We start from the raw sequence: 144,179 nt of genomic DNA on the forward strand, positions 1-144,179 counted from the left end.
ACAGATCAGGATTAAGGCTGGAGTGGGCTTTGATGGCAACTCTAGTAGTTGGGAAATAGGACTGGTGTTGGGCAGACTTCTATGGTCTGTTTCCTAAAATAGGCAGGAAGAGATAGTGATTAAGTAAGCGAGTGTTAAATCATAAAGAGTACCAGATACAACTCTGGCCACCAAAACTGGATGGAACGTGCAGGTTTTTATCTACTGACATTTACTTTGTTACTGTATGGAAACCTGTTACCTTCTCTTTCAAAATAAAAATAAAAATTAATATATAAATTGCAGCTTGAGTCTTCAAGCCATCAGTAGAGAAAAAGAAAGTTTTCCCATTTCATAAGTTTGCTTCCAAGTTGGTTAGGGTCCCTTTTACAAGTCCCTCATGGCAAATGAATCAAAGCCTATAGGAACTGAATGGGCTTTGGTGCATTTGACGCAGGGGACTCAATACCATGACTTTGTAAAAGGGGCCTTCATTTAGGCATTTCCTTTTGTCTGGATTGCATTGTTCAATGTTCAGAATGCAGCAGTCCTATGGATTGCAGTCTTCAACATTCAGGGTTTTTTTTTTCTCCTTTCATCCTATTATGCACTGTGTTTCTTGAATTCTCTCCCTCATATGTGCTATAATTTGCAGAATTTTTTTTAATGTTTTATGAAAAGGTATAATATAAAATGGAAAACAACATAATAAAACAATTTCCCCAAGTAATATAAAACATCTTCTGATATATTAAAAGAAAGGACATGTACAAATTGAAACCAGGTGATGCAGAGACGATAGAACCAGTAGCAGTAGAAAATGAGAACTAATCTTCATTCATAACAACAATTTACGATTCATAAAAGGAAACACCTGAATAGCTAGAAAAGGACATTGGTTATTCCATGTCATAAAGATGAAAAGAGAATCATTTCATTTCTATCGACCTGCATTAAGGTTGTTACAGAACCATTGATCTATGGTCCATTAAGGCATTAATTGATATTCATAAGGCCAGCAGGGGCTTTTGGAAGATCAGACAGACAACAAAAGTAATTGATGGTGTTCTAGACACCATTAGAAATGATTTTGTTCTCCATAGACAAGCAAGATAAATCAGCCATATGTGAGTAAAGTCATCCATTAGCACCATGGAGGGATTAGTGCTCCTAAGCTCAGTAAAGCCTAGTAAGGCCTTCTGAACATGTGCCACCATCCTCCACCATGTGTGGTCATGTACCTCTTTTCAAGCTGCCATGCAGCAGAACCTACACCAGCTCCCTCCTGATGTTGCAGCTTCTCCAAACTAGCAGCAACAGTGGCAAAGAGCATAAGTCACTTGCAGGGCTGCAGACTGGTTCATTCCTCTCCAATGTCACTATCCTCTTCTGGGGCAGAGCCAGCAACCCTACAGTTGGATTATGCTCTTTTACTGCTGCTGGTTTAGAGAAGCAGCAGTAGCAGCTAAGGTGTTGGGGATAAGGGGATACTGATGGGGGGGAAGGGGAGAGAAAAAGATGTTGACTAGAAAGGGAAGAGAAGGAAACGGAGGGGCAAAGGCAGTATGGAAGGTGGGAGAGACAGACAGGAGGGAAACAGTGATGGAAAGAGAGAGGGGAGATGCTGGATGGAAAGGGGAAAAAGGTGTGCAGATGCTGGATGGAAGAGGGAGAGAAAAAGGGCAGAGATCATTTGCTAAATGAAAGCAGGGCTATTTTGGGTTACTGGAGTTGGTGAAAATGTGCCAACTCCATCTCTGACTCCTAAAAGAGTTAAACTGTATGTCATGCAAATATTATTGTATTTCCCCATGTATAGGCCGCCCCATTGTATAGGCCACAGAAAATGCTGATTTTTGTTTTAAAACTCGTAGATAAGCCACCCCATTAGATAAGCTACGGTGTCACTGGAGTCCCCCCGTACCTTTTTAAATAGCTCCCTCGCTGGATAGCTGCCTCCTCCAATGTCGCAGCCAACGGTGCAGGGCAGGAGCGATTTTTTTTCAGCATCTAGCCTGGCCCCGCGCCGCTTCCTGAATGGCTGCCATCAGTTCTCGCAGGACTCACGAGAAGTGACAGCAGCCATTCAGGAAGCAGCGTGGGGCCAGGCTGGATGCCGAAAAGATTGCTTCTACCCTGCACCGCTGGCCACAACATTGGAGGAGGCAGCCGGCAGCCGTCCAGCAAGGGACTATTTTAAAAGGTACATGCGGGGGGAATGATTTACAGGGAAGATGTTTTTAGATAGGCCGCCCCATATTAGGAAGCCGCACCCAGTACAGTTTTTTCCAGCCAGGTGGCATGAAAAAGTAGCCGGGTGGGGTGGGGCAGGACGGGGAAATTTGGTGGTGGGAAAAATTATAGGCTCCTTATACAAAGGTACATTAAGGCCTTAACGCGCAGAATAGCGTGTGCTAAATTGCCGTGCGTGCTAGTCGCTACTGCTTCCTTTTAAGCAGGTGGTAATTTTTCAGTTAGCGCACGCTAATCCAGTGTGTGCGCTAAAAATTCTAGCGCACCTTTGTAAAAGGAGCCCTAAATGTGTACTATTTTTATTAGTTAATTATTATTATTTTCCAATGCTCAATTTGACTTCTTTTTTTAAGGTTTGACACCTGTGCCAGAATATTTTTACTAAATTTAAGAAGTATCCAATTCTAAAAGTGAATAATTAGATATTCGCCCTCTTTCAAATGGTATAGAGGTTTAAAAAAGGGAAATGCATTAATGAAGTCAATAGGTTCAATCTAGCCATTTATTTCTGCATGAATTTAAATAACTAAAAAAAAAATGAGATAAATATAGCTCATCCGGTCATACAAGAAACGGCTCTACAGTACCTCTAATAATGTTTTGATCACTAGATTCCTTCCTGAGGTCTCACTGAGGATATGAAATAGATGCGATCCCCACTTCCAGACCTCTTCCACATAATTTATGGAGAGGTATTACTGAACCTTGAAGGAGACCTGTGTGATTGTGCTACAGCAAAATAAAAAAAGTAGCCGATAAAAGATCAAAGTGAGAGCTAGGGCAAAACAGTTTAGGTAAGGATACAGGTAATAATTAGCAATGTATTAAAAATATTTTATTTTTATTTGCTTATAATGTCATTTGAAAGTTGCTTGATGTTCATACAACTTTAATTTAATTCTTTATAGTGTGTGTGTGTTTGGGGGGGGACAACACATATGTATATATGACAGCCAGTGCTGATCATTTTTTAACAACCCCTCCTCTATATAAAAAAGTTATTTTTAGTAATAATCCATGAGTCACACAACAAGGGTGCACCTAGGAAAAGGCAGCATCTTAAACACTGCAGTGAGCACTAGAACAGTGGTTCTCAACCCTGTCCTGGAGGACCACTAGGCCAATCGGGTTTTCAGGCTAGCCCTAATGAATATGAATGAGAGAGATTTACATAAAATGGAGGTGACAGGCATGCAAATCTGTTCTATGCATATTCATTAAGGCTATCCTGAAAACCCGATTGGCCTGGTGGTCCTCCAGGACAGGGTTGGAAACCACTGCACTAGAACACCAACACACACAATGTAAAACTAAACAAGCCAGATCCTGCACAGTCAATTGATCCTTTATAATGGATGCTAACAGAAAGCCATGTCCTTTTCATACACACAGAACACAGATACACCCTTGCCCAATATGGAATAATCACAAACTAAAAATAGAAATATGTAGACAAAAGTTAAACTGAACCAAGAAACCAAACTCTGCATATAGTGCAACACCTTAGTTTCCCTTCCCTCCCCTCCCCCATGCCCTGGCATCTCTCTCCTCTCCTTCCATCTCCCCCCTCCCACTCCAGTAATCTCTTCTTCTTCCTTCCTTCCTTTCACCTTGTCTGGTATCTGTCTCTTCCCCCTTCCTCCATATGCCCTGACATCTCTTCCCCCCTCCATGGTCTGGTAGCTCCTTTCCTTTCTCTCCCTCCCATGGTCTTAGCATCTCTTTCCTCTCCTCTCCCTTCCCTGGTCTTCCTTCTCCCCTCCCCCTCCCCAATTGGGTGCAGCAGCAGCACTTCTCTTCCCCTCCTCCCTCCCCAATTGGGTGCAGCAGCAGCATTTCTCTTCCCATCCCTCCCATCTCACACACCCGTCAGCAGAGTCACTACAGACTAAGGAAAGTTGTAAGCTTCCATAGGTCAGCAAAGGAGGGAAGCTTACAACTTGCTGCTCTTGCTTGCTTTGAGCCTTCCTCGTTGCCAGGTCCTGCCTTCGTGGAAACAGAAAGTAGGCAGATCCGGCAGCGAGGAAAGCCCAAAGCAAGCAAGAGTAGTAAGATGTAAGCTTCCCTCCGTCGCTGACCTGTCTCTCACCTTAGCCTGTAGTGAACTCATGCTCCAGGGCTCTAATGTGTACGTGCCGGCTTCCCTTCTCTTCTCTCTCCCCCCCCCCCCCCAACAGGACGTAACTTCCGGTTTCGGAGGGAAGAGAAAGGAAGCCGGCACGCACACGTTAGAGCCCCGGAGCATGGGTTCAAGTCACTTGCTGGCGTGTTAAAAAAAAAGAAAAGTCAGACAGGAGTCAAACATTTTCAGTGGCGATTCAGGCTCTGCCGAGTCAGCCCGGGAAACCTCTAAGACGGTGAGAGGGTTTTTAAAAAAATGTTGAGCAGGGGCGGCAGCAGCAGGATTCGTGATCGAGATGATAGCCTGGCAGTCATCTAAATTAGCCAGGCGGAGCACCCGGTTAAAAGGCCCTAAGGAGAACACTGCAGTACTCATGTTAGTAAAATATATGTATAAGCTGCAGCCTATACATGGGGAAATAAGGTATAATGCTTACATTTCTTATTTCACAATTATTTGATTAACCCTTCTTCAGGATATGTTTTACGTTTAGAATATATTTTGACATCAAGTTATTTGATTACAAAATGTAATTTACAGTAAAACCTTGGTTTGCGAGCATAATTCATTCCAGAAGCATGCTTGTAATACAAAGCACTCATATATCAAAGCGAATTTCCCCATAAGAAATAATGGAAACTCATACAATTCGTTCCACAACCCAAAAACATTATACGTACTTGTATTGCAAGACCTCACTTGTTTAGAACAGTCACTACACTCCTGCAGTGTCAGAGAGAGAACCACCATCGGCTCAGTTGTGATGATGCAACGCGCGTATACTGTATGCACTCGTATTGCAAGACTTTCCTTGTTAGAACAGTCACTACACTCTTGCAGTGTCAGAAGAGAAGAACCATCAGCTCAGTTGTGATGTATATATACTGTATGTACTTATATATCAAGTTAAAATTTAATAAAATGTTTTGCTTGTCTTGTAATCCAAGTTGCTTGCAATCTAAGGTTTTACTGTATATTGTGATATTTATATCACAAGTGGCACCTAAAGAATGACATGGAGACAAGGTTTTTTCCTGTCCCCCTGAACTCTGTCTGATTCCATCCATACAAGCTTCAAATAGCTATGATTTTATATTGAAATCATTTTAGTAAAGTATAAAAGAAACATTCTGTACAACTGTCATTTTATAAATCACAAATACAGAACAAGAATCAACAAACCCCTATCTCCTCTCCCCCTCCAAAATATTCCCTCCACTATCAAGACAGCTGAACAAGTCAAATTACTACAAAATGCTGCACAGAAAAATCATGCTAACAGAATACCTCAGTCACACACACAGAACACAAATGCCAAATCCATAATAGCTGACCAAAAATGACAAATCTAACTTAAACCAAAATCCCAGGAAGCCACACCTTGCATGTAGTACAACACCGGAATCTTAGGTAGGCCAATGTGCCTAAGGCCCTGCCCATAGGCACATAGGCCAACCTAAGATTACGATTGGCCCAGGCGCCTAAGGCCTCTCCCCAGTGCATCCCACAATGTACCTGGGAAGGGGCAGGCCAGCCTCATTCCAAAGGAGGTGGACCTACTGGACAGACAGAGGGAAGGCCCGGACAGTCATCGTCTCAGGTTAGAGTGGGGTTCCGGCAGGAGGAAATGGGCACCCTCCTGCCGATTTTGTTTTGGAAGTGGGGTATTCCAGCAGGAGGGATTGGGCACCCTCCTGCCAGTTTCATCTGGGGGTCGGGGTGGCAATCTACAGGAGGGGTTGTGTTCCAGGCAGAAGGGACTGGGCATTCCTCCTGCTGCGTTCGTTTGGGGGGTGGGGGACTGGCAGTCGTGGCTACTAAATTTATTACATCAAAGCTTAGCGGCCACGTCTGCAACAACCCGATTCTCTAACCGGTGCCCGATTCTATATAGGATGCCCATCGGCTTCTGAGACCAGGCGTCCTATACAGAATCCGGCCCTTTGTGAAAACTCTTGAAGAGAACACTAGGCCAAAAAGAAGTTTGTATTAGTAATGCTGATGAGCTATTCAGAAGCAGAGAAATTTCCTGTGGTCTGGATGAATGGAGATGTGCGTATAAGCATCTTTGAAGTCTACACACCCATCCAGCCAGCCTTACCAACTCTCTCCATTTCCCCAAATCCCTCAGTCCAACATTGCTTCCTCTCTCCTTTCTCCCCCCCCCCCTCAGCAAGTCAAGTGTTTCCCCTCTAACCTTCCTCCTTCTGCCGCCCTACCACTGCCTGACCCGGAATCTGGATTCCACACAGGGCCCAGCACTGGCGCTAACTTCAACGAAAAGCCTTCATGTCCATGTGCTCACAAAGGCCCTGTCGGCTTCACCCATTTTGACACATTTGTGTCAGAGGAGCTGTACTAACAAGGTCTCACAAGTGGATAGAATCGAAGGCTCTGCCTCAGTTAAGCTAGCGCCAGTGCCGGGCCTTGTATAGACTCTGGACTCCCTGACAGGCAGCGGGAGGGTGGAAAACGATGAAAGGCTTCCATTTCAGCCAGGGTGGCCCCACAGTCTGGGAAACACCAAGCTAACTCTAGCGATGAAGAGCCCTCCATCTTCTGCCACCTTCCCGCTGCCTGTCAGGGAGTCTGGAATCTATACAAGGCCCTGGCACTGGCACTGGCGCTAGCTTAACTGACTCAGAGCCTTTGAGTCTATCCGCTTGTGAGGACCTGTTGGTACTGCCCCTCTGATGCAAATGTGTCAACGTGGGTGGACCTTCCCAAGCGCGTGGATGTGAGGAGGAGACCGGCACTGCATACTTCCCACAAGCGGCTCATGTACCCCTAGGGGTACGTGTACTGCGTGTTGAGAATCACTGTGCTAGATCACTGGGAATTTTTTTTTAGCTGGGGGGGGGGGGGGGGGAAGGAGGTCTGCTGGACCACCAGGCCTTTTTTTTGTTGTTGGGAGAGATCTGTGTAAGCATATTGCAGGAACTCTCCAATCCCTATACTAACCAATGCTCAATACTAAGTGTGCATATAATTTGCATACTGTTAGTACGGAGCATTAGTCAGAAAAAAAAGAACGGTGTTTTTCTGGCACTGTCAACAACACCAGAATTTTATAGATCCCCCCCTTAGAAGAAAAGCATTCTATTTCAGTGGAAGACAACCTGAGGATATGTCTCTTTTACAATACAGGTCGCTAATAATCTCATTGTTGTCTGTGGAAAGACTGGCTGTTGAAGATTTCCAATCTGCTAAAGGGTGAATTCTCCAGCTGGCATGGAAACCCTTTTGGAAAGCAGCAGGATACTAAATCCCAGGGGATGTTCTTTTGTATTGGTCTCTAAAGTGGAGATTTGACAGTGGTTGGAAGGCCGGGAGAAAAGTAGGTGGAGGGACGCTGTTCACAATAAGAGAGCTCTTGAGTATGTGGAGTAAGCTTCGCTATCCTTTCCAATCTGCTTTAGATACTTGTTCTGTACATATTAAAAAAATGTTTGCTCTTTGTGATAACAACAAGCAGCTTAAAATATCAGTATTGCTAACAGCGTTTAAACGTACTAATTTTAAAATAGCAGCCGCTCTTCGTCTGTCTTTTACTGAACACAGACTAAAAATCTGCTCAGTGAGATCTCCATTCATCAATTGTCTCTGTTCACTTCTTTTCTCTCGTCTTCGCTTCGCTCCCCCCCCCCCAAAAAAAAAAAAAAAAAACACACCAAACAAAAAACAACCCAACAACAAAACCCCATTTGGAAAATCTCTGCACGCAGTAAGCGGCGACTATATAACCGTACAGTTATATAGCCAATATGTTTACAGCTTGCTCTGGTTTTTAAATCATTTGGATGTTGCTGAACCTCATCTTCAGTCAGAAACCTTCTTTCAGCCTACAGCTTAACCTTACCTATCAGTCCTACTCACTATTTTCCGAGATCCGACCGGCGCACAACGTCACATGCACGCAAAGGAGCGTGATGGCATCGGAGACAGCAAGAGGACCAATCACAAGCCGGCGGTTGATCGCGAGCTGTTTGAATTGTTGTGGGGGTAAGGGGCGCCGCTTCGTGCCCTGGTAACTGGGGAAATGGCTGCGCGCAGCTGTACCGACCCGTTCATGCAGCGTCTGGACAAGAACGAGTTGCTCTTCCGCAAGCGTATGGAGGCTATCTGCCGCAAGGTGAGTACGGGAGAGGCCGTGTAATTAATTTTCGCTTCTTTAACTTCCCCGCCGTATAATGAGTGGAGAATGGCTTCGCCCCGAGAGTTGATGAATGGTGGGTACTGTCAATGAGATTGCGGGTATTTGGATGACTCTTTGGTTTCTGCTTAAGTATAGCTGTCATAGTTTTAGCCTGACCCAGGCTATATATATTTGCTGCTGTTAAGCTAAACAGGCTGCGAGAGGCATGTCCTGTAAGCAGTCAGCTGATGCCTCTCCTCCCCCTCCCCAGTGTGCCGAGGCACACAGTTTGCGATGCTATGAAGAGATCCCACGTGCCTGTCCCATGCTTGCTTGAATTTAGACACAGTCTTTGTCTCTACTGGAAGACTATTCCATGTTCTTACCACCTTTTATTAAAAAAAAAGTATGTCCTTAGATTACTCCTGAGCCTATCACCTTCTATGCCTTCTCATTCCAGAGCTTCCTTTCAAATGAGAGACTGGCCTCATTAGCTTTTATGCCACTTAAGTATTTAAGTATCTCTATCATATCTCCCCTCTCTTTGCCTTTCCTCCAAAGTATACATATTGAAATCTTTGTCTGTCCCCATACGCCTTATGATGAAGACTACTGACCATTTTAGTAGCCTTCTCCTGGACCGACTCCATCCTGTTTATATTTTTTGTGAAAGTGCAGTCTCCAGAATTGTACATAATATTTTAAATTAGGTTTCAAAAGAGTCATATAGAGGCATCAATACCTCCCTTTTTCTACTGGCCTTACCTCTCCCTATGCACCCTAGTATCCTTCTAGCTTTTGCTGTCACTTTTTTTAACCTGTTTGGCCACTTTAAGATCATCACATACAATCACACTCAAGTCCCGCTCCTCTTTCGTGCACAAACGTTCTTTATCCCCTAAACCAGTGATGGCTAACCTTTTTGAGCCCGAGTGCCCAAACTGCCGCACAAAACCAAAGAATTTCCTCAAAGTGCCAGCACGTCAATTAAACCTTAATAACAAGATTTTAGTATCTAAAAACTCTTTATAAAGTTGCCTGAACTATGTAACATCATTTTTAAAGTTTGGAATCTTTGTATTGTCAGAGAATCAATTTGATTCACAATCCTTTGGTTTTCATTTCAATTTATTGGCAATTTATAATGTTTTAATGATTTCATTCATGGGCCGAATACACACATACTTTTCTCTGTCGCCGCACTCTTTGACCAAAAGATTTGTAAGCCTGCAACCATGTCAAGGTAGACTCTTAAAGCAGCTCCCCTCCTTCCCCCTTACCTTTGTGGCCAAGTCAAAATGATCTACCAACAATAAAATTTTAAAAACACAAAGCACGCTGTACGTAGAGAAAATGTTAATTATCATTTATATTCCGCGGGTTTTCAAAGAGGTCAAGGCAGATGACTTTATGCAATGTCACCTCAGTAACAACTATACAAAAATAGACAAATATTCCCCCTCCTTTTTTACTAAACCGCGATAGTGGTTTTTAGCGCAGGGACCTGCGCTGAATGCCCCACGCTGCTCTTGAAGCTCATAGGCTCCCTGCGCTAAAAAACGCTATTGCAGTTTAGTAAAAGGGGGCCATAGTGCAAAATATAGACAGCATATATAAATTCTCAAAACGGACACATTTTGATCACTAAATTGAAAATAAAATCATTTTCCTACCTTTGGTAATTTCATCAGTCTCTGGTTGCACTTTATTCTTCTGACTGTGCATCCAATATTTATTCCCTTTTTTCAGCCTCCTGTATGCTTTCTCTCCTCCAGACCTCATTCCCTCCCCAAACTTTTTCTTTGTTTCACCCTGCCCCCTTCTTTCTTTTTCTCTCTCTCCATACCCCCTTTCATTCTGTATGTCTGTCTTTCTCTCTCTCTCCGTGCCCCATTTTTCTTTGTTTCACCCAGCCCTCTTTCTTTTTTTTTTTGGCTCCCTGTCCCCCCCTTTCTTTCTTTCTCCTTGCCCTCCCCTATGCCACCACCATTGGGAAAATGCTGCCACCGCCACTGGGGAATAGGCTGCCACTGCCGCTATCGGGAACAGGCCGGTGCCGAGTTTGCCCTGCTTCTCTTCCCCACGGGGCTGACCAACTCTCGCCACTCGACATCAATTCTAACATCGGAGAGGACGTTCTGGGCCAGCCAGGCAGCGATTGGCTGGCCCAGAACGTCCTCTCCGACATCAGAATTGACGCGGGTGGCGAGAGTTGGTCGGCCCCACAGGGAAAAGCAGGGAGAACTTGGCACCGGCCTGTTCCCAATGGCGGTGGTGGCACTCAAGTGGCTAAAGAGACGCAGTTTGCCAGCCTAGGGAGAACACTGGAGGGTGGCCAGCTGTGCACCCCCTTGGGGCGTAAAACCGGGGCAGGCTGCCCCCACCCCCACCTTGGTATGCCACTGTCTGTACCTCACTCCCTCCCTATGACCAAAAATTCTCCTTTCTTCTATTCCCCGTGTACACAACTATCTCTTTCCCTCCCTTCCTCTCTCCCAAGTTCTTGCCTTCTGTGTCCAAAAACACATTCCCTCCCCCACCTCAGCATCTCTTTCCCTCCCTTCCTCTCTCCCAAGTCCATGCCTTCTGTGTCCAAAACCACATTCCCTCCCCCACCTCAGCATCTATTTCCCTCCCTTCCTCTCTCCCAAGTCCATGCCTTGTGTCCAAAAACCCATTCCCTCCCCCACCTCAGCATCTCTTTCCCTCCCTTCCTCTCTCCCAAGTTCATGCCTTGTGTCCAAAAACCCATTCCCTCCCCCACCTCAGCATCTATTTCCCTCCCTTCCTCTCTCCCAAGTCCATGCCTTCTGTGTCCAAAAACCCATTCCCTCCCCCACCTCAGCATCTCTTTCCCTCCCTTCCTCTCTCCCAAGTCCATGCCTTCTGTGTGCAAAAACCCATTCCCTCCCCCACCTCAGCATCTCTTTCCCTCCTTTCCTCTCTCCCAAGTTCATGCCATCTGTGTCCAAAAACCCATTCCCTCCCCCACCTCAGCATCTCTTTCCCTCCCTTCCTCTCTCCCAAGTCCATGCCTTCTGTGTGCAAAAACCCATTCCCTCCCCCACCTCAGCATCTCTTTCCCTCCTTTCCTCTCTCCCAAGTTCATGCTTTCTGTGTCCAAAAACCCATTCCATTCCCCACCTCAGCATCTCTTTCCCTCCCTTCCTCTCTCCCAAGTTCATGCCTTCTGTGTCCAAAAACCCATTCCCTCCCCCACCTCAGCATCTCTTTCCCTCCCTTCCTCTCTCCCAAGTCCATGCCTTCTGTGTGCAAAAACCCATTCCCTCCCCCACCTCAGCATCTTTTTCCCTCCTTTCCTCTCTCCCAAGTTCATGCTTTCTGTGTCCAAAAACCCATTCCATCCCCCACCTCAGCATCTCTTTCCCTCCCTTCCTCTCTCCTAAGTTCATGCCTTCTGTGTCCAAAAACCCATTCCCTCCCCCACCTCAGCATCTCTTTCCCTCCCTTCCTTTCTCCCAAGTTCATGCTTTGTGTCCAAAACGCACTCCCTCCCCCTTTTGTGTTCCCCGTTTGTCTCCCAGCCCATCTTAGCAACTTTCTCAGCAAAATGTAGCTCGAGCCGTGTAGGCTTGTCTTCTATTTCCTGCCTGTCCCGCCGCGCACACATAGCCGATCGGAAATCTTCCCCGACTTCAGCGCTGACGTCGGAGGGCGGGCTTTGCTTAAGCGCTGACGTCGGGGAAGATTTCCGATCGGCTGTGTGAGCGGCAGGGCAGTCGGAGTAGAAGACGAGCATCGCGGCTCGAGTTATATTTAACCCCGCGGGTCCCCCATCGTCCCCGTTCAGCTGTCTCTCCTGTGCACCCCCTGGTAGTACTGCCCTGATGGCGGCCCTGCGCGTGCCAGCTGCAAGGCCTTCGCGTGCCACAGTTGGCATGCGTGCCATAGGTTAGCCATCGCTGCCCTAAACTGTACCATTCCCCTGTGTTTTTTCAGGCCAAATGTATGACCTTGCAATCTATTCCTTTGTCTCCCATTCCTTCACCCACACTCCTCTGCCCCTTACACTGATATTTGCTTACCTCTATTTCCACATCCTCTCTCCCTCTATTTTCTCTTCCCCTTCCTGTTGCCATATTTCCTTCTCCTATCCTACCCCACCCTATATCTACTCTTATCCATTTACTCCTCCTTCCTTGTGCTCTGGCCTGAACTTCCCTTGCTCATCCCACCAAGCCTTCTTTTACCCCCACCTCCCTTTTTCCCATCCTGCCCCAGCCCTATCCCATTTCTCTTCCCCTCTTGCCACTTTAAATTCTGAGTCCCCTAACCCATCCTATCTGTACCCCTGTTTTCCTACATTCCTTTTCTCTAACCACTCCAAGAATCAACCCAACTTTTCACTCACCTCTTTGTTCCCCACTAACTCCCTTCTCTCATTCCACTCTTGCTCCCTAAACTTTTCTCTTTTCATGACAACTAACTGAACCAAAATAAGGCATTGAACCTAGAAAGTCCATTCTCTTCCTGCTTCCATAAAAATGATGACTCATACTCTTTCTTCCTTCAGTGACCTATGGAGATATTGTGGCTGTAAGGGTGAGATGGGGGATTGAGGTGGAGAAGACAAAGCTATAAGGGAATTGCTGCTTCCTGTTGCTTAGGATAGCCAATATTTTGAAAGACAACCCCCCCCCCCCCACCTGCTGTACCTGTCCTCTAAAATACCTGCAGTTAGAGCAGCAGTACAGGATTCAGGCAGGGGAAGGGGAGCATACAAGAGGTTGTCCTCTTCAGTATGTATTGAGCTAGTCTCCCAAAACACATATGCTTCCTCCATGTGGTATTAAAACCAAACAAATTCTACATCCACAGACCTCTCTGGCTCTCCCCCAACAATGAATACAGAGCATGACTAAGATATTTTCCTATAAAACTCTCCATACAAAAACATATCCGATTCTGTGTAATTTCACTAACAGCAACATAAATTCTCCAGTACCAAGCATAAGAAGAAATACAACTCTATAAAAAGTCACTCGGAATCTAGGGCAAAACCACCATGCCAGCACTATCTTAAGTTCCCTACCACAAAAAGGCAGTGACTTAAATATTTCAGTGGGCCACAGAACGTCAGTAATCTATTTGGAGAAAACTGAGCAAACCAAATTACTACAGATAGCTAATTAGAAGATTATGCTACTAGTGTACTTAGTCTCAGTCAAACACACACACACACACACACACACATATCAAATACAAAATAATTGATCACTAACTAGAAAATACAGTAGAAAAATATAAACAGAAATGAAGCAGAAATCTTAAGAAACCAGATCATAGAAACATAGAAATAGATGGCAGATAAGGGCCACGGCCCATCTAGTCTGCCCACCCCAATGACTCTCCCCTACCTTTCTCTGTGAATAGATCCCAAGTGTCTATCCCATTTGGCCTTAAAATCAGGCACGCTGCTGGCCTCAATAACCTGAAGTGGAAGACTATTCCAGCGATCAACCACCCTTTCAGTGAAAAAGAATTTTCTGGTGTCCCCTGATTTTCCACGGATGCCCCCTTGTTGCCGCGGGACCCTTGAAAAAGAAGATATCTTCTTCCACCTCGATGCGGTCCGTGAGATACTTGAATGTCTCGATCATGTCGCCCCTCTCTCTGCGTTCCTCGAGTGAGTACAGCTGCAACTTATCCAGCCGTTCCTCGTACGGGAGATCCTTGAGTCCCGAGACCATCCAGGTGGCCATTCTCTGGATCGACTCAAGTCTCAGCACATCCTTACGGTAATGTGGCCTCCAGAATTGCACACAGTATTCCAGGTGGGGCATCACCATGGATCTATACAATGGCATAATGACTTCAGGCTTACGGCTGACGAAACTCCTGCTTATGCAACCTATGATTTGCCTTGCCTTGGATGAAGCTTGCTCCACTTGATTGGCAGTCTTCATGTTCTCACTAACGATCACCCCTAAGTCTCGTTCTGCTTCAGTTCTTGTTAGGATCTCGCCATTAAGGGTGTAAGTCTTGCATGGATTTTGGCTGCCCAGGTGCATGACTTTGCATTTTTTGGCATTGAAGCTGAGTTGCCAGGACCTAGACCAGCGCTCCAGTAGGAGTAGGTCGTGCATCATGTTGTCGGACATTGAATTTATGTCTGTTGTGCTTTTGCCCACTACATTGCTTAATTTGGCGTCATCGGCGAATAATGTTATTTTACCTCGCAGCCCTTCTGCCAAGTCTCTTATAAAGATGTTGAATAGGATCGGGCCCAGGACCGAGCCCTGCGGCTCTCCACTGATTACCTCCGTCATTTCGGAGGGGGTGTCGTTCACCACTACCCTCTAAAGCCTACCTCCAAGCCAGTTCCCAACCCATTTCGTCAATGTGTCGCCCAATCCTATAGAACTCATCTTGCTCAGCAACCTGCGGTGTGGTACGCTATCGAATGCTTTACTGAAGTCCAGGCATACGATGTCCAGGGATTCCCCAACATCCAGCTTCCTCGTCACCCAGTCAAAGAAGCTGATCAGGTTGGATTGGCAGGATCTCCCCTTAGTAAATCCATGTTGACGGGGATCCCGTAGATTCTCCTCGTTCAGGATCGTATCCAATTGGCGTTTGATTAGAGTTTCCATTAGTTTGCATGTAGCACAACAGAGAAATAGAAAGAGATGCAAAGCTTGGTAGTACCACTGAGCCCCACAAATGTCTAATACCAGCTCTGGCAATTGAATATTCCAAAAACTGTTTGGAGTTCTTTTCCTTTCAGTTTTGTAAACCAGTGGTTCCCAACCCTGTCCTGGAGGACCACCAGGCCAATCGGGTTTTCAGGCTAGCCCTAATGAATATGCATAGCTCAGATTTGCATGCCTCTCACTTCCATTATAGGCTAATGAAGGTAGCCTAGGGATTTTCGGTTCAAGACACACCCAGTGAGTATGGATTTCAGAATATCCACGATGAGCTTAGTATGCAAAGCCATGTCATGCATATTCATCATACTGATAAAGTGTTCTCTGAGCATTGGGCTAAGAATCGCTGAACTACAGGGCCTGGGGAATTCAAGTAAGCTTTTGTACTGTGGTACAGCAAACGCCTTATCCTAGGACATATGAGCCCTAGTGCTTTAACAGACGCTGCAGTTAGCTCTCTCCTTGTATGAATTTCGTAGGTAGCTAGAAATAGAGAATTTCACAGGGATGAGTACCTGCAGTTAGCCATAGGGACAGGGACAAACTTTGTCCCTGTGTCATTCTCTAAAAACGTGAGACTAATATTGATATGTAAAAACTTGTGTCTTATACAACTGTTAACTGAATTTGATAATTTTAAAAAAATGCAGAAACTGCTTTTGGATTTAAATGAATCATCTGCAATTTTTTTATCCCACTAAGTTCTCATTAATTAGAGTTCATGTCCTTCTATCATGTGCCAAGCTGCTCTAGCATCTTACTGTAAAAGATTCATCCATCATTGCTGGCTTCAAGGAACATTTCCAACATTTAATAGACACTTATTTTCCTGTTCATCCACTATACAGTTTACCGTTAGGTTCTCTTACACCCATGTCTGAAAGACAATCCCGTTACCTTCCCATATGATGATAAAACAACTAAATTTTTGGGATGGTTGTACCAAAACCAGATTGAAATGGAAGGCACTATTTGTCATTTATAAACAGTTGTACAGAATATCATCCCTTTTTATACTTTAATAAAATGATTTAAATATAAAATCATAAGTGTTCAAGGCTTGTGCAAATTAGGACAGAGTCTGTGGGGATGGGAACAAACTTTGTCCCTATGTCATTCTCTAGAAACCCACACAGGAAGAAGTGCAGGATCTGTGAGCCTACTCTGGCTCAATGGCCCTGTGGTGAATTGTATTATTGCTTTCAATAATAGTGCCCATGTAGCTATCAATTTGCAATAATGCTGTGCCTCTAGGCATATGCTTAATGTGTCTATTGGGTAATGTAGCTCTGTTGAGGTGAAGGGAGTCCCTTTTACTGTCTATGAGGTTGGGTCGAGTCATTTTGCCTGGTGTGCTCAACTCTAAAGTAGAGGCTGATGTGTTAACCCATATTTTCCTTGCACTAGTGACCTCTTCATATGAAAGTTTGCTTCCTATACAAATGGGATGAGAACAAAATTTCACTTGAAAATTAAGTACATCTTGATATTTGTAGTTATCTTTAATGAACAAGCTGGCGTGTGAAGGTGTGTTTTATGTGGCATTTATTAAATTGATAATTTATGAATTGTTTTGCATGTTTTAGCAGTGCAGCAATTCGTATGCTTAAATATACTTTTGTATGTAGTGGGTGATGTGTGAAAGTTTTACATTTGCAAAAGGGAGCAATGTTGGGAAAATATATATAATCCTCAGATTCTAGTTTTTCATGCACATTTCTGGGTGTGTGTCTCATTTTCTGTTTGTGCCTTGTCCCCTTTGGAAAAAGATTTTGTACATTGCCTCAGAATTATACCAACATTGATCATCATCCCTTTTATTTTGGAAGCCAAGAAGCTCAGGTATCAGAAATATACTAGCAAGCCAGATAGCCTTGAGGTGGCTGCATGTGCGTTTTTGATATACAGCTGTAAGCTGTAATGGAACCCGAGCAGAAGATGCCCCCTAAGATAAAGGTAGATTTTATTTTCATTCCTGTCTGTTTATTTTGAAGGCTTTTAAAATGTGTTTCTCTTTATTCAGTATGACCACCCTTTTGAAGATGACATAACTATCAACTTGGCAGATTTGACATATGATTTGCATGGAGGTATGATATTAGAAATAGTTTTGGAAAGCTCTGCTATCTAGTCACTCTCTCCATTAACAAGTCTAAATAAGTCTGACTTTTGTATTTTGCAACAAACACGGTAGTACTGCTCCTATTCAATAAATATTTTTGTATAGTCTTCTCTTAACCAGCTACTGTCCTCAATAGTAAATGTTGTGCGCCTTTTTATATTACTCATGGATCAACATGAAAAGTGTGATTTCTCAGCAATTTTATTTCCATAATAGGTGGCAAATTTTGTCCTTCTGGTAATTCTTCATTGTTTGAGTCTTCTGTAAAGTCTGGACCGGTTGAAAAGGTAAGAATTAGTTGTTTTTATTGAACAGGAATTTGAGTTGTCTAATCTCGGACAAAATGCTGGTGTTATATTTTGGCCTTGTAGTGTTTATTTTAACATATGTGATGACTGTCCAAAGAAAAATACTTTGTTTTCCTTTTAGCCCATGCAAGTAAATGAAACCATGAAATTAGAAAATGAGAGTACCATGGTAATAGGTAAGTGATGATCTCCTTGCTCATAACCGCTCTAGTAATTGTCTTAAGATTGTGTGTTTTCTTTATACACAAAAAATAAAACGTTGCCCCTTGCATTCATGGTCTTGAAAGCCTTGATCTTACTTCAGATTTGGTATTTTTACCTCAATTACATGAGCTCTTACTGTTCTTATCTGTAAATGTTTGCACTAAATCCATCTACCAACAGAAACGTGGGGTTCATAATCGCAGACTGATTTTTGGGCCTATCTCTATTTTTTGCCTTGTTAAAACTGCCTTTTTCAAAATTACTGGAAATAATACTTTTTCTTTAAAGATCTGTTTCTTATGTATAAAATTTAAAAATGTTTTATAGCTTTGTCACAGTTGAATGTCTGGATTTTGAATTTAGCTCATGCCTTTCTCAGTAGTTCAAGGCAAGTTACTTTCAGGTACTGCAGATATTTCCTTGTCCCTGGAGAGCTACTAATCTGTTTGTATCTAAGGAACAGAGGGTCAAGTAACTATTCAAGATTACAAAAGTTAGTAGTGGGATTTGAACCAACTTTCCCTGGTTCTCAGCCTGCTGCTCTAATCATTAGACTACTCCTTCATTCCTGTTGATATTTAACATGACTGGTCTCTTATCTGTTTAGTTAATGAATACTGCTATTTGTTAAAATGACGTGCTGAAAATTCATGACTAGTAAATTCGTCCATGGAAAGGGTATATTGGCTCATTTTTCACAGAATGAAAAAGTAGAGAAAATGATGGACTTGCAATGAAGACCAAAGGAGAGCTGGGGATGTAGTTCCCAAGTTTATTGAGGCCTTAACAGTACCTCCAGGTTCTGGGAAGCATGGTGGCAACGATCGGTGTGGTCCCTTTGGCCAGAGCCTGTCTGTATCCCAGCGGGACCTGTTAGATGCACTCCTGCTCTGAATGATTATGACGCAGAACAGGCTTGCATATGGTGGTTGCGACACCTCTTGCTTTCCAGGGGCCTTTCCCTCTGGATATCGGATTGGGTGATTCTGTCTATGTATGTGAGTCTCAAAGGCTGGGGAGTGGTGTGTATGACTGTCCCTGTTCAGGGCCAGTGGGCGCCCTCAGTGCAAGTGGTCGACCTGGAGCTTCAGGTGATTCAGCTGACTCTTCTCCACTTCGAGGGTCGTCTCGATCATTGAGCCATCCATGTCTTCTTGGACAATGCTGAGGATTCCCTCCCTGAATGTGGAGGCTCAGCTTCTCTTCTGTAGGTTGGAGAGAGCAGCGCACGTAGCAGGAGTGGACTACATTCAAGCAGATTTTTCTCAGTCGCCAGATGCTTTACCCCAGAGAGTGGTCCCTGTCTCAAAGAGCATTCGATTGCATAGTAGATCAATGGGGGTGTCCATATTCGATCTCATAGCGACTGGCCAACAGGGAAGCGGATTAATTTTTCAGTTGCCATTGTGAGGCTGGCAGTTCAGGCCTGGACGTTCTGGTTCAGCCCTGGCCACGGTATGCTGACTTGGTTCAGCTCCAGCAGGCTCTGATGCTCTGGCTACCTTGTCATTCTCGCCTTTTCATGCAGGATCCAATTGTGCTGTAGGAACCGGACCGCTTTGGCTCTTGAACGCGTGGCCTTGACTCACAGGGGCTATTCTTCGGCAGTGATCGACGCGTTGCTTCACAGCAAACGAAAGTCCCACAGGGGTGGCCTGTGTGAAGATTTGGAATTGTTGCTATGCCTGGTGCACCCTGAGTCAGGTGGACATGTCTATTCCATCGATTCCCGTGTCCTGGAGTTTCCGCAAGATGGTCTGATGAAGGGCCTATAGCGGTAGCTTTGCTCCATGTACAGATTGCTTGTCTTTCGTGTATTGGCCCTCTCTCTTTGAGGAGCTCATTGACAGCTCATCCAGATGTGGCTCATTTCTTGTGGGGTGCTCTGTGACTTAGGCCTCCGTTGCGCCTACCGTGTCCCACTTGGAAATTTATTCTGGTTCTCCACTCTTTGGCTCATCTGCTGTATGAGCCTTTGGAGCAGATGTTCTTTATAGATCTTATGATCAAGGCAGTCTTTTAGGTGACTATTACCTCAGTCTGTGGAGTTTTGGGGCATCAGGCGCTCTCCTGCCGGCATTCCTTTATGCGTATTGTGGATTCCGGTGGATTCTGAAAGCAGTTTCCCCTTTTTCATGTGAATTGAGAAGTCAGACTTCCTGTTTTTGATTCCTCTGATTCAAGGGAGCAGGACTGGGTGTTGCGATCCTTGGACTGTGCAGGTTTTTGTTGTGGTATCTGGAAGTCACCAACCAGTTTCTCCTCTCTGATCACCTGTCTGTTCTAATAGATCCTGGCAGGGGAGGGCGAGAGGGAGAGAACACTGGATGCAGATCCTGGAAGGGAATGGCACTTGAATATTAAGCCCCCGTCTTATATTTGAGTCAACCATTTTTCCTCCTTTTTGGGTGGGGGGGAAATTTAAGTATATACAGTAAATACATTCTTACTAATTTACTACACTCGCATCTTTGTAAGAATATCTTTCATGAACCCCCCCCTTCATGATAGTAATGAAAGCCTGCAATCTTGATCACCATCTGCCTTATTTTAAATGACCACCTGGATTTAAAAAAAATCACACAATTTGTCTTAGTTGATGACCTTGTATACTCTTTAGCTACAACCATTTTCTACTGGTCTAGCAGCGTTACTTTTCCTCTTGCCTTTCTCTGGAACAGAAAGGTTTTGGGCTGCTGCAAGGGATCAGAGTGGTTGGTTTGTCTGTCTTTTTTTTTTTTTTTTCCCATTATATTTCTGTAGGGAATATCTTAGTTGCATTTCACCCTATTTATAGTTTCCTCAATTTATAGTTTTGGATATATGGCCTAGCCACCGACAGGGGTGCCTTCCTGCCCTTGTCTGCATGCGTGCTGCACCATCCCCTACCCCTGAAGCCGATATGCTCCATTCGCACACACCCCCCCTCGGCCAAGCAACAATTGCACAGGGGACAGGCCATGGCGCGTGCAGCGTACGTCCCACAAGTCTTGCCCCCGAAGTCAATTCTGACATTGTAGAGAAGGTTCCAGGCCAGCCAATCGCTGCCTGGCTGTCCTGGGACTTTCTCCGATATCAGAATTGATGTTGGCTTGTGGGCTGGCCACTGCAAATGTCATGGCATCTTACCTCCATTAATTCCTCTGTCATGGAATTCTGCAAGACTTGATTCTAACAGATCTACTCAAAAACTTAAATTCTTTCCCCACGTCAAAAGGCGTTATTTACATGCAAATTGGGGAATTATTTCAAAACTATTGAGCTTTGGAACAATTTTCCTTTTCAGCTGTGTGATCTGGGCTCTTTCAAAATCTTGTCTCTCTATATTATTCTTAATTCGTATTGTATTTTTCTTTCTAGTTTTTGTAAACCGTGTCGAGCTCTATCTTTAGAGAGAAGATGCGGTATATAAGCCTAATGTTTAGTTTAGTTTAGTTTAGTTAGGCTTAGTGGGTACTTGGCTTAAAGAAGTTGAAAAAATATTGGGTTAAGCTGCGAGAGAGACTTTTGCATGGTCCTCTGGTTTCTGTTTCTTGAATTGATACATAAAACCTTTTTCTGAGACTACGCTGCTTTATAGCTGGCCCTCTGGGATTACGCTTATACATAGGTCACATGGTGTCCTCAATCCCATTTGCCTCAGTGCTTCAGTGTTCTCTGGTATTTCAGTGGTCTCCAGCTTTTGACCTCTTATCCGAACAGATCAGGGTCCGTTCACCACCTCAACAATCTCTTTAGTGATTGATGTATCTGGTCACTCTCCATTACACACTTCTCTGTGTGACACTGAGATCTTTCTCCTGGTTGCCCTGTTCCTCTCATGTTTTGTTTTGTTTTTTTTGCTACTTATGACCACTTTCCCTGGAGCACATCTATTGCTTCCCAGGAATATTCTTTTCAGCACCTCAACTCTCTAGGCACTTTGCCTCTTTTCATTGAGTTAACTTACTAACAACTCTCTGCTTCAGTTGGAACTACTGGCTCGGAAGTTAATTTCTTCGATTTTTGAGTACCACGTGGCTAACCTCGGTTACCCATGGTTCCTCTTCTATACCAAAGTATGAGGGTACAGGAGTTCAAGGGCAAGGGGTTGTTAATTTGTTTTTCCTGTTCACCTCCTGGGTATATGTGTTTACATGTAGCAGTTATTTACTACACGGGGCCACATCTATCATGGTTTGTTCTTCATTCCTTATTTCGCTGGGGTAAAATTATATATTTTTTTGATTCCCCAGTTTCCAAAGTGCCATTCACAGGGGATGGTGGTTTGTAGATTCCACTACTTTACTTCTAGAAATATGCTTTCATGGGCTCAAGTCACACTTTAGTAATGCACCTTAGCAACGCTCTAACCTTACTAAGCTCCTATTTTTGAGTACATAAGGAGTCTTTTTTTTTTTAAAAACACAAAAAGCAAATGTGACCAATTTTTTGTTTTTACAAGGATCTTAAACAATTATGTTCACTCTTTCCTTTTTAAATCTCTGGGGGGATTTTATGTTTACTGGCATATTGCTTGTGTCATATGCTTCCCCTTTCTATTCTCTGCTTATTTCTCGTTTAAGGCTTGTTACAATCCTTTCTCAGCCTTTGTGAGATGATGAAAATTTTTTTATAATACAGTCAAACCTCAGTTTGCGAGTGTTTTGCAAGACGAGCAAAACATTCTCGCAAAACTTGTCTCACAAACCGAGTGTTGACTCGATTTGCGAGCACCCACCCTGAGAACCGGCATTGCTTCCCCCCTCCCTGCTTGAATCGGCACCAGCACCCCCCGCCCGACCAACTTTAACTCACCCCCGTCTGGCACTGGCATGAGAACCGGCATCGCTCCCCCCCCTGCGGCAAAGGCCCCCCCCTCCCCCGCGAGAACAGGCACCCCCCACCCGACCAACTTTAACACACACCCCTCCCCTCGTCTGGCACCGGCACGCAGCCCACAGGACGTGCCGGTGCCGCTTGAAGATCTTCTTCCTACCTCTGCCGGCTTTGAGCATGCATCTGCGAACGGGGTGGGTGGGGGGATCAGCGCCGCTGGCCTCTGGGGGGGGTGGGAAGGTATCAAAGTGAGTTTCCATTATTTCCTATGGGGAAACTCGCTTTGCTATACGAGTATTTTGGTTTACGAGCATGCTTCTGGAACGAATTATGCTCGTAAACCAAGGTTCCATTGTACTTAGAATGTTATTATCAGGCGGTTCTTTTCTCCACAGTAGGCCACTATGTCCTTCTAGTTTTATACTTCATAACATCGAGTTTTCTTCCTTTCTAGAAAGGCTCATCCTTTTTAGCCTCTACAGCTTTTCTTTAAATATGAATCATGCTTTCATTACTTACGAAAGTCCATTCCCTTTTTCATTTTTATCTACTCTGAGACATGACTGGTGTCAACGGCTCATTTGGTCTCCTCCTTATGGATGCATTTACAAGTAGTTTTATTTGATTCTTGAATCTTTTTGGTGTCTCCTTCGCCTATGTTTAGATCAACCTGCCTCTAGGAGGTCTTTTCTTATTTTATCAGGCTCCATACATATACGGTTTTTGGAAATTCCCCTTTCAGTTTTTCCCTTATGTTCCTTCCCTTATCTCTGCGCTCTCATAAAAGACATTGGGTCTAGGGAACTCAAATTTTTCTGAATTTTTTGAAACCCAACTTTCCCTCCATCCCTTTTCTAAAGCTAAGGATTCCCATATGCTGCCTGCTTGTCTAAGGATAGAGCAAAGTTACTCGAACAGAGGAGATGGAGAGGGGACATGATCGAAACATTCAAGGTACTGAAGGGAATAGTCTTGGTAGATAACGACATGTTGTTCACCCTCTCCAAGGTAGGGAGAACGAGAGGGCACTCTCTCTAAAATTGAAAGGGGACGGATTCCATACAAACATAAGAAAGTTCTTTTTCACCCAGAGAGTGGTAGAAAACTGGAACGCTCTTCCGGAGTCTGTCATAGGGGAGAATACCCTCCAGGGATTCAAGACAAAGTTAGACAAGTTCCTGCTGAACCAGAATGTCTCATTTAGGGCGCTGGTCTGGGACAGCAGGCAGATATTCTCACAACCTTCCCACCTTCCTTAGTTGGGCTTCTTCGCTTGACCTTGTGAGCTGGCATCGGGTAGGAAGGCACTTGCACATGCACGGTGCTGGCAGTCTAAAAGCTTGTTAAAGCTTAAAGTTATTCTACATTGTTCACTGTCCGTGCTGGGACTCTGTAGATGACGTCATCCACATGTGTGAATATCTGGCTTCTAGCCCAGGATAACACCTGTTACAGTAAGTAACTGCTTTACCTTGCTGGCCCACAGTAGAAACTCTATCGCAGCTTTGTAAAAGCCAGTGAATGTATTTACTATGTTGCTCTAGTTTTAATTGTAGATTTGATGCCATCTTTGCAAGTTATTGTAATGTTCATTTTGAAATGTAAAACAATTTTTTTTTTTCCCCAGAACATGAGACTAAAGATATTCCAGGTGATGACTTGACAGACAGTTCATTGGTATGTACATTTTATTTTAGGAATATATTTTAGTATACCTTACCCATATTCACATCAAATTGGCCAATACATTCCAATACGAGTTTTGGTAAGTCACCAGTTTATCTATTCCTCAGTTCTATTTTTTATTACTATTATTATCCCAGGACAAGCAGGCAGCATATTCTTGACTGATGGATGACGGCACCGACGGAGCCCCGGTACGGACAATTTTAGAGTGATTGCACTCTAAGAACTTGGAAAGTTCTAGCAGGCCGCACCGCGCACGCGCGAGTGCCTTCCCGCCCGACAGAGGCGCGCGGTCCCCAGTTTCTTAGTTTCCGCGGAGCTAAGAAGATGCGTTTCTTTCAACGGCTGTTGAAGACTTTTTTCATATCGCCTTCCCGCTCGCGTAAACCCTTAAGGAAATATTGTTTCCTTCATTTTCTTTTATTTTCTTTTCTTTAAAAAAAAAAAAAATCTTTGGTTTTTTTTTTCACTTCTTTCAATTTCGCCCTGGCGGGGCCTGTTGCCACCATCGAGGCCTCGGCCTTCGATTTGGCAGAAGCCGTTTTTACCTTCATGCCCCCTCAACCCGGGTTTAAGAAGTGCCAGCGGTGTGCACGACCAATTTCACTCACTGACCCACACAACTGGTGTCTACAGTGTCTTGGTCCTGACCATCGAGCGTCTACCTGCACCCGCTGTGCGACTTTAAAAAAGAGAACTCTGAAAAATCGGCAGATCCAGCAGCAATTATTGGTTGGTGCCAAGATGTCTGACTCTGCGGCACCGACATCGGCCCCGTCTCAGTCGGCACCCACCTCGTCGACATCGCATCGGCGTCGCATCCCTCAGGTAAGCCTGCTAAGAAGCCTTCCCCGTTGGAGCGTCCTCCGGTCTCAGTAGCAGCGAGCCCAGTCCTGCCGACCTCGAGGCGTCCACGGAAGCGCTCCGCCCCAATAGAGGTGAGCCCCTCGACCTCGGGTTCCTCATCCTCGGGGCGTAGAGCGGCACCGCAGGTACCGCAGAAGAAAAAGGCGGTACCGGTGCCTTCGCTGGACGAGCGGATCGCCGCTGTCCTGCAGGTGCAGCTTAAGGAACAGTTGCAACAACTCCTTCCTGCACTTTTGGCACCGAGCCTTCCGGTCCCGGTCCGGTCTGAGCCACCGGTACCGACAGTGGAGCAGCCCCTTCTTTCGGCATCCACTTTGTCGGTACCGGTACATTCTGCTTCCTCGGTCTCCATGCCAGTCCTCGCACCGGAACCGAGAGCTCAACACCAGGCTGTTCAGACTTTGGCACCGATGCAGCCCTTAACGTCTCCCGGTACCGTGTCTATGAGGTCAGGTAAGTCGGCATGCAAATCCCGACACCTGGAACCCTCCACACCGGAATCTCGAGACCGCAGTTTTCAGGTTCGGGATCCTGATCTGTGGGGTGACTCAGAGGACCCTCTTCTCTCTGAAGGGGAATGTTCATCTGGTGATGAGGATCCTTCTGCTTTAGACCCATCCTCTAAACCAGATGTAACCTCTTTCTCATCTTTTTTAAAAGAGATGTGTGACTCTCTCTCTATTCCCTTGGAGGCTGAGTCAAAGAAATCCAAAGCTTTTCTTGATGCACTGGATTTTGACCAACCTCCAAGGGAATATCTCAAATTACCTCTCCATGACATCTTGAGAGAGACGTTTTACAAGAATTTAGAGACACCTTTGACCATCCCTGGAGCCCCCCGCAAGTTAGACTCCTTATATAAAGTCATCCCATTTCCTGGGTTTGACAAACCACAGCTCCCACATGAGTCTCTATTAGTGGAATCCACTCTAAAGAAATCCACGGGAGCTAGTGTATACGCCTCAGTCCCTCCTGGCAGAGAAGGTAAAGCCATGGACAAATTTGGCAAGAGGTTGTACCAGAATGCGATGTTAGCCAACAGGTCAGGGAATTACGCTTTCCACTTCTCATTCTATCTCAAGCATCTCATACAAAATCTGACTGCTTTTGAGAAGTACCTCCCTGACCGTAAAAAATCTGCCTTTCGCCAAACTTCTTCATCGCTCTTACAACTTCGAAAGTTCATGGTCAGGTCGATCTATGACACCTTTGAGCTGACCTCTCGGGCCACAGCTATGTCGGTGGCCATGCGCCGACTGGCATGGCTCAGAGTGTCAGAACTTGATGTCAATCATCAGGATCGACTGGCTAATGCACCTTGCCTGGGGGATGAGCTGTTTGGAGAATCCATGGACTCCACTACTCAAAAGCTTTCGGCTCATGAAACTAGGTGGGATACTCTCCTCAAAACAAAAAAGAAGACCCCACCTACCAGGCCTTTTCGTCAGCAATCGGCCTACCAGCGTCGATTTGTGGCTCGTCCTTTGCCACCGGCAGCTCAACAACCCAGGCGTCAGAGGCAACAACAAAGGCAAAACACTAGACCTGCACAGCAGCAACAACAGGTGAAGCCTCCTCCTCCACAAAAACCTTCACAACCCTTTTGACTTGGTTCTCCAGGACATAGCCAGTATCCCTCCATCTGCCCATCTTCCGCTGCCTATAGGAGGACGCCTTACTCATTTCATAAGCCGTTGGGAAACCATCACCTCGGACCAGTGGGTCCTCAACATAATCCGCCACGGCTACTCTCTCAACTTTCAGACTCTACCTGCCCAAGGTCTACCAAAAGAGTCTGCTTTGAACACTCCTCAGTCTTCCCTCCTTCTTCAAGAGGTTCAATCCCTCCTCCTTCTGAACGCCATAGAGGAAGTTCCTCTAGATCAAAAGGGGCAAGGATTCTACTCCCATTATTTTCTAGTTCCCAAAAAGACAGGAGATCTCAGACCCATCCTAGATCTTCGCGATCTCAACAAATGCTTGGTCAAAGAGAAATTCAGAATGCTTTCTCTGGCCACTCTTTACCCTCTTCTCAATCAAGGCGACTGGCTATGTTCCCTCGATCTCAAAGAAGCATACACTCGTATACCGGTCAATCTGGCCTCCAGACAGTACCTACGCTTCATGATCAATCGTTGTCATTACCAATACAAGGTGCTACCCTTCGGTCTTGCCTCCTCTCCAAGAGTGTTCACCAAATGTCTGATTGTGGTGGCTGCCTTTCTACGCTCTCACCACCTTCAGGTCTTTCCTTACCTGGACAACTGGTTAATCAAGGCCAATTCATCTCAGACTGTTCTCCTGGCCACCAACCAAACCATCCTGTTTCTTCAACTTCTGGGGTTCGAGATCAATCTACCCAAATCTCATCTCATCCCCACTCAGAGACTTCAATTCATCGGAGCTGTCTTGGACACAGTCCTCATGAGAGCGTTCCTGCCATCCAACCGTCTTCAAACGCTTCAATCTCTATGTCAGCAGGTGCTTCCACAACGTTCCATCTCTGCCAAGCAAATGATGATACTCTTGGGTCACATGGCCTCCACAGTTCATGTCACAGCCTTCGCACGTCTTCACCTGCGCACTCCTCAAAGGACCCTAACTACCCAGTGGTCCCAAGCGATGGATCCTTGCTCACGTCACATATCTGTGACATCATCTCTTCGTCAGTCTCTACAATATATCCTCAAATGGTTGATATCCTCAAATCTCTCCAGAGGTCTTCTCTTCCATCTACCTCCTCATCAACTTATCATCAGCACCGATGCCTCCCCTTATGCCTGGGGAGCTCATTTGAACGAGTTCCAAACTCAAGGACTTTGGACAGCTCAGGAAATGAAGCATCACATCAATTTCCTGGAACTCAGAGCGATGTTTTATGCCCTCAAGGCCTTCCAACATCTTCTCTTTCCTCAAGTCCTCCTGCTGTGCACAGACAATCAAGTTGCGATGTACTACATCAACAAACAGGGTGGGACAGGCTCTCGCCTATTGTGCCAGGAAGCCCAGAAGATCTGGACTTGGGCCATAGATCACCATCTATTCCTGAAAGCTATCTACATTCAGGGAGAAAAGAATTCCTTAGCGGACAAGCTCAGCAGAATTCTCCAGCCTCACGAGTGGGCACTCGATCCTTTCACTCTACAGTCCATCTTCGCTCAATGGGGCACTCCTCAGATAGACCTTTTTGCAGCTCCTCACAATCACCAGCTGCCCCTTTTTTGCTCCAGACTCTACTCTCCTCACCGTCTGGCAGCGGATGCATTTCTCCTCGACTGGTCCAATCTGTTCCTGTACGCTTTCCCTCCTCTGCCTCTCATGTTGAGAACCTTGTTCAAGCTCAAGAGGGAACGAGCCACCATGATTCTGATTGCTCCGAGGTGGCCCAGGCAACATTGGTTCTCCCTTCTACTTCAACTCAGTTCCAGGGAACCTTTTCTTCTTCCACTGTTTCCTTCTCTGCTTACACAGCATCAGGAGACCCTTCTACATCCCAACCTCCAGTCTCTGCACCTGACAGCTTGGTATCTCTCGGGCTGACTTCTCATGATACTCTTTTGTCTCAGCCCGTTCGTTCCATTCTAGATGCCTCCAGGAAACCAGCCACTCTGCAATGTTACCATCAGAAGTGGACACTATTTTCTTCCTGGTGTCTTCTTCATCATCTTGATCCCACTTCCCTGGCAGTGGAGACATTGTTGGATTATCTGCTTTCTTTGTCTTACTCTGGCCTTAAGTCTACTTCCATCAGAGTCCACCTCAGTGCCATTGCTGCTTTTCATGAGCCGGTTCATGGAAAACTTCTCTCAGCTCATCCCTTGGTGTCCAGGTTCATGCGGGGTCTTTTCAATGTGAAACCACCTCTTAAAGCCCCTCCTGTAATCTGGGATCTCAATGTGGTTCTTTCCGCCTTAATGAAGCCTCCATTTGAACCTTTGGCTACCACTCCTTTCAAGTTTCTCACTTGGAAAGTACTTTTCCTTATTGCTCTTACCTCTGCCAGGAGGGTCAGTGAGCTACATGCACTAGTTGCAGATCCACCTTTTACGGTCTTTCATCATGACAAGGTGGTTCTGCGTACACATCCAAAGTTTCTCCCTAAGGTTGTCTCTGAATTCCATCTCAACCAATCCATTGTTCTGCCTGTCTTCTTTCCGAAACCTCACTCTCATTCTGGTGAACAGGCTCTGCATACTTTGGACTGTAAGAGGGCTCTAGCTTACTATCTAGAGCGTACGAAACCCCACAGATCAGCTCCCCAACTCTTTCTGTCCTTTGATCCGAATAAATTGGGACGTCCTGTTTCTAAACGTACGTTATCTAATTGGCTGGCAGCGTGCATTTCATTCTGTTATGCTCAGACCGGACTGACACTGGAAGGTTCTGTCACGGCCCATAGAGTTAGAGCTATGGCAGCATCTGTAGCTTTCCTCCGTTCCACTCCTATTGAGGAAATATGCAAGGCTGCTACTTGGTCCTCAGTTCATACTTTTACATCTCATTATTGTCTGGATGCATTCTCCAGACGGGATGGACACTTCGGCCAATCTGTTTTGCAAAATTTGTTTTCCTAATGGCCAACCTTCCCTCCATCCCTCTTTTTGTTAGCTTGGAGGTCACCCATCAGTCAAGAATATGCTGCCTGCTTGTCCTGGGATAAAGCACAGTTACTTACCGTAACAGGTGTTATCCAGGGACAGCAGGCAGATATTCTTGCGTCCCACCCACCTCCCCGGGTTGGCTTCTTAGCTGGCTTATCCTAACTGGGGACCGCGCGCCTCTGTCGGGCGGGAAGGCACTCGCGCGTGCGCGGTGCAGCCTGCTAGAACTTTCCAAGTTCTTAGAGTGCAATCACTCTAAAATTGTCCATACCGGGGCTCCGTCGGTACCGTCACCCATCAGTCAAGAATATCTGCCTGCTGTCCCTGGATAACACCTATTACGGTAAGTAACTGTGCTCTATGGATTGTTGAGGGTTTTTTTAGGTTTTCCAAGCACCCCTTACATTTGTGTTAGATTGTGAAATGTGTGTTAGATTGGTAAATGTTTTTCAGGCCCCTTTAAAATGGATTCTATTCTGTTTCATAACATCCCTGACAGAGTATATCAACCTCAGGGCGATAGTTAGGTTATCGTTTACTTATGGTACCTGATAGCCCAAATGTTTGTTAATATTTGGTTTGTTAGCACAGTCGCCCACCTCCCCATTTTTCATTTGGAACACAATCTTTTTTTAGTATTATTACACATATAATCCTTTTAGCAATAAGTTTTGAGTTTTTATTTTTAGTATAGTTGGGTTTTTTTTAATGCTCGTCTGTTGTTTTTAACCCTCTTATGGTAGTTCATATCGTTTGACTCAAGAACATCTCAAATACGTCGTCCTCGTATTTAATTTCTTTATTTTTTTCTTTTGTTTTATTTTCCTTGCCGATATGTTGTCCGGTTTAGCATCTGTATTGTAAGGCTTAAGTTTCAGCATAGGTCCCAAGGCTTGCAGCCATTCGGGGTGCATCCTTAGTTTCACCTTTTCCATTGGTCATGACTCAACTTTCCCCATAATGGAAACTCTGAGCTTGTATTCACACACCATATTTTCTTCATTCACAGGTCATTTAGATCTTACTAAGGCACGTGGCCTTGCTTGTTTGTTGGGTTTTTTGGTTTTTTTTTGCTTCTTCCATATAAATTTACCTTTGTGTTTTGATTTCCTTACACCTCAGTTTATTATTTTATGTTTCTTGTTTTAAGGCTCACTGGTATGTTTTTGTGGGCCATAAAGAAACCATTTGGTATGTATGACAGCTCTATCTCGTGGTCCGCCACACATCTTCAGGAATCGTTCTATTCTATATAATCCCTTTTTACACCTGTTAAACTATGTCAGAGCGCACATACACTCTGAGTATAAACTTTCACCTTTATGCACATGGAAGTTACATCACACAATTGTCGTTTTTTCAATCTCGCATGTCATTACCAATAAATATATCACAAGTTTAAGCTACACCATCTATCACATCACATCATACTACACCAGTTTTTATGTCTGTCTCCATCTTCACTCATCTCATGCTTTCATTGAACCTTGACATCATCATATAGAGTAACACTGCTCCATATTTCACTATAAGGACCCCTGAGGAAAATATGTTAATTGAAACACGGACCGTGTTTGGTCCTTGTTCCTTTATTACAAAGGTGAACCACATTAAAACAAGCTTTATTGTTTGAAGTAAGACATGGCATTTACATACATCGTCTCTGCAGTATTTCCCTTTGTTTTTCAGAATTATTGGCTTGCATGTATGGCATTAGAAAGTGAGCAAGAAATTTTCAAACAGCCATTGGGACGGGTTTCTATTACCTCTTGTTCTTCAGTACTATATCAAAGAGCCTCTATCCTTGATACAGCAGATGGGTAGTGTCCCCATGGCCGTGCACCATCTGCAGAAGGAATCCACTCCAGATTTTTTTTCTGTGCCTCTGCTGTACTTCTTTGAGAACATAAGAATAGCCTTACTGAGTCAGACCAATGGTTCATCAAGCCCAGTAGCCCGTTCTCACAGTAGTCAATCTAGGTCCCTAGTACCTGGCCAAAATCCAAGGAGTAGCAACATTCCATGCTACCAATCTAGGGCAAGCAGTGGCTTCCCCCATGTTTTTTTCAATAACAAACTATGGACTTTTCTTCCAGGAAATTGTCCAAACCCTTCTTAAAACCAGCTATGCTATCCGCTCTTACCACAACCTCTGCCAATGCATTTCAGAGCTTAACTATTCTCTGAATGAAAAAATATTTCCTCCAATTGGTTTTAAAAGTATTTCCTGTAACTTCGAGTGTCCCCCTAGTCTTTGTAATTTTTGAAGGAGCAAAAAATCGATCCACTTGTACCCGCTCTACTCCACTCATAATTTTATAGACTTCAATCATATCTCCCCTCAGCTGTCTCTTTTCCAAGCTGAAGAGCCAAAACACTTTTAGTCTTTCCTCATATGAGAGGAGTTCCATCCCCTTTTATCATCTTAGTCGCTCTTCTTTGAACCTTTTCTAATGCCGCTAGGTCTTTCGTGAGATAAGGAGACCAGAATTGAATGCAATACTCCATACGAGGTCGCACCATGGAGTGATGCAGAGGCATTATAACATTCTTAGTCTTGTTAACCATCCCTTTTTTAATAATTCTTAGCATCCTGTTTGCTTTTTTGGCCGCTGCTGCACATTGGATGGAAGGTTTCATCGTATTGTCTACAATGACATCCAGATCCTTTTCTTGGGCGCTAACCCCCCAGGTGGATCCTATCATCCGGTAACTGTGATTTGGGTTATTCTTCCCAATGTGCATCACTTTGCATTTGTCCACATTAAAATTAATCTGCCAATTTCCTAAGGCCTGCCTGCAATTTTTCACAATCTGCTTGTGTTTTAACCTCTTTGAAAAGTTTAGTGTCATCTGCAAATTTAATCACCTCACTCACCATTCCAATTTCCGGATCATTTATAAATAAGTTAAATAACACCGGTCCCAGTACAGACCCCTGCGGCACTCCACTGTTTACTCTCCTCCATTGAGAAAAATGACCATTTAACCCTACCCTCTGTTTTCTATCCGATACCCAATTCCTAATCCACAACTAAACTTTGCCACCTATCCCATGACTCTTTAATTTTCTCAGGAACCTTTCGTGAGGAACTTTATTAAAAGCTTTCTGAAAATCTAGATGTGCTGCATCAACTGGCTTGCATGTTTATTCACATCTTCAAAGAAGTCAAGCAAATTTGTGAGGCAAGATCTCCCTCTGCTGCATCCATGCTGACTATCTCATTAAATTATGTTTGTTTACGTGTTCCACAATTTTATTTTTATATAAATGTTTCCACCATTTTGCCTGGCACTGAAGTGAGTCTTACCGGTCTGTAATTTCCTGGATCTTCTCTGGAACCCTTTTTAAAAATCAGTGTAACATTGGGCACCCTCCAATCTTCAGGTACTACAGATGATTTTAGCGATCATTAACAGCAGGTTAGCAGGTCAATTTGGCTTAGTACATCCAGATTCATTGAGATTTCTTTCAGTTCCTCTGCATCCTTAGCTCCGTCTACAGTTTTTCCCTTCGGCACACATGCCTGCAGTAGTGTACTGCTTTTGCTCTCCACAATTTATTTTATTCGGTATATTTTTTGTCCCTTTTTCAAGGTTTCTGTTGCTCAGAGCGATTATTCAGCTCTGCCTGTATTTAAGATTTCACAGACTTCGGTCTGCAGCTGACAGGCCAATACCTGGTGGTACCTGTCAGCCAGCCTGCATTTACTTCATAGGAGCTCAGGGCCATACCCATCTTTCTCCTTCTGCCGAACGAGGGTTCGAGCACAGGGTATTTGGCATCTGTTGGAGACTCTGGTATCTCGCAGGTTGCCGGCTGCATCTTCTCACCTTCGCCCGTCCCTGAGCGTGTCTGTTGGTCTGCAGGGGTGAAGGTATATTCAGGCATAAGGTCTGCCTGGCAGTCCAAAGATCAACAAGCGGTGGTGGTCTTAGACAGAGATGCATACATACAAGAAGCTAACCAAATTCTGTGGTGGGGTCAAAATCTGCTAACTCCCAATAATATTCTCTATCAGACAATTGGCGGTTTTCCTTTCTGTCATCTGTGCACCAGTACTCCCACCAACTCCGGGCCAGCAAAAAGGCTTTAGGAATGCTCCGCAACTATTAGCATTCAGTGAATATTTGTGGGCTTCAATTGGAGCTCAGTGCTTAAGCTCCCATCTTACCTTCCTTTTTGCCAAAGACGGTTTCAGCATTTCACATCAACCAGGAAGTCAGGCTACCAGCCTTTCAATCTATGAGTTCTAAGAAGAAAGACAAGCTTTGATATACCGTTGTATTGTTTTCTATGCTGCTTTGTCTGCATTGTGTTTTGCCTTTGTTTCATTAAAAATTTTTTTTTTTTTTTAAGTTGCTGGATGTCCACAGAGTTCTCTTGCATTACCTGAAAGTGACGAGAGTTTCATTTATCGGACCATCTCTTTGTCATAATCAAGAAGGACATGGAGGTACTTGAGAGGGTCCAGAAAAGAGCAACTAAGCTAATAAAGGGCATGGAGGACCTCTCATATACTGACAGACTGAAAAAGCTAGGGCTTTTCTCCCTGGAAAAGCGGAGACTTAGAGGAGACATGATAGAAACCTTCAAGATCATGAAGGGCATAGAAAAAATAGACAGGGACAGATTTTTCAAATTAAGGGGATCAATAAGTACAAGGGGGCACTCAGAGAAATTGAAAGGGGAGAGGTTTAGAACAAACGCCAGGAAGTTCTTTTTCACACAGAGGGTGGTGGATACATGAAACGCGCTACCAGAGGATATGATAAACAGGAGCACGCTACAGGAGTTCAAAGAAGCTTTGGATAGGTACTTGGAAGACAAAGGGATTGAGGGGTACAGATAAGAGTAGAGGTAGATTATAGGGATGGGATTAGAGGTAAGTTACAAAATTATCAGGGACCACTGTTCAGGCACTAGGCCTGATGGGCCGCCGCGGGAGCGGACCGCTGAGCAAGATAGACCTCTGGTCTGACTCAGCGGGGGCAACTTCTTATGTTCTTAAAGAGTCAACCCGAGGCAGACCAGCCTCCAAGGCCACCATTCCCCGGTGAATTCAGACAGTGATCTCTGCCTACATTGTCTGCAGCAAACAACTGCCAATGTCATTGAAAGCACATTTGACCAGAGTAGCCTCCTCTTGGGCAGAATTGAAGGTGCTACCTTCAGAAGAGATATGTAGGTCTGCGACATGGTCCTCCCTACACACTTTAACTAAATTCTATAGGGCATATGTGGCAACACAAGAGGATTCCACTTTTGGATCCTCAGTACAAAAATAGGCTTATCTCTCCCACCCGGGACATTGGGGATTGCTTAGGTACATCCCTAAGATTCAGCATAGCATTCAAGAGATTAAGTTCTTACCTTGATAATATCTTTTCCAATAGATAGAAATGGTATGCGAACCCCCCTCCCCCCCACCCAATAATTCCTAATGCATCTGTTTCTGCCTTATGCTTCATGATCCTCTCCATAGCTAAGATTTCTCTGCCAGTTGGACCACAGGTTCAGAATCAGTTTGTAAATAGAATCTAAAGAGATAATTGAGCTCCACTAATATTCAAGCTGTTGCTTTTATGTGATGTGTTTTACTGTTCAGTGGTAATGTTCGTTCATTTAGATATTACAGTTTCATTATTGACTGTTATAACATTATTTGAGCAGATCAGAACCTTGTCCCTCCTTCTCTTGTCTTTTATTCTAGAGCTCTTGTATGCTTTGGAACGAACTAAAGGGGGCAGCAGACTCCTGGGAGAAGGAGGAGGTTTTAAAAGCTGTGATTGACATCTTTCTGTTCCTGTTCATCTTTGTCCTTGAATTGTTCTTTCCCCTTGGTCTGTTTTAGATTAAATTATACTTTTACTGGTGTATTATTATGTCATGTTTGTACACCGCCTAGAAGTCTCGAGTAGGTGGTATAGTAAATTTTAAATAAACTTGAAACTATGATCACGAAAATGGACAAAGTACCCTATGGTTCAGCATTCCATTCCTATTTCTGTATGTAAGGCTGGAAAAGATATTACAGTATCAAGGTAAGAACCTAATCTCTTTTTCACTTTCAGTTCCTACTCAAAGGCTCTAGTTCAGGGGTGTCCAACCTGCGGTCCCGTGAAGTATTATCCCAGGACAAGCAGGCAGCATATTCTTAACGCATGGGTGATGTCACCGACGGAGCCCCGGTACGGACACTTTTAACTAGAAAGTTCTAGTTGGCCGCACCGCGCATGCGCGAGTGCCTTCCCGCCTGACGGAGGAGTGCGTGGTCCCCAGTTTCTTCGTTTCCGCGGAGCAAAGAAGTCGCATGTGTTTCAACGGCTGTTGAAAACTTAGTTCTGCCTTCCCGCTCGCGTATTTTTTTTTCATTTTCTCAGTTTTTTCCTTTCGGATCCCGTTAATTTTCTTAAAAAAAAAAAGAACTCGTCGAGTTTTCTTTATTTTTTCGGGCTGGCCCCGGCGGGGCCTGTTGCCATCATACAGGCCTCCGACTTTGATTTTGCGGAGGCCGTGTTTCCCTTCATGCCCCCTCAACCGGGCTTTAAGAAGTGCCAGCGGTGTGCATGCCCGATCTCTCTTACCGACCCGCACAATTAGTGCCTGCAGTGCTTGGGTCCAGAGCATCGGGCGGACACCTGCACCCGCTGTGCTACGCTTAAAAAGCGCACTTTAAAAAATAGGCAGATCCAGCAAAATATTCTATTCGGTACTGGATCTGCCATAGAATCTGCCGCGACGTCGACAGCACCGCAAAAGTCGACACCGACTACTTCGACTCCACCGGATCCTTCTTCGGGGTCGCTGGCCCCAGGTAAGCCGGCTAAGAAGCCTTCCACTTCCCTTGAGCGCCCTCCTGCCACGGTTGCGACACCGGCAACCCCGGCACCGCATCAACCCCGCAAACGCTCCGCTCCGATATCGGTGAGTGCCTCGTCATCGGCCTCCTCATCACCGGAGCGTAGAGCGGCACCTATGGTACTGAAAAAGAAAAAAGCGGTACCGGTGCCCCCCCTGGACGACCGCATTGCGGCCATACTCCAAACCCAGTTACAGGAGCAGCTGCAGCAACAACTCCAACAACTGTTGCCGGCGTTACTGACACCGCAACTTCCGGTACAGGACCGGTCCGAGCCTCACACCGTTCAATCGGTGTCGACCCCCTCGGTACTGCTCAACACTTCCATGCCGGTCCTCTCGGCTGAGCCACATCTTTCCCAACCTACGGTACAGACCCGCTCTGATGCCGATCCTTCTCGGTACCAGGTACGGCACCGGTCTTCCTCAACTGGTACCGCCTCAGTCCGCTCTGGCAAGTCTCTCTCCAAAACCCGCCATGCCGAGCCCTCCACACCGATGTCCCGCCGTGCGCACCCCGACATCAGGGACCCAGACTTATGGGAAGAATCCCCACACGGTACCGAGGAAGATGCTTCCTCCACGGACGAGGAACCTTCAGTGACTGATACCGTTTCAAAACCTGAACAGTCCTCGTTCACCAAATTCCTCAGGGAGATGTCTGCTGCTCTTTCCATTCCCTTAGAGTCCGACTCTAAGAAGTCACAGGCCTTTCTCGATGCCTTAGACTTTGAGCAACCTCCTAAGGAATTCCTCAGGTTACCCGTACATGACATCGTATGGGAAACTTTTTATAAGAACTGGGAGAACCCCCTCACTGTCCCTGGGGCCCCTCGCAAATTGGATAGCTTGTATCGGGTCATTCCCATCCCAGGGTTTGACAAGCCTCAATTGCCCCATGAATCTCTCCTGGTGGAGTCCACCTTAAAAAAAACTCAGGGCTCCAGTGTCTATGCCTCCACCCTTCCTGGCAGAGAGGGAAAAACTATGGATAAGTTTGGCAAGCGCCTTTTCCAGTATGCAATGCTGGCCAACAGGGCAAATAATTACACCTTTCACTTCTCCTTCTACATGAAGCATCTGGTGCAACAACTCTCCGCCTTACAAAAATACATCTCTGAACGTAAGGTACCTCTTTTTCAACAACAAATTTCCAGTCTGCTCCAACTCCGGAAATTCATGGTGCGCTCCATTTATGACTCATTTGAGCTGACCTCTCGAGCGTCTGCCATGGCTGTTGCCATGCGGCGTCTGGCCTGGCTGAGAGTTTCTGACCTCGACATTAACCACCAAGACCGCCTGGCTAATGCACCTTGTCTTGGTGATGAACTCTTCGGGGAGTCCCTGGACTCAACAACCCAAAAACTCTCGGCTCACGAGACCAGGTGGGACACCCTGGTGAAGCCTAAAAAGAAGACCCCGCCTGCTCGCCCCTACAGACAGCAGTCTTCCTACCAACGCAGGTTCTCGGCCAGACCTCTCAACCCGCCTCAACAGCAGCCTCGCCGACCTCGTCAACAGCATCAAACTCAGGCTCGCTCACAGTCTCACCAACCTGCCAAGCCTCTCCCTCCGTCAAAACCTTCTCAGCTCTTTTGACTTTTTCCTCCAGGGCATAGCCAGTCTCCCACCATCATTGCCTCTTCCTCAGCCTATCGGAGGTCGCCTCCAAATCTTCCTCAGCCGTTGGGAGGTCATCACATCAGACCAATGGGTCCTCAACATCATTCGCCACGGCTACTCTCTCAACTTCCAGACTCTTCCACCAGACAATCCTCCCGTAGAGTCTGCTTCTCACTCCTCCCAAACCCCCCTCCTCCTGAGGGAGGTCCAATCCCTCCTTCTTCTCAATGCCATCAAAGAGGTGCCTCCGGACCAAAGGGGTCAGGGATTCTACTCCCGCTACTTCCTGGTTCCCAAGAAGACAGGAGATCTCCGTCCCATCCTCGATCTCAGGGACCTCAACAAGTGTCTGGTCAAGGAGAAGTTCAGAATGCTCTCCCTTGCCACGCTTTACCCTCTTCTCTCTCAACACGACTGGCTATGTTCCCTGGACCTCAAAGAGGCCTACACTCACATCCCAATCAATCCGACTTCACATCGATACCTACGGTTTCAGATACAGCACCGTCACTATCAGTACAAAGTGCTACCCTTTGGCCTCGCATCATCACCCAGGGTGTTCACCAAGTGCCTTATTGTGGTGGCGGCCTTCCTCAGGTCTCACGACCTCCAGGTGTTCCCCTACTTGGACGATTGGTTGGTGAAAGCGCCTACATCTCCGCTTGTGCTACAAGCCACTCATCACACCATCTCGCTCCTCCATCTACTGGGGTTCGAGATCAACTACCCCAAGTCGCACCTACTTCCCACACAGCGACTTCAGTTCATTGGCGCAGTTCTCGACACCACTCTGATGAGGGCGTTTCTCCCCTCCGACCGACAACGGACCCTGCTCCACCTCTGTCATCAGATGTTCCTTCATCAAACCATCTCAGCTCGGCAGATGATGGTCCTCCTGGGCCACATGGCCTCGACGGTCCATGTCCTTCCTCTGGCACGATTCCACCTCAGAACACCTCAGTGGACTCTAGCCAACCAATGGTCACAGACCACGGATCCTCTTTCTCATCCCATCTCTGTGACATCGTCTCTTCAACAATCTCTTCAAAGGTGGTTGAACTCCTCCAATCTTTCCAGGTGTCTACTCTTTCATCTACCCCCTCACTCCATGATCATAACCACAGATGCCTCCCCCATGCATGGGGAGCTCACCTGGGAGATCTCCGCACTCAGGGACTCTGGACCCATCAGGAGCGTCAACATCACATCAATTTCCTGGAACTCAGGGCCATGTTCTATGCTCTCAAGGCCTTCCAGCACCTTCTCTACCCTCAGGTTCTTCTCCTGTGCACAGACAACCAAGTCGCCATGTACTACATAAACAAGCAAGGCGGCACCGGATCTCCCCTCCTCTGTCAGGAGGCCATCCACATTTGGACCTGGGCCACGGACCACAGTCTCTTCCTCAAGGCTGTCTATATCCAGGGCGAACAGAACTCCCTGGCCGACAATCTCAGCCGCATCCTTCAACCTCACGAGTGGACTCTGGATCCTCCCACACTCCGCTCCATCTTTGCTCGATGGGGCACTCCTCAAGTGGACCTCTTTGCAGCTCCTCACAACCATCAGCTACCCCAGTTCTGTTCCAGACTCTTCTCTCCTCATCGTCTGGCCCCGGATGCATTCCTGCTCGACTGGACGGATCGGTTCCTCTATGCCTTTCCTCCACTGCCGCTGATGTTGCGGACGTTATTCAAACTACGCAGGGACAGAGCCACCGTGATTCTCATCGCTCCTCGGTGGCCTCGCCAACACTGGTTCTCCCTCCTGCTTCAGCTCAGCTCCAGGGAGCCCATTCCTCTTCCTGTGTTTCCTACTCTACTTACACAGCAGCATCAGTCTCTACTACATCCCAATCTGTCTTCGCTCCACCTGACAGCTTGGTTTCTCTCGGGCTGACCTCTCCAGAGAATCTGTCTCAGCCTGTCCGTCGCATTCTGGATGCCTCCAGGAAACCAGCCACCCTCCAATGTTACCATCAGAAGTGGACCAGGTTCTCCTCTTGGTGTCTACTGCATCACCACGATCCCACCTCATTGGCGGTGGAAACTGTACTGGACTATTTGCTCTCTCTATCCGATGCTGGCCTCAAGTCCACCTCAATCAGAGTCCATCTCAGTGCCATCACTGCGTTTCATGAGCCTATCCTCGGAAAACCTCTTACGGCTCAACCCCTGGTTTCCCGGTTCATGAGAGGCCTCTTCAATGTCAAACTACCTCTGAAGCCTCCTCAAGTCGTCTGGGACCTGAATGTGGTTTTATCAGCCCTCATGAAACCTCCGTTTGAGCCTCTTGCCACTACTTCACTCAAATTTCTGACATGGAAGGTGCTTTTCCTCATTGCCATCACCTCTGCCAGGAGGGTTAGTGAGCTGCATGCACTGGTTGCCGACCCACCTTTCACTGTTTTTCACCATGACAAGGTGGTTCTGCGTACCCATCCTAAATTCCTTCCCAAGGTGGTCTTGGACTTCCACCTCAACCAATCCATTGTGTTGCCTGTCTTTTTCCCTAAGCCCCATTCTCATCCTGGGGAACAGGCGTTACACACGCTGGACTGTAAGCGCGCCCTTGCATACTACCTTGACCGTACCAGGGCCCACCGCTCGTCACCTCAGCTCTTTTTGTCCTTCGACCCTAACCGTCTAGGTCGTCCTGTCTCTAAACGGACGCTTTCCAACTGGCTTGCTGCTTGCATTGCGTTCTGTTATGCTTGGGCCGGTCGCTCACTGGAAGGTGCTGTCACGGCCCACAGGGTCAGAGCTATGGCTGCTTCTGTGGCTTTCCTCCGCTCCACGCCCATCGAGGAGATCTGCAGGTCCTCAGTTCACACGTTCACTACCCACTACTGTCTGGATGCCTTCTCCAGACGGGATGGACACTTCGGCCAATCTGTGTTACAAAATTTATTTTCCTAATGGCCAACCATCCCTCCTCCCTCTCTGTTAGCTTGGAGGTCACCCATGCGTTAAGAGTATGCTGCCTGCTTGTCCTGGGATAAAGCACAGTTACTTACCGTAACAGGTGTTATCCAGGGACAGCAGGCAGATATTCTTATGTCCCACCCACCTCCCCGGGTTGGCTTCTTAGCTGGCTTATCTTAACTGGGGACCACGCACTCCTCCGTCGGGCGGGAAGGCACTCGCGCATGCGCGGTGCGGCCAACTAGAACTTTCTAGTTAAAAGTGTCCGTACCGGGGCTCCATCGGTGACGTCACCCATGCGTTAAGAATATCTGCCTGCTGTCCCTGGATAACACCTATTACGGTAAATAACTGTGCTTTTTGTGTGGCCCCAGTCAAGGGCGATACAGTGTTTTCCTCTGCTTCCCCTGGGTGTTTACCGTCTTGCTGGCTCCCTCCTCTATTTTGCTGCAGCATTTGTGTGTTTGTACGGCCCAGAAACATTTTTTTTCGTCCAATGCGTCCCAGGGAAGCCAAAAGGTTGGATACCCCTGCTCTAGTTCATCAGTTATGTTTATAATTGGGTGTTCTAGGTATAACTCAGGACAAACTCATATTGCAATAGATTCTTTTTATTTGGTAGTTTCATTAAAAAAGAATGAAATGGTATGGTGGCTGTGTTAGTCCATTTTCCAAGGTAATATATAGAAATAAAACAAAGGAAATAATGCACTGCCTTTTTTAATGGACTAACTAAATACATTTTATGATGCGCTTTCGAAAGTGACCCTTCAGATCAGAAACAGTTTAGTTTATTTGCTTATAATCCACTTTTACCAAAGTGGAATACAAAAAAAAACCATGCACAATAAAATCAACAAACATATACAAAAAAAATACACAATCAAAAAATACATATCTCATAAAACATATGATAACATCATCACAGCAGATTATAATACCATCTTAAATAACTTCACCCTAAGAACTTCAGTACAACAATGTCATATTTTCTCCTTTAAGATATCACTATCACTCTGGATACTTCATTTAATAAAAGTGCCACTTCAATAGTTTTTTTGAACATAAAAATAGTCTTACACATAACCAACAATTGGAAAAATCACAGAAACCTTAGTTATACATTTTGGTGGAATACATTATGCCATATATTTAAAATGGAACGAGCAATAGAAGTACAAAGAGGGACATATACTAAATTTATAAAAATATGGGGGCCATTGGCAAAATATTGTAGTGAATAGTCATCACTTCTTCTCTTCTCCTTTTCGTTTTCTTTTTTAGCACACTAAAGGGGTAGATGGTAGGGGGGTTATTGATTTTACTAGATGTTTATATGGCAGATATCAAAGTGCTAGTTTGGAATAATTTGTTGTAATATATTCTTTTGTGCATTTGTTTAATTTGAAAACGAATAAAGAATTATAAAAAACAAAACAAAACATAAAAATAGTCTTGCTTCCTAATATAAAATGAAAGTTTATTCCACTCCTCAGGCCCTGAACAGGAAAAAAAAACCCTGATCTAACTGACTGTAGTTTTAAACTCTTTCCTCGTTGGTATTGCCAAATTATTTTGAGTGGCAGAGCGCAATTTTGGAAGCAAAGTGTATATGGTAACACAATTCATAAGGTATTCAGATGCCAAACCTTTCATACTGTGGTAAGTTAGTAGCAGTAATTTATACTTGATCCTGAATTCTACCTTCAATCAATAAAGCCTAAAGTAGTATCTGGAAACATGCTCACATTTCTGCTATCTAAACAAGGCCCTAATGATTGAATTTTGGGCTACCTGCAAAGATTGCAGAACTGATGAAGGCACTCCAAGCAGTACAATATTGCAAATGATGGCAAAATAAGCAAATGTTGACAAATATCAGTATATATTTAGGAAAACATGAAAGCATTTCAGGGATAGTTTCACAGGATGAGGGAGGGGTGTGTTGGTGAGCAGGAGACAAGTGGCAAAGCAGTTTTAAATGTGTTTGTAGTGGTGAAGGAAGCCCAGATTTTTAAGTTCTGTCTGGTAGGTGTCAAAATATTTTATCATTTTAATTTCAAAGGTTTTATGTTTTTGGATTGCTATTAAAGTTCCCTTTTAGTATTCTTACCATAAAATCATTGGTGCAGTGGTCAGTTTTTCCAAAGTTATCTGACAGAGGTGACATCCTAGTTGATATTGCAATTTTTAATATGATTTCTATGTAAGTTGATTCTGGTCTTTAGCAACATCATCATAAAATACATTAAGTTAGTCCAATAAAAAAGGTATTGCCTTATTTCCTTTGTTTTTTTTGTTTTATTAAAAAGAATGAAAAGGTTGGATTTCCTTTACCATTTAGTTTGTTTTTCAGGTGAGCAATGAGGAAAGTATTTCAGATATGGCCAATAAAACATACACCTTGATAGGTAAGATAAGTACATGAAAACCATATCTACCCATGCTATTAGTCAACAAATTTATGTTTAGGTAAAGCTTCTGTCCCAAAAGTGGTTTTCTGCCTAAAGATGAGGTCTAATAACCCAAACACCTTAAGACCAGAGTAAATTATAAATGTGTTCTTCCTGACAGAAGAGTGCTGGTGAGCATTGACCAAGAGGGGTGCTTGATTTTATTGCTCCTGACAATACTACAAGAATCTTGTGGTTGTAGAATTCCTGTTGCCATTCTAAGTCTGATCTGCCCTGCTAGTTTCAAAAACTGGCTAGTAAGAATATAAAGTTGGATGTCAGATATTTGCCACGGCTTATAACTTGGCAGCAAAAAACCTGATCCTAGACCATTTTTGTTAAAAAAAACCTAAGATGTCTGCAGTGTTGGCTATTTTTTAAAAAGTGAGAATTAAAACCCCTTTGATGTATGACAGAGCAAAATTAATGATCCTTCCAGATCTGAACAAACTCACTGTGTAGCAGTGGAAAAGATTTTTTATCTTTATTTCAAGGCACTTGGTTCACAGTTCAGCCAGTACCACCCAGTTAGGATGCAGGTCACTATCCACAATACTATAAAAATGTTTTGAAAACAAAATGGCCTTGCAGACATATTCTTCCCCATCCCATGATATGAGGGTAGTTTGAAAAGTTTGGTTAAAGAAAAATCCAAGTTAAACATATGGAAAAACTGGACATTTACTGGACTTAGTGCACAGCCCTCGATGGAGACTATGTTGAGAAATATAATTGTTTTAAAATATAGTCTCCATCGAGAGCTGTGCACTTAGTCCAGTAAGTGTCCAGTTTTTCCATCCCGTTGGAAAAATAGATTTAACTTGTTTGTTTGTTTTTTTAAGCAAACTTTTCAAACCGCCCTCTTACATTGTTCAGTTCTTGCCTTATGTAACTCTTATTTATCCTTGGACAAGCAGGCAGCATATTCTCACATGTGGGTGATGTCATCCACAGAGCCCAGTACAGACAGTGCTAAAAGTATACTGTCACTTTTAAACATCTGAAGAAGATTCGAGCCAGCCTGCGCGAGTGCCTTCCCGCCTGACATTGGCTCGCAGTTCCTCAGTTCTTCATTTTCCACGGAGTGAAGAAATTGTTTTGGACTCTGTCCAATTGAGTTTCCTTTCCAGTCAACCTACTTTTGGCCTTTTCAACTCATTTCTTTTGTTTTATTTTATACTTAACTTTCTTTTATTCAGTTCTTTTTCAAAAAAGAAATACAGTATTCCCTCGGTTGTTCGAGGTTGGTGGTCCGGTCATTCGTGGTATTTTCTGACCGCAAACCGCCGACAAGGAGAGAGCAGCCGGAGCGCCGCAAGTGCAGGAAATTTCTCACAGTACGCTCCGACCGCCTCTTCCTGCACTAAGTCGGGCCTTATCCAATCAGGAGCTGCTTTGACATGCAGGAATAGTGACAAAATGAAAAGATTAGCCCTTATGTATGACTTTTGAGGACCCAGGTGTCTGTAGTAATGAGAATCTCAACTCCAAAGTCTTGTGCCGCATCTTCTCACTTTGAGGACTCCTCACAACTACAAATTAGGAATTCTTCCTTTTGTATATATTCAGCAAAAACCTTTAACCCCCCCTCCCCCAGCATGTCAATGCCCACTGCCGTTGCTGCCTATGACAGGAGAGATGCCAACTCCCTCCTGCCACCCAAGGGATGTCCCAACCCCAGTCCCCCTGCCCCCGTACCTTTAACGGAGCAGAAGCAATCCTTCCTGCTCCAAAGGCTCCCAAATCCTCACCCACCCACCAACCAAAAAACAGCAGGAGGGATGACAACTCCCTCCTGCCACCCACCGGACTCCCCGTTCTTGGTCCCCTCCCCACCCCTTCCCCATATCTTTAATGCAGCAGGAGAGGGGTGCTCAATCCCTCCTTCTTCACTGCCTCCCACGACGAGTCTGAGGCCTTAGGCCCCACCCCGATGCATCATGTGATGCATGGGGCGAGGCCTAAGGCTCTGATTGGCTCAAGCACTTGGGCTCCTCCCTTGCGGGAGGCATTGGAGCAGGAGAGATTGAGCACCCTTCCTGCTCCGTGAAATGTACAGGGGAAAGGGGAGGGGGCATCCAGTGGGTGGCAGGAGGGAGTCAGCCTCCCTCCTCCCGTTTGTTTTTTTTGGGGGGAGGGGAAGTCGGGAGTGGGACCGATGGCAGGAGAGAGTGGGAACCGTCCTGCCATAGTTTTAAACGGCTGCGGTGGGGCACATTTGGGGGGGGGGGGGTTTGGGGGACGGGACACGCAAAATATCTGCTTGATTTAAAAAAAAAAATTTGAAACCCCGCAGAAGCCCTGACAGCAGGGTGCTTCTCCTGTCACTACTGTAAGGGCTTTCCCCTACTAAATCAGCGATCCATGCAGTTTGTTGGGGGCATGTCACCGATCGCCCCCATTTGCATGAAGATAGTTGGTGAATTGGTCAGCCCGGAGGAGGTGGTTTCAAGTTTAAGTTGGATGCACACCTCCTTGCAAATCACATTGAGGGACACGGGTGATCAGGGTCTCCATCTGGGAGCACCTGGCTTGGCCTCTGCGTGTGCGGGTCGCCGGAATAGATGGACCTAGGGTCTGATCCGGTGAAGGCATTTCTTATGTTCTTATGCCTCCGATCGCCCCCATTTGCATGAAGATAGTTGGTGAATTGGTCGGCCTGCCTTCGATCACCTCCATTTGCTTGAAGATAGTTGGTGAATTGGTTGGCCTGCCTCCGATCGCCCATGGATCGGACACAGATCGAAAGATTAGTGAATCTAGGCCTAAGCCACACAGTTCTTCGCCTCAACTGTTCATCTCTTTTGATCATAACAGGTTGGGTCTGCCTGTAACATAGTAAATGACGGCAGATATAGACCCAAATGGTCCATCCTGTCTATAACCAAACAAACTATTTCCACTTGGGTAGTGACCTTCATTTCCTTTTGCTATGCTCAGGCTGGACTGCAACTCAAGGGTCATGTTACAGCACACAAGGTCCAAACTGGCAGCATTAGTGACTTTTTTGCTCCCCACTCCCATTGAAGATATTTGCAAAGCCGCTACTTGGGTCTTAATTCATACATTTACATCTCGCTACTGTCTAGCATCCTAGTCTAGATGCACTAAGAGGATCGGTAAGACCATGTGAGTCTGCACCAATCTGATTTTTTTTGTCAATTCAGAAAGCGCTATTAATGCACTAAAAAGTTTTCATGCAAATGATTCACACAGATGTTCGTCATAATCCTTGACTCTTCCGTTTGATGATCACTATGAGAGTGACTTACACATGCGCAGAGCCAGCAGGGGAAACCCGCAAAGATGAGAGGCAGGGGAAGCGCTGAAAGCAGCATCCTGCCACTGAAGTGTTCAAGGCAGGAAACTTTTTTTTTTTAAATGGGCACAGATGCTTGGTGCACTACACACGCACAATATCTGTCACATTAAAAAAAGCACCCTCTCCCCGCCGATTGACAGCTCTCCCTAACGAATTGGCGCCACGAACCGGGACCCCTCTCTGCTCCAGCAAAAACGGCAGGAGGGAATACCCACTTCCTCCTGTCAGGGCGATCACTTTTTTAGTGCATCAGGAAGCCATGTTAGAGCATCAATTGCTCTACATTTACATTGTTTTTTAATATTAATCAGCTTATGTGCATGGCCAGATCGGGGAATGAGCGATTGTGCAGAAAACCAGGAGGTGAGCCGTTTTCTACATCAGGTTGGCAAATTTGATCATCGCTAAAACTGTTAAAACAGATTTAGCTACAATCACTGGCTTTAGTGCATCTGGGCTTTATTTCAGACGAGATGGTAGTTTCAGCCAAGCAGTTTTACAGAATTTATTTTTTTCCTATTGGCCAACTCTCCCACTATCCTGTTCAGTAAGCTAGGAAGTCCCACATGTGAGAATATGCTGCCTGCTTGTCCAAGGATAAAGCACAGTTACCATAACACGTGTTATCTGGGGACAGCAGGCAGATATTCTTACACCCCTCCCACTTCCCCTGGTTGACTTCCTACCTTGTTTACGGAACTGAGGTACCGTGAGCCAACATTGGGCGGGAAGGCACTCGCACCTGCATGGTGCGGGCAGTCTCGAAACTTTGTTGAAGCTTAAAGTGACAGTACATTTTAACACTGTCCATACCGAGCTAAGTGGATGACATCACCCACATTTGAGAGTATCTGCCTGCTGTCCCCAGATAACATCTGTTACAGTAAGTAACTGGTTTGTGTGCATATGGGCCTGAGTGATAGAGCACACCTTTTACTTTTCTATTAGTGTCTTAAGTCTGCACATCTGATGATAAAATTGAAAGGTTTGAAAATGCATAATCCTTTCCTCTCTGCTGGAGAAATGAAAATATAGTGCAATGATATTTTTCACAAACAGGATCATGAGCTATTAAGATCATAAGGTATCAAACATATGCTGGCAAGAGAATTCAGGGGAGCAAGGTCTTCTGAAAATATGTAATATAATAATAAATTTTAATTAATTGCAATTCCAGATACAGAATTTAAAGATCTTTGGGTTTCTGGAATAAGCCACAGATCCTCAGTTGGTGTGTCACAGGTAAATACTCTTGCTAAATATTTATATTTATGTTCTCATTTGTATATTTGCCTAGAATTTTTTACCTCTGTACTGTAATACTGCATTTTCTTTACAATTATTATATTGTTTGAGAATTTATTGTAGGTATATTTATGGGTTTACTAATTAGCGTAACATAAACAAGTCACATTTCTCTTAGTTGCTAGGGAAACCATAAACTCCTTATCTCAAGGTTCTATACTCTTTGCCAACTTATACAAAAATAGAGACCAGGGCTTTATGAAAGAGTTTTATTAATGATAAAAAAAATATAATTCATAAGCCAGCAGTAAATAATAACTAATTATTGTTCACACAATGTCTGAATACATACATGAAACTCAGTACATATTATCATACAATACTTACTAAATAAATGAGTAAATAGAACTAATTCTTACACACTAAATAATTCCTTATATAATAATAATTCCTGATTAGCAGCAATCTATTACAGTTTATCACCCAGAGTAATTAACTACTCCTTCCTTAGCAACAGCAGCAGATGAATCCAGAGACCAATGGGATAGCACACATCTACCAGCAGGCAGAGATAGAGAAACTGATTAACAGGTGGTCCTATTGGTTGACAATCCTCCTGTATCTTCAGTATGCTCTATCTTCCAGCAGGTAATGGTCGCTATTCATCTAGCTCCTGAATTCTGGCTGTGACTGGAAAATTATTTTCTCCTGTTGAGGTTTCTCTTCAGTGAGACAGGGGTGTCCGGCTGAATGGTGCTAGCTTTAGGGGTTATACCTGGTGGCCCCCAGGTCCCTGCCTCACCCTCCCTCCAATGATAGAGGGTCTGATTGGGTCTCAAAATTTTTTTTTTTTTTCTTTCTCTTCTCTGTTTAAAAAAATAAGAGACCACAGTTGCTACATTCTGCCCTGTTAGTGCTGCACAACCAGCTCTTACTGGCTTCAACCGGCCCTAACAACAAGCTTGTGAGTATGTATGTGTGTTTTACTGTTGTTTGAATTTCAGGTTCTGTTTGGGAGTCTTAGTACTGTGGATTCGGTCAACGTACGTTTAAGGAATGGATATTTTATTGAGGCTAAGTTTTATGACTAGAAATCCGTGGAGGGAGCCGGAACTTCCCGCTCTTTGCATGCACGCGCTTGGTTTCCTTGTTGGGTTACAGCGCGGCAGTAGCAGTGCGATTTTATGCTCGCACTTGTTCTCATTGTTGGGTTTCAGTTCAGCAGTAGTAGTCCTGTTTATTCTGAGGTTCCTTTTCATCGGTGTTTGTCATGGCTATGTGCAGCTGATTGTGCAGGTGCCGGTTTATGAGATGGGACATGTTTTTTCCGGCGCTGTGGGCCGTTCTTCTGGTTATTCCCCGAGTCTGATTTTCTTTCTATGCAAGCCGCGGCAGGGTAAATTTTGCGGGGCTTGAATCCGACTATGTTTCTAGGAGCGTTGATGTAGCGGCCACGTGTCAGCGAGAATCAGGCGTGCGCTTGGGTCTCCGGCAATGGCGGGAGAGCTGAAGCGTTCCGGGAGTTTGTTTCCAGCTGACTTTGGTCAGGGTATGCCGGGGCTTCTCTCCTTTCTGGTTCAGACTAGTTGTATGTGTTTCACCAGCTTTGGGACAAGCTTGGGCAGGTTTATATGTCTATGTCTGTGTTCCTGCTGTACTCCCTTGAAGGAAGCTGCTTGTTTAATTGGACTCTGGGGTTAACACTCAAGGGATTTACCAGAGAGACTATGACCTGTGCTAGGTCACCCAGTCTCGGTTTGTCTCCGGACTGGGTCGACATACGGCAAATCACAGCACAGTGAGATCAGCAGTAAGATAGTGCCCTGTACTTCACACGGGTATCTCATTGTCTCTCTTGGGGTCTCTGCAGATTAAGCCTTTGTCTGTTGGTAACTGTCCTTCTTATTTGGGCCTCTGTGCTGCGCTGCATGTGTCTAGTAGTGGCATAGGATATATATGCCTAAAGGTAATACAAACAGTTTCCAAGTTCGGGCTGTCTATGGGCATAATGACACTTAGCATCTTCCTGCGGCCAGAACTCTCTTTCTCTATTTCAGAGGGGGCCTGGACTTCAGATTTCCATGCTTATCATGCTGGTTTCTCCTGTAGCCATTTTTTCATGGCACATGCTAGACGGACCCCCCGAACAGACAAGAAGGGCTGTACAGCTCCTTCTAACCAGGAACCAGTTACCTATTCTATCAAACCCGTGGAGGAGCACGCGCTATGTGGCTGTTAGCCTCATCCCTGAAGCTCTCATTAGCGATGTGAGCTTTGTCTGATACTTGTAGATCAATGCCGTTTTGTGTTTTTTTTTTAAACCATCTCTAGCTCCACTTCTTTCTGAAATATGACCTCTGAAACTGAACACAGTATTCTAAATGAGGCCTTGCCAATGACTTGTATAAAAGTCATGATCACTGTTTTCGTATTTAATTTTAACGGGGCTGGCAAATGTAAACATGACACAATTGTACAATATTCAGTTTGTAATAGGAAAATTGCTGGATAGTAGGTAAAATTCTATTTGTGCTTCTTTCAAATTGTGGTTTAGTATTATAAATATTAAAATTGTTATGTTTTGTTTTTTATAATCCATCAGTTTATACTTACACTATTAGAAAAAATTAAAACATGAAATTGAAAAAATAATTTTCACAGAATCCTGCGTTCTCTAGAGACAAGCAGGGGAGATGCAAGTATACTTGTTCATGAAGTCAACTGTTCCTTAGTGTCGATGCCCTCCTTTAGCAATAGTAAGCTTTTTGGTTTACTAGGCAGGGATTCCCACCTTCAGTGGCCCCCCCCTCCCCTTTCCAGCTCAGTTTTTTCTTCAGCCACTCCTCAGGTTGCAACTCTCCCTTTTTTCACTACTAAAAAACAGAAAAAATAATAATAATAATAAAAGGAAGAAGGAAGATCAGAAGATTAGTAACAGCAGGAGTTTATCTACAAAAAAAAAAAAGGAAAAGTGAAGACCAATTCTCTTCACAGTCAAAGGAAAAAATCATCACACAACTCCAAAATGCAGGAGAAATTACATAGAAAGACCTACCCTACCGTCTAAACCAGTAGGACACTAGGACTCCCTCTCACTGTGAGTATCTGAAGCTTACACAGACAGCAGCAGCTTTTTCCATAGCATGGCGCTCAGGGTTATGACTTCTATACAGCCACCAGACACTTTGATGGCTCCCTCCCCCCCAGGATCCTGTTTCGGCACACTGAGGAAGGTAATTTGCCACTCCCTGACTACATCAAACTGGGAGAAAGTGGCCGAGCTCACTGGATCAATGCGTGGCTGAGAACAGTGGAGGCCGCCAGATGCTCCACTTCTTAACCACCGGTCAGCTAAGCACTGACTGGAGGGTCTCACAAGGTCTGCCATTACATCAGGTCACTTATAAACAGAAGGAAAGGCTCATGCAGGCCCAGTTTTGGCCTTGCAGTCCCCTCTTACCATTAGCAGACCTCCTTCATCAACCCAAGGTAAAGTCTACAATCTTCACTAATTTTTTATGGTAAAAGCCATTTTCACAAATGCTTGCAGTCTGAAAAATTAAAATAGGAGAGTTAACATATAGCACTGAATGGTGAGATTGATATAACAAGCATCTCAGAGACCTGGTAGAAGGAGAACAATGGGATACTATGTTACATGGGTACAAATTATGTCACAGTGATAGAGTAGATCAAATTGGAGAGGGGATTGTGCTATATGTTAAAGAGGGAATTGAATCAAACAAAATAAACATTCTGCATGACATAGATAACAGTGTGGAATCCATATGGATAGAAATTCCATGTGTGAAGGGAAGGAATATACAGGTAGGGTTATATTACCATCTCCCAGGACAGAATGAGCTGACAGATGAAGACATTTTCAGAGCTTAGGAAAACTGGCATGTTGGACAACAGTATAATAATGGTTGCTTTCAATTACCAAAATTTATAGGAGAGAGTATGATAAATCACTGAATAATTAACCCTGGACACACTAAATATTCACTGGAACCTCTCTCCCAAGCCTGTCCCAACAGGGACAGAAAGCCAAAGCTCAAACAAAAATAGCAAAGTGGAGAAGAAAACCTCAGTTAGTCTTTATCTGCCATCATGTCTCTGTTTTTATGAAGCAAAATTTAATGCTAAGAAATGCAAGGTCATGCATTTGGTTTCTGAAACCTGGGGGAATGGTACAGTTTAGGGTCTCAAACTTGCGGTGGTCTCAAACTTGCAGCCTGGGAGCCACTTGCGGCCCGCCAGGTACTATTTTGAGGCCCTTGGTATGTTTATCATAATCACAAAAAGTAAAATAAAACAGTTTCTTGATCATATGTCTCTTTACCTACAAATGACAATATTATTATTAAGACTTAGCCAAAGGAAAGATTTTTAAACTATAAAGAGTTTTACCTCATGCAAAATTGTTATTTCTTTAATAAGACATTAACGAGGGATTATTGGGGGAGGGGTTATATTGTGCAAATATATCAGAAAACCGTTTCATTCTATCATTTTTGTATGCATGCACTTTGCTATTCAATCAATATATTTCAATATAATAAGACATTAAGGGTCTCATAATCGAAAGAGAAAAACGTCCAAAAACCGGCCTAAGTCAGCACTTGGACGAACATTTCTCAAAAACGTCCAAGCGCCGAAAATAAAACTGGGTTTTGGACGTATTTCTAAATGACCTAGGCCTTCATAGTGCCGTTCAACGTCCAAAGCTAAATGGGGCATTTCGGAAGGCGTGACTAGCTTAGACTTGGTCGTACAACATGTATAACCGAAATACAGCCCAGGATCGACGGAACTTGGACGTTACCAACCACCCACCCCACCCCCTATAAAAATTTTATTCACAACTTTAAATTTCAGCCTCCAGGCCATCATCACCTGGCATAGGAAAGCCTAGTCGTCCAGCCCAGAGGCAGATTAAGTTGTCTTGGGGGTGGGTTAGGGACCCATAGAGAGGAGGACCCATGCCCATAAGCCCCTGTAATCACTGCATTGATACTTAAACATGTGCACTGCCCTATACTGCCAAAACCCTTTTTTACTGGCATATAAGTGGCTCCTGCAGCCATAAGGGCTATTGGAGTGGTAGATAAGTGGGTCTAGGGCAGGAGTAGGGAACTCCGGTCCTCGAGAGCCGTATTCCAGTCGGGTTTTCAGGATTTCCCCAATGAATATGCATTGAAAGCAGTGCATGCAAATAGATCTCATGCACATTCATTGGGGAAATCCTGAAAACCCAATTGGAATACGGCTCTCGAGGACCGGAGTTCCCTACCCCTGGTCTAGGGGATTCTGGAGGTGGTTTGGGGGCTTACCATGACCTATAAGGGAGCTGTAGGGAGGAAAAGCCATGGCACCCTTTTTGTGAAGTTCACAACAGTGCCCTGTAAGGTACCCCACTATTTAGATGGCATGTCTGGTTGTTCAATCCATCACTTTGCTGACCCCTCCCATGTCCAACAGGGCTTGTTCTAGGCATTTTGGACTTGGACGGAAATGTGGTATAAAGATGGACAATTTAGCGGCTTGGATGATCAGATCAGCAGGATGTATAATTAAATGATTTTCGAAAGTAACAAAAAGTTGGACGTCTCTTTCGAAAATGTGTCTTAGGCGCTTTTTAACTTTGGACGACTTGCGAGATGGACGTAAATGGACTTAGACGTCCCTTTCGATTATGCCCCTCCACCTATTTTTTCTGAGGTCCTCTAAGTACCTACAAATCCAAAATGTGGCCCTGCAAAGGGTTTAAGTTTGAGATCACTGGTTTAGGGGGTGAAGAACTTATGTGCATGACAGAAGAGCGGGACTTGGGTGTGATTCTATGTGATGATCTTAAGGTGGCCAAACAGGATGAAAAGATGATGGCAAAAGCTAGAAGGATGCTAGGTTGCATAGGGAGAGGTATGGCCAGGAGGAAAAAGGAGGTATTGATTCCCCTGTATAAGACTCTGGTGAGACCTCATTTAGAATAGGCCCCACCTTCAAAAAGATATAAAAAGGATGAAGTCGGTCCAGAGGAAGGCTACTAAAATGGTATGTGGTCTTCATCATAAGGCATATGGGGACAGACTTAAAGATCTCAATCTGTATACTTTGGAGGAAAGGTATGAGAGGGAAGATATGATAGAGACATTTAAATACCTGTGTAATGTAAATGTGCATGAGTCGAGTCTCTTTCATTTGAAAGGAAATGCTGCAATGTGAGGGCATAGGATGAAGTTAAGAGGTGATAGACTTCGGAGTAATCTAAGGAAATACTTTTTTACAGAAAGGGTGGTAGATGTATGGAACAGTCTCCCAGAAGAAGTGGTGGAGACAGAGACTGTGTCTGAATTCAGAAGGGCCTATGAAAGGCACTTGGGATCTATCAGAGAGAGAAAGAGATAATGGTTACTGCTGATGGGCAGATTAGATGGACCATTTGGCCTTTATCTGCCATCATATTTCTGTTTCATGGGTTGAAAAAAAACTCTACTTTGTCAAATATTAATAGTCGAAAAGAAACTGCAGTGTTCTACTTATAAGTCCCAGGATATCAGCCTTCAAGGAAAGAATAAGTTCCATTCTGATATTCATACACAGTTCTATTCAACACATAGGGGTCCATTTACTGAGGCACACTAGCCGATTTAGTGTGTGCTAAATGCTAATACGTCCATTATAGTCTATGGACGTGTTAGCGTTTAGCTTGCGCTAAATCGGCTAGCACGCCTTAGTAAAAGAGGGTGATAATGTTCAGTTCCCAATTCATATATACTAGCAAGGATCAAAATGGAACAACAGGGGGACACTTAGCTTCAAACTTCAGGACACAAGCCAGTCCATCAACTTCGTAATCTGGTGCGCTGCCGTGTCCAACCACCCAACATGGAATCCCCGTTTCACTAAAAAGCTGCATCAGGGCTTCATCCTCTTCCTTGCAATCAGGAGCATCTCAGCTCAAACATGACACTGGCAGTTATGCTAGGGTCCACCTTGAGGGTCGGCACCAAGAAAAAAAAAAAAAAAGTGTGTCTTTGTAGACAATATGAAACCTTCTAACCAATGTGTGGCAGTGGCCAAAAAAGTAAACAAGATGCTAGAAATTATTAGAAAAGGGATGGTAAACAAACTAAGAATGTTATAATGCCTCTGTATTGCTCAGAGAAACTGGGCCTCTTCTTCCTTGAAAAAAGGAGACTGAGAGGGGACATGATAGAAACATTCAAGATACTGAAGGGAATAGACTTAGTAGATAAAGACAGATTGTTCACCCTCTCCAAGGTAGGGAGAATGAAAGGGCACTCTCTAAAGTTGAAAGAGGATAGATTCCGTACAAACGTAAGGAAGTTCTTGTTCACCCAGAGAGTGGTGGAAAACTGGAACGCTCTTCCGGAGGTTGTTATATGGAAAAACACCCTCAAGGGATTCAAGACAAAATTAGACAAGTTCCTGCTGACCCAGAACGTACGCAGGTAGGCTAGTCTCAGTTAGGGCACTGGTCTTTGACCTAAGGGCCGCCGTGGGTACAGACTGCTGGGCACGATGGACCACTGGTCTGACCCAGCACTGGCAATTCTTATGTTCAACTTGAGTATTGCATTTGATTCTGGTTACCTTATCTTAAAAAAAAAAAAAAAAAAAAAAGATATAGTAGAACTAGAAATGGTCAAAGAAGAGTGACCAAGATGATAAAGGGGATGGAATTCCTCTCATATGAGGAAAGGCTAAAGAGGTTGGGGCTCTTCAACTTGGGGAAAGACGGCTGAGGGAAGATATGATTGAAGTCTTCAGAATTTTGAGTGGTGTAAAATGGGTACAAGTAGATTTTTTTTGGTTTCTTTTTTTACTCTTATCAAAGATTAGGGGATATCGATGAAGTTTCAGGGAAATACTTTTAAAACCAATAGTAGAAAATATTTTTTTCCTCGGAGAATAGATAAGCTCTGTAATTCATTGCCAGAAGATGTGGTAAGAATGGTTAACATCACTGGTCTAAAAAAAGAAGGTTTGGAAAAGTCCATAGTCTGCTATTCAGACAGACATGGGGAAAGCAACTGCTTGCCCTAGTTCGATAGCATGGAATGTTGTTAGTGGAAACGTTTCTCTTATTAGGCAACTTCCCAACATCAGGATCCCTACAAGAGCCCAATTCCACACATTACTGATTTATCTCATCCACTTATTGGATTAAGGCCTCAAGACAACTTAAGTGTGCCTTCACTTATCCACGATCTCCGCCTATCATGACCCAATCAATGGATATAGCACAAAAGAAAAGGCAAGAGAGATGGCCTTCCAACCAAACAAATCTTTATTCTTTAGAAGTTTAGTCCTGACAAGGATCCAAGTTTCGGCATATCTACATGCCTTCCTCAGGGGACACTTAAAAAGACATAAATCATGTATAAACTAATAAAATTTCACTAAAAGTCCAACAGAAGACAAATCAATGAAAACAACACAGGTCGAGAAGAAAGTGAGATGGGACAATGGACTTTCCACAAATAGTAGTGCCAGACGGATGAATGTAAAAGCTGTTTATTAATGTTTAACCATAAAAAGTCAAGGCCCGACACAGTACTGTTTAGGTGTTGAAATATGCCTTTATCAGGAGTCACACATGGTACAATTAGAGGGTTACTATACTGTACAAAATGCTTTAGAGTAATAAATTACTACAGGTCATTGACCTGGGGGGCCGCCGCGGGAGCGGACTGCTGGGCATGATGGACCTATGGTCTGACTCGGCAAAGGCAATGCTTATGTCCTGGTTATTTTTTAAGTGCGGTTTTACTCGTCAATGCCCATTTAACAGGTTGGCTAAGGCCTTCATTTTGCTTATACATTTAATTTATATATCTTATGTATATTGTATTTTGATTTCAGTTTGTTTTTATTGTATCATATGTGACCCCTGATGCAGGCGTATTTCAGCGCTGAAACACAGTACTGTATCAGGCCTTGACTTTTTACGGTTGAACATTAATAAACGGCTTTTACATTCATCCAGTCCGTTGTCCCATCCTACTTTCTTCTCGACCTAAACTAATAAAATAATGCATTTATAAATACATATATATATAGCATGTAGGAGACCCTTTTAAAAGATAGTATCATGGAAAATACATTAAAGGTCATAAAAAAGAACAAAGTCTTTAAAATAAAATAATCAAATGCAGTGATGGTATCGCGGTCGATAAAGAGGAAGGGGGAGGCCATACCAACAGAAGTGCACATCTTATCATAACACAATACCATCATACAACAACCCCTTGATACAGAACTAGATTCCCATTTTCAATCTCTCTAACATTAATTTAACACAGATAGAAACCAAAGTGCTGAAAAAGGGCCTGAGTTTTGTCCCAAACTGAAAATACAATGCTTTTCAAACTAAACTTGATATCTTTCATTTCACACACAAATTGCAGATTATACAGTTTTTCTAATTCACCTATCAATTACACAGATCAATCTATTGTCAAGAATCCCTCCAAATGGATTCCACCAGGTTCAAAGGATTCTCTAATTGAGGCATTCTCAACATGCATTCTCAATGACATCACTCTTTTAGAGAACAAGAAGAAACGGAAAGATTTTAATTTCTTAAAAGAAGAATTTAAAGCAGTAAGATCTTTGTCAAATAATCCTGATTTGGTTATTAAACCTGCTGACAAAAGCTGAGGGATTGTTCTTCTCAACAGAACAGGTAGAGGGACATAATCAAAAGAAACGTCTAAGTCCATTTTTCGCCTAAGTCGCTAGTCGCCTAGAATCGATTAAGTAAAATGTCCATTCCCGAAAAATATGTCCAAAATATATTTTTTTTTTCAAGAATCGTTTAGCTGTACGTCCAGCCTTTGATTACCCAGACTGCTAAGTTGTCTATCTTTATACCCGATTCTTCTCCAAAAATTCATCCAAGTAAAAAATGCCCAGAGAAAGACCTTTTGGATGTGGGCAGGGGTCAGCAAAGTGATGGACTGGACACCCAAACATTGCATCAGAGTAGTGGGGTACCTTACAGGGCACTGCTGTAAGCTTCACAAAAAGGGTGACACATACACATCTTACCACAACAGCCTTATAGGTCATGGTGAGCCCCCAGAACCTACTAGACCCATCTGTCTACCACCTCAATAGCCCTTATGGCTGCAGGTGCCACTTATATGGCAGTACATGAGGGTTTTGGGGGTGCACATGTTTCACCATGCATACAGTGGTTAGAGTGGCTTACGGGCCTGGGTCCTCCTCTCCATGGTTCACTAGCAGACCACTTAAGCCACCTCTGTGCAGCTCTACTAGGCTTTCCTATGCCAGAAGCTGATGTTCTGGAGGCAGATATGTGATGTTTTTATTATGATTTTTATGGCAGGGTGGGGGGTGTTCAATGATTACTGGAGGTGTGTGTAGGGTTCTGTATTTTGTCTCTGCAGTGGTTATCTGGTCACTTTGGATACCTTCTTGTGACTTAGACCTGGGTTTAGATGGCCTAAGTTACAACGTCCAAGTTCCTTCTAGGCAGTGTTGTTAAACTTTCGGTTATACATGCAGTACGACTAAGTCTAGGATGGCCCACGTCCCGCCCAAATCCCGCCCTCGCCACTCCTCCTGAAACGCCCCTTTTAGCTCTGGGTGTACTGCAGCACTGTGAAGGTCTAAGTCGTTTTTAGATGTTTAAAACCCGGTTCGATTATCGGCACTTGGACGACTTGTCTCACTGATTGTCCAGATTTAGGCCGTTTTTTAGATGTATTTCTGTTTCGATTATGAGCCCTATCATGTATAGAAAGTACTCAGTCAACTAAATAACACACACTATTATTTACCTCTGGAAGAAAATCTGACATTAAATCTCGTTAACTGGTTTCTCTTTCGGTGTGGGTTTCCTAACCTATGAAGAAAAATAATTTCTTATCATTCTGTGAGACCTACAATATACATGTTTCCAAAGATTCACAAATCTATTGTCAACCCACCTGGAAGACCCATAGTGGCAGCAAATTGTTCTATTTTAGAACCCGTATCAATCTTTGTAGACCATTATTTTCAGACCATATATACCCAAAATTGAATCATGTGAGAGACTCCTGTCACTTTTGATCTCACTTTTGATGGAAATTTAAATGACATCATTTTGGTCACATTAGACATTAATGTTGTATACACAAACATTCCACAGGTTTCAGCAGTGTCAATTATAGAAAAAAACTACACAATAGAGATTTTGACCAAATCATTTCATTCTGACATTGGCTACACTTGTACTCACAGAGAACTATTTTGAGTTTCAAAACAAATTCTACCAACAAATCACTGGCACAGCCATGGCTCCGGATATAGCCAACTTATATGTAGCTAATTTTGAATCAAAATATTTACGAGAACATTTGTTTAAAGAGAATATTCAGTTGTGCAAACGTTAGATAGACCAGTGTTTCTTAACTTGTTCAAGCCAAGTACCCCTAAGTCTAACAAATATCAACAGAGTACCTCCGCCCCAGACCCCACCCCATAATAATAGTGCTAATTGTAATACAATTTCTTCTATCCATTTTCTTCTATCCATTTTTCATATAATATAATCTTATTAATACATACGGTAACCACAAAATAGAAAAAAGCACACTGTATGCAGAGAAAATATTAATTATCATTTATATATATATATATATATATAAATTTTAATTATTTTTTTTTTCAAAGAGATCAAGGCAGATGACTTTAAAATATGTCACCTCAGTAACAGCTTTAGAAAAATAGACACATATAGTGCAATATATAGACAGCAGGTATAAATTCTCAAAACTGACGCATTTTGATTACTAAATTTGGAAAATAAAATCATTTTTCCTACCTTCTGTTGTCTGGTGATTTCATGAGTCTCTGGTTGCACTTCCTTCTGACTATGCATCCAATATTTCTTTCTGCCTCCTGCACACTTCCTCTCCTCTGGACCATATTCCCTTCCCCAACCAACATCTTTCTCTGTCCCTCCATGAGTCAAACTTTTCTTCCTCTCTCCTCCACTCCCATTGGCAACACGTCTCCCTCTCTCTCTCACTGTCTGTCTTGAGAGATCAAGGTATTTCTCCCACCTTCTCTATTGCTACATCCAATATTTCTCCCTCTCTCATCCCCAGGATCATATGCAGCATTTTTCACCACTGCCCACCAGCCCCGTGCCCATTTCTTCTTCTATCACCCCTTTCTAGCACCATGCCACATCCCTCACTCCATCACTATGTTCAACATTCCTCCCCCTTGCAATCTGTTTCCTCTCCACTATATCCAACATTTCTCCCTCTCATCCTTCTCTCCCCCATGTATCTCTACCTCTTTCTCTATGCCAATTTCCTCTTTCTTCCTTTTCCCCATGCACACCATCTCTTTCCCTCTCACTCAAACACTCATGCCCAACAATTGTCCCTTTCTGTTCCCTCTCTCCTATGTCCCAAGTTAGTGCCCCTTCCCATGTTCATGCCCCCCTCTCCCTTTCAGCCTTTGTCCCAAAATCGTGCCCCTCCCATGGCCCAATGCGCTCTTTCTCCCCCCCTTTTGTCCCAGAAAGATCATGTCCTCTTACTTGTTCGAGCCGCACTCGCTCCTTCTGCAGCACTTGCTCCAGGCAGTGGTTCACATGCACGTGACTGAGCAACAAATCTTCCCTCTGACATCAGCTCTGATGTCAGATTTCCGGGTCAGCTACTGCCTATAACAAGTGCCGTTGAAGGCATAAGGAGTGAGTGCTGCTCAAACGAGGTAACTGAGACACCCCCACCCCTGCTGACCCAGAAGGCTTTCCTCTGATATCGAAGGGAAACCCTCTGGGTTAGCTTCGGCGGGCAGGTAGAGGGCAGAAAGGAGGGATCCCCGGCGGCGGCTTCGGTAGGTGAGTGGAGGGCAGGAAGGAGGGATCTCCACTGGCGGTGGCTTCAGCAGGCAGGAAGGAGGAATCCCCTGGCAGGGGCAGGAGGACAGGCAATATTCTCGGTGGCGGCCAGTGCCGAGTACCCCCAACAAGCGACTCGTGTACCCTTAAGGGTGCATATACCACGTGTTGAGAAGCACTGACATAGACAACATCTTCATCCTGTGGAGAGGAAATAGAACTTAGCTGAGTTTATTTTTTTGAATGTTTGAACACTAGAGGCTCCAATCTGATGAACTAGCTATCAAGAAATCAATTTTATAGATACTATCAAATATACTATCAAATATAGCTCCTACCCCCTTCCCACTCACAAAAATCTCACAAATAGCATGTTCATACTTAAATATACGATCGGTAGGTCCAAAAACAGAACTAATCAAAGACTGGCTAATCAAAGACAACCTAGGATGCCTCTTCCTTACTGAAACCTGGCTCATATCCGACACAGACCCTCACATTATTGAAATCTGTCCCAAAGGATACAAAATTGAACTAGTACGCCGAGCTAACAGAAGAGGAGGAGGGCTAGCAATCATAGCAAAAAACAACTTCAACATCAAAGTCCTAGCCAAGCACTCCACCCCCCATTTAGACCTTCTAGCCTGCCAACTCTCTGACACCACCCTTACAGGAAATCTAAACTGCCTTCTATGCTACATCACCCCAGGAAAATGGAACAACACTAAACACGAGCTAGAAGAGTTCATCCTCCAGAACTCTCTTTCCTCTACAAACAATCTGATCCTTGGTGATTTAAACCTCCATCTAGAAGACCACACCTCCAAACAAGTAGTAGATATTATATCATACCTCAGTACCCTATCGTACCAGATCCTCAACCCGGAACCAACACATGAAAAAGGTCATCAACTCGATATTGCAGCATACTCATCCCCAAACCTCAACTCACAAAACATCCAAATCACCAACGGCACTTGGCAACCCACCCTATGGTCGGACCACTATAAATACAACTTCACTATCAACTGGGAACATAACAAAAATAAACCCACTCCCCTCAAAACAAGCTCTATGACCAGACAGAAAATCGAACCGAACACATTCTGGAGCGCAGTGGACCCAGCAATAGATTCCAGCAACCCTAGTGAATTCATAAACACCTGGCGTTCTCTCAGCGAATCGACCTTGAACAAACTAGCACCACTAAAAGAAAAACACAAAATACACAGACAATCAGATAAATGGTTTGACACTGAACTCCTACAACTAAAAAGGAAATGTAGACAACTAGAAAGGGCATGGATAAAACAGAAACAAGAAATTACTAAAACAGAATGGAAAATCCAAATCAAACAATACAAAATCAAATTGAAGGAAAAACGCAAAGACTATTACTCCAACCTCATAGGCACCGACAAACCAGACACAAAAAAAATGTTCAACCTAGTAAGAAACCTTATCGACACTAAACCATGTCTAGCCACCCAGGAAAACCTAACACCTACAGCCTCTCAGTTAGCAGACCACTTCAAAAATAAAATCATCTCAATTAGAACAACATTCAACAACTCACAAAACAACACAGACAAGATTCTAATAAAACCCACATCAGATGAAGCAATATCAGCTGACAGGTTCTGGACCGACTTCCCTACAACCCAGTGGACTGAACTGGACAGGCTATACAAAAAATATTGCAAATCATCATGTGATCTGAAAAACTGCCCACCATACCTACTAGCAACAGCTTCCACCAACTTCAAAGCTAGCTACACATTATGGCTGCAAACCACACTCAGGGAAGGCCTGTTCCCACCAGAGCTCGGAGAAATTATAATCACGCCTATACTGAAAGATCCCAAAGGTCTAACAAATAACCCATCAAATTATAGACCAATCGCTTCTATCCCAACATACGTCAAAATAATAGAAGGACTAGTTGCACAACAAATGTCCACTTACCTTGAAGCCCACAATATCTTACATCCATCCCAATCCGGATTCAGAACCAACTACAGTACAGAAACTCTCCTGGTATCTCTACTAGACATAGCTCGAAGTCACCTTAGCCAAGGAAACAGACTGCTAATCATCCAATTTGATCTCTCAGCTGCATTCGATCTAGTGGACCACTCTATACTTCTCCAAAAACTAGACGCAATAGGAATTTCAGGTAAAGTTCATAACTGGTTCCAAGGCTTCCTTAAAACTAGAACATACAGAGTCAAATCTAAAGACATACTATCTGAACCATGGTCCAATCCATGTGGAGTACCACAAGGCTCTCCCCTCTCTCCCACACTTTTCAACCTATTCATATCCTCCCTAGGCACCACCCTAGACACCAAAAATATTACTTCTTTCAGCTACGCAGACGACATAACCATCCTCCTTCCATTCGACATACACAACCCAATCTCCACAGAACGCCTGAAAACTACATTAGAAACAGTGGATAAATGGATGACAGATCACAAGTTGAAGCTGAACTCTGACAAAACCAAATTCTTATTACTAGAGAAGGACAAAAAACCATCCCTAACAGAACTGGAAGTAAACTCAATCAAGTACCCTATACAGAACTCCCTCAAAATCCTAGGAATACATTTAGACAGATGCTGCACAATGCAAACACAAATCCTAAAGGTCACCCAAAAAGCATTCTTCACAATGCGAAATTTAAGAAAAATCAGGAAATTCTTTAACAAAGACCAATTCAGGATCATTGTCCAATCCCTTGTGCTAAGCATTGTCGACTATTGCAACAGCCTCTACTTACCTTGCCCGACCAACACAATAAAAAAACTACAGACCATCCAGAACACAGCCCTCAGACTCATATACTCACTCAGCAAATATGACCACATTACCAATGCATACCTAGAATCTCACTGGCTACCAATAAAAGCAAGAACACAATTCAAACTCTACTGTCTCATTTTCAAAGTAACCCATGGCATGGCACCCAGTTACCTAAATAACCGTTTTCATCACTACCACCCACCAAGAAGAAGGAGAACACAGAACCTTTTCACCTATCCACCACTCAACGGTACTTGTCGTAAGAAACTCTATGACAACCTCCTGGGGACACAGGCAGCTAAAATAGACTCTGACATCTCAAAATTACTGACCAAAACAACAGACATAAAAGAGTTCCGCAAAGAAATAAAAACACTACTGTTCAAAAAATATCTCCCATCACTCTAACCACCACCCAATGAGTTCCCAACCAACGACTTCGGAAACACCCATCTATAATATCTCTTTGTCTGTGACCTAAAATGTACTGTAACTCTTCTACATTACACCCGATTTAAACGATCGAGTTGCCATGTATTACCTCTGCAAAATGCATTATCTTCTGTTATATGTAATAACTTCTGTGATAAGTATTATCTTCTGTGAACTTGAATTATCATAACTCTTTACTGTTACTGTAATATACTCCTATCCTGAAATGTAATTCTACTGGAACTGCCCAGATATCTTCCATAATGTATTCCGCCTAGAACCGCAAGGCACAGGCGGAATAGAAATCCCTAATGTAATGTAATGTAATTTACTGATTCGGAAAGAGGATTATCATCTTACCATAACTTTATATAGAAAACCTACAAATAGGAACGTATATCTACATTATTCTAGCAATCATAATCTTTCTCTCAAAAGTTTCTTTGGTGGCAAACTTCCAATCAATCCTGATTCAGAACATCTGCAAAGCTGCAACCTAATACTCAGTTCACACTTTTTTTTTTTTTAATATAATTCTTTATTCATTTTAAAACTTTCATCAAGTGTACAAATAATCATAATAAACACAATTAGTCTAAGCACTTGAACATCTTATCATTACAACTTATAAGTAGAAATGTAACCCTCACCCCACCCTCCCTCAAATCCCTCTTATTCATTATTCTCAGTTCACACTTTTAATAAACCTTACTGTTTGAACCACAGCAAAGCACAAGACATCCTGTGAAACCTGTTTGCTCCTTGATCTATCACCACCACCATGATACAACTTGTAGCTAGGAGCTCACCAAGTGTGCCTGCATCTTGCCTGCTTGTCTCCAGAAAAAGTTAAGTTGCTTACCTGCAACGGGGGTTCTCCATAGACAGCAAGGGTAATCGGTCACATTTACCTTCCCACCATCCCCGCTAGAATATATCTTTTTCAGCTAGAGACAAAACTGAGCTGTTGAGGGGAATAGCCACTGAAGATATGAATTCCTGCAAATGCCAGTAAGCCAAAAGCTTACTATTGCTAGGAGAGAACACCGATTGACACACAGGATCAGTCTGATTTCACCAACAAGTGTTTGAGATGTTTGTATAAGTTTTGTCTCTTCCATTCTGTGAATGTTACTTTTGTAAAGCCACCTAGGAATAGGCGGTTGATAAGTTTTTTTAAATAAAATAAGTGTGGCTGCATTCCCCTGCTGTTGCAGAGAACCCCTGTTACAGGTAAAGAATTTTGCTTTCTGACTGGCAGCAGTTCTGTGGAAGTTTTTAATAGCCTTCTCATTCTCTAAAGAAGGCCAAGTCCTTTAATCAAAATACAGTACAACCCCCCCCCCCCCCCAAATTAGCAGGGATTCCGTCCCAGGAACACCCATGAATTTAAAAAAAATGTGAATGCGGTTTAGGAGCATTCCCTTGCAGACAGGGCCAACTTTACTGTCAGTATGAATTAACTGTTTAACGGTTGAAAGGCCTTATTTGTACTGAGGCCCTTCCTACCTGTTACAAGGGAGTGCGGTATTGCTTGTCTCCTCATTGAGGGCGCAGGCTCTGTTTCATGCTCATCGATATGCTGGCTCTGCTTCATGCCGGCAGTCTTCTCCTTGATACCAGTTGTTTTCCTGCATCTTGCCGGCTGATGCCTTCCTGCTTGCTGCCGGATGTCTGTTCCTTCGCGCCAGCTTGTTCTGACCACCTCTTCCTGGTACTAAAGTCAGGCTACAATAATCAGAAGTTGCTTTGACATGCCAAAGCAGCTCCTGTTTGGTGTAACCAGGACTCTAGTACCAGGAAGAGGCGGTCAAAAAATACTGCGAATTACTGAGTCCGCAATTTGCGAACTGCGAATTCGCGGGGTTTACTGTACTATGTCCCACACTGGAACTTGTTTATTTGCTATCCTGTGGCACAGAGAAGCCTCATATCTGTTTATCCCAGGACAAGCAGACAGCCTATTCTCAACATATGGGTGACATCATTCACTGAGCCCGGATGCGGAGAGCTTCGCACGCAGACTTGCTTGAAGAACTTTAAAAAAGTTTGCGACTGCCGCGCATGCGCAAGTGCCTTTCCACCCAACGCAGGACGTGAATCTCCTCAGTTCTCTGCGGAGCTGAGAAGTCCTATTTTGACGCTCTGCGCTAACCTCGGTTCTACTTCGTGTCTTCTCTCACTGTGGTTCGTGTTTTATTTCTTTACAGGGTCGCTGTGTTTTCTTGCGCGCTTTCTTTTTTTTAAGAAAAACTTAAGTTGATTTTTCTTTTGTGTCGTGGCGGAGCCTGTCTCGCGGCCTCAGCCTGCGGGCTTCGATCTCACTAAGGCTATTTTTCCGTTTATGTCCCGGCTGGTCACAGGCTTCAAGAAGTGTAGCCGTTGCCAGTGCGATCTCCCTCACTGACCCACATAGGTGGTGTATTTGGGACCTGACCGTCATCCAGAGTCATGTGCCCACTGTGCTACCCTTCAACCTCGAGCCTTCAAACATCGTCAAGTTCAGGTGGAAAAACTCTTTGGTTTGGAATTGGGCAATTCTTCACAACACCTTCCTGAAAGCTGTCTACATTCAAGGAGAGAAAAACTGTCTGGCAGACAAATTGAGTCGTCTTCTACAGCCTCACGAATGGACACTCAATTGCTCACATCTTCATCAGATTTTTCTCAGTGGGGAAACTCCTCAGATAAATCTCTTTGCGTCTCTTCACAACAACAAACTGCCTCAGTTCTGCTCCAGGATATACTCCCCTTACCGACTGGAGGCAGATGCTTTTCTACTGGAATGGATGAATCTGTTTCTCTGTGCGTTCCCTCCACACCCTCTCATTCTCAAGACTCTTGTCAAACTTAAACAGGAACATGCCACCAAGATTCTGATAGCTCCTCGGTGGCCCAGGCAACCTTCGTTCTCCCTTCTACTTCAACTCAGCAGCAGGGAGCCACTACTTCTACCAGTTTTTCCCTCTCTGCTTACACAGAGTCAGGGGCCTACTTCATCCCAACCTGCAGTCTCTACACATGACAGCTTGGTACCACTCAACCTAACGGCCACTCTACAGTTTTCTCAATCTGTTCAGGACATTTAAGAGGCTTCCAGGAAGCCTACCACTAGACAATGCTACAATCAGAAATTAACTAGATTTTCTGCTTGGTGCACCATTCATCATAAGAAGCTTCAATCTACCTCCTTGTCTTCAGTTTTGAATTACCTGTTCCATTTGTCTCAATCAGGCCTTAAATCCACATCCATTTGAGTCCATCTCAGTGTAATTACTGCTTTTCATCAGCTTATCAAAGGGAAACCCGTTTCTGCTCATCCTGTGGTTTCCAGATTTATGAAAGGTCTTTTCAATATCAAACCATTTCTCAAACCTCCTCCAGTGGTTTGGGATCTCAATGTTGTTCTTGCTCAATTGATGAAGCCTCTTTTTGAACCAATGGATTTGGCTTATCTTAAATATCTCACTTGGAAAGTGGTTTTTCATATTGCTCTCATGTCTGCTCGCAGGGTCAGTGAGCTACAAGCTTTAGTTGCAGACCCACCTTTCATAGTATTCCATCTTGACAAGGTGGTACTCCGTACTCATCCTAAATTCTTACCTAAAGTGGTTTCAAAATTTCATTTCAATCAATCCATTGTACTTGCAGTGTTTTTTTCCAAAGCCTCATTCTCATCCTGGAGAAACAGCACTTCATACTCTGTATTGTAAGCGTGCTTTGGCTTTTTACTTGTAAAGAACTAAGCCACACAGATCTGCACCTCAACGTTTAGTCTCCTTTGATCCAAACAAGTTGGGACATCCGATTTCCAAGCGCACCATCTCCAACTGGTTAGCTGCTTGCATCTCTTTCTGCTATGCTCAGGCTGGACTGCATCTACATAGTCAAGTCACAGCCCATAAAGTCAGAGCCATGGCGACATCAGTAGCTTTCCTTAGATCTACTCCTATTGAGGAAATCTGTAAAGCTGCCACTTGGTCCCCGGTTCATACTTTCACCTCTCATTATTGTCTGGATGCTTTTTCCAGACAGGGTGGCCATTTCGGCCAGGCAGTGTTACAAAATTTATTCTCCTGAATTTCCAACACTCCCACCATCCCATTCTGGTTAGCTTGGAGGTCACCTATATGTTGAGAATAGGCTGCCTGCTTGTCCTGGGATAAAGCACAGTTACTTACTGTAACAGGTGTTATCCAGGGACAGCAGGAAGCTATTCTCACAACCCACCCACTTCCCCTGGTTGGCTTCTCTGCTAGCTATCTGAACTGAGGAGACGCGTGCCCTGCATTGAGTGGGAAGGCACTTGCGCATGTGTGGTGCGGCAGTCGCAAACTTTCTAAAAGTTCTTCAAGTCTGCTTGCGAAGCTGTCCGCATCCAGGCTCCGTGGATGACATCACCATATGTTGAGAATAGCTGCCTGCTGTCCCTGGATAACACCTGTTACGGTAAGTAGCTGCTTTTTCTACTGTAGAAAGTAATACACTTTGAGCTGCAAGTGTGTGCAAAACACAAGATATACTTGCGTTTCATTTTTATCTGTGAAGTTCTAGAAGCTTACCTGATGATTATAAATATAACAGCTTCTAGTGAAACAGGTTTTTTGTGTTTTTTGGGGGACACTCAGAAGGAACATGTCCCAATTGATCACATTCCTAAAATGGAAACTGGAAAAAAATATATGACTGAAGTGGATTTCCTACTCACGTTGGATGAGAAAATTATTAATTCATCTTTTGAGGTAATATCTTGTATAAATTTTTTATGCTGTTGAAACAAACTGTTAAACACGTTGACTGTATTCTTGTTTTCTATTGAATCTGTGCCTCTGCTAGGTTCTAGCAGCTTTCTATCAATTTCCAAGTGGGGGTTCTACTTTGCACATTAGAATTCTAATAAAGCCATTGCTTGACGACATGGATATTATCGTGAAGCTAGCTCACAATTCTACCAGCACTCTAGCTATTTTCTATTCTGTTACTTTGTTACTGTTTTCCCTGTGCATTGAGCTATGAAGTTTAATTATAAGAAGTTTATCAGCATTCTTCATGCCCACCAATGGACTAGCAAGATTGGGTTAAAAAAAAAAAAAAAGCAGCACTTGTACAACTTTAAAGGAGATGGAACTTCTATACCGCTTTTTCTGTGTAGTTTACACAATCAAAGTGGTTACATATTGTAGACAGGTACTTATTTTGTACCTGAGACAATCAAATATTAACTTGCCCAGAGTCGCAAGGAGCTGCAGTGGGAATCGAACTCGGTGTCAGGTCAAAAGCGCGCCGGGACAAAAGCGCGCACAGACAATTGAGCGCAGCGCGGAGGCATGCACCGCAGAAAATTACTGTTTTTACGGCTCCGACGGGGGGGGGGGGGGCGTGGGGGGAAAACCCCCCACTTTACTTAATAGAGATCGTGCCGCATTGTGGGGGGTTGTAACCCCCCACATTTTACTGAGAACTTCACTTTTCCCTGTTTTTAGGGAAAAAGTTAAGTTTACAGTAAAATGTGGAGGGTTACAACCCCCCAAACCCCCCCACAACGCCGGCGCGATCTCTATTAAGTAAACTGGGGGGGCTCCCCAACAAAAACCCCCGTCGGAGCCCCTAAAAACTGTCATTTTCTTCGGCGCGCACCTCCATCTTGCGCTCAGTTGTCGGCGCGCGCCTTTGTCTTTCGCGGGGTTGTCTATGAACCATCGAACTCATAAGCTCGGGGTGCAGAGGCAGCTGCTCTAACCACTAGGACACTCCTCCATAACTATCATCAAGATATGCAGATTTCACTCCTTTTGGGTTTATTAAGATAATGAAGCAGAAAACAAAAAACCTTCTAACTAGTTCCCATATATGGATCTTGTGCACATTACAAGTCTGAGCAGTGATGAATATTGCTGGCAAAGTTCTTTATACTAAAATGAACCCTCCTACCCAATCCCATGCAAGTTTAATACTATTCTGTTTTGTTCTCAGTGTAGCACTTAATCACACAATATTTTTTTGTAGGTTAAGCCTACAGGAAAGGAAAATTTTCATGTCACTTATTCACCTTTGAAAAAGAGAAATGGAGGTCAAGGTAAGGTTGGAGGAAGGAATTTGTTTTCTGCCTATCCACGAATAATGTCTAGTGAACACAGGTTCCATGGTGCACACAATTTACTAAAAGCTGCCAGAAAATTCTGTAAACCTGCTCTTACATGGGTAGTTTGTGTTTTATCAAGAATCTATGTTTTGGGGACTTTGGTTCATTAGTATTTCTGCAGCTCTGAGAAGGGAAGTGTATAGCTTAGTAAAGCTGTGATCATAAAACTTATTGAAGTCACAACTGTAATTCACTTTATAGAACTGCTTAAATGTCTTCAAATCCAGAAGTTAAAAACAGAAGTAGAAGAAAAAAAATCTAAAAGAAAGGGGTAAAGGATGTGTACCCCTCCCCTCAAGTAGGACTGCATAACTCACACTTAAGCCAACCAACATTTCTGCTGATCTGTTGAACACTTCATTGCTGCTTCTCAGCTATGACTTTTATAGCTGAAGCAGGAGGAATGACCCTTTGCAACTAAAGCAGGAGGAATATCAAAGAACATAAGAATAGCCTTACTGGATCAGGCCAATGCTCCATCAAACCCAGTAACCTGTTCTCATAATGGCCAATCCAAGTCACTAGTACCTGGCCAAAACCCAAGGAGTAGCAATTTTCCATGTTATTGATCCAGGGCAAGCAGTGGCTTCCCCCATGTCTTTCTCAATAACAGACTATGGACTTTTTGTCCAGGAAATTGTCCAAACCTTTCTAAAAAAACATAAGAATTTGCCTCCGCTGGGTCAGACCAGAGGTCCATCGCGCCCAGCAGTCCGCTCCCGCGGTAGCCCATCAGGTCCATGACCTGTAAGTGATCCTTTATATCCTTTAATCCCTTTTATCCTTCCTTATCTATATCCTTCTAACTGTACCCTTCTTTATCCTATATCTTCCCTATCTAAATCCTTCAATAACTTTTTCTTTCAAGAATTTATCCAATTTCTCTTTGAAACCCTGTAAAGTACTCTGTCCTATCACACCCTCCGGAAGCGCATTCTAGGCATCCACCACCCTCTGAGTGAAGAAGTACTTCCTAGCATTGGTTCTAAACCTGTCCCCTTTTAGTTTCTCCGAGTGCCCTCTTGTTCTTGTAGTTCCCCATAAGCTGAAGAATCTGTCCCTCTCCACATTCTCAATGCCCTTCATGATCTTATATGTCTCCTCTGAGTCTCCGCTTCTCCAGGGAGAAGAGCCCCAGTTTCTCTAGCCTGTCTGCGTATGAAAGGTTTTCCATACCCTTTATCATACGTATAGTTCTTCTCTGGACCCTCTCAAGTATCGCCATATCCTTCTTCAGGTATGGCGACCAGTATTGGACACAGTACTCCAGATGCGGGCGCACCATCGCTCGATACAGCGGCAGGATAACTTCCTTCGTTCTGGTTGTAATACCCTTCTTGATGATACCCAACATTCTGTTTGCTTTCCTTGAGGCCACTGCGCATTGTGCCGTTGGCTTCATTGTGGTGTCCGTCAGCTCTCCCAAGTCCTTTTCAAGGTTACTTTCCCCCAGTACCAACCCCCCCATTTTGTAGCTGAACCTCAGGTTCTATTTCCCTACATGCATGACCTTGCATTTCTCCACATTGAAGCTTATCTGCCATTTATTTGCCCACTCCTCCAGCTTGTTCAGATCCCTTTGTAATTCTTTGCATTCCTCTACTGTTCTAACCCTGCTACAGAGTTTGGTGTCATCCGCAAATTTTATAACTTCACACTTCGTCCTTGTTTCTAGGTCATTCATAAATACATTGAACAGCAGTGGTCCAAGTACTGACCCCTGCGGAACACCGCTCGTGACCTCTCTCCAGTCTGAGTACTGGTCCTTCACGCCCACCCTCTGCTTCCTGCCTGCCAACCAGTGCTTAACCCATCTGTGTACGTCGCCTTCCACCCCGTGGTTCCACAGCTTCCTAAGAAGCCGCTCATGGGGTACCTTGTCAACGGCTTTTTGGAAGTCAAGATAAATGATGTCTATGGGATCTCCTCTATCCATCTGTCTGTTTATCTCTTCAAAGAAGTGCAGTAAGTTCGTTTGGCACGATCTTCCTTTGCAGAAATCATGTTGGGTCGTTTTCAGTAGCCTATTTCTGTCTATGTGCTCACTGATGCTGTTTTTTATCAGTGCTTCCACCATCTTGCCCGGAACTGAAGTCAGACTTACCGGTCTGTAGTTTCCCGGGTCCCCTCTCAATCCCTTTTTGAAGATAGGTGTAACATTTGCTACTCTCCAATCCTCCAGGATCTCCCCTGTTTTGAAGGATAGGTTGCAAACTCGTTGGAGTAATTCTGCTATTTCATTTTTCAGTTCTTTTTAATACCCTTGGGTGGATTCCATCCGGGCCTGGGGATTTGTCTGTTTTCAATTTATCTACCTGCTGGAGGACATCATCGAGGCTTACCTCTATTGTCGATAGTTTTTCTTCTTGGTCTCCATTGAAGATTTTCTCAGCTTCCGGTACATTGGTTGTGTCCTCTCTTGTGAAGACTGACGAGAAGAACTTGTTTAACCTATCGGCCACCTCTTTTTCCTCCTTTACTACTCCCTTTCTATCTCCATCATCCAATGGTCCTACTTCCTCCCTTGCCGGTTGCTTCCCTTTAACATATCTGTAGAACGATTTGAAGTTTTTTGCTTCCCTGGCCAGTCTCTCTTCATATTCTCTTTTTGCTCTCCTAACCACTTGGTAGCATTCTTTATCCCAGGACAAGCAGGCATGATATTCTCACATGTGGGTGACGTCATCTACGGAGCCCCAGCGCGGACAGCTTTTCAAGCAAACTTGATTGAAGTTTCAAGTTTGCACACTGCACCACGCATGTGCTAGCCTTCTTGCCCACTAGAGGGCGCATCCCCACCTCGTGGTCCTCAGTTCAATTTCATCCGCGGAGCCAGAAGCCCTGTGGAAAAAATTGTGCTCTTGTGCCTTCTGTCGCCGCGGCTGTGTAGGGTATTTCGCGCGGTCGCTGCGTTTTTTTTGTCTTCTTTATTCTTTATTCTTTTTTTCCTTTCGTTTCAAAAAAAAAAAAAAAAAACTTTCGATTTTTATCGCTACCGGGGGCTCCCGGTAGCCGTGGCCGAGGAACCTCGCTTGTTCCCGGCCTCCCTTGGGCCCATGTCCCGGCCCGTAACGGGCTTTAAAAAGTGCGGGCGCTGTGAACGGCTCCTATCGATCACTGATCCACACAGGTGCTGTTTGAGGTGCTTGGGGCCCCAACACCCTACAGCGTCCTGCGAGAAGTGTGCCACCTTCCAGAAGCGGGCACTCAAACGCCGCAAAGCCCGCATGGCAGAACTTTTCTCGGTCGAGTCCCCGCCCGGGAAGGCCTCGAGTTCGGCCTCGGCTTCGGCCCCGGCCTTGACCTCGGCCTCGACATCGGCCTCGACCTCAGCTTCGGGACCATCGGCTTCGCCTCGGGCCTCGTTGCCATCGAAGCAGCCGGCCTCATCCAAGGCCTCGGGTAAGTCTCCACTTCCCTCCTCAGCTCCTGGATCGTCCAAGAAGCCATCCTCGGGCTCTTCGGCGGGAGGGTCCTCCTCTGTTAAGCCCAAGATGCCCGCGTCCGCCGCCCCGAGGGAATACTCGAGACCGAGGTCGCCCTCCGAGGAGCAGCGGCAGGTCTTGCCACAGGGAATGTCAATCCCCGTGTTTCAAGACTTGCTCCGGGCGTTAATCGCCTCGGAGCTCACCGGGGCCATTGAACACGCCGGGTGCGGAGGATCTCGTCTTCGTCCTCGGAGTCCTCACGGGGGTCGTCGCCCTCGGGCAGGTCTCGGGCGAGGCGCCGGCCGAGGAAGGCCAAGAGGTCTCGGGCCTCGCCTCGGCGGCGCGGTCGCTCGTCGCCGGCCGGGGCCGAGGCTTTGCAGGTGAGAGACCTGCGGGTGGATAACCCTGTCTTATTCCGGTCTCCGGCCAGGGAGAGCTCCCGGGCCTCCTCGCCGGGACCGAAGGGTCGGGCTTCGGTGCCTAGGACCCCGGGGGGATCCCCGAGGGGTTCCTTTAGACGCACCCGGTCTCCGACTCCGTCGAGGTCGCAGGACTGTGCCTCGTTGGGGTCGGGGTCTGGTAGGGAGCCCAGATATTCTCACGAGGCCTCTCCCTTCGGCTCCGCCGGGAAGTCTCGATCTCCCTCTCCTCCTGCTAAACCTTCCTCTTTTACGAGGTTCGTGCAGGATATGGCGGCGGCTTTGGGTGTAGACTTGTCTGAAGGGTCCACTTACACCAAGGAGTTTTTAGAGGAGCAGGATCTTCCTGCCCCACCTCGGGAATCCCCGCGCCTTCCGGTTAACAAGGTCCTCTGCCAGACCTTCCTGAGGAATCTTGAGGCTCCCTTGACGGTCGCTGTGGTCCCCTCAAAAATGGAGTCGAAGTATCGCACCCTCCCCATCAAGGGTTTTGAGAAGGGCCAACTTTCTCACAATTCGCTCCTAGTGGAATCGGCGGTTAAGAAATCGCAGCCCTCCAGGGTCTCTGCCGCGGTCCCGCCGAGTAGGGAGGGCCGGACCTTAGACAAATTCGGGCGTCGTCTCTATGCGAACTCTCTCATGGCGACGAGGGTCCTGAACTACGCCTTTTCGTACTCGTCCTTCCTACGTACGATGGTCAAGGACCTCCCCTCTTTTCGTGAGGTGATACCAGAGTCGCATAGGGACAGGTTTGCCACCTTCAGCTCTAATCTGGCCCAGCTGCGCCTATATTTGTTCCACGCAGTTTACGATGCGTTTGAACTTGCCTCGAGGGTATCGGCCTGTGCGGTGGCCATGCGCCGGTTGGCGTGGCTCCGTACCCTCGAGATGGAGGCGCATTTGCAGGAACGCCTGGCTAACTTGCCGTGCGTTGGGTCGGAATTGTTCGACGAATCTTTGGATGCGGCGACCAAGAGGCTTTCCGAACAGGAGCGCTCTCTGGCATCTCTGGTGCGCCCGAAGCCTAAGGCCCCTACCCAGCATCCCTTCCGGCAGCCCCCGAGAAGGTACCCTCAGAAGTCTACGCCGGCCTTTTCCAGACCGCCGCCACGGCATCCACCCCAACAGAATAGAGGTGGCCCCTCTAAGCCCGTTGCGCAGGGGGCGGCCAAGGCCGCGCCGTCCTTTTGACGGGGTGGGCGGTCGGGGGCGGGCCCCCGCCGCGACATCGTGCCACCCCCTTCCCATCGGGGGTCGGCTGACGGCTTTTGCTGGGGCCTGGTCTGCGATTACGTCAGACGCATGGGTGCTACGGACAATCTCAGAGGGCTATTCGCTCAACTTCTCCAGTCCGCCTCCGGACTTGCCTCCTGGAGCTTGCCCTCCCAATCGGAGCCAGTTGGCCCTTCTCCTGGAAGAAGCCAGGGCCCTGTTGAGCCTCCGGGCGGTCGAGGTGGTACCTCGCGAACAGATGGGCCAGGGGTTTTACTCCCGTTACTTTTTAGTCCCAAAAAAGACCGGGGACTTGCGCCCCATTTTGGACCTCCGGAAGCTCAACAAGTTCCTGGTCCGGGAGAAGTTCCGTATGTTATCGCTTCCGGTTCTCTATCCGCTATTGGAGGAGGGGGATTGGATGTGCTCTCTGGACTTGAAGGAAGCGTACACCCATGTTCCGGTGCATGCCGCTTGCCGCAGGTTCTTGCGTTTTCAAGTCGGGGATTTGCACCTGCAGTATCGGGTTCTTCCCTTCGGGTTGGCGTCGTCCCCTCGGGAGTTCACCAAGTGTATGGTAGTGGTTGCGGCGGCCCTGCGCTCGCGGGGTCTACAGGTCTTTCCCTACCTGGACGATTGGCTGATCAAGGCCTCGTCCAGGGAGGGGGTTATCTTAGCGACCCAACAGACTATCAGTCTTCTGCAGAACCTGGGGTTCGAAGTGAACTTTCCCAAGTCTCAATTGTACCCGGCGCAGTCTCTCCAATTCATTGGAGCCGTGCTGGACACGGTTCGCCTCCGCGCTTTTCTCCCCACGCTTCGGCGGGAGGCTCTGCTTCGGTGGAGCCGCCACTGTCAAGGGCAGTCGGAGGTGTCGGCCCAGAGCATGATGATTTTGCTGGGTCACATGGCGTCGACGGTTCACGTCACGCCTTTCGCTCGCTTGCACCTACGGCTCGCGCAGTGGACTCTGGCGTCGCAGTGGCGGCAGGATCGCGATCCGGTGTCTTCCCGGATATCAGTGACTCCTTGTTTACGTCGATCGCTCCGTTGGTGGACCGGCTCTTCCAATCTGTCCGGGGGTTTGCTGTTTCTCGTTCCACCTCACAGCAAGGTCCTGACCACGGACTCCTCCGAGTACGCGTGGGGAGCCCATCTGGACGGCCTGAGGACGCAGGGTCTGTGGTCGGCAGAGGACCGCCGATGTCACATCAATGTGCTGGAGCTTCGCGCCATTTTTCTGGCCGCACGAGCTTTTGTCCACCTGCTGCGCAACCAGGTGGTGCTCGTGCGGACCGACAACCAAGTGGCGATGTACTATGTCAACAAACAAGGGGGTACGGGCTCTTGGCCTCTGTGTCAGGAGTCTCTTCGCCTTTGGGAATGGGCGATCTCCCAGAACATATTCCTGCGGGCGGTGTACATTCAGGGAGAGCAGAACCAGCTGGCAGACAAACTCAGTCGTCTTCTCCAGCCGCACGAATGGTCTCTGAACTCCCGAGTACTTCGCGAGGTCTTCGACCGCTGGGGAACTCCTCAGGTGGATCTGTTTGCCTCTCCGGAGACTCGCAAACTGCCCCTCTTTTGCTCTCGGATTTTCTCTCCGGATCGTCTCGAGGCGGATGCCTTCCTTCTCGAATGGGAGGGGAGGTTCCTTTATGCGTTTCCGCCGTTTCCTCTGATTTTGAGAACGCTGGTTCATCTCAGATCGACCGGAGCCTCCATGATCCTCATTGCGCCTCGTTGGCCCAGGCAGCCCTGGTTCTCCCTGCTTCTTCAACTCAGTACCAGGGAACCTCTACTTCTGCCGGTGTTTCCCTCTCTGCTGTCTCAGAGTCGGGGTTCGCTGTTACATCCCAATCTTCAGTCTTTACATCTGACTGCTTGGTTTCTCTCCCCCTGACTTCGATTCCAGTGTCTCGGTCCGTGAGGGAGATTTTGGAGGCCTCGCGCAAGGTCTCGACTCGGCTTTGTTATGCCCAGAAGTGGACCAGGTTTACGTCCTGGTGTTCTTTGAATCGTCTGGAACCGAGTTCGGTGCCTGTGTCTTCGGTTCTGGACTATCTATTGCATTTATCTGAGTCTGGCCTGAAGACGACTTCTATTCGGGTACATCTCAGTGCCATTGCTGCATTCCATCGGCACCTTGAGGGTCGTTCTCTCTCTCTTCATCCTCTGGTGACTCGTTTCATGAAGGGTTTAGTGAATGTCCATCCTCCTCTGAAACCTCCTCCGGTGGTGTGGGATCTTAATGTGGTCTTGGCTCAGCTGATGAAGCCTCCCTTTGAGCCCATTGACAAGTCGCATCTAAAATTTCTCACTTGGAAAGTGGTCTTTTTGATTGCGCTCACGTCTGCTCATCGGATTAGTGAACTGCAGTCCTTGGTGGCGGATCCTCCTTTCACGGTGTTTCATCATGATAAGGTGGTTCTTCGCACCCATCCAAAATTTTTACCTAAAGTTGTGTCTGATTTCCACCTCAATCAGTCTATTGTCCTTCCGGTGTTTTTTCCGAAGCCCCATTCTCATCCTGGTGAAGTGGCGCTTCATACGCTTGACTGTAAGAGGGCGTTGGCTTTTTATCTTCAACGCACCAAGTCTTATCGGAAGGTTCCTCAATTGTTTTTGTCCTTTGATCCGAATCGGTTAGGACACCCGGTTTCAAAGCGCACCTTGTCAAACTGGTTAGCTGCTTGTATTTCCTTTTGCTACGCTCAGGCTGATCTCCCGCTTTCGGGTCGAGTTACGGGTCATAAAGTCCGAGCGATGGCAGCTTCCGTGGCTTTCCTCCGATCCACGCCTATGGAGGACATCTGTAAAGCTGCCACTTGGTCTTCGGTTCATACGTTCACCTCCCACTACTGTCTGGACACTTTGTCCAGAAGCGACGGCCGGTTTGGCCAGTCGGTGTTACGTAACCTGTTTTCTTAATTTGCCATCCTCCCACCTGCCCTTTTTTGGTTGGCTTGGAGGTCACCCACATGTGAGAATATCATGCCTGCTTGTCCTGGGATAAAGCACAGTTACTTACCGTAACAGGTGTTATCCAGGGGCAGCAGGCATATATTCTCACAACCCGCCCACCTCCCCGGGGATGGCTTCTTTGCTATGATATGGAACTGAGGACCACGAGGTGGGGATGCGCCCTCTAGTGGGCAAGAAGGCTAGCACATGCGTGGTGCAGTGTGCAAACTTGAAACTTCAATCAAGTTTGCTTGAAAAGCTGTCCGCGCTGGGGCTCCGTAGATGACGTCACCCACATGTGAGAATATATGCCTGCTGTCCCTGGATAACACCTGTTACGGTAAGTAACTGTGCTTTTTGGAGTTTCCTGTGCTCTTTCCAGTTATCCCCGGTTTTGTCTTTTTTCCACTTCTGGAATGATTTTTTCTTGTCTCCTATTGCTTTTTTTTAATTCTTTTTGCATCCCTTTCTAAATCTGGGGATATACAGATTTTGTGCTTCTAGCACTGTGTCCTTGAATAGGGACCAGGCTTGCTCCACGGTCTTTGGGATTTTTTTTGAGCTGTTCCTAAGCTTCTTTTTCACCATTGCCCTCATTGCATCATAGTTCCCTTTCTTGAAGTTGAGCGTTGTCTGCTCTTACCACACCCTCTGGCAATGCGTTCCAGAGCCTAATTATTCTCTGAGTGAAAAAAAATTTTCTCCTATTGGTTTTTAAAGTATTTCCCTGTAACATCTTCAAGTGTCCCCTAATCTTTATAATATTTGATGGAGTGAAAAGTCAATCAACTTGTAGCAGTAAAATTTACAGTTAATGCTTAACATTGAACTTAACGTGCAGTAGCTAGCTCTGCATATTAAATTTTAAAGTGGCAACTTTTAGGGGTGTTTCCAGAATTTGCTATTTGTAGGCAATGATTAAATTTGAAAATCCATATGATACTATGCTTGAAGCTAGCACAGAAGAACTTATATCCTTATTCTATAAATGACGCCTAAAACTTAGGTGCCAAGAAGTATGGCGCTTAAGCGTGATTCTATAAAAGCCACGTGCATTGTATTGAATCATGCCTAGTGGCGCCTAAAGTGGGCTTAGGTGTTGATAGATGTCCTAATTTTAGTTCTTTTATGTCCCTTCCGGATTCCATATGTTAGGTGTTCCATCCCAACCCGCAATCCGGGAGTTGCAGAAATCTACAAACTTCTGAGCACATGCTCCACCCCCTTAGCCTGAGAGCTAGCAAACTTATCCATTTACAATTTCTGCAAGCCGTGCAGAAGTCTTTGCTGTTGTTCTACTTCTTTTTCTCATTTTTTTTCGCTTAAAGTTCATTTTCTCAATGGCTTCAGTATCTTGAGACTCCTTCCAGGTGGTCCCCTATCGGAGGAAAGGAGGCAGTCCCAAGGTGCCGGAGTGCTGTGGAGCCAGCCTGCTTTGTGCCACCATTTCTAGACTCGGGGGGGGGGGGGGTCTCTTTCCCTGGGAGTCTGCTTGCCGGTGACCTTGTCACGGGTTTCAAGTGCAGGCTGTATGTGTCTGGAGTGAAACCCACCCTGGTTTCAAGACGTAGGCTGCCTTTCCCACTCCAGACCGCATGGACAAGGATATGTGTGAGCTGAGGATGTAGTTGGTATCTGGCTGGCTGGCAGTTCGAAGATTTCAAGTCTGGATCCATTTGGAGCTGTTTCTGAGGCATAAAATCCTTTTCCTCCACTCTAATGCTGTTTAAAGCTGCTGACAGTCTGGTACTGCATAACTAATCTAATCTAATCCTTAGGTTTGTATACCGCATCATCTCCACGTTCGTAGAGCTCGACGCAGTTTACAGTAGGAGAAATAGGAAGGAACTACAACAAAGGGTTAGAGGTAGAAGTGTGAAGAAAATTTAGAGGACTTGGGATGCCAAGATATAAGAGTTTCCTTGATTCCTAAGTTGGAGGGAGACTTACATTTTTTGAGAAAAGCCAGGTTTTCAGATGTTTGCGGAAAACTTGGAGAGAGCTCAAGTTCCAGAGCTCAGTGATTTTGAAGTGGAGGGAGGTCCCTAGCTTTCCTGTGTGGGAAATGCCTTTTAGCGAGGGGAAGGATAGTTTTACTTTGTGGGAGGATCTGGTGGTATTAGGGTTTGAGGAATTCCAAGAAAGAGGGATAAAGGGAGGGAGAATACCATATTGGATTTTGAAAGTTAAACAGGCGCATTTATAGTAGACCCTGGCGATTATCGGAAGCCAGTGGAGCTTGGCCAGGAGCGGGGAGACATGGTCAAATTTACTTTTAGCGAAGATGAGCTTGGCCGCGGCATTCTGAATCTGTTGGAGTCTGTGGAGGTTTTTCTTAGTTAGGCTTAAGTAGATAGAGTTGCAATAGTCCAATCTGGAGAGGATGATGGATTGGACAAGGAGGGTAAAATGTTTTTGATGGAAGCAGGATCTAACTTTCCTTAGCATGTGAAGGCTGAAAAAGCATTTTTTTACCAAGGATTGGAGGTGGTCATTGAAGGACAATGTGGAATCAATGATGATGCCCAAGATCTTGCTCGAGAACTCAAGCTGCAGAGAGGAGCCAGAGGGTAGTGGGATGGAGGTGGGTAGGTGATCTAGTTTTGGACCGAGCCAAAGAAGTCTTGTTTTGGACTCAATTCAATTTCATTTGCACAGTGTGGGTCCAGGATTGTAGGTTCATTGTACAAGAGGATATGTTCTTAGACAGGTCGGTGAGGTTCGAATCGGTCTCGAGGAGGACGAGGATGTCGTCTGCATAAGTGTAAATTGTTTCAAGGGGGGATAAGTGGAGGAGTTTTAGGGAGGACATATAGATGTTGAAAAGGATAGGGGATAGTGGAGAGCCTTGCGGGACTCCACAATTCGGTTTCCAGAGGGAGGATGAGGTGCCATTCATGTTAACAATGTAAGAACGAGAGCGGAGGAATTTAGAGAACCAACCTAGGACTGTGGAGTTGATACCTATCTTAAAGAGTTGGTAAACAAGAATATCATGGTGAACAACGTCGAAAGCAGCGGAAAGGTCAAATTGTAGGAGGACGGCAAACTTGTTTCGAGAGTGAAGTTGTTGAACCCTTGAAATCAGGGAAGACAGTAGGGATTCGGTGCTGAAGTTAGGACGAAAGCCATATTGATAGGGTAAAAGAATAGAGAATCTCTCTAAATATGATGAGAGTTGGGAAGAAATGATAGACTCTAGCATCTTGGTTAGGAGAGGGATATTTGCAATTGGGCGATAGCTGGATGGTATGGAAGGGTCAAGGTCAGATTTTTTCAGTAGTGGGGTCAAGACGATATGACCCATTTCTAGGGAGAAATGGCCCAACTGAAGGGCAGAGTTTATGAGAATGGTGATAGAAGAAATAGCCTGAGCGGGAATGTTCTCGTATAGGTAGGAGGGGAATGGGTCCAAGGAGCAATTACAGGATTTCAGTTTGAGGCAGAGATTGAGGACCAGGGATTCAGATACGCGCTCAAAGGTGGTCCAGGATCTGTCAGCTGGGATAGGGTTGGAGACCATTAGGGTGGGAGTAGAATCGGTGGGCACTAGGGAGTTGTAAGAGACTGAAGGAGGGAAAGAGCATCTCAAGGAAGAAACCTTATCGTTGAAGAATTTTGCTAGAACATCGGCTGAGGGAGAGGAGGGGAGCAAGGTGGGGTCTCTTTTGGAAGTTAGGGAGCGCCAGATGTTGAATAACTGTAAGTAAACCTCCATTATCCTAGGACAAGCAGGCAGTATATTCTCATATGTGGGTGACATCCATGGAGCCCAATATGAAAAGTGAAATGTCACTTTAAGTTTTAAGAAACTTTGCGATAATATCGCACCGCACATTTGTGAGTGCCTTCCTGCCCGATGTAGGCTTGTAATTTCTCAGTTCTCCGCGGAGCAAAGAAGTACGTTTTTCTTGACTTCGTCCGATTAGCATTGCCTTTAACCCTTTGTGAGTTTTTTGTCTTTGACCATGGTTTCATTTTCTTTATTCTAACTTTAATAAATCTATTGTTTAAAAAAAATAATAATTTTGTTATTTTTCCCCACCCGGGCTTCTGCCTGAAGTGAGGCGATATTATTCTGGATTCCTCTCTCACTTTTAATGACCAGATAAATTCCTTAGCAAAGAAATGTTTCTTTAGTTTGCGCATGCTGAGGAAAGTCAGGGCACTATTTTATCAAGAACATTATTTATTACTGGTACAATCCACTGTGTTGGCCCAGTTGGACTACTGCAATTCTATTTTTGGGGATATTAAACAGGGCAGTTTAGATTGTCTTCAGTTAATACAGAATACAGTGGCCAAACTTATTTTTGGAAAGAGAAAGTACGACCATGTTTCCCCATTGCTGAGAAAACTCCATTGGCTTCCGGTCCATCATAGGATGCAGTTCAAGTGTGCATATGTGGTTTTCAAGCTCCTTTATGGAATATTTGACTCTTTGATTCCTCTTAGTGGGAATTCCTTTAGATCCTGCTATTCAAGAATTACAATAATTCACAAATTAGCATTTCCTTCTCTGAAAGGTATTAAATGCACTGGGAAGCTTAGTAAATCTTTTACTTTTAAATTGGTGAGAATTTGGAATGGACTTCCAGATTTTTTTTTAAGACTGGTAGATCAATTATTTCAGTTTTGAAAACGTTTAAAAACCTGGTTGTTTACACAATAGTTAATTTGATTTTAGCTGTCGTATAGTAATTTAAGCAATTCAACATACTTTTTTCTAACTTTTTCCATCTAATCTAACCAATTTCTGTTTTTTTATCCCATAGTATTTACTTGTTATGTTTCATTTTTTAACGAACTACCGAGTCGAGCTCCTTAGGGAATAGATTCAGTATATAAAATGAAGATTAGATTAGGCGGTATCTTTGTGTGTGGTTGGCCCTTTTGGCGGTCCTTCCTTTACTAGTTCTTTTTCGGAAGTTTGTTCCCACGCAGTCTCATCATTGAGTTTAATTTTGCTGATTAAATCTTTCCATCCATATCAAAGCCTTTGACGGGTTTTAAAAAGTGCTGTCGGTGCCAGTGGCCTATTTCCATAACTGACCCACATAGCTGGTTTTTACAGTGTTTAGGCTCTGAACATTGGGTAGATTCCTGTCTGTGTACAGAAAAGTTCACTTAAAGCACGCCAAATCCAACTGGAGAAGCATTTTGGTACATCGATGGACACCGTCAAGTGTTCCGACCACCCTTTATCGGCGGTATCATTATTGGTATCGGAGGACATTCCATCTTCAAGCAAGCTAGCTAAGAAGCCATCCTTTTCTCAACCAACGTCACAAGCTTCGACAGCATCGAGTCTCTCAATGCAGGCTAAAAAGCGACGCCAACGCTCCCTATCTCCCAGGTGTCTCCATCAGGGCATGACACCTCGCTGAGGTCATTCATCCCTAGACGCACTGCAACACCAAAGGTACCAGCTTTTGAGCCAAGGATACCAGTACAGTTGTTCAAGGAGCAACTGAAGGGGTTCTTCAAGAGGGAAATTGGTGACAAGTTTAAATTACATGCAACACCGTTGTTTAACATCGACTCCTTAGATACTGGTCCAGTCTGAACATAGCACCTCAAAGCCTCAGGGTACCGATCCCAGGTCTCTATCACAGTATTCGGCTAGTGGTCCATGACACTCGTCTTGAGACATCTATCCTCAGCCTCTCACCAATGCTCTTCATCTAAACAGTGTCAATCTTCAACGAGGCATCAAGGCTCTTTGAGGCATTCATCTTCAGCCAGACGCACAGCATAGAGATTTCATTGTTCAACTTTACATCACTCTCATACTTCCAGGGCTAAGAGACCTTCCTCTTCCTTGGACCAGTACCGTAGGCAATGGGAGCATCGTCTCGCTATTCTCCACAGGCCTCGTCCTATAAAGACATTCATGAAGTACTCTTAGTTGACTCTGACCTCTCTCGTCACTATACTGACTCTTGAGTATGAGGCCAGAATCGTATGGTATACCCTCGCATCCAGCTCCTCCTTCTCCAAGAAGGAAGTCTCCACTGGAAGGTCTGTCGTTTACAAAGTACATTAGATAGTTGGGCAAAGACCTTCCAGTCAAATTAAAGGTGGATACTGAGCCCAGAACAGAGCTTCTGGACTCTTTAGACCAGTGTTTCTCAACTCGGTCCCGGAGTACCCCCTTGCCAGTCAGGTTTTCAGGATATCCACATTGAATTTGCATTAACTTGATTTGCATACACCACCTCCATTATATGTAAATGCCTTTCATGCATATTCATTGTGGATATCTTGAAAACCTGACTGGCAAGGTGGTACTTCAGGACCGAGTAGAGAAACACTGCCTTAGACTATGACGAGCCACCTAAGGAGCTTCTTAAACTGCCATTACATAATCTGCTCAAGGAGGCCCTTTTTTGAAAATGGGGAATCCACTTTCAATCACTGCAGCCCCAAGGAAAATTGACTCCTTATAGGATAATTTCCTGTCTGGGATCTGATAAACTGCAGCTTCAACACCAATCACTGCTCGTTGAGTCAACCCTTAAGAAATCATCTAGTACCAGGATCTATGCCTCTGCACCACCAGGAAGAGAGGGGCGTACTATGGACAAACTTGGGCATCGCCTGTATCAAAATTCCATGTTGGCCAGTAGAGTATTGAATTACAACTTCTACATGTCCTTTTATTTTAAACATCTGATAAAGAAGTTGGCAGAGTTTGAGTGGAGGAGTGTGTGGCACAGTGTTTGAAGCTACAGCCTCAGCTCCCTGGGGTTGTGGGTTCAAACCCCGCACTGCTCCTTGTGACCCTGGGTAAGTCACTTAATCCTCTATAGCCCCAAGTACGTTAGATATATTGTGAGCCCACCGGGACAGACAGGGAAAATGCTTGAGTACCTGATTGTAAAACTGCTTAGATAACCTTGATAGGCGGTATATAAAATCCTAATAAACTTGAACAATATATATCTCTCAGAACATCTCGAGGACTATGAACACACTACTCATAGTCTGTTCCAGACTAGGAAGTACATGGCTATAACGGTGTTTGATGCTTTTGAGATGACATCTAGAGCATCCACCCTGTCATGGCTATGAGACACCTAGCTTGGCTATGTGTTTTGGACATGGTTATTAGTCTTCAAGATCGTCTAGCAAATATTCCATATCTAAGGAAAGAACATTTTGGGGATTGGGTAGAAGCAGCTACCTAGAAGCTCACTCAATACGAGCAGAGTTGGAGTTCGCACAATAGGGCGAAAACTAAATCGCAGCCAGCTAAAGCAGCTCCAAGATCAATACCCTACTCATATAAGAGACTATACCCTGTGTTTTCCTCTGCTGCTAAACCACCTCCTCAGAAGAAGCAAAAAACAACAATGGCCTCAAAAGTCTCAGACGTCAGCCTCGCAAAAATCAATGCAGTCTTTTGACGTGCTGCTAGAGAGCATGGCCAGTATTCTACCTTCTCAACCTCTTCCTCAACTGATCGGAGGTCGATTACAGCTATGCAATCAGCGTTGGACTCTCATAACAACAGATGCATGGGTCATCAAAGTTGTCAAGGACGGTTACTCTCTTCATTTCGAGTCAATCCTCCAAACTAAATGCCATAGAAGCAGTTTCTGCTCAAAAAAATCAGGAGTTCTACTCCAGATATTTCCTAATTCTGAAAAAGATGGGAGGTCTTCATCCTATACTCGACCTCCACAACCTGAACAAATATCTAGTCAAAGAACGGTTTTACATGCTATCTCTGGGAACCTTATATCCCCTGCTAGATCAAAACAACTGGCTATGCTCTAAAGACCTCAAAAAGCTTACACACACATATCCTTTCCTCCCTTCTCAGAGAAAGTTCCTATAATTTCAGGTAGCTTATCAACAGTTTCAATACAAAGTTCTGTCATTTGGCCTAGCACCTTCTTAGAGTCTTTACCAAATGCCTCGTAGTGGCAACAGCAAATTTTTATCTTCACGGATTACAAGTATTTCTGTATCTGGACAATTGGCTAATAAAAGCTACCTCAGGAAGTACTTTCCATCACACAACGTCTCTTCAGCAAATAAGGTTCGAAGTCAACTTTTCAAAGTCTCAACTACAACCCTCTCAAAGACTGCAATTTATAGGAGCCCTTCTCGACACTGTTCAGCTACGGGCTTTCTTTCCTCAACTGAAATGGGACTCTTGCCAATCAAGTTTCATCTAAAAACCATTTCAGCCAGGCAGATGATGCAGCTTTTTTCCCTTTTTCTAATAAGCAACCTACCAATTAAAATAGTATCATCACTAAAATTACTAGGAGTCACTATTGATGACAAATTCTCATACCATGAACATATCAGCAATGTGGTAAAATGCTGTTTTTTTCGCTTGCGCCTAATCCGTTCGATGTCTAAATTTCTGGAACCTAAATCATTGAATATTTTAATACACTCTTTGGTCATGTCCAAATTAGACTATTGTAATTCACTCTTATTAAACATTACACAAAAAGAAAAAAAAGTCTACAAATAATACAAAATACTGCAGTTAAAATCATTCATAATGGCAAAAAATACGATCACGTAACACCCTTTTTAATAGACTCACACTGGCTCCCGATTAATCAACGAATAACCTATAAAATATCACTTCTAACTTTCAAAGCTCTACTCAATAATGAACCTTTATTTATAGATCAACTATTAATTCCATATAGCTCGTCCCGAGCATTAAGATCAACTGCTTTAGGAACACTTACTGTACCTTCTCTAAAGATCATCGGAACCAGACGTCACGACATATTCTCAGTCATGGCTCCCCTTACTTGGAATGCCCTTCCTTTATACATTAGAGAAACCAAAGACCTGAACTTATTTAAATCTAATCTAAAAACTTTCCTTTTTAAAACTTCTTTTAATATTTAAAACCTTCTCACTTAGTACTATTTTTTAATCCTTTTTTTTAATTTTTTTTTTTTTTTAGCAATTTTAAATAATTTCTATTTCTTTTTTTCTCAACTTCTCTCAATATGACTTTTTAAACCCCCAACCCTAATGTTTTTTCCTCTTTCATATTTTCCATTTCTTCTCCTCTGAGAAACGCAATATGTAACTTTAACCTACTTTATCCCTTCCCATTGTTTCTCAAGTTTGTCAGTATTGTCTGTCTGAAGTTTTTAAAACTATGTATAGTATTTCTTTTTAATTGTTGCTCGCTTAGTACAAAATAGGCGATTTATCAAAATCAATAAAACTTGAACTTGAAACTTGAAACTTTTGGGGGACATGGCATTGACAGTTCATGTTACCCCTCTGGTGAGACTTCACCTCAGACCAGTTCAATGAACCCTAGCTTCTCAGTGGTCTCAGGCTCTCTACCCCTTCTCTCAGAAGATTTCAGCTACTTTGTCCGTTCATCAGTCTCTTCAGTGGTGGATGGAACCGACTAATCTCTCCAGGGGTCTACTGTTTCACATTCCGCCACATCAAAAGGTACTTGCTACAGATAGTCCTCAGGACTAAGCTTCCTTAATGGACTTAACCATCAAGAAGGTGTTTTTGGTGGCGATCACCTCCAACTGGAGAGTACCAGAATGTCAGGCTTTGTCCTGAAGAGATCCTTTTCTTAGTATTACGGATTCATGCGTAACCTTGCGCATAGTCCCATCTTTCTTGTCAAAAGTGATTTCCAGCTTCCATTTCAACCAGGAAGTACACTTGCCGGCCTTCACACCCTCTGGTTTGAGAAAACATGATCGGGTGTTAAAATCATTGGATTTGTGCAGACTCTTGCTGTGGTATCTAGAAGTTACAAATCAGTTTCAGTTGTTTGATACCTGTTTGTGCTGGCTGGAGCAGCCTGTATAGGTCAGCCAACATCAAAAGCAATACTTTCAAGATGGATCTGTATGGCTATTTCTTCTGCCTATATCGGAAGTGAAAAACATTCACCCATATCTGTAAGGACACATATCATGAGGCATTACCTCCTCATGAGTAGAATCCTTTGTGCTTTCCCCAGAAAAGAGATGTAGAGCCGCAACTTGGTCTTATCTGCATATGTTCACACAGTTTTATAGAATGGACATGGCAGCCAAACAGGACTCCACATTTGAATCTTCGATTCTGGTGGCAGGCTCATCTGTCCCACCCTAAACTTGAGTGATTGCTCTGTTACGTCCCACAGGTTCACGAATAGAGTATTGTACTAGAAGGAAAGATTAGGTTATTACCTCGATAATCTTCTTTCTAGTAAACAACACTATTCCAGAAGCCCACCTTGTTAGCTGTGAATTTGCCTGCTTCAATAAGATCTCAGAATTCAGACTTCTTGGGTTTTTGTTTTTGGTCCAGCCTTAATGAGAATAGAGGCAGTGGCTACCGCGTTGAAGTCTTCAGAGGATATCTGTACAAATCTCCCACACTCTTAGTGTTTAAGTTGATGACTTGTTTGTTTTTCACCTTGTTATATATTGCAAATGTTTGAATTTGGTTATGTTTGATGATATGAGCAGAAAAGACATGTTTATCGGGGAGTGTCCCTGTACCCCCCCCCCCCCTCTTCTGTTTCCTCTCCAGGGCTATCTGCTTTGTTACTAACTGAAGAGTTGAATGACAGCCCAGATGTAAGGGAGGAGGAGCAAAAGGAATGCAAATGAAGCTCCCTAATAGAGTTCTTGCGAGAAGAGACTACCCACAGGTTCAGGAATAGAATGTATGTCTACTAGAAAGAAGATTATCGAGGTAAGAACCTAATATTTCCATGGAACTTCATATATTTCTTCTCCATCTTTATTCTATGGATACTGGATAAAGGAATTATGGGAGAGAGGTTTCTTTTGTAATATAAGTTGTATGCTGATTCATTTTACTGTTTTCAGTCCCAAATATACATGCAGGATCTTTTCATTCTTGTCTAAAGTGGGGGCAGTTGTGCACTGAGGTCTTGAATGTACAAAAAATCAATTACTATAATTTCTGCTTTCTTTTTCATCTGTAGGTAACCGAACAGATTCCTCAAAGAAGTATCTGCACAATTGTCTTCATGACGCTCCGCATTCTCCATCTAATGCTGAGATGATCAGTAAAATGAGAAGCTTTATTAGCAGGCACAAGAGATCACTGGAGCCACATACTTATATGTCATCTGATGGCAGGTTTCACCACTCCAAAGATGAACTATATGCGATGCATGATAGAACCAGAAATCTATGTGAAGTCCAAATGTCTGACACTTTTAGTAAAACCTCTTTGGAAACAGCATCTGATACATTAGAACTGAATGATGTCACACTTGTTGACTTGTACCCAGGCATGATACAATCAATGAGTAGGTTAATGGAATTTGCTTGTAAGAAACGGGCTGCTGATGACATAGTTAAACATTATAAGCGTAGTATTTGGAATGTTAACAAGATGAAATTAAATATCACCAAGGAGAGGTTAAGAGATTTCCATCCTGTGAAGTCAAGGCAGAGAAAGCCCTACATATCTCCTGATGGATCAAAAAGCAAAGAAATATCTCAAGGAGATTGTTTGAATAAAAGCAGCAGAACTTTACCTGAAGGTCAAAATCTGAAACAAAGTTGGTCTGATTCTGGGGCAGATTATAGCATAACCCTTAATGCTATGGCCAGTGGACTAGAGCATTCAGAAAGTCGGCAAATTAATGCATCTCTTCAACCATCCCAAGTAAAAAAAGATTCAAGTGTTGCTTGTTACAGAGCCACTAATGCTTTGGAAAAAAGAATAGGAAGCTGGGGGAGTCCACAAGCTACTGCACACTTTCTTTCTGTCAGGCAGAATACATCTCCAAAGACTACATCTGTTCTGATGGAAAAAACCTATATAGTGCAAAGCCCTCATCACACATCTAAATCATGGGGGCTTCCAGAAAGAGACAGAAGTAGAAAACAGTTTGAATCATCCCCTCAGCAACAGTCATCTGTAACACATTCCATAGGATCCAGTTCAAGACCTTTCATTTTGGAAAAAGGGAACATTCAAACTTGCAGTCCATTAAAAACTTTGACTGAAAAGAATGTAAATGATAAGTTTGGCCTTACATACTCTTTAGTCAATCTTAATTCAACATTTCTAAGTAATTTGGTTGAGGACTATAACTCTTTCAAAAGTGTTCCTTTACAGCGCAGGCATTCCTGTTCTGCAGTACCCATTAAAAAAAGTCCAGTAAAAACGCCTCTGGGAACTGAGGATATGTTTAGCGAACTGTATAGGAAGCTAGTTTTAAAACAACATATATCACCTCTTGATAAAAGAAGAATTTTGAACTCAAGAAGACTTGAAGCCATACACAGCTCTAAAATTGTAGATGCTCTTGTCAGTTCACCTTTGCAGAAAAGGGTTAAAAGGACAGCTGATTTTTACAGTGATGATGATTTTTCTATGTCTGATTTGAAGAGATCAAGGAATGTCCTAGAACATTTTACATCTAATTCAGGGCATCACCAACCTTTCACTGAAACAAATGCTAATCAATATGACCTAACATCCTCGCTGAACATTACTAAAAACATAGATACGTACAGCTGGAAGTTTCAAAGAATGATGCCAGAATATCCTGTAAGAATTTTTTTTTCTTCTGATTGGTTTAGTTTGAGGCTGTAACTGGTCCTGAGTGTTTGAAATGGGTAAAACTCTGAGAACAGGCAGGATACCATAGTCCCACACGCGAGTGGTGTCATCTGATGGGTCCCTTGGTGAAAACCATTCTTCAGCTTGTTCACACAAATCTTTTGAGCATGTTGCACTACATAATGCGCACATCTCACCTCCACAGTCGCATGGGACCTAGCCAATTGCCATTTCTTTATCGTCCCTCCAGACCGATACAGCACAGATGGGTTATAACACACCTTTACCAGTAGGTGGAGACTGAGACACAAACTTTTGGCTGTAGTATAAGTGGGCTGTGGAGTCCCAAGAACAATTAGTCTGTTCTCAGTCTCTAGCAGGTAGAGGTGGTAAGCCTGTGCAGTCTTTACCTGGCCTCCTTATCCCCCAATTTTTTTCTTTAGAAGTGCCTTAGCTGTAAGCCTTGCCACCAACTATAGGCAAGGCATACAGCTAAGGCAGTGGAGTCTGTTCAAATTAATTTAAAGTTGTGTTGGAAAAAAAAAAGTCCTGAGGCAATGCCGGTCTGAAGGGAAGCCTTCCGTGGAGAGGATGCGGTATATAAACTTAAGGTTTAGTTAGTTCAAGTAAGGTTAATTGAATTTTATTGCTAACCGGCACTTTATTTTCCCTTGTAGTGGTTTTCACAATGAGCACTTTTAAGAAATTTAAAAAGTGCTCCAGGTGTGCAGTTGATGCGGCCAGCGTGTGCACAGAGTGCACCAGCTGCCACGAAGAGGAATCAAGTTTCAAGTTTATTAACTTTTTAATATACCGACCATCACCAAGTATCTGGCCGGTTCACAATAAAATTTATACAGAGGAAAAAAGAAAAAGAAAAAATTTAAAATATAAAATGTAGTGGGTGAACATTAAAGACATAACTTGACTAACATGAAAGTGAGAATATGAGGGAAAGGGGGGGGGAAGTTACATATTTTGGAGAAGAGAGGGAAATAGTGGGGATAGGGAAAAACAAATCCTCATCTGCTTCGGGTGCCGGCAAGCAGGGTTCCCCTTCACGTGTTCACCACTCATCAACAGCAGGCAGTGAGGAAACATGGTCTTCTCCTACTGCCCACACAGGGATTTCCCCAGCCACCGACGATCAAGGAAATAAGGTTTCCCTTACCACCAATAGTACTGGGGACTCTGTTTTTGCAGCTGCCGGCTTGCCTGCTTTAGCGGCTGGGTCTGTTCAGGACTCTGTCGCTACAGGCCTTGGGGATTTTTTTGGTGGGCTTTTTGCTGGTTTTGGCGGGAAGTTCCACCATCTTGTATGTAGCCTCGGGTCACCTTCCCCCTGTCTTAGAGGGACAGGAACAGGTTTCTGCTGGGTCTCCTGCCTTGGCAGTGAGTCCTTCTTTGCCGTCAAGGGGGTTTACCCCAGATTTTATTTTGGCACTATACAAGGCATACTTGCAGGCAGCCGAGGGTCCTGTTTATTCCCTGGGGGGTCTCTGGTTTTTTGGGGTGGGGGTTTTTGCCTTCCTTATCTACCCCCATTCGGCCCCCCTCGGCATCGGCTGCGGCCAGTCCCCCCCCCCCCATCTTCATCCAAACGACTGCGGTTTTCATGGAACGAGGATTTTTTGTTTGGAGATGCGTTTTCTCCTGATGAGGACCTCTCCCCTGATGGGCCCCTTGTTGGACCTCCAAGATCCTCTTGGGGGGGGACGGATGATGCTGAAGTGTGTTTGCCAGAGACACTGGCTGACAAGTATGCATCGGTTGTGCACATTTTTTAGTGGGAAGAGCATCAGGAGCTTATTCTTCAGGTTTTGCCAGTTTTGCCCTTGTGTGGTGGACTCCGTACTTCGGGGGATCCGGGCAGCCTCCCATTCTTTTCCTATGCATCAAGATATTCAGGATGTGGTACATGCGTGGTAGAAGTTGCCAGACGCATCCTTTCATTTGGCACCCTTTCATTTGGTCCATGGCTTGGCTTTATCCCATTCCTCATGGGGATAGGGATACCTTTAAATCTCCTGTGGTGGATGTGGTGGTTTCAGATATACGCGCAGGCATATGGTGCCAGTTGAAGGCTGCTTGGCTATGCGTGACTCTCAGAATTGTAAGTTGAAGTCTTTTAAGCAAAGTTTTGACGTAACTCCCTTGACGGTCCAGGCAGCAATTTGTTGCGGTCTGGTGGACCAGGCTTGTTTGCAGTGGTCTGAGCGAGTTCATGACCGTGAGTCTGATGATTGGTCCTTGGTGGATCAGGAGGTAGCTAAGATTAAGATTGGTACTGCTTATCTTTTGGATGTTGGGGGCTTCGGCCAAGTCCTTGGCTCTCGGAGTGGCTTCTCGCTGTACCCTGTAGCTCGTGGTTGATAGGTGGATGCTTAGTAAATTTCCTTTTCAAGGCTTTTTCTTGTTTGGCGAGGATTTGGACAAGCTGGTTCAGGCCTTGAGTGACTCTAAGGTGCCCCGTCTTCCTGAGGACCATCCTTGCCTGCCTTTATGGGGTGGCGTCACCTGGGGGCATTTGCATGATTTTTGTTGATATAGCCCTGGTCGGGGAGGGGGTGGATTCTTTTCTTCCAGGGGCCATTTATTTCAGCACATGCAGTCAGGATGCCAGCTGGGAGAGTCGTAACTCCTCTTGAGGTGCCTCTGTTGCCTACCCGGCCCAATGATTCCTTGCGGACCCTCCCCCTGGTATTGGTGGGCACCCAGTTGCATGGGTTTTAGCAGGGGTGGGCCGAGATCACAATGGATCAGTGGGTCCTGGAAATGATTCGGGATGGTTATGCTCTGGAATCTTCAAAGCCCTTGCCAGGTCATTTCCTCTCTTCTCCTTGTCAGGCTGCTTGGAAGAAGAGGACTTTTCGTCAAATGCTGCAAAGGTTGCTCGACCTCAAAGAAGTGGTTCCAGTGCCTCCTTGGGAGGTTCACACCGACATTTACTTTGTGGTGCCCAAGAAAGAGGAGTCTTATCGGCCCAATTTGGATCTGAAAGGTGTTAACAGGGCACTCCGGGTTATGTCTTTTCGCATGGAGACCCTGAGAGCTGTCATTCTGGTGGTCTAGCCTGGGAACTTTCTGACTTATCTCGATCTGACGGAAGCCTACCTGCATGTTTCGATTCGGGCCTCTCATCAACATTTCCTTTGCTTTGCAATTTTGGGACAACACTAACAGTACTTCTTTTTGGTCTGGCCACAGCTTTGTAGACTTTCACCAAGATTATGGTTGTGGTGTTGGCGGCAGCCTTATATAAGGAGGGCATTCTGGTTCATCCCTATCTGGATGACTGGTTGATTTGAGCAAAGTCCTTTCAGGAGAGCTCCCAGGTTATGACTCGGGTTGTGGAGTTCCTGCAGTCGCTAGGATGCGTGATCAACTTGTCCAAAAGCCGGATGGCTCCTTCTCAGCGCCTGGAGTATCTCAGAGTTCTCTTTGACACCTGCCCGGGGAAAGTCTTCCTTCCAGAGGCCCAAGTGTGCAAGTTGCAGTTGCAGATCCGCTTACTGATGTATTGTTGGTGTCCTCAGGTGCAGGATTTTCGACTGTTCTTGGGGTCAATGGCGGCACCCCTGGACATCGTCAGGTGGGCTCTTGCTCATATGCGCCCACTTCAGTATGCTCTTCTTCGGCGGTGGATGCCTCAGATGCACAATCTGGACTCTCCCATTCCTCTTCAGGGGTTGGTTCATCGCAGCCTCTGCTGGTGGCTGCAGTCTTCCAATCTGGTGTAGGGGGTGAGTGGATCCGCCTCAGTAGACAGTGCCACGTTCCTCAGTTGGAGAGCTCGATGTTTCGGTTGCTCGGCTCAAGGCAGCTGGTCTCCGGAGGAGACAACCTGGTCAATCAGTATTATGGAGACCAGAGCCATCTGGTTGGCATTACTAGCATTCCAGACGTTGCTGAAAGGCAAATCAGTTTAGGATGTCTCGGACAATGCCATGGCAGTTGCTTTTGTCAATCAAGGGGGCCAAAAGTCATCTAGTGGCGCAGGTGGTTTCTCTGCTCATGGCTTGGACAGAGACTCATCTTTTGGACATCGTAGCTTCCCACATACTAGGAGTGGGACTTCCTCAGTCATACAGCTGGATCCCGGTGAGTGGTGTCTCGGTCCCGTGGTCTTCGAGATGGTTGTGCAAACTTGGGGCCAGCTGGTCATGGACCTGATGGCCATGAATGCCAATACCAAAGCACCAAGGTTCTTCAGTCAGTGCAGAGATTTCCAGGCCGAGGGGCTGGATGCTCTGGTGCAGCCTTTGCTGATGGACGGTCTCCTGTATGTTTTCCCCCCTAGCCGATGGTGGGAAGAGTCCTTCGCATTGCTCGTCACATCGGCCGCGTGATCCTCGTGGCTCCGGATCTGGTTTGTCCTCTTTCGCTGCTCCTCTTGCCCGACCTTCTGACGCAGGGTCCTATTTCAATGTTTAATCCAGGTCCTTTTATCTTATAGCTTGGCTCTTGAAAGGGAACGCCTAGGTAAAAAAGGTTATTCAGACAAGTTGACCTCCACCCTCTTGGGTTCCCTGAGACTTTCCACCTCTTGGGCTTATGTGCGAGTTTGGCATCTCTTTGAGGAATGATGTTCGACGCATGGCGCGCTTCCCCTTCATGCTTCTTTGCCTCACATCTTGGAGTTCTTGCAGGATGGTCTGAACAGGGACCTTGCCTGGTCCTCTTTCCGGGGTCAGCTTGTGGCTTTGTCTACATTTTGCAGTTTGTTGCATGGTCGGCATTTGGCCTCTTCTTCGGATCTAATTTGTTTTTGAGGGTGGTAAAATTGCTCCGTCCACCAGGGCGGCCTTCGGTTCCAGCCTTGGATCTCAATCTTTCTGCGCTCGCCCTCCTTTTGAGCCTCTTGACTCCTGCACATTGAAGGACTTTACTCTTAAGGCGGTCTTCCTAATGGCCATTACTTCTGCGAGACTCATTTCCAAACTGCAGGTTTTGTGTAGGTCTCCCTTCCTGGAGTTCTGTAGGGAGTGTGTCGTCTTTGGCTGGTTCCCTCTTTTCGAAGTTGGTTTCACCTTTTCATATCAACCAGTCCATGGTCCTCCCGGTCTTGGGTTGTCAGGAAGTTTCTTTGGTGCATAGACTGTTGCGGAAGTTGGATGTCTGTAGGATCCTTCACTCTTATGTTCAGCAGACCCAGGAGTTCTGCAAATAGGATCGTCTTTTTGTCCTCCTTAGCAGGTCTTCCTAAGGGGGACAGTGCTTCTAAGGCTACTATTGCGTGATGGATCCAAGGAGGCTGTCTCTGCGACATACCTTCTTCAAAAGAAGTCTGTTCCGGAATTTCTTAAAGCTCACTCCATTTGGGGTCAGGCAACTTCTTGGGCTGGGTCTTCAGTTGTATGTCCGGTGGATATCTCTAAAGCTACGGTTTGGTTTCTCCGTTCTTTTGTGCGACACTACCATATGGACGTTCAGGCATGTTGAGGCACGGTGTTCAGTGAGCATGTTCTTGTGGCGGCCCTTCGGTGGTCCCACCCATGTTGGGTACTGCTTTGCTTCGTCCCATCAGTTTTTGTGCCGGTCTAGAGGGATGATAAAGAAGGAGAAATTACGTTCTTACCTGCTAATTTTCTTTCTTTTAGTCCCTCCAGACTGGCACAGACTCAGCCTATCATTTTTATTTGGAGTTTTGCGCAAAGTGTACTTTTTTTTTCTGCGGTGTCTTTTTTGTCTAGGTTTTTGGGGGAGATTTAAAGAATAGTGGTGTTTGGTTCATCTGATATAAATGGTGAGCTGTTGGAATGTTTTTGAAGGTTCTTGTTCTAATCAATAGCCAACTGTATTTCTCTCTGTTTGTTGCAAATCTCCTTCTAGGAGTGAAGTTGCTGTTCACAGTTTTATAAATTTCTTAGTTCTGCTTGGCTATTCGTCAGACTGATTGTACTTCACCAGTTTTACCAGGAAAATAACCAAAGCCATCCTATTTCCTTTAGAAATAAAGGAGGAAACCAGGTAGATGTATTGGATAGCCTCCAGTAATTTGTGCCTCCCAAGAAGCTGTGATGGTACCCACTTTACAGAATCCTGAAGGAAGTAAAATGACAATGTGGGAAGACTTTCCCCACCCCTGGTACCTCTCGTTAATAGAAGGATAAAATTGCACAGATTATGGTATGCAGCCAGATGGAAAGGCAAAGAGTGAAAATATTAATTCTTCAGTTTTATTGAATATCTGGGGAAAAGTTTCAGGTCAGATATAAATCGATTAATTGTTCTCACAACATGGAAACTGCAACACTAAATAAAGAATATCATCAAGGCCTGGATGCTCTGGTTCTGCCCTGACCCCAGGAGGTTATTCTTTATGTCTTCCCTCCATGGCCCATGATAGGGCGTCTGTTGAGGCAGATAGCAACCAATGAGGGTTTGGTGATTCTGGTAGCACCCGATTGGCTGACTTGGTTCGGCTCTCTTGTCATTCTTACCTTCTCACACAGGGTCCGATTACAATGCAGGATCCAGACAGCTTTGGTCTTGCGGCATGACTCTTGAGCACATGGCCTTAACTGGCCAGAGCTATTCTTCAGCGGTGATTGCCATGTTGCTTCACAGCAAAAGGAAATCCACAATGGCAGCCTATGCAAAGGCTTGGAGGTGTTACCAAGCCTGGTATGCCCTGAGACAGGTGGACCCATCAATTCCTTAGGTCCTGGATTTTCTGTAGGATGGCCTGAAAAAAGGTCTAGCAATGGCTTCGCTCAGGATATAGATTGCTGACCTTGAGGGGCTCATTGGCAGCTCATCTGGATGTGATTTGTTTTTTGCATGGCGCGTTGTGGCTAAGGCCTCCCTTGTCCTATCTGGAACCTTAATCTGGTTTTTCCCTCTCTGGCTCGACCCCCCCATTTGAGCCTCTAGAACAGCCGTCTCTGATGAATCTCATGATCAAGACGGTCTTCCTGGTAGCTATTTTTTCAGCCCGCAGGGTTTTGGAGCTTCAGGCTCTCTTCTGCAGGGATCCCTTTCTGCGTATTGCGGATTCTGCTGTGATGCTATGTACTATTCTTTCCTTTCTTTCGAAAGTGGTTTCCACTTTCCATATGAATCAGGAAATCCAGCATCCTGTTTTTACTTCTTCTTTTTGGAGGGCACAGGACATTGGACGTACGCAGGAGTTTATTGCGGTATCGAGGTCACCAACAAGTTTCGCCTCTCTGACCATCTGTTTGTTTTGGTGGGTCCTGCCTGCAGAGGGAAGCCTGCCATTTCCAGGTGGATTTGCATGGCCATTTCTGCAGCTTATGTGGCGGCTGGAAAGAAGACCCCCCCCCTCGGGGTGCTGGCTCATTCAGTCAGAGGGGTTTCCTCCTCTTGGGCAGGGTCCTCGGCTGTTTTTCTGGATGAGATTTGCAGGGCTGCTATCTGGTCCTCTTTGCATACATTCACCAAGTTCTACAGGATCAATGTGGCCAAGCAGGATGCTGCTTTGGTGCTTCTGTTTTGGCAGTGGGCTCATCATTCCCACCCTGAATTTTCAAGACTGCTCTGTTATGTAGCACTGGTCCCGGAATAAAGTGGGATTGTACAAGAACAAAAGATTAAGTTCTTACCTTTGCTAATCTTCTTTCTTGTAAAGCCACACTTTATTCCGGGAACCCACCCTATGCTTGCTGACTTGCCAATTGTCTGCCTTACAAGAACTGGTAAGCTGGATTTCTGTTTTCTGACCAGCCTTTATGAGAGTGCCATCAGTCTGGGTTTAGCACTTAATTGGGGGGGGGTCCCTAGTTCAGGTGCCCCTTCTGACAGTGCAGGCTGTGTCTCCCTATAGCACTGTGTTGTCGTTCCAAAGTTTCATTGTTGCTATTGCATTTGTTTATATGAAAACAAAAACTGTGGATACAGATGTTCTGGAGATAATTTATTAAACACTGACATATAAAACCATGAAAATTCAATTAAAAAAGTACAATGATAAAAAATACTGTGATAAAAATCCAACCGGACCCTACACGGTCCGTGTTTCGGCAAACATGCCTTCCTCAGGGGTCCAATGGTTTGCAACCATTGCATTTTTTTGCTACTTCAGCTTGTCTGCGCTGTTCTTTGCTCACATGTTTAAAGACAATAGACTGTTTTCAGTCCAATTCTTTATATGTGAGGTTGCAAACCATTGGACCCCTGAGGAAGGCGTGTGTGCCGAAACACGGACCGTGTAGGGACCGGTTGGATTTTTATCACAGTATTTTTTATCATTGTACTTTTTAAATTGAATTTTCATGGTTTTATATGTCAGTGTTTAATAAATTATCTCCAGAACATCTGTATCCACAGTGTTTGTTTTTGTTTTCATCGGTGGATTGTTTTCACTGTGGATCATTGGGTCACCCCATTTTTCTTTGTTGTGCTACATTTGTTTATATGAGCAGAATTGATTTGATTGCCGGGGAGTTTCCTCTTTCTTATTATTATCCTCTACAGATGTTCTGGCTGCTTTAAGACTGACTGGTGAACAGGGGAGCATGCTCAGTGATGAGGGGGAGGGGGTAAAAGCCTCTTAAATTTGAGGCTGCCTAAAGATCCTAGTGGGTAGAGGGAAATAGCCTACTGGTCCCGGAATAAAGTGTGGATTTACAAGAAAGAAGATTAGCAAAGGAAAGAACCTAATCATTTGTTATCTGAGGACAGCAGAATACATAGTCTCGTATAGCCTTTCTCCTCCCCTTTGGAGTTGTAGTCCATAGCTAGAAACTTGATTAGCTAACACTACAATAGAAGGAGGATAAACTAGAAACTTGACTGGCTAGAAATGTGCAACAGGGGGAAGATATATGTGCATGCAGTAAAACACTCGCAAAAGTCTTGATATAAATAAGCTGGAGAGAGGTTCCCACACAAGGACTCTGTTGGATGATGTCACTTACAAACACTTACTTTCAAAGCATATGAATGTCTCAAAATGTCCAAATGGATATACATGTGCTTGAAGGATCTAAATCTCGATTTTGCAAAGGTAGAAACTATTATATCCAACACTGCAGTGCATCCAAATAGCAAGGTGTGTTAAGAATGTGTTTTGGATGGGACTAGAGAGGAAATCCAGCATCAATAACCGAACAGGAAGAAACGTCCAAGTCTAAAAATAATATTCTAAGTTAGACCCATTTGTCACTTCCAGGGTACAAAAAGTTGACCTGATTGCAAACTGATCACTGGACGGATTAAGGCTTGACACCAACTTAATTCCGCAGTGGTTGTTGTCCCCCTCCCTCTCCCCTGAAAATGAAACTAAAAGGGAGTTCTCGTAGCAGCTAATTAGCTAGCGGCCCTGCATGGACAGGAGCAAAGGAAGGTCACTCCTGCCACAGTTCACAGCTGAACCACCAGGGACTTAACAGGAGGGAGATAAAAGTTGTTTAAAGTTGGCCGGGGCAGGAGATGGAATGAATCTCTCCTGACCCGGCCCACTGCTAGAGAGGGGGGGAGGGAGATAAAATTGTTAAAGTTGGCTGGGGCAGGAGATGGGAGAGATCACTCCTGTCCCGGCCTACTGCTGGACCACCAGGTCTTAGTGCAGGCCCAGCAAAGGCCTGCAACAGGTTTGGGAGGGGGGGGGCAGGTCAGCACAGACCTGAATATAAACTGAGACCCCTATTTTTGGGCCATTTTTTCGGTCCAAAAATCTCTGTTTATATTTGAATATATATGGTACTCATGGAGATTACTGCACCTGTTATTAAGCTTTTAGATTCTCCTTGGAATGCATTACATTTTATATGGTGGACAAAAGAAATACTATGTGAAAGTCCTTAGAATGTCATTTATTCTTTTCTCTACTTTGTCAAAACTTTACAGAACTACTTTCTGCATAATAAAGAATGCATTTGTTTAGCATATTTTTCATAGAGAATCTTAATAGATGAAATGCTCAGATTACGTAAATAAACAGGGCTAAGAAGTAACTTTTAAAAAAAATAATAATTTATATTCCACATATCCTACAATTCTATGTGGATTACAAATTATTCAGGTACTCAAGCATTATTCCCCAACTGTCCCGGTGGGCTCCCTCTCTATCTAATATACCTGGGGCAATGGGGATTAAGTGACTTGCCCAGGGTCACAAGGAGCAGTGCGGGATTTGAACCCACAACCTCAAGATGCCAAGGCTATAGCTCTAACCACTGCACCACATACTCTCACATATAACTTTTGTGAGCTATATCTGGATAGTAATATTCTGTAGGCCTAGGAATCCTATGGAAGTAATCATCTTTTATTAAGTTTCCTCCCCTGGGTCAGCTGCTATACCACCTGCCAGGCACCCATTATAGGAGGATACAAGACCTTAAAACAGATGCTAATGGAAGCAAAATATATAGAAAAAGCTTATTGAAGTGAATTTGTTTAAATACTGATGTACATTATTCCATAGTGGTATGCTGTTAGCAATAAACCTTTCAGCACAGATGATTACTGATCTTTGCCTTTCTCCCTCCCCATCCTCCCAAAAAGTTTCTCCATTGATTTTTAAGTGCAACTATTTCTTGTTAAATTTTAATATTTTTCAAAACTCTTTTTTTTTTTTTTTAGAATAGATTTCATTCTAATCGAAAACATGAACTTAAGATTGGTGTGAGCTCTCCTCCTGGTGAGTGCCATAAAAGGCATGCTTCTATATTAAGAATCTGTAGGGTTTTGTGAGCATGTTTTTTAGCAGTTGTATCTTTCCCAGGCAGTTTCTTTCTGCTTTGATCTTCCAGATAACTAAAAGTAACCCCTTCAGGGAATACTACCTGATTTTAATCCTTTGACTCTTTTTTTTAAATTTAACCCTTCCATTACAGCACTAAATGTTGGCCAGACAACCACAAACCACTGCTCCTAGTCCTTCAGAGCAGTTGCATATGCACCCTGGGAACGATGAATTCTGGCATCAAAACATCCTCAGCCCATTTTGAGTGTGGGGGGTCAAGCTCAGGAATCACATCTGTCATGTGTACCCTTAATACTCCCAAAATACTCTATACAGAATTCTCAAGCCAAATTATGCCCTTAATTTGTTTGCTAAACCGGTTCCAGGTGGCTTAGTGTGCCAGTATTTTACCAGCCAATTATCAGAATGGCCTTTTCCGAGCTTCCTAGAAGTCTCTGCCATGCAAATATAGTACAACAAGGTCATTAATATTAAAATGGGCTCATCAATATTTAAACGAGCACTCTGGGTGATTCCCTAACTTCATGGTGCCACATTTGTAGGCATTCCGAGAAGGTCTGAGCTGTCGTAGCCAAACGGGAAAGTAAGGCTTGACAGTTCTGACCCCCCCCCCCCTCATGTAAATTGTTTTTTTTTGTGTTTTTTTTTTAAAGGAAATGGCAGGAGGGATGCCTACTCCCTCTTGCCACCGGCGATTCCTAACCTCCTTCCCCCAACAACTCAAGCGGTAGGGATGCCCACTTTCTCCCGCCACCAAGGTCATCGAATGTTCCCCCTCCATCCCGGGGTACCTTTCTGGCAACGGCCAGCCAGAAGGATACCTACTCTGGCCAGCAGGTCTGCCTCTCTCAAAATGGTGGGCCTTCCTGATACATCCTGGGAAGCACTAGAGAAGGGCCTAAGGTGCTGATTGGCACAGGCGCATAAGGCCCTTCCCATAAAGGTAGGTCCGCTATTTTGAGAGGAGTGGGTTTGCCGGCCAGAGGGAGTAAGCATCCCGCTGGCTGGCTTCTGAAAGGTATTGGGGGGAAGGATCCCAGCAGCGGCAAGGAGTGGGCATCTCTCCTGCCAGAGTTGGGACTCACCGGCAGTGGGCAACCTTCCAGTGGGAGGAGGGAGGGAGTGGGCATCCCTTCTGCTGATCTTGTTCAGTGTGTTGGGGGAGGTTGGGGCAGCAGCACCGAGGAGGTTCTTGGTAGGAGGGGAGACTTTTTTCTTTCTGCTGCATAGAGAATGACAAGGGGACCGTTTACCGCGGTAAACCGTGGGTCACCACAGTAAATCCGCAGGAATGTAGACATTTGCAACTGGTTTACCACAGGAATGGGGACAAGACCTTTCACCACCTCGCGGGAATGTGGACAAGACCTTTTACCGTCCCGGGGGAGTGGTGAAAAGTTTTACTCCTGTGGTTAAAAAAAATTGCACCCGTGTCAGACTCGGCATCTTCTCCCCAGCTCCTCTTGTGCCTATTTTACCTTCAGGAGCCAGCCATGCCACGATGAAGACAGAAAGAACCTAAAACTAAAGCCTGAGACCAATATGATTTGAAGAATAAAATTACCAGACAACAAAAAGAAAAAAAATAAATTTATTTTATATTTTGTGATTAGAATATTTCAAGTTTGAAATATGTATCCTGCTAGAGCTGGTATTAGACATAACTGGGGACCGCAAAGTCCAGGCTGTACTTCTTTAGCTTCCAGCTGGCTTAGGGCTCTCTCTCTCTGACCAGGGGGCAGTTGCCCTAGTTGCACTCCCCTAACATTATTCTTGCCATGTGTGACTAAAGTATTCTGTTAGCTTGATTTTTCTAAGTAGCATTCTGTAGTAATTTGGTTTGTTCAGTTTTCACAATAGTGAAGGGGATATTTGTGAAAGGGAGGGGAGATGGGTTTTGTTGAACCTTGCTCTGTTGTATTTGTGTTTATAAAATGACAATTGTCAGAGGAGAAGCTTCCGTCCACACACACGCGACTGCAGGGTAGCACAGGCAGGCTTTGCTGGCATCATTTTCTTTTCTAAAGCGCCGTGAAGGTAAGGGGGAGGGAGAGAGATAGATTTGGCCGGTGGTAGGGAGAGAGGGAAGGGGCCACGCATGCAATTGGTGACCATGCGCCTTCCCTCCCTTAAGGTAAGGGGGAGGGAGGGAGATTCTCAGGCCGCTGAAGGCAGTGAGGTGGTGAGAGGGAAGGGTAGATGCTGCGGGGACGGGGCATATTCAGGGACGGAGCAGTGAAGGGGACGATGGTCCGGTGACGGGGACAGATTTTTTCCCCGTGTCATTCTCTACTGCTGCTCTCCTTGCCAGTTAATCAGCTGAGCCAACAGGACCTGTGGCTCAGCTGATCGGGGCAGGGAGAACAGCTTTGACTGGAGGGAGGAGCTGTGTTTAGCAATTGCTCTTCTGAGCAATCACTAGGCACAGTTCCTTCCACTCTTTTCCAGTGATTCTTCATACTATATTGACTTGCCGGATTTTATCAGTGAGTTTTGAAAATCTTCCTATGTATTTGTTAACAGAAGTGACTCATCCAGCATAATCAAACTCTAGCAGAAAAAACTGATCTATTTTATTTTTCTTGGAATACATATTTAAGTGGATAAGGTCACTATGAACATTACCATTTTTATGACTGCTTTTATATTTTTTTTTTCATACCGTTTTGAACTTTGAAATCATGTTTTTATTAACCATAAGGCTTTGGAGAACATTCTGTATTTCTGTATGATTGTACTTATGGATAATACTGGTTTAACGTTATCTGCCTTTTCTTCCAGCTAGACAAGTTCCAAACAAATGGGTTATATTTCTCAACCAGTAGGTAGAGGTAGAGAAACAGTTTCCAGTAACATCACCATAGCAGATACCACCTTGGAGCTATTTCTGTACCTTCAACAGATGGAGGAGATTAGACTTGTACAGTAGCATTTTTTTTTATTTTTTGCTGCCTGACCCCAAGAGACCCATGCTACAGCTGACATTCTAGTGATCAACTCCTAGGGCTGTTTGTTCGGATCTTTTCCAGATAAGCCCCGCCAGAAAGTTAACCCCCGCCACAGTTTTAGCTAACACCATGCTAAGTGAATACTTGGGGAAAGTGATATACAAAGGGGGGCTCTGCCCCCCCCTTGAAACCCCCCCCCCCCCGAGTCATTATTCAAATCATGTGAATAATTTCCTCGGAGGGCTTCAATAGTTTAATAATTTATAAGGTGGCGTGGCTTAAGTTTTCGCCCGTGCACTTTTTGCATTAGTGGCGGGGCTTATCTGGAAAAGACCCGTATGTTCTTCTGGATCTGAATTGGGTAATTTTGCTCCTGTGGGCCCAGGAGTCCTCATCTGTGGGTCAGTTCTCTTTGGTGGCTGGCACAGGCCCTGAGGGTGCCCTTCTAGCTGGTGCTCTCTTCTCTGGAACTGCCTCTTTAAAAAAATCAATTTGGCCTGGGACAGCTGCATAAAGTTTCAAAAGATCAAAATTCAGCATAGGAGCTCCAGAAGAAGGGACCTTTATGCTTCAGTAGTTTTAAGCATTCAAGAGGTGAACTCTCTTCCCCTCATGAGGGTAATTCTGGGAAAGGGTATCTGTTTTTTAGGGACTTGCAGTATGTCTTTGCTGGTGGCATAACAGCCATCATCTTTCAAGTGCAGCTGGTTTGATATTTCCTGATTGGGGCAGAGCTATCAGAGGTGTTCAGGATAGCTTCAGCTGAATCTTTGTTGCCACAGTTGCTACTGGCATCAGGTCTGCCTATCTCAACCATGCAAGAGGGGTGGCCATGTTGGGAGTTTGCCCCATAGCTCCATCAGCCTGCCCAAGAAAATTCTTATCCTCCATGAATCTCAGAGGCCTATTTCTATATTTTCATTTGCCCAGACCACCAACAAGACCTGTATGTTGGGCAGCCACTTCCAGATAAGGGCTATGCCATTTGGCCTAACCATGGTGCCTTGGACCTTTTAACTAGGTTATGGTGGCTATCACCGCCTTCCTCTGTGAGGAGGGGGTGCAGGTGCACCCCAGTTCAGACAGTTTCAGGTTTATTTAGTGTTTGATATACCGCCTATCAAAGGACATCTAGGCAGTGTACAATAATGCTAATTAACAGGTATGGAAAGGAGAAAATAGGGCTGGAAATAAGGGACAGAGATCGGGAACAAGAAGGAAATACAATAATTGATAGAAAAGAGGAAGTGGGGCTGTCTATGCAGGTTGATCCCAAGGGGCATCTCTGAAAGATAAACGGAAAAGAGAGGGGATTGAGACAAATGAAAGAATGAAGCTAATTATATGCATCAGGACTCGAGGAAAATAAATTAACAAGTAAGAATAAACTCCTTTTGTTCCTTAGTAATCACTGATACTTCTAGCAACAAATATGTATCTCCCAGAAGAATGCATGATTTCAGTGTAAGGTAAGTGACATGCAAATCTTTTAAAGTACTAAACATGAAGAAATGGTTTAGGAAAATCTTGTAGAGTGGCAGGATTTTATCCAGGATCTCAGCAGAAATATGAACATGCCTAATAAGTCATTAACACCTATTTCCATTAAAGTGCTTATGGTAACGTTTTAAAGTGAAAGATATGATTTCAGGCTTCCTCCCATCCTTCTGACTTTCCTCTCAAAACCTAATTGGATCTTTCTTCCATTTGATCCAGTCCCCTTCCTTTCTGCTTACCTAGTGGTATTTTTTGTTTTGTTTTTTACCTGCAGCTTCTGGAAGAGAGCAGTGGCATGAGTGAAGCCAGAACTTATTTGAGTCACTTTTTTGAAAGTCTAAAATTGGTTTTCCCCTATCAGGATGTAACTTTTTGTATAGGGCTCATCTAGTTCTTGGTATATTACCCAATCAGCTGATTCAGCCCAAGGATTATACATGTGGGTCTGGCATCACAGAGAAATAAATGTTAATTTTAGTAAGGGACTATCAATTATCAGAAAACAAAAGTATTAGGAAGTGTTTACATGTAAACAAGCCATAGACTTGTTATAATTACAAGCAGGACTCTTGGAAAGGGTGGGCAAAAAGGGCAATTTCTCTGGACATCAAGCATAGAGGATGCCACATCCATCATTCTTTTGAGTTAATTTGAGCCTACAATTAGCAACCCTTGCCCTGGCCTCCATTTTTGTCCAGTCACTACCATGTGTATTTCTGATGTACAGTAATAAGCTTCATTAGATCTAGTTTACCATCTGAAGTTATGTCGGTGCCAGTTCTTGTTCTTACCTTCAAAATACAGACCTCCAAAACAGAGCATTTGTATCAGGATCATATAGCTTTTTAATCTGTCTAATGCCTGATCAGCTGTTCTGTTGCAAAGACATAGGATTCTATAGTGAAGCTGTTGTCCTCGTTTAGTCACAAACTTTGCAGAAGGATGTCGCTCATACCTTTCAACTCCTCCCCTTCACCAGGGGATAATATCTCCATCTTCAGTTTTTCCTTCTACAAGTAAAGGTGTGTTCTGATCTGCTCTGCTTCCTTTTATTATTTTTGGGTATTTTTGCCTGTTGGTTCTTTATCCTGCGTAGCTTTGGTACCCAGAGGTCCCTTTACTTGGGCTTACTCCACCGGGGAAAGGGTGCAGACTCACAAAGAGGGCTTCTGCTCGCAGGCCAATCTCTTAGAGAACCTGTGGAGCCAGCCTGCTTTGTGATCCATCAAGAGCTCTGGGTCCATGCCCCTGGGAGCTTATTCGCCTGCTGATTTATCAAAGGCTTGAGTACAGGCTGTGGGGCCCCTATGTAACAACCTGGAGTTCCCGTAACGACAGTCTCGGTGGGGTGGGGTGGTTCCTATAATAGCATTCTCTTAAGTTGCAGCTCCCCTGGTCATGGGAGACAGAGAACAACTTAGATTGGTGACTACAGAGACATTCCTTATCAAAGGGCTTGCCTCTCCAGATCATAGGTGACTCTCATGACAGATGGCAGCCTGCACAGCTGTGGGGCGGGGGGGGTTCCATTACTATGGTCACCTGCTCCAGGACCAGTAGACACCATTAGAGAGCAAGTGGTCTATAAATCATCTGGAATTGACAGTCATTCGTATTGGCATTGAATACATTGGAGACTTCCCCAGTAGGAAAGGCAGTTAGTATTTTCTGACAACACCACCACAGTAGCTATTGTGAACAGTCAAGGAGGCACCAGAAGTGCCACATTATGCCTGGAGGGACAGATGGGCGGATGCTCGCTTTCTGGAGCTCTCCACAGTGTGGCAGGAATGAGAACATCCAGGCTGACTTTCTCAGCCAACAGATTGGATCCAGGGAAGAGGTCCCTGTCCCAAAGAGCATTCATCTTCTTTGTGCAGTGTTAGGAAAGAACAGAGATGGAGCTCATAGACGCAGCCACGAACATGAAGGCGACACTTTTATGGTTGAAGATCCAAACCGGAAAGCACAGGACTGCCCATAGTTCCCTAATTGCTGACAGTGCTGGGGACTCCTCAGCTGCTGGCGGGGAGGAAGAATGGACTTCCCTTACTGCTGAAGGTACTGGGGATTCCCTTAGTGGTGCATCAGGTTTTTCTGGGCATTCTCGTACTGCAGCTTTGTTTTTTCAGGCCTCTTCAGTGCCCTTGACCTTGGGAATGCCTTTTTCGGCGGGCTTGTCTTCTTTGGCGCGAAGCTCTGCTTGACTGTCTCCTCTGCCTAGATTGGAGAGGCAGGAACAGGTCTTGCAGGCCTCTTCCTCTGCTGGGGAGTGTGATTCTGTCCCGCCCATGGTTTTTTCCCTGGATTTTGTTCTCACCATGTACTAGGCGTATTGCATGCACACGACTGGTGATCTTATCTCCTCTTCGGTGGCTTTGGCCTCGTCCAGGAGGGTCGCCTTTGTCAGCACCTGCACCTCCTCTGCCTCCTCCACCTAAGGGGCTGTTTCTTGGGAAGTCGATGTGTTCCTGGACAAAGTTTTGTCTCATGATGAGGACATGGGTCTCTCTGGGGACCTGCAGGACCCTCCAGGGGGGAAGCAGGTGGGTTTCTGAGCCACCTGCAGGGGAGGATTCATCCGTTGTGGGCATTTTTCATCAGGAAGAGTTCTAGGAGCTTATTATTCAGGTATCTTCTATTTTGCATTTTGAGGAAGTCACCAAAGAGGTTCTGCAGGTGGTGGATCCACTGCTTAAGGGGATTTGGACAGCTTCCCATTCCTTTCCCATGCAACAGGATTTTTGGGAAATAGTGCATGCTCATTGGAAGACTCCAGATGCCACTTTTCGGCTGGTACGGTCCTTGTCTTGGCTTTATCCTATTTCTGAGCCTAAGAATTCTTTTAGGTTTCCAGTTGTGGATGCTGTGGTTCCAGGCATTGTCAAGAAGCATACTGTTCTGGTGGAAGGGGGTTCGGCCCTGAGGGACCCATAGTACTGGAGGATGGAGTCTCTTCTAATGTAGTGGCTCTGGCGGTCCAGGCAACGATTTCTGGTGGCCAGGGCCTGTTTCCGCTGGGCCAAGCATGTGTTGGATCAGGAGTCTAATAACTGGTTGCTGGTGAATCAGAAGGTGGCTAAGATTCACCTGGGCTCTTCTTTCAGACGCCATGTATGACTTTGCATGCTTCGGCTAAATCTGTGTCCTTTGGGATGGCTCCTAGATGTACTTTATGGCTCTGTGGTTGGTCAGCAGATGCAGCCTCCAAATCCAAGCTTAGTAAGCTTCTCTTTTTAGGTTCTTTTCTCTTTGGAGAGGAATTAGACAGTCTGGTTCAGAGTTTGGCAGATTGCAAGGTGCCCCACTTACCAAAGGACAAACCAAACCAGTCAGCTATAGGGGGCCTGGGTCGAGGTCATCTTCAGGAGTTTCGCCGGTATAGACCTAGTCAAGTACCTTCAGCAGGGGCTTGCTTTCGCAGTCGTTTCTTCCAGTGAATGCAGTCCTTTTGGGGTGTTCACTAGGGAGGCTGGGACCCCTCTACTCTGCCGCTTGCCCTGCCCAATGATGGAGCTTGGGTCCTTCCCCCAGTTCAGGAGGGGTGCCCACTTACAGGAGTTTTACTGGGGGTGGGGGTGAACCAAGATCACAATGGATCAGTAGGTCCTGCAAGTGATTCAAGATGGGTATGCTCTCAAGTTCGACCGGCCCTTTCCAGATCTTTTTCTCTCTTCTCCTTGTCAAGCCTCTTGGAAGAAGCGGGTGTTTGTCAGACTCTTTAGAAGATGATAGAGCTCAAGGCAGTGGTTCCTGTGCCTCCTTCAGCGATTCGCACTGGGAGGTACTCCATTTACTTTGTAGTGCCCAAGAAAAAGGAGTCTTTGTCCAATTCTGGATATGAAAGATGTAAACATGGCACTTCGGGTCCCTTCCTTTCCCATGGAGACCCTGAAGTCCATGATTTTAGCAGTACAGCCCAGGGAATTTCTGACTTCTCTCGACCTGACTGAGGCCTATCTTCATATTCGCATTCGGGACTCCCTTCAGCGATTCCTTCGCTTTGCAATTTTGGGAAAGCATTATCAATTCTGTGCTCTTCTGTTTGGTCTAGCTATGGCCCCGCATACATTCACCAAGATTATGGTGGTGGTGGCGGTGGCCTTGTGCAAGGAGGGCATCTTTATCTGGATGACCGGTTGATTTTTGTGAAGTCCTTGCAGGAGAGCTCCAGAGTCATGGCCCTTGTCGTGGCGTTGCTACCGTCATTGGGCTGGATTGTCAACCTTTCTAAGAGTCGATTGACTCCGTCTCAATGATTGGAGTATATCGGAGTTCTGTTTGACACCACTCTGGGGAGAGTGCTTCTTCCCAATTGCAGAAGTTACAGTTGCAAATTAGCTCCTTGCTGGGTTCTCGTCCCCAGGTGCAGGAGTTTCATCATGTCGGGTCGATGGCGGCCTCCTTGGAGGTGGTCTGGTAGGCTCGGGCTCATATGCGCCCCCTGCAGTATGCTCTTCAGCTGTGGTCTCCGCAAGTTCACAAGCTGGACTCTCTGGTTCCTCTTCATGAGATCGTTTGTCGCAGCCTGCACTGGTGGCTTCAGTCTTCCAATCTGGTTCAGGTGGCGAGTCTGAATCTGACCTAGTGGTCATTTCTTCTTACGGATGCCAGTCTCATCGGCTGGGGAGCCCAGTGTCTCAGTCGTTCAGCTCAGGGCATCTGGTCGCCAGTGGAGGCCTGATCGATCAACGTTCTGGAGACCAGGGCTATTTGGTTGGCGTTAGCAGCTTTCCAGTCATTGCTGGAGGGCAAAGCAGTGCGGGTGTTCTCCGACAATGCCATGGCAGTGGCTTAAGTCAATCGTTGGGGGGGGGAACCAAGAGTTGTCTAGTAGCACAGGAAGCAGCTCTGCTCATGGAGTGGGCAGAAGCTCAACTTCTGGACATCTCAGCTTTCCACATAGCAGAGATGAACGATGTCCAGCTGGATTTCCTCAGCCATCATATTCTGGATCCCAGTGTGTGGTGCCTTGGGATGGAGATCTTTGACCTGATAGTTCACTCATGGGGTCGCCCGATGATGGATCTCATGGCTATGTGATTCAACATCAAGGCATGGTAGTTCTTCACTCAACGCAGGGATTGTCAGGCGGAGGGACTGGATGTTCTGGTATAAGAATGACCAACAAGCAGCCTGTCTTTCCTCTAGTGGCCTCTAGTAGGCAGAGTTCTTTAAATTGTGACACGGGCCGGGTGATCCTGGTGGCTCTGAATTAGCCCAGGCGCCCATGGTATGAGGATCTGGTTCATCTATTTGTGGCAGACCCCCTTCCTCTGCCCCTCTCGAGTGATCTGCTGACTCAAGGTTCCATTTCTGTGTTCGATCTGGGTCCCTTTTGTCTTACGTCTTGGCTCTTGAACAGGAACACCTAAGCAAGAACGGTTTCTGCTTTTTTGAGATCTCACCATTTTTTGACATCTCGAGCTTATGTGTGCATTTGATGCCTCTTCGAGGCCTGGTGTTCCAATTGGGCGGTTGTTCCCTTGCATGTGTCCCTGCCACACATCTTGGAGTTTTTGCAAGACATCCTGGAGCATGGCCTTGCCTGGTCCTCCCTGAGGGTTCAGGTGGCAGTCTTGTCCTCCTTTAGGGGTCTTTTGTGCAGTCAACAGTTGTCTCTTTCTGATGATATCCATTTCTTGTTGGCAGAGGAGCATAAACCTGTCAGTCTGGAGAGATTTATAGAAAATTAGCAGGTAAGAACCTAATTTTTCCTTTCTATATTTTTGTATCAGGAGTGTTTTATTGGGTATTTATCAGTAAAAACATAAAATCAGCACCCCATAAATATGGTATTGCATCTTATCCCTTGAATAATTGTGAAACATTTTGTGACTTAGTTTTGTAAAACTGAATTGTTATACTCGAAGCTGAGAGGTATGAATCAAAATAACTAATGTATGTTTTCTTTCATGTTGACTGTTTTGTGAGGGTCTAAACTTTACAATTGTGTTCTCCTTCAGTGTATCAAGAAAACTAAGCTACACCGGCAAGAGGAATCCTGGTTCTGCTTCTTATTTGGATGGTTTCCAAGTTTAACCAGAATTTGGCAGGAGAGAGAGGTGTACTGTGATATTGTAAACATGTTTCTGTAGCACATATAATATTTCCCCCCAATTAACATCGCTTTGAATTTTAGCATGGGCATTACAATGCTGAATTATATAAATGTTCAACCAGGAACCTAAACTTTGAAAGAAATTAATTCTATTTGTGTGATCTTGTACTGGAAATGTTTGCTTTATATTAGCAAATTAGTTTGCATCTATCAGAGCACTGCAGATAATAGGTAATCCCACAAATAGTATTAACCAATCTTTTTTTATAAGCTTACTTTTATGTATCCTGGTTATCTCTTATACCAGTGATGTCAGTTTGTTTGTTTTGTTTTACTATGACAACCTCTATAATCTTATTTTCAAATATTGAAGGCGGCCACCTTCCCCCCAGGCCCATTTGTTTTCCCTCCAGACACCTCCCCCTTAGTCCAACATTTGAGGTCTCTCCCTATCTCTTCTTTCCCTCCCTCTCACCACTCCTCTCGATTTGACATATCCCCTTCTCTCAGATCCCAGCCCCTCCAGCTGCACCGTTGATCCAGCATCTTTCTTCTTTCTTCAACTACCTTGTGCTGCTTTGGAGAAGTCTGCCTTTGCTTTAGTTTAGTTGAATGCTGCCCTGAGTAGCAAGGAAGTCATCAGCACGCTTCATTCATTTACTGGCCCTCCTGTGTATGCTCAGTTCATGCAGTTGAACTGAGCATGTGTGAGTGCCAGTGTTGGCAGCTGAAGCACGTTGACCTCTTTGCGTGTGGAATTCAGTTTGGGAGTCATTGTCTTATACTTAAAAAAAAGATTACTCATAACTATTTCCAATGCAATAGATGAGACATCTAGACAATAGGATTATTTCCCCATACTTGCATGCTGTAGAAGGAATCCACTCCAGATTTTACACTCTGCCTCCAGTGTACTTCACAGACCAGTTTAGCGCCCTCTACAGTCTTTTTTCCTTCTGCATGCATGACTGCAGCTGTGTGTGTTCTGCTCTCCTCATTTTATTGTTTTAAATTTGACGTAGTTTCGTCCCCTTTGCGGTTATTTTTACATTTGAAGCAAATTTGGAGTTCTGCCTGCTTGAGAATTCACAGACTTCGGTCTGTAGCTGACAGGCTACCTTTGGGTACCTGTTAGCCAACCTGCATAGTTTTCATTGGAGCTCAGAGCCGTCCCTGAAGTAGTCTCACATTCTGTTAAGCAGGGGTCAAGCGCAGACTGTTAGGCACACTTAGGGGACTCAGCAGTGTTACAGAGCGTGCTGGCTGCATTTTTGCACCTCCACCCATCCTGGTGCGCATCTGGTGGTCCACAGGGGTGGAGGCATAATCAGACAGTGGAGTCTGACCGGCAGACCAAAGATCAGCTTTGAGAGACCATTCCCAGCATTGTGGCAGTAAATTCTTCTCCAGCTACCAAAGAGAGCTGGAAGCAGGTGCAGCCCAGTGTATAAGGTCACAGTGAGTAACTCAACTGACAGCCTGTGAGAGAAGTCGGGGAAAGTTTAAAATTAGGGTTTTTCTGTGTTTCTAAGTGTTCCTCTGAAAAATCCTAAAATCGCCAGTTTTAAGTTTTGGGTAGTGTAAAAAATATTATATTTTTGACACAAATTTGGTACCGGCAACCATCTTGAATTTTTAGCAATCTTTTTTTTCTTCTCCCTTCTTCTTAAAAAATTTATTTTTAGCTTGGAAAACTGCTGGAATGGAGTTCTCAGGGTCTCCTCATTTGAATTCATGCCAGGTTTGCACAGATTAGTGTTTTTGGAGCGTCCTTGCACCACTGGCCATGTGGCACAGCTGGGGGGCGGTTGTAGCAACCAGCTCAGCTACCCCTCACAGAAGCAGGTGATTAAACGTTTGGCTAGCCCATTGGGGCGGCCTCAATAGCTTTCGGGGCTTGGCACAGCTGGTTCTTTGGTCAGCCAGGCTGCAGACCATCCACAGCCTAAGAAGCGCAAATTTAAGTTAAGGTGACTCTATGCCCCAGGGGCCAGATACTTTCTCTGACTTTATCCAGTTTTTGTGGTCAGAATTTCAAAGTAAATGTTCTGCTGCTGGGCGATTTCCATCCATTCCCCCCTCCCCCAAGGCATCTTTGGATGGTGTGGTACCCTTGGGGAAGTCCTCGCCTCTGCCCTTTCCGGCTATTGCTCTAACTGCTCATATTCTGGGGGATCCAGACGTTGATCCTGACCTCTCTGATCCATTTTTTGATAGTTCAGCCCTTCCCAGATCAGGGGATCCGGACTTGTGTGCTGGATCCGCAGATCCCATGGGGGGCTTGGGGTCTTGGTGATGATCCTACTTATTTGAGTTTGCGGCTCTGCCTGATCTTATTGCTGAATCTTTGCAGGAATTGAACTTAGTGACTCAGCTGGTTCCGTCTACTTCTTACTCTCCCTGGCTTTGTAGTATGCGGTTGCAATCTGCGACCTTTCCCTGGCATCAGGATGAGTTTTATTGTCTCTGAGCAGATTGACACTCCAGAAGGTCCTTTGAAGAGTGCTAGAGCTATGTCCTGCTTGTAGCTGCTGACACTGGAAGATCAGCAGCTTTTAGGGCAGCCCAGGATAGATTCCTTGGTGGCACAAGTGACTAAGTGTACCTCTCTTCCTAGTGTTGGGGGATTTGTGTTGAAAGATATGCAGGACCGCCATGTGGATGTGGTCCTCGGGACACTTTTTGAAATGCCAATTTAGGCATCAAAGCTGCTGTGGCGACGTCTTTTTTGTTGCAAGCACCTGTCTCGGCTGGGACAGATTACATGGTGGATGCCTTATATGACTTTTTGAAAGTGCTAGCCAAAGTGTTAGCGTATTCCATTTCAGCTTGCCAAATGCTCTGGGTCAGGCAGTGGGCTGGTGATTCCACTTCTAAGGCAACTTTAGCAGGCTGCCTTTTATGGGGAAGTTATTACTTGGCAAAGGCCTGGATGACCTCATGGATTTGGTAATGGACCGTCACCCAAAGACCATGCGGTCGGTCATTACAGCAGTGGCTCCAGTGAAATTCCTGGCCTCCCTAGATCTTAGAGGCATACATACACATTTCCATATTTCCAGCCCATTGCAAGTTTCTGCAGTTTCATGTTCTTGGACAGCATTGCCAATTCTCAGCCGTGCCCTTTGGGCTGGCAACAGTGCCTCAGATTTTCACCAAGGTGATGGTGGTAGTTGCAGCTTACCACAGGAAGATAGGGTTGCTAGTTCACCCTTATCTAAACGACTGGTTGATCAGGGCTCCCTCATTAGCTAAGGGACAACATACAGTGGAGCAGGTGCAGGAAGACCTTGGCTGGATTGTCAACTTCAGGAAGAGCCATCTGACGCCCTCATGGTTGCTGGAATACCGAGGAGTTCTCTTTGATAGGGCTATGGGCCATGACTACCTGGCTATGGCTCTTAGGCAGAAACTGTGTGTCCAGATTTCTGCTCTTTTGGAGAAGTCGGCGTGGGATTACCTTCAAGTTCTGGGATCCATGGTGCCCACGCTGGATGTAGTCCCTTGGGCAAAAGAGCACATACGCCCTCTTCAACATGCTGGGCACCCCATCAAGATGCTTTGCAGATATGCCTGCCATGGACTTTGGCGGCCCGAGCGAGCATGGCCTGGTGGCTTCTCCCCAATTGCTCTGCAAGGGCATTCCGCTCCATATTGCCTCCTGGATTGTGGTAATGACGGATGCCTGCCTTTGGGGCTGGGGAGTTCACGGCAATCATTGTCCTATACAGGGGTGTTGGGCTCCGACAGAGAAAGCGGTCAATTAACCAGCTAGATCTCTGGGCCATTCGTCTGATGAGATTGCAGAAGATCCAGGAGGGCCAAGCGGTCAGGGTCTTTTCCGACAATGCGACGGCAGTAGCCTATGTCATTTGCCAGGGAGGAACCAAGAGTACTCCTGTGGCTCAGGAAGCCCGCCTGCAGAACGTCATCTCCTGGCACTGATGGCAGCGCATGTGGAAGGAGTGGACAACATTCAAGCAGACTTCCTCAGCAGACAGACTCTGGATCCGGGTGAGTGGGGCCTGTCCTGAGAGGCGTTTCAAGCAATTGGGAGGGGGTGCTGTGGCACCCCTGTGTTGACCTCATGGTCATGGCAAGAAATGAGAAGGCAAAACGCTTCTTCAGTCGAAGATCTGAGCCAGGAAGTGAGGGGCTCGATGTTCTGATGCAACCGTGTCCTCCGGGAGTCTTTCTGTACATCTTTCCTCCTTGGTCCATGATTGGCCATGTCATTCGGAGGATTGCATTATTCTGGTGGCTCCAGATTAGCCTCAAAGACTATGGTACGTAGATATGATGCATCTGCGTGTGGGTCACAGCCTGTGCCTAATCGTCTATCTGGACCTTCTTTCTCAGGGTCGGGTGGCCATGGAAGATCTGGGTCGCTTTGCTCTTATTGCATAGCTCTTGAACACGCAGCCTTAGAGCATAAAGGATGTTCTGCTCAAGTCTCAGAAGTCATCCATGGTGTCGGCCTATGCTAAAGCATGGAAGGCCTTTGCAAAATTGGTGTGCCTAAGACCAGGTGGACCCTTGTTCGGCTCTGGTCTCAGGAATTCTTGCCTTTCTTCAGGCTGGTTTGGATAAAGGCCTCATTGTGGCGTCTCTGTGGGTCCAGGTGGTCAGACTGTCTTGTTTTAGATCCTGGGACAGTTGGTTCTCTTTGGTGTCGCATCCTGATGTCACTCGTTTCTTGAAAGGGGCTCTTTGTGTCAGGTGCCGGTTAAACATCCTTTCCCAGCCTGGGACCTTAACTTAGTGCTGTCTAGTTTTACCAAAGCTCCCTTTGAGCCTCTTCAGACTTGAGCTTCCCTCTTAGACTTGACGATCAAGACTGTTTTTCTGATCACCATTATTTCTGCATGTAGGGTTTCAGAACTGCTGGTGTCTTGTCGAGACCCCTTTCTCTGAATTTTGGAGGCGGGGGTTTCTCTGTGGACAGTTCCTTCCTTTTTGCTGAAGGTTATTTCGGTTTTCCATATCAATCAAGAAGTGTTTGCCTGCCTTTCAGCCAAAAGGTTCCAGAACAGGATCGCCTGTTGAAGAAACTAGACGTGAGCAGGGTTCTCCTGCGTTATTTGGAGGTCACTAACGAGTTTTGTGTCTATGACCATCTGTTTGTGCTGACTCGTTCGATTAAGCAGGATGCCCCTGCTTCTGCGGCCACAATCTCCAGATGGTTCCGTAGAGCCATTTCGTCAGTCTACATTCTTTCTGGGAATCAGTCTCCTGTTTGTGTCAAGGCGCATTCTACCTTGAGTGTGCAGCTTCATGGGCCAAAGTTAGATCTCTTCCTCCTGAAGAGATTTACAGGGCAGCAACATGGTCTTCTCTTCACACATTTGCCAAATTCTATAGAGTGGATGTTGCTGCAAGATAGGACTCTGCCTTTGGTTCCTCGGTCTTAAGGGCTGGCACAGCAAGCCCACCCTGACTGTGTGGGAGACAGCTTTGGTACGTCCCTATTGTCTAGAATGTCTCACCTATTGCAGTGGAAAAAGAGATCATGTACTTACCCTGGTAAGCTCTTTTCCAGTAGATAGGAGATAGGTGAGACTTCTAGACTCCCTGCCCTGTCCTTGCTGTGCTTGCATACAGCTTTCAGCCTATTTATGCTTCTCCAATCTGGTTCTTGGAAGCCTGTCAGCCCTTTGAGATGGAGAAGAATTTGTACATATATTCAACTTGTTGGGGAATAGTTTCTGAGCTCCTTTGAAGCCTGCTTTTGTGGTTAAGGGTACTGTTTAGTTATATTTGAGCAGAACAGTGATTTAGCCTGTTAGGTGCCTCTACTTCATATATGTGGGTGCCTCTCAGTGCTTGGGTACTGACTGTAGAGGGCATTAAACTGGTCTGTGAAGTACACTGGAGGCAGAGTGAAAAATCCGGAGAGGATTCCTTCTACAGCATGCGAGTATGGGGAAATAACCCTGTTGTCTAGAATGCCTCACCTATGTACTGGAAAAGAGCTTACCAGGGTAAGTACATAATCTCTTTATAGAGTACAGAGGATATTTTAAGACCCCTACATAGCAGTATAGGTTGTTTCACTTTTTACTTTGAGCTGAATTAGATGTACCATTATTTTTTCCACCTTATCTTTTCAGATATGGCTAGTAGGAGCATTCCTAGCTTCAAGTGTTTTGTAGTTAATATCACCTGGATATGGACCATAACACTGAGTATATGTGGCAAGATTTTGTTAACATTTGCTAGATGACTTCTAGAAGTTCTGTGTGAGAAATGGAAATACCTGAGAGAGACCAAGATTTTTGTTTTATGATAATGCTTTTACATACTGAGTACCTCATATCTGGAGTAAATTTTGTATGCAAACTTAAAATTTATAATGTGAGCAGCATAGTCAGAGTAATTTTGCCTACATATAAGTTGGCTATATTTGTATTTTATAGCTATTCTACTTTTTTAAATAAATTGTATTATATGTACATACCTTAAGTAAAACATATTCATATAAATATTATTTCAAAGCATATACTCCCAGGAGCATCTTCTTCTATCTATTTAATCAATCACACTCTGTATAGCTCCTACCTCCCAATATTAGTAATATAGGTTGAGCTCATTTCTGCTTTTAATATTCTGGTCTTAGCATGAGCCTATGCAAGTAATTAAAACAAAATATTTTCTGTGTAGTTTGCAGAATTTCCGTCATATACGGATGAAGAGAATTTACAGTGTTTTATTTGAAAAAGTAGCATTTGTACTCTCAATACTCAGTTTTATGAGGAATAAAATAGTTTTAATATGCAATGTCCTAATTTGTTATAATTTTTGTACAGTTTTAAATTAAATATAGTTTTTTTGGCACTTACGGCCTCTTTTACAAAGCTGCGCTAGCGGCTGCGCTAATGGTCCCGAAGCATATAGAGATTTAAAGGGCTTCGGGGCTGTTGCTGCGCAGCAGCCGCTAGCACGGCTTTATAAAAGAAGCTGTTAATCTTTTAGTAATCCTACAGTTTTAATGTCAGATGTTTAATGAACTGTCCTTTGGTACAACTGAACATTGCATTTTTTGTCGCTTAATTTTTAGTTTAGAATTGGGATGGATGAAAAACCAGAAAGCAGGATAAAATATCCTAAACTGGAAATTAATTTAAAGTAGCCTTCTAGCATATCGGTGAAATACTAGTTTGCGTTTTCTTTATGGAAGTGCCCTCGAGTTCACTGAACTCTTTGAGGTCACAATTCTCAACTTTGAGAAATGGACACATAAAGAGAGGTCAGAGAGTAGATTAATGAGATGTAGGAGGATTTTCTCCTGTTAAGAAAAATGCCCCCAAATTCCAGGGACAGTTGATTGGTAGTTTGGTCACAGGTTTGAGGCTTTAAATACATTCATTTGTAGTGTTAAGAGGTTTGGGTTGTTTTTTTTTTAATTCAGCTGATAGAACATGTTTAAGGTTGCGAGTTTGATTCCCACTACAGCTGCTAGGCAAGTCACTTAGCACTTCATTGCCCCAGGTACAAAATAAGTACCTGTCTAAAATATGTACACCACTTTGATTGTAACCACACAGAAAAAGCTGTATATTAAGTCCCATAAAATTATTTTAATTCTCTGGTGCTGTTGCTCTGTACTAGTCTTTCAAATTGTGGCAGATAGTTTCTGTAGTGAAGGGGAGTGGCCAAAGTTCGTGTAAATTTGCACTCACAAACTTATTCTGTTTATTGGATTAAATGCACATCTTAAACTTCCAAGTTGCTCAAATAGTTATCACCTGTCTTGATTCATGCATTCTTTACTGGGAGGAAGCAAGCAGTATGGAGAGTGATTGGTAGCCTTTGTACAACTTAATACATGTGATTTGTGTGTTGGGATTTTCTGTATACTATTTACTTTCTACTTTGAAATAAACAATTTATCTGGAAAATTTGTCAGTTTGTAATGAAGTATACCAGCCTTACTACGATCTTTCATTTTTGATTTTGTGTTGATTGTCAGCAACATACCTTCAACAGAGATGATTGAGATGGGGCATGATCGAAATATTCAAGGTACTGAAGGGAATAGACTTAGTAGATAAGGACAGGTTATTCACCCTCTCCAAGGTAGGGAGAACGAGAGGGCACTCCCTAAAGTTGAAAGGGGATAGATTCCGTACAAACGTAAGGATGTTCTTCTTCACCCAGAGAGTGGTAGAAAACTGGAACGCTCTTCCAGAGGCTGTTATAGGGGAAAACACCCTCCAGGGATTCAAGACAAAGTTAGACAAGTTTCTGCTGAACCGGAATGTACGCAGGTAGGGCTAGTCTTAGTTAAGGCGCTGGTCTTTCACCAGAGGGCGGCCGCGTGAGCGGACTGCTGGGCATGATAGACCACTGGTCTGACCCAGCAGCAGCAATTCTTATGTTCATAAAGAGAATGATAGAATAAGAAAAGATGATGCATTCGAGATGGCTTATAACAAATCGATTTAAATATTTTTATACAAGAAAATAAAAAAATGACTGTGAACCATGCGTATAAAGATCATTTAGGTGGGATATACTTTGTTCTGAAAGGTGATACCACTACCAGTTTCTAAGAAGACTTTCAAATAATGTTTTGTTGAATGGCTTAATAAAGATAAAATTGCAAACAAAATAAAGTGGTGATTTCATAACTATAATTGCCCCATATTGTAAACCTGCCTTCTGTTCTGTAAGTGCTGTTAGTCACATAGTGAAGCTGCATTTGTTTTTCTTTTCTGTTGGAGACATAAATCAACTACATGGAAATTAAGGAGAATGACTCCCTTAATCTTTTGTGTAAAGCCCTTTCCAGAACAACTACATACCTGTGCATGCATATTGAACTGAAATAAGATGCAATGTGGAAGTTAATCCTATACACAAGTACAGCGGTACCTTGGATTACGAGCATAATCCATTCCAGGAGCATGCTCGTAATCCAAAATGCTCGTTTATCAAAGCGAGTTTCCCCATGGGAAATAATGGAAACTCGCTTTGATATGTTCCCACCCACCCCCACCGAGGCTCCCCCCCTTCCCCCACGAGAACCAGCATTGCTCCCCCCAAAGGCCCTGCGATCGGGCACCCCCACGCCGCAACCTGAAGTCCCCCAGTGCCCTCTTCTTACTTTAATGTAGCACCGGCATGTCGGCCTCCTCTTCTGTGCTGGCCTTGAGCATGTGCGCATGCTCAAGGCCTGCGAGTTCACGTTCTCTCCGAGGGCTGCAATCCAGTCAGGTTTCAGGATTTCCCTAATGAATATGCATGAGATCTATGTGCATGCACTCCTTTCAATGCATATTCATTGGGGAAATCCTGAAAACCCGATTGGATTGCGGCCCTCAAGGAGGGACTTTGAGATCCCTGGTCTAAAGAGAGTGATCAATTGTTGGTATAAAGCGCTCAGAGATATGAAACTCCAAAGGGTAAACTTAAAAAGCCACCCTGCAAAAGGAATTCACCTTCCAGTCATTGCAACTTCTTATAACATTGATCACTCTATGAGACTGGGTGTAAAGTTGTATTGGTCATATGATTTATAATCATTCAAACTGAGATGAAATTTCTCTCCTTATAACACAATGTATGAAATGCATAAATCACTGAGTTGATTGGATGGAAAATACTATTCACTTAGCTTTGAAAAGTGCTTTAAGGGTCCCAACGTGGCCCCATTTCGAACTCTGCTTCAGGAGACCCAATTTATAGATGTTGAAAATGCTTAGTGCAGTAAATTGTAAGACTCTTGACTTCGTGATATGCAATCGCACCTAAAAATAAGAAAATGTATCGTATTAAGTGTGAACCAGACTTTCAAGTGCACAGTATAAATACTAAATTATAATTATGTATAAGGCACTATGTTAGGGATCCCGTCATGGCTCAGCAGTCAGAGCACCCGCCCTGTAGTCCCCCGGCTCCGCCAGTGCAGTGTTTTTAGAACATCTTCCCTTCCCATCTATCCATGTGTACCATCTCCCCCCTCTTTCTTCTCCCCTATGCCCATCTATCCATAAGAAGCTTCCCTGCTGCACCCATTGCTGTGCACCATCTCCTCCCTCTGTCTCCCCTCCCCCTCCATCCCTGTACATCATCTCATCCCTCTCCCATGGTCAGACAATTATCTTCCCCTTCCCCCCCCCCCCTCATATGGTCTGGCATCTTTCTCCTCTCCTTCCCATAGTCTGGAATCTCTCTCCTTTCTTTCCTTTTCCTGACCTAACCTCTCTCCTTTCTGCAGTTTGGCATATCTCTCTTCCCGCCTTCCATTCGGTCTGGCATCTCCTTCCCATTCCAGTGGTCTGGCATCTCTCTTTTACCTCCTTTCCATCACCCTTCTCTGGAATCTGACATCTCTCCCTTCTTTGAGTCATTTCTCCTCCCTCCCAGTATAACATTTCTCCTTTCCTCCTGTCCACCACTGTCATGTCCAACAATTCTTCCTCTCTCCCATGTCCAAGAATTTTCTTTTTCTCTTCCCTCACCTACCAGCAGAATCTCTCCCTCCCTTCCTCACCCTCAGCTTTTGCAGCCTCTGTCCTTCCCAATCCCTTCCCAGTCCATGCAACATGTCCTTCCCTCATTCCCAATCCCAGCCCTCCCCTCTCAGCTGGATCCTATGGTATGACAGTTCCCGACTCCCCCACCTGCCGCTGAAATTTAAAATCTTCAGGCAGCCAACCCGAAGCCAGCCTCCCACCATCAGTCTGCCCTGGAAGTGTTCTTTCTGCAGCACTTCCTCTTACTGCATAGGCAGGACGCAGCAGAAAGAACACATCTGGGGCAGGCCAATGGCTGCCCAAAGATTTAAAATTTCAATGATGGGGAGATGGTTAGGTTCCTGCAGGCCTCATAAAAAGGCCAGGGGGCTGGATTCGGCCCATGGGCCTTCTGTTTGGCACGTGCTTTAGAGGAAAGGCAGGAGAGGGAAGATGTGATAGAGATGTTTTTTCTTGCTAATATTCACTTTCCCCAATCTTGTGCAATTGCGGAAACATTATCTCCACAAATTATTACTCAACCATAGCATGGAAGTCTAGGCAGATGGCACCTGATTTTATTCATTAACTCGCCCTTTTGTGAAGCTGCATTAGGTTTTTTTATCACTGGCAGCAGCAGTATTAGCTCCAACGCTCATAGGATCAGAGCTAATTCTGCTGTGACCAGCAATAAAAAAGCCTAACGTGGCTTTGTAAAAGGGGGCCTAAATTCAGCAACTTGGGTCAAGGTTCCAAAGAAGGGGAAAGCAGGGCACTAGGTAACTAGCAGTTTTAAGTTCACTAATCTCCAAATAAACTAAATACAATTAAATGTGTTCACACCAATCAGAAAAAAAATTTCTCCTTACTTTAGCCTCTCACATTCTAAGAGAAGTTTCCAACAAATAGCTAAAATCTACAAATGTTTATTTCAATCATATTTATTGTAAATACAATATACGTATTGCAAATAATCTTAAAACAGATGCATGGAATATATATTGAAATGTAGGCACCTTAAATATGCAGTAACAGTCACTACCAGACAAGTTCCAGAAGATTAGAAATGTGATGGCATTGGGTTTCTTCTATTCAGTGGAAAGGTGAACAAGTATTTTGCAGCAATAGCAATAATACTAGTAAGGTATTCCAGTTCTGGATCATCCATTTATAGTTTGTGAGGCATTCTTAGAGATATGAATCATGCTGAGTGAAACCACTTAGTAGGTGTTTCAGAGTTCACCTTGCTCGGTTCATGTTTCACCGGGAAAATATTTCAGCTATGTTCTATATAACATGTAGTTGGTTTGGCAGAAGATCACTGGCTTAGTGGTGTCTGATTTTGTGGTTATAAACAGTAATTACCGATATTGTGTGCAACAGGAAATTTAAACACCATATAAAACTGATGGGTGCAAAGTCTGTGGCTGCCTGGTTCAGAACTCTCTGCGAAGGGATGAAGATGGACATATATTTTTACAGCAGGGTGGCAGTTCTAAGAGAAGTTGGAAATTGGAGATTGCTAGTGAAAAGCAGATAATTTTACAGTGATTGGTTTAAAAGCACTAAATATTAATTGCAAATTCTCTTTTTCTTTCACAAAAAAATGGGCTATTCACAATTTCTTCTTACTACTTCCAGGCCTATTGAAAGTGGTCTCAACTCAATTATGGTTCCATCCACAATTACCCAGTGATTTTCCCTCTATTTTAATATCCCAGCTATTGGTTGCAGCAGTCCTTAACCAATGGAGCCTTACAGCAGGACTTTTCCAACCTAGAACCTTGCAATTATGGGCTCTGAATTACAGAATAACATAGTGACAGAATTTGTCACTGTCCCCAGCCACTAATTGTCACTGCTGAATGATGATGGCTGGCACATTCTCCTCAGGAGTTATAAACATTAAAGGGGGTAGTTATTAAAATGTAAAATTTTGGCCACTTCTGCACCTTAGTTCACTGTGGCAGTCGCTAACACATTAGTGACTCCCATGGTACAGGACTACATCAGTGATGCGGCAGAGGGAAGGGCCCAGTGGAGAAAGCCATGAAGCAGCCCGTTCAGAACGCTGCCACCAGTTTTGAGGCTTCAGAGGTATGTAAGGCAGTCATAAGAACATAAGAATTGCCGCTGCTGGGTCAGACCAGTGGTCCATCGTGTCCAAGAGTCCGCTCACGCGGCTGCCCTTAGGTCAAAGACCAGTGCCCTAACTGAGATTAGCCTTACCTACGTTCTAGTTCAGCAGGAACTTGTCTAACTATGTTTTGAATCCCTCCGGAAGAGCGTTCCAGTTTTCTACCACTCTCTGGGTCAGGGGTGGGCAACTTTGGTCCTCGAGGGCCAGAATCCAGCCGGGCCCCCAGGACTGCCCCAATGAACATGCATTGAAAGCAGTGCATGCAAATAGATCTCATACATATTCATTGGGGAAAACCCGACTGGACTCCGGCCCCCGAGGACCAGAACCGCCAACCCCTGCTCTAGGTGAAGAAGAGCTTCCTTACATTTGTAAGTCAGTGGTGGTCCGGTGCACAAAGGGATGGGAGGGAGGGATAGGTATAACACTGGGAAGGTCGATGGTGTTCCAGTGCACAAAGAGAGGGAGGGAGGGATCTTAACTAGGGCTTATATTAGGACCTACCCTGAAAATCATGCTAGGGGTTGTTTCTGGGGTAGGTCTTATTTTCAGGAAAACACAGGAGGGATATCCTAAAAAGGTTTGTGAGGAAGAACACTACTTCATTTGACACTGAATCAGACCGTGAGTGGTTGAGTACTCTGGGTCAAAGTCCTGCTTTAAATACTGAGAAGCACAACATGAGCCTGTCCATTCCTGCTGCTTGCCAAGTGCCCTTGCATCTTCAGGCCCAAATGAAGAATCAGTTGGGATCAGATCAGCTCTGTTGCTCCTGAAGTATGTGTGTGATTAACCTACTACTCTGTTTCATTTTATTGCTCTGTGTCACAGAGTAAGCAAAATAAAACCTCAATTCCTGTTCCAAGCAGGACAGAACTGTGGCAAGGTTAGACTCAAGGGGATGAAGTACCCAGGTTAAAAAAAGAAGTGCATTTTTGGATTTTCATACTTTCTCCCCAGTTTTTAGACTTTTTTCTTAGGCCAATAAACATGTAGTTTTAAGGGAAAAAATGTAATGTACTTTATACATGTAAACGTGTTAAATCAAATTTCTGCTTACTAAGAGGCTCATTTTCAAAACAAAGACATCCAAAGATGAAAGTATAAGTGGTACATTTTAATCACCAAAACATCCAAGTGCCGATTTTCAAAACTGACTTTTTAGTAGTCTTGCCAGGTCATTTCCCCTCCAGTATGTCTAAATCTTAAGGGGGCATGTTAGAGGCATGTTTTGGGTGAGATTATAGTGGCCTTAGGTCTTGATGTCTTGTAAGAACAATGAAACCTTTTTGAAGACATCCAGGGCATCATTTAGAGTTAGACCTGTTTTAAGTGTATAGGCCAAAAAGGTGCCCAAACTGACCAGACCACTGGGCAGATGTAAGCATGACCCCCTCCCACCCCCCAGAGATGTGTCTGGAGTAGCCTGGTGGGTGGTGTAGTGAACCAGAGAAGGGGACCCAGGCCCATATCTCACTCTAACTCTCACATGATGGAAAGTGAGGCCACCCAAAACCTACTGTACTGGCATATGGGTGACACCTGCAATCATAAGGGTTTATTGTGGTGGTTGACAAGTGGGTATAGTAGGTTTTGGGGGCATTTTGGTGGGCTCACCATACATTATAAGGGGGTTATGGTGGAATGTGTATCTGGCACCCTTTATGTCAAGTTCACAGCAGTGCCCCCTAAGGTGTCCCACTGCTCTGTTGGCACCTTTACGAGGCTAGTGCATTAAAATGCAGGCCCCTTCCATGTCCAAATGGACTTGTTTTGATTTTTGAAAATGGCCAAAAAGATCATGTCCTCGGGGCCAAAACATCTAGACAAGTCATTTTTGAAAAAAAGATTGACATGGTTTTGAAAATGGTTGTTTCTCCGACCTGACTTTTGGTTGTCCTTGGGGAAATCTCCAAAGTTGGACTTAGGCGTCTTATTGAAAATGTTCGTGCTAATGATTTCCCATCTCTAATAACCAATTTAGCCAAGCCTAAGGATCTGCAGATTCTTCATATATCTCCTTGGACTTTTCCTGTTCCGTGCTGACATCACATTTATAGAATAGCGCTTATTGCCAATTCCTGCAACCAACTTTGGGAGGCAGACTTCCACCAAGTGAAACAGTATAATCCTAGCATGTGTACATCCAAATAACTGCCCATTAATGCCAAGAATAGCTTTTAATTGGTTAATTATGTGGACATGCCCAGAGGGGTGTGTGTGAGCAGCAATTGCAGCTGTTTTAACATTGGATGTAGGAGTCAGGGCTCACACAAGAATATTAGGTGCTCTAAGAACAGCTATACTGGGTCGGACCAATAGTTCATCTAATCCAGGTCACAAGTACCTGGCAGAAACCTAAATAGTAATGACATTCTATGCTGTTTGTTTTTATTGGTATTTAGTGAATTACCTTTCCTCACAGGATAGCAAGGCGATGTGCAAATAAATAAAATTATGTCTCAATAGCAGACTATGGACTTTTACTCCAGCAACCTGTCCAAACCATTTTTTAAACCCAGCAATGCCAGTCACAGTTACCACAACCTGTGGTAACAAGTTCTAGAGCTTAACTATTCATTGAGTGAAAAAATATTTCCTTCTACTTGTTTTAAAAGTATTTCTATGTAATTTTAAGTGTATATTCAGTCACTGAAACAGTTACTCCCTTAATATGTATGTAAAGTATTCATAGAAGTGTATTCTTTATTAAAATCCACTGTGATTATGTACAACTATAGGAAAAAGAACACTATTGTATCGCCCACATAGCTGAGAAGGAAAAAGCCTCTGAGAACTCTGCTTGAACAAAAGTTTAAGGGCCCCTTTTATCAAGATGCGATAGAGGGTTTTACCATGAGCATTGGAGCATCTACCTCACCGGCCCGGGTAAAACCTTTTACCACAACTTGATAAAAGGGGGACTACATTTTTTGATTTTGCTATCTTGATTAAATTCAGGGGTACATGGTTGATGGGATAGAATTGCACCTTAAGGTATTTGAGAAGGATTTTTATGTCGATGATTAAAATTGGACTGGAATTTGTGACCCATTGAGTTCACTGAGGCTTTTTCCTTCTCAACTATGTGAGTGATACAATAACATTCTTTTTCCTGTAGCTGTGCATAGTCATAGTGGATTTTAATAAAGAATACACTTCTATGAATATTTTACACATGAATTAAGGGAATAAGAGGTTTTTTTTAAAAAGTGATTGGATATAATCTGTTACTCAAAGTACATAAGTGTCAGCACTTTGTAATAAACTGTGCTATCTGATTATTTCCTGCCCCCATAACACTGCAATTAGTGCATGCTGTTGTTATGATTGGCCACCGTGAGAACAGGCTATTGGACTTGATGGACCTTTGATCTGATCCAATAAGACTATTCTTGTAATTGTGTTCTTATTGTGCATTAACTGCTTACTGTACTTTAGTAAACATGCCCCTAAATAGTCTGTTCTTTCAATACACAAAATTGCTTTTTAATGGGTTAGCTCTATCAAAATTCTGAAAAAATAATCTAGAAGAATTCAATAGTTCTAATTCTAGTTTTAAAAGTTTGCTTTCTTTGCTTTAGGTCTACAGAAAATACACTGAACTGGAAAAAAAAAACCCATAGCAAAATGTTTTTTGTTGTATTTTCCACAGAACTTATGAAATTTAGTGGGTCGGGTCCTGAATGAAGTTGATGTAAAATGTTTCCCACCGCACTACAATACTACCTTGTGAAAATGAATTGTTGCTATGGGATACGTGCAGAAGAAGATGATAGTTTGTAAACAGTCTCTGTATCAAAATGTTTTTCACTGCAGAAGACCGAATTCTGATAAAGAACTTGGTGCTGCTAAAAGGTTACAGCAGTTGACGACGATTGTTGAAAGAGTTCTCACAGAAGGGTTGGAACAAAAATGGCCTTGATGTGCTGCCACACAAGATCCGAGCAACAGGCACTGTGGATCATAAGCCAAATGGCAGATGACCGCGCTCGATTTGCACACAAGAGCACATTGACATTGTATGTAATCTTGTACTGATCCAAGAGGAGGAAGCAGGAATAAGCCAGACAACTGTGGTTAGGATAATTCACAATGATCTTTTTTTTATTTTTTATTTATTCATTTTTGAAATCTTACAAGTGAATTAAACATATTATATCCAATTTTCGTATATCACTTGTATTTACAAACAAATCATCTTGTAATATAGAATATATACCCCCCTTTTTATCAATATTCCTAATTCCATATGATATACATTCCCCCCCCCCCCACATATCTACTACCCATGTGCTAAGATGTCTGATCATTAGAATAATTAGTCAATGGTTCCCAATTTTTTTTTTAAATTATGAAGATTCCCTTGTTGTAACGCTAACACCTTTTCCATCTTATATATGTGACAAACTGAATTCCACCAAAATGTATAATTTAATTTAGTATAATCTTTCCAATTTTGAGTAATTTGTTGCATGGCGACCCCTGTTAATATTAATAATAACTTGTTATTGTTTGCAGAAATCGGACTCTGAGTTCTCATTGCTGTACCAAATAAAATAGTGTCATATGAGAGTCCTACATGGTTTTCAAATAATTTATTAATTTGGGGCCGAATTAGTTTCCAAAAAGCATTTACACAGGGACAAAAAAAAATTAAATGATCTAACGTCCCAACTTCTAATCTACAATGCCAGCATCTATTAGACCTAGTACTATCTATCTTTTGCAAACGCGTAGGGGTCCATAAAACTCGATGTAACAAAAACATCCATGTTTGACTCATAGATGCTGACCTTGTAGACCTTAACCTCTAGGACCAAAATCGTGGCCACTGAGACGCAGAAATTGTCTGTCCAATCTCAATAAGTGTCTTTAAAAGCATTGTGCTCAAGAGTTAACTTTATACAACAAAGAAACATGCCTGAAATGGTACAAGCAGCTTTTGGCCAAGTACCTGGAGCACAGCGTCAGCTTTATCTGGTTTACAGATGAAAAGATATTTACAGTAGCTCCACTGATTAACATAGAATGATCGCCTATACATGCCTTCAACAACATTATTGACCTGCCCGACCTTCAATCAGTCATGGTTGTGGTTGCAATCTCAAAACTCAGATTCACAGATCTGTTCTTCATCAATCCAGAGGTTAAGATCAACAGCACATACTACCGGGACATCCTCGACACAGAAGCTGTTGCCAGCAATCTGTCACATGTCAGGAGACTACTTTATCTTCCAACAGGACAATGCCCCAGCACATCAGGCAAAGGACACTACAGAGCTACTATATCGGGAGACCTCAGACTTCTGGCCTGTGAATTCACCAGATTTAAACCCAATTGACTACTGGATCTGGAAGCTGCTACAGGAACGTGTCTATCAGACATCGATATCTGATGACAAAGACCTTAAACATCTCTGTTTGGGCTGAGCTGAAGCAGAGCTTCATTGACAAGTCCATAGATTAATAGCAGCCAAGGCTGAGGACATGCCTTCATGCAAAGGGAGGGCACTTCGAACATCTTCTTAATTGAAACATTACTTTTTGACTTTACATTTTTCTACAAGATATACCATAAATTTATTCAGTTCACAATTTTATTTTCACAAAGTAGCATTACGGTGCGGTGGGAAATATTTACAACATTTTTCATCAGCTTCATTCGGGACACAGTTTACTAAATTTCATAAGAATCAGCCGTGTTCTGTAGAGGAGGGGGGAGGAGTTTGGTTCACAGTGTATAATCAATATATCAAGTTTCTTTGTAAGACTGTTTCAGTTATAGTCGCAAAGCACCAGCAACTTGAATTGGTAGTGAGTAAATTATCAGAACAAAACCCTACTGCAAGAAACATAAATAGTCCTAGGCAGGAGCAATTGGTCAGCAAGATTTTATGATGGAGGTTAACATTGTTTAGGACAGTATCTGTAACAGAATGGGCGAGAGCCTGTTTTCCCAACTCTCCCTTTCGAGCGGGTTGCCTTGGTGTACATTCTTTAGTCAGTCTGATCATTTGGGCGTACTTTAATTGTCCACAGATGTGTCTTCTCTTTTGCTGTGTATCAAGTTATAGAGTCGTATGGGATCGTCATGAATTGCCTCTTCCTCTGTTGCCTTGGTCTCCACTGTAAACTGCTCGCTGTTTATATAAATGCTACTTCTAGACACCAGTGTGTTACTCTTTGATGGTCTCTGTTCCTCACCAGGAACATCTAGATAATCTAAAGCCTGTACCTTCTTTTTTTGACGTTTTTTTGGTTTCTTGGTCTCAAGAGCCAGAGATGCATAGCAGGTCTGGTTTTCAGGTGCCACCTACAATACAAAATATTAACAGGAACTTCTTGTGAATAAGGGCTAATGAAGACAATGATTGTTTTTTCAACATTAACTGAGAAGATAAACTTTCAGTAGGATTTTAGATGTTATGATTGGATCGGGGACCCCTCATGGGATTAGGTACTGATATGTCCAAGTTTTTTGTTGTTTGTTTGGTTTTTTTGCATTTCAAAGACGTTAAACGGAAAAGACTATATGATGGCCTCCTAGCCACTCAATCAGCTAAACTGGACAACCAAATCTCCAATCTACTGATAGCGTTCCCAGACTACAAAACATTTAGAAAAGAAATAAAGACCATACTTTTCAAGAAATCCCTGAAAAAGACTTAACACTGCAAGTTTAATTCCTTCTCACTAAATTCCCAACCCCAAAACACCCAGCTCTACTCTTTATTTTCCTTGAAAATTACCAGATATTTTTTGTAATATATCATCGGTAACTCTTTTGTAATCCGCCTTGAACCGCAAGGTAATGGTGGAATAGAAATCCCTAATGTAATGTAATGTAGATCATGCTTCATACATATTATGATGGAGGGAGTTTGGCATATATCATATGTAAGAATAGCATATTTTCAGCTGGGTTTGTGAACTGTCTCAAGAAATAGTTTTTAGAAACAATCTAAGGATATACATTAGAGTTGGATTATCTGGTTTTTGTCTTTTTAAGACTTTGGTGTGAGTGTATATGTTATATAATCACAGGCAGTAAGGCCTTGTAGGCCTCCAGTGCCACCCTATTATCTGCCTTCATTCTGCCTATTATTATGCATCCCCTCTTTTACCAAAGCAGAAAGACAGGCCTGTGCATCAGTGCGTTGACTGTCAATTGAGTGCAGGACAAAAGTGCTCCGACAAAGACGCGCTGACAATCGCGTGCAGGACGTATGCGGCGTGCTTTAGTTATGGAATCTGTGGTGACCTGTCAATTGAGTGCAGGACAAAAGCGCGCGGAGGATATATGCACGCCGCCGGTCCCGATGCTTTAAACCTGTAATGTTAGCACTGTGGGGGGGGGGGGGGGGGGACTACATGTACGAGTCCCTGAACTCCAAAAACTGAACAGAAAACAGAAGTTTTAAGTGTACTTGGGGGAGTTTACCCCTCCTAACCTCCCCTCACAGCGGTAACATTACGGGTGTCGCACATATGTCCTGCGTGCAATTGTCAGCAAGCCAGTGTCCGGCGTGCTTTAGTTACGGAACCCATCACTGCTACTCCATGAGGGTGGCAACTGAACTACTGCATGCTGTCAGTCCAGTGATGCCTCTGCTTGTGTAGGTTTCACTTTCCATTTTGAGGGGGCCACTACCACTACCACTCGGGTCTTTCTGGGTATGAAACAAGCTATATAAACCCCAGTTTCTTGACCTAAAAATTCTAAGGCAAAGTATTTAAAAGACTTGTTACCTTTATGTTTGCAGCTCGGGGAGACTGGGCCTTCATTTGTTCATAATAACTTTCATCTAAAGTATCTTTAGAAATGAGAAATGCCAGTTAGCAAATGTGGGGGAAAAATACATTTATTAAGAAGTTATTACTTTCTAAATTAATAATAGCACTAAGTAGGGCACATAATTTTTTGTTGTGCACTGAAAAATTGCCAAATTGTCAAAATGCATGAAAAGAAACCCAAACATTAATAAATTAGCCTGACCTTATGAAAAAAAACCAATAACACAATTTGCAAAACCCCTACTGAGAGGTGCCAAATAAGCCCAGAAAACCAGGACAGCATGTAATCCTAACATCCAGCTATCAAGGACCGTAATAAGGAATGCTAAACTGGCTAACATTTGATCCCCTCCATCTACTAAATTCTAAATAAGACAACCTGTCTTCAGCTATAGTTTACAACCAGTTCTTAAAATGTTGCTGCTGAAACCAGAAGCTAAAAGGATGGCTAATTTGCCAGAACATTTTTCAGATTAAAATCTCTAGTCACAGTTTTTTAATCCTGTCTGTGTGAGTGAGCTTGCCCTGCCTGCTTCTGACGTCTAGTGTAACTAACAAACTGCAGTTAGGATCTAAGTAATAGGAAGGTACATTAGGGATAGGATTAATAATATGCAACTATTGTCACAGCTTGGGGGTGGGGTGGGGTGTGGAGGGGAGAATCCAACCAATGACTGATGGCAGTACATAGGCAGGTAGTTCTAGTCCAGCGGTCTCAAACTCGCAGCCCACCAGGTACTATTTTGAGGCCCTCTATCTGTATGCGATTGTCCATAAGTGTCTGGTAGTCACATCTGGCAGTCACTAACCTCACGCAAGCACTTTCCTGCGTCTCTATGCGAATGTGAGGTAGAGTCCAATCGCATGCAGACACAGGAAAGTGCTTGCGTGAGGTTACAGCAGTTAGGCCCAGAACATGCAGCTTGGAGCAATGGTTGGAGGCAGTGCAGCTTGTGCGTGTGTCCGGTGCTGGAAGAGGCAGGGCCGAATTAATGAATAGGCACATGCCTAGGGCCCGAAACTGTGAGGGGGGGGGCTCGCTGAAGGAGGACAACTCACTTTGCCATTTTTTTTAAACAGCAACATGCCCCCCCCTCCCCCAGCATCGACGGCAACAGCCCCCTCCCGGCATCGACGGTAACAGCCCCCCTCCCCCCCAATCGATGGCAAAGCGGTTGGCTCTGTTACAGGAAGGTCCCGTGATGACTGCATCTGCCAGTCCATCCTCCTCCGACGTCACTTACTTGCTCCGGAAGAAGTGACGTCTGAGGGGGATGGACCGGCAGATGCAGTCATCGCAGGACCTTCCTTTAACAGATCCAGCTGCATTGCTGTTGATGCAGGGGGTGGCATTACTGTTGATACGGGGGGGCAGTTGCCATTGATGTGGGGGGGCCATTGCTGTTCAGATGTGGGGGGGCCCATTGCCATCAGCTGTTCTAATTCTGCTTTTGGGCTCAGAGGGCAGAGCGGCAATTGCAATGTTTGGAGGGGAGCGAGCATGGAAGGGTGGTGGAGGGAGAGAATTGGGGCAGGGTGGTATGGAAGGGTGGTGGGAAGGATGGTATGGAAGGGTAGTAGAGGGAGAGAAAGGGGGCAGGGTGGTATGGAAAGGTTGTGAGAAGGATGGTATGGAAGGGTGGTGGAGGGAGAGAAAGGGGGCAGGGTAGTATGGAAGGGTGGTGGAGGGAGAGAACGGGGGCAGGCTGGTATGGAAGGGTTGTGAGAAGAATGGTATCAAAGGGTGGTGGAGGAAGAGAAGGGGGCAGGGTGGTGGGAAGGATGGTATGGAAGGGTGATGGAAGGAGAGTAAGGGGCAGATGCTGATGGAATTGGTATGCAAGCAAAGAGAAGAGAGACAGGGGGAAAGATACTGGATGGAATTGGATTGGAGGGAAAGAAAGGGGGCAGTTGCTGATGGAATTGGTGTTCAGGGAAAGAACATAACATAAGAACATAAGAATTGCCTCCGTCGGGTCAGATCGGAGGTCCATCATGCCCGGCAGTCCGCTCACGCGGCAGCCCCTCAGGTCCAGGACCTGATAGTGCTCCTACCCTAAAACTCTCATACGCTTTTCGCTTATGTCCTGTAGAGTAACCTTCTATCTATACCCTGCAATCCCCTTCGCTTCCAGGAAGTCATCCAGTCCCTTTTTGAAACCCAGTATTGTACTCTGTCCTATTACCTCATTTGGAAGCGTGTTCTAGGTGTCCACCACCCTCTGAGTGAAGAAAAACTTCCTTGCATTCGTTTTGAATCTATCCCCTCTCAGTTTTTCTGAATGACCTCTTGTTTTTGTTGTCCCAGCTAGTCTGAAGAATCTGTCCCTCTCCACCTTCTCTATGCCTTTCATGATTAAATACGTCTGTATCATGTCTCCTCTCAGTCTCCGCTTTTCCAGGGTAAAGAGCCCCAGTTTGTCTAACCTTTCGGCATATGAAAGGTTCTCCATTCCTTTTATCATCCTAGTTGCTCTCCTCTGGACCCTCTCAAGTATCGCCATGTCTTTCTTAAGGTACGGTGACCAGTATTGGACGCAGTATTCCAGATGTGGTCGCACCATTGCTCGATACAATGGCAAGATAACCTCCTTCGTTCTGGTATTGATACCTTTTTTGATAATGCCCAGCATTCTGTTTGCTTTCTTTGAGGCCGCTGCACATTGCGCCGCTGGCTTCATTGTTGTATACACCAATACCCCCAGGTCTTTTTCTAGGGTGCCTTTCCCCATCACCCTTCCTCCCATCGTATAGCTGTACATGGGGTTCCCTTTCCCCATGTGCAAGACCTTACATTTCTCCACATTGAAGCTCATCTGCCATCTTTTTGCCCACTCACACAGTTTGTTCAGGTCGCTCTGTAGTTCTTTGCATTCCTCAACAGTTTTGACCCTGTTGGAGAGTTTTGTATCGTCCGCGAACTTGATAACTTCGCACTTCTTGCCCGTTTCCAGATCGTTAATGAATATATTGAACCGCAGCGGTCCCAGCACTGACCCCTGCGGGACACCACTCGTGACCCCTTTCCAGTCAGAGTAGTGTCCTTTTACTACTACCCTCTGCTTCCTATCTGCCAGCCAATTTTGGATCCATCTGTAGACGTCCCCTTCCACCCCGTGGTTCCACAGTTTCTTCAGCAGGCGCTCATGGGGTACCTTGTCAAAGGCTTTTTGGAAATCCAGATATACTATGTCAATGGGGTTACCTTGGTCCAAATGTTTGCTTATCCCCTCAAAGAAATGTAGTAGATTCGTTTGGCACGATCGTCCTTTATAGAAACTGTGCTGGCTTGTTCTCATCAGTTTATTTTTTTCTTTATGCTCATTGATACCTTCCCTGATCAGTGATTCGACCATCTTCCCCGGAACTGAGGTCAAGCTCACCGGTCTATAGTTCCCCGGGTCGCCTCTCAATCCTTTTTTGAAGATTGGTGTAACATTTGCTATCCTCCAATCTTCCGGGATTATCCCTGTTCTCAAGGATAGGTTGCAAATATGCCTGAGTAACTCTGCTATTTCATCTCTGAGCTCTTTCAGTATTCTCGGGTGGATCCCATCTGGGCCAGGAGATTTGTCAATTTCTAATCTATCTATCTGCCTTAGAACGTCTTCGAGGCTAACCTCCATGCATGATAATATACCCTCCTGATCCCCCTTGAAGATTTTTTCCGGTTCCGGCATGCTGGATGTGTCTTCTTTTGTAAAGACCGACGCGAAGAACTTGTTTAGTCTATCAGCCACCTCTTTTTCTCCTTCACCACTCCTTTCTTGTCTCCCTCATCCAGAGGTCCCACCTCCTCCCTCGCTGGCTGTTTCCCTTTTACATATATGAAAAATTGTTTAAAATTTCTTGCTTCCTTGGCTAGTCTCTTCTCGTATTCTTTCTTGGCTTTTCTGACCACTCGGTGACATTCTTTCTGTTGCTTCCTGTGCTCTTTCCAATTTCCTTCAGTTTTGTCCTTTTTCCACTTCCGAAATGCTGTTTTCTTGTCTCCTATCACTGTCTTTACTTCATTGTTTATCCATGCTGGGTCTTTAGTCTGATTCTTTTTGCATCCTTTCCTAAATCTGGGTACATATAAGTTTTGTGCCTCGCTTACCGTGTCCTTGAGTAGGGACCAGGCTTGCTCCACAGACAGAGCTTTCTTAAAGCTGTTTCTAAGCTTCTTCTTCACCATTTGTCTCATGGACACATAAATTCAGAGATATTTGCGGAGAACATAAGAACATAAGAACATAAGAAGTTGCCTCCACTGGGTCAGACCGAGGTCCATCTTGCCCAGCGGTCCGCTCCCGCGGCGGCCCATCAGGTCCGTGACCTGTGAAGTGGTTTCTGACCACTTCTATAACCTACCTCAAGTTCTATCTGTACCCCTCTATCCCTTTATCCTCCAGGAACCTATCCAAACCCTCCTTGAACCCCTGTACAGAGTTCCGGCCTATCACATCCTCCGGAAGCGCGTTCCAAGTGTCCACCACCCTCTGTGTAAAAAAGAACTTCCTAGCATTTGTTCTAAACCTGTCCCCTTTCAATTTCTCCGAGTGACCCCTAGTGCTTGTGGCTCCCCACAGTTTGAAGAATCTATCCTTTTTCACTTTCTCTATGCCCTTAAGGATTTTGAAGGTTTCTATCATGTCCCCTCTATGTATGGATATGTTTTTGTATAGTAGAGCAGATTCAGGTGTTGACAAAATATTTAAGAATAAATACAGAAACATGAGTGCAATCAGGACTGGCTAGCGGCAGATGGTATATCCCAGTTACCTGTGTGATGTCACATGTTGATAAAAGGCAGGTAATCTTTTACAGCACACTTTAATGCTAGCATTTGAATTTAGATAAAACAAGTCTCATTGTTTCTCTTCAACTGCCCAACTAGCTATTTGAATTAAAATAAAGTAACTGTTATCATACATTAACGTATTTGTAATTAATGATAAAATTACAAGTTTATTGCTTTATTACTCATTTAGGAAGTGTCATAGTTCCCTTTTCTGAAGTTAAACGCTGTTCCCTTTGTTCTCTTCCCTTTGGTAATCCTACTTCTACTTGGAACAGAATCATGTTATGGTCACTGTTTCCTAGCGGTCCCATTACTTCCACTCCCTTAGCAGGTCCTTTAAGCCCGTTGAGGATCAGATCCAGGATCGCTGCCCCTCTCGTTGGAGTCTGGACAAGTTGTTCCATGAAACAGTCTTGGACGGCTTCCAGGAACTCCGTTTCCTTCGTACATTTTGAATTTCCAAGATGCCAGTCTATCCCGGGATAGTTGAAATCTCCCATAACTATAGTGTTAGCGTTCTTGCATTCCCTCCTCAGCTCGGCTACCATTTCTGTATCCTCTGCTTCGGATTGCCCAGGTGGACGGTAGATCAGTCCCATCTTTATAAGGGGAAGGATACTGGATGCAATTGGGTTGGAGGGAAAGAAAGGGGGCAGATGCTGATGGAAGTGGGGGGGAAGGAGAGTGAAATGCCAGACCATGGGGGTATGAGAGAGGAAAGGAGAGGAGAGAGATGCCAGACCATTGGAGGAGGGAAGGGAAGAAGATGGATGCCACACTAATTGGGGGGGGGGAGAAATGGAAGGGAGAGGCAGACAATTTCTGGAAGAGACATAGAAAGAGAGCAGATGTCATATGGAAGAGGCAGAGAGAGAGGGCAGACAGTGGATGGAAGAGAATGATGAGAAGATGAGGAAAGCAGAAACCAGACAACAAAGGTATAAAAAAAAAATTGTTTGTTTTATTTATTTATTTATTTTTGCTTTAGGATAAGGTATTATTGTAGCTGTGTTGATAATCATTTATTAATAGAAATGGAAATAAGATGATACTGTTTATTGAACTAATTTTAATACATTTTTTTACTAATTCAGAGACCATAACTCCTTTCCTCAGGTCAGGACAGGGATACTGTAACAGCAGTATAGTTTACTGATCTGAAGAAAGAGGTTTTAACCTCTGAAAGCTAAGTGAGAAATGTATTAGTCCAATAAAATGATGGGCATTAAATTTTCTTCCCGCCATGCCCCATGCCTCCTACCCAGATGAGTTCCTAGCACATCTGACAGACACCCCCTGAACTTTGGAACCTAGGTATGTGCCTAGTTTATTACCAACTTAATCTGGGCCCTGCCCATGGCAACAGATATTAGTTGGCAATACACAAAGCAACTAGTAAGAAAATGGTTAATTAAGTCAGTAGGTTTCACAGTAGAAGTAACAAAAGAAAATGACCAAAAATGTAGACATCACAAATATGGATTAAAAATAATTCCGTATGTGGTGTCAATAAATTGTGTGGGGCTACTTGGAGGGGTGAGGGTGTGGAATGAAGAATGACACTGGGATCAAGTTTGTCCCCCATCTCTGTGCCCTCTATTCATATCCCTGTGGACTCTGTTCTCATCTACACAAGCCTTGAACACTTGTTTTAAATCTTTTTTTTTTTATTATTATTAAAGTATATACATATGTATACACGGAATGTTGATATTTCCCTATCCCTTATTTTCTTTGTTGTTACTACTTCAGAGAATCATACGGTTTTCAAATGGGTTGCTATGTGCTTAGCAGTGGTTCCTGTTTATCACAGCGTTATTCTGTGATCGCATTTGTTTCCTGTATTATGTCAGGCAGCAGGAACCTTGTAAAATTCTGCAAGTAACCTCAGTTTTGCTTGATTTTATGTCATTTGGTGCCATCTACTGGGCTACTCTTTACACCTCCGAGGAAGGCCTTTGTGGCCGAAACACAGACCATGTTGGGGTCCAGTATATGTTTTATTACAAAGGACTTTACATGCCTGCCATGTTTTGTTCGGAAGTGTGGCCTAGCACCTGAGGATATGGGCTGAATTCCAGCACTGCTTCATGTGACACTGGGCAAGTCACTTAACCCTACATTGCCAAGGTACCATAGTTAGATTGTAGGTCTGCCACGATAGAGTTTTGGCGCCGGCAGTGGTGGTATCTGCTCCGAAGCTCCTGGGAATTCTACTACACGTTAGTAAAGGAGGGGGTTAGAGAACCTAATTTCTATTTAATGTAAACCTCTTGGGACAATCAGGTTTTCAGGCTAAACACAATGAATATGCATGAAAGAAATTTGCATATAGTGGAGGCAGTGTATGCAAATCAAATTTAGTATTAATCACAATATCAAAAAAGGAGGAATGGAGGGAAACAATCAGGGTGTCAAGGTGCTGAAGCAGTGGCTCATTGCCACGAAACGATCGTCAGCCTGGCTTTTTTCTAACTAGTGGTTTTTCCACATTGTGCTATTTTCCTGGCTATTTTCATGCTCCCACCAGCCAGTGTTTAGTTTTTGTGAAAGTTTTTCTGCCTATGATGCTTGGGTGGAAGTATGTGGGTACACCTCTCCATTAGTCTTAGGCTTTTCTTTCACTTAAACACTAAACATTTCCTTGCTCTGGCAATTGTTGCATGGTGGCATTATAATGGAGTGATTTGTATTTTTTGTTTTGCAAATCAAGTTTATGCATATTCATTGTGGATAGCCTAAAAACCTGACTGGCAAGGGGGTATTCCAACACCGACTTGAGAAATAAGTGGTATATAATTAAACTAATATACATTTGAAACCATTATAGGTAATGAGTAAGTTTATAATGGCACAAGTTCCACTTACCAATAAATTCCTGATTTAAGTTGCCATAAATTGGATTGTTTTCAGTATAGTATTGCTCGTAACTATTAACGGGGGAAAGAATGAAAAACTGCAGTTTGTCATTGATGATCTATTATCCAACAGTATAAAAGTAATATGCCCTCAATCCTGTGTATGCCTTAGGTTCTAGAAGATTCCAGATTTGCTTTAGGTCCACATCTTCAGCCCCCATGCAACATCAAAGATTACATAGCTCCATCATTATTTCTAATGTCATTTTACTTGTTAAGAATTTTGTGTATGAGAAGGACAAGTTTTCATAATGCACTTTCCTCAGTACCATAGACAAGAGTAAAAAACAAATGATTCTAAACAATGCCAACAATAATAAACTCCTGACTTTTCGGCTGCATACTCCTCCCAAACAGGCACGTGGCTGCCTAATACTATCTTCTGTGTCAAGGTTTTCAGTATTTAAAGGAGTGTGATTTAATTTTCCACATACCTCCGGCTGTACTCCTCAAAGTACCTTTCTCGTTTAGCTGTAAAGAAATATTAAGGGATGTTGGTTAGGCAGAAATTGTGTGTTGAAGCTATCAGTGTTGCAACTTTGCATGTGGATAGTAAGGGCCTAAAGCAACATCTACTTTTTTGCTGGCCTCAACTTCAAACCCAATAGCATTTAAAACTCAAAGCTGCAATGCCCATAGAAGGTACTGGCTGGCTTTGTAAAATAGCCCATTTGTGTCCTGTATATGTCTATTTGGCTTAGGATGGGCTGGGGAGGACATTGATGGGAACTCCAGTAATTTGGGACGGTCTAGATAGGCTGGAGTGAGCTTCGACAGCAACTCCAGTAGTTGGAACCCAAGCAAATTACTTCTACGGCAGACTTCTACGGTCTAAAACCCAGAAATATCAATGAACAAAGACATAGAAACATGACGGCAGATAAAGGCCAAATGGCTCATCTAGTCTGCCCATCCACAGTAACCATTATTTCTTTCTCTCTCTGAGCGATCCCACGTGCCTATCTCAGGACCTTGAATTCAGACACACAGTCTCCATTTCTACCACCTCTTCCGGGAGATTGTTCCACACTTCTACCACCCTTTCCGTAAAAAAGTATTTCCTCAGATTTCTCCAGAGCCTATCATCTCTTAATTTCATCCTATGCCCTCTCATTCCAGGGCTTCCTTTCAAATGAAAGAGACTCAACTCATGCACACTTATATTATGTAGGTATTTAAACGACTCTATCATATTTCCCCTCTCCCGCCTTTCCTCCAAAGTATACAGATTGAGATCTTTAAGTCTGTCCCCATACGCCTTATCACGAAGACCACACACCATTTTAGTAGCCTTCCTCTGGACTGACTCCATCCTTTTTATATCTTTTTAAAGGTGCGGCCTCCAGAATTGTACACAATATTCTAAATGAGGTCTCACCAGAGTCTTATACAGAGGCATCAATACCTCCTTTTTCCTATTAGTTATACTTCTCCCTATACAACCTAGCATCCTTCTAGCTTTCACCGTCACCTTTTCAACCTGTATGGCCACCTTAAGATCATTACATACAATCGCACCTAAGTCCTATCCTTCTATCGTGCATATAAGTTCTTCACCCCGTAAACTGTACCATTCCCTCTGGTTTTTGCAGCCCAAATGCATGACCTTGCATTTCTTAGCATTACATTTTAGCTGCCAAATTCAAGCTTCGACAGGTCTTTCTTCATGTTATTTACACCATCCGGCATGTCTACTCTATTGCAGATTTTGGTATCATCTACAAAGAGGAAAATCTTCCCCGATAACTCTTCAGCAATATCATTTATAAAAATGTTAAAAAGAACAGGCCCAAAAACCGAACCTTGAGGCACACCACTGGTAGCATCCCTTTCCTCAGAGCGATCTCCATTGATCACTACCCTCTGTCGCCTTCCACTCAACCCGTTCCTGACCCAGCCCGTCGCTTTGGGACCCATCCCAATGGCACTCAGTTTATTTATTAGACGTCGGTGTGGAACACTGTCAAAGGCTTTGCTAAAATCTAAATACACACTTAATCATGGATTTGTAATGCATGTACCTATCGGGCAGACTGGATGGACCATTCAGGGCTTTTTCTGCGGTCATTTACTATGTTTCTATGTAAGTTGTTTATAACTTTAGCAGAGCATCGAGATCCAGGCACATTAAAATGAGAGGGACAGGATCATCTCATCCAGGACCAATTCCGTAATTTAAATATCTCTGCCTCTATTCTATAGACAAGAATGAATGCAAAAGAGGCGGTAACAAATATGTAAGATAGTAAATTAATTTTTATTACATCCCCCCTTTACTAACATGTAGCGTGGGTTTTAGCACCGGCAGCGGCAGTAACTGCTCCGACGTTCATAGGATTCCTACGAGCGTTGGAGCAGTTACCTCCGCTGCCGGCACTAAAACCTGCGCTACACATTAGTAAAGGAGGGGGACAGTAATCTAATGATAGTTGCATCATTCCTGCAAGTTAGTGGAACAAACTGAACCAACGGTATTGTCTTATACTGCTAATTGTTGTTGACATTAATACAATAAACAGATTCCAATGATGGTTTTCATATTTAAGGCTGCAAGGAACCCTTCCTCCCTCCCCCACCCCCAAGTTAAATCTTATCTCTAATCAGATTCCATCTACAAAAAAAATAAATCCTTGACTTAGAAAAGGGGTTTTCATGGTGCAATCCTATGTATGCTCTCTTGAACGCCTCACGACTTGAATATTAATGTCCTGGAGGCAGCTTAGTTTGACTGTTTTCAAAGAAAATCTTCAAAAACTTCTGAAGTTCTTAAAATCAGAATAAGCTCTGAAACAACTGCATTTTCAGCAGCGCTTTGCCCATTTGCGCGGCGGTTTCTTGTTTGGAGACTCAAGTATGAACAGACCAATCTCACCCCTCCTGTGCTTCTCCTTGCAGTGGACAACATTCATCACCAGTGATATCATCAGAGCCATCACCAAGACAGCTAAGGCAGCCCAGAAGTATACGCAAGATGCCTCCTCTGAAACAACCAGAAAGCTATATAATACATCAACATTTACAATAAGCTACATTCCTGCTATTAACAGCTGACTTCAACCATTTATTTATTTAACTCATGCTTTATCATTGGTAGTTCAAAGGGAGTTACATTCAGATATACACTTCTCCCTCCGGATTCGCGAGGGATAGGGGCAGAGCCGGACCGCGAATGTTGAAATACCGCGAATATCTTCTGGTCCAGCTCTGACCCACCCCCGCCTCCCTCACGCCTTCCCCCCGGCATCCCGGCCTTACCTGGTGGTCTAGCAGGCTTTCGGGGCAGGAGCGATCTTCCTACGCTCCTGCCCCATGCAGATCGCCGATAGGAAATGGCTGCCGTGAGTTCCCGTAGTCTCTCGAGACTATGGAGGGAGCTCACAGCAGCCATTTTCTATTGGCGATCTACACGGGGCAGGAGCGTAGGAAGATCGCTCATGCCCCGAAAGCCTGCTAGATCACCAGGTGAGCTGGGGTGAAGGCTAAACTGTTTGGTTTTTTTTCTTTTTTTCCCCTTCCCCCAAAAATCGCGAATATGTGAAATTGTGATTGCCGAAACCGCGAATGGGGAGGGGGGAAGTGTAGGAGCTATTTTCCTGTTCCCAGAAGGCTTATAATCTAAGCCAGTGTATTGCAAACTGTTTGCTGCAACACACTGGTGAGGAGGAGAGTAATCCACGCCAGCTGACTGCCTACATGACGTGCCTCTTGCAGCGAGAAGCTTGTCCTGTAGGAAGTCAGCTTGCACAGATGACTCTCCTCCTGGCTGGTGTCTCTCCCCACACCTCCCGGATCCCTCCACCGAAACGGGTCACGGCCATATGGAACGTCGTGCATTTCCGGGTGCCTTCCGG

At 44.5% G+C, this 144,179-nt stretch overlaps 2 protein-coding genes across 3 annotated transcripts in view; one reads left to right on the plus strand and one right to left on the minus strand.

Moving 5' to 3' along the window:
- Nucleotides 1-8,260: 8,260 nt before the first annotated feature.
- LOC117360019 lies at nucleotides 8,261-118,118 on the plus strand. 2 transcript variants are annotated; one of them, XM_033943562.1, is made up of 13 exons: nucleotides 8,261-8,486; nucleotides 17,184-17,250; nucleotides 17,499-17,569; nucleotides 17,712-17,766; nucleotides 24,240-24,289; nucleotides 43,532-43,586; nucleotides 48,128-48,192; nucleotides 68,959-69,072; nucleotides 70,337-70,406; nucleotides 89,456-91,038; nucleotides 101,602-101,659; nucleotides 106,079-106,142; nucleotides 112,137-118,118. In XM_033943562.1, exons 1-13 carry the CDS (start codon nucleotides 8,394-8,396, stop codon nucleotides 112,210-112,212), a joined length of 2,421 nt encoding a protein of 806 aa, XP_033799453.1. In that variant the 5' UTR covers nucleotides 8,261-8,393; the 3' UTR covers nucleotides 112,213-118,118. The 2 variants fall into 2 exon arrangements, with proteins under 2 accessions (XP_033799453.1, XP_033799454.1); XM_033943563.1 differs by lacking the exon at nucleotides 68,959-69,072.
- Nucleotides 118,119-129,577: 11,459 nt separating this feature from the next.
- LOC117359758 (T-cell receptor-associated transmembrane adapter 1) overlaps nucleotides 129,578-144,179 on the minus strand; it is a 22,440-nt gene continuing 7,838 nt past the window's right edge. Inside the window, exons 2-6 of the mRNA XM_033942978.1 lie at nucleotides 143,201-143,308; nucleotides 140,763-140,799; nucleotides 140,279-140,340; nucleotides 132,583-132,647; nucleotides 129,578-131,146 (exon numbers count right to left, since the gene is read on the minus strand). Of these exons, the coding sequence (XP_033798869.1) occupies nucleotides 130,859-131,146; nucleotides 132,583-132,647; nucleotides 140,279-140,340; nucleotides 140,763-140,799; nucleotides 143,201-143,308 (560 nt within the window). The 3' untranslated portion in view covers nucleotides 129,578-130,858. The remainder of the gene's footprint in view (nucleotides 131,147-132,582; nucleotides 132,648-140,278; nucleotides 140,341-140,762; nucleotides 140,800-143,200; nucleotides 143,309-144,179) is intronic.

Source organism: Geotrypetes seraphini, chromosome 4, assembly GCF_902459505.1.
Source record: "Geotrypetes seraphini chromosome 4, aGeoSer1.1, whole genome shotgun sequence".
Taxonomy (NCBI): Eukaryota; Metazoa; Chordata; class Amphibia; order Gymnophiona; family Dermophiidae; genus Geotrypetes; species Geotrypetes seraphini.

Bases quoted from the DNA above. Each gene is read 5' to 3' on its own strand.
- LOC117360019 (XM_033943562.1), top strand. From the start codon at position 8,394: ATGGCTGCGCGCAGCTGTACCGACCCGTTCATGCAGCGTCTGGACAAG. The intron at 43,587-48,127 runs GTAAGATAAGTA...TTGCAATTCCAG, and splicing joins TAAAACATACACCTTGATAG to ATACAGAATTTAAAGATCTT. The intron at 106,143-112,136 runs GTAAGTGACATG...GTTCTCCTTCAG, and splicing joins ATGCATGATTTCAGTGTAAG to TGTATCAAGAAAACTAAGCT.